The sequence below is a fragment of the Physella acuta genome, unplaced genomic scaffold (genome assembly GCF_028476545.2).
Source record: "Physella acuta isolate Inbredline_101_S28 unplaced genomic scaffold, ASM2847654v3 ptg000254l, whole genome shotgun sequence".
NCBI classification, from domain to species: Eukaryota; Metazoa; Mollusca; class Gastropoda; family Physidae; genus Physella; species Physella acuta.
In genome coordinates, this window is record NW_026731773.1 from 39,830 (window position 1) to 149,066 (window position 109,237).

Below are 109,237 nucleotides of genomic sequence, written 5' to 3' on the forward strand. Positions count from 1 at the left end.
CACAGAGGAGTAGAGGCTTCTCCCGGCGCCAGGGGACAAACTATCAATTTGGCGCTACCCTGCCCCACCCCATATAATGTTTATGTTTATAATTCAAATGAGCTTTTAATTTTTGTTCAAACCTATTCTGGCGCCCCTAGGGTCGGCGCACGAGGACATTTGTAACCCCCCCCCCCCCCCCCCCCATCGCTACACCTGTTGTTCAGCTGTAATCAGCAAACTATTTGTAAAAAAAAAATGCAACATAACATTCTAGCTACTTAGCCGTACAATAAACGCTAGTGTCCTGTATGTTCACGTTTCTGAAAGCTTTTCTTATTAGGCCTATTCTTGACATCTACTTGCACTGCGCTGCTAGTCTAGAACTTACTGTCGTGTTTCTGATGAAGTAACGCGAGATGCCACGAGAAACTGCGCGATGCTCCAAAAAAGTAACGTGGTACAAGATGACCAATGCCTTAAGCTATTAAGTGACTTTCAAGTGTGAGCCCGGTCCATCAGTAACCACGGAAACTTTGTGTAACAGTCAAATGTAGGGTGAATGTATATTTCGAGTGGAGGTGTAAAAAGGCGATATAAATATAAAATATATTGTGGGTGGGCGCATGCGCAAAAGAAAGTGGAAGTAGAGAGGAAGCGGGAAGAAAAAATGGCGTTGTTTGGTGATGAAGCTGTTGTATCTTTGAATCAATAAAATTGTGTAAATTACCAGGACAAGAGTTGTTTGATGTTATCCATCAGGCCTTAATATGCAATAACACAACAGTGATGCGGTTGGTATTTGTCTTGAGTTTGTGCCATGAAGTTGACAGTACAAAAAGGCCGTGACACTTTGGTTTACCTTAAAACAGATTTTTTTTATATTAGTCACACCATCATTACATGATTGTTCCTTTTTTTTAATAATCACACCGACATTAATGTGCTCGGGATCGCAAACTCCATAGATCTCCATACACAATAAACAGACAGGTAATAACAGGTAGACACACATACATTATCTCGTTAATTATATCTGCCAATTTATTTAGTTATCATTGTACATAGCCGCACACCCCGTGTGTGTGTCCGTGTGTAAACACGATAACTTGAGTACCGTTACAGCTGGGTTGATGAAATTTCATATATAAGTATTTTAACAAAATCGTAGATCCGTATCAACTTTTGAGCGATTTCCGATAACCGGAAGTGGTACTTTTTCTACTTTGAATTTTTCAAAAGCCTATAACTTGAGTACTATTTCAGATAGATAAATGAAATTTGATATGTAAGTAAAAGATCTAATTCTCTACCTTCTGTCAAATTTTGAGTAATTTCTGTTGACCGGAAGTACTTATTTACGGTACTTCTGATTTCTCAAAAAAAAACGCATGTAAATTTATAAAGTACTAATAATATTGCGCACTATTATGCACATCTTTATTTAGCGTTCACTTGGTGTGCATTTGTTTTTTCTACGAGACTATATTCTATTTTTAAAAATTTGAGTAATTAAAATGGATTAAAAATCATGTCTAGAGGTCTATATCCCGAGTTGCCATCCCCCGTAGTGTTATATTAGAATAATCGAGAAAGTTTAGGGGAGATCACTCCCGGTTTATTTATGAATTGTTTTTCATTATTACAGTGTCTTTTAGCGCAACGCATTTGAATACTCAATTGAATTGTAGTATTCAAGGGGGCTGTCATATTTGTTGTTACTGAGGTTACTTTTAACAGTGGCAACGCTGTTACTGGTCAGTTGTAGGCAGAGGCGTAGCGAGGGGGGGTCAACCACATTCACTGCCCACATTTATCACGCTCATTACATAACAACAAACGGATCAAAGTAGAAACCCGACACGGTACATAGGCTGTCATTGACGCAAAACGTCAACAACACACAATATATACGGACAATGGCCGACTGAGGAGAAGCCGACCAAGGAATTGCAAAAAAAGAAAAAAAAAAGAAAAGAAAAAAATTTGGTCATAATTAACATTTCTAGAGCTTATTTAACTAAATTCCTTACAAAAGTTGTGGTTGGTTTCTGTGTAAATTTGGTTACAGTATTTTTACTTATTAGTGTTATAAACCACAATGCTTTTATCTATAATATATATATATATATATATATATATATATATATATATATATATATATATATATATATATATATATATATATATAAAGCAATGTATGTCTGTGTATCTGTCTGTCTCTATGTCTTTATGTATTACTACACATCTCATGACATCGCCACGAAACTTTGGGAAGTTGTTGTGAATATTTCTGGGGAGGTTTCTGCGAAAAAAAAATTCAAATTCGTAGGGCGCAATATTATTGTTTTTACTCTATATGCTGTTTATAAAAATAAAAGTCGATTTCGGTTTGACACCATTCATCCGATCGCCATCAAACTTTGGAAGTTAATAAGAATAATTTAGGTGAGGTTTCTGTAATCGGGATGGTGCGATTTTTCTCTATATACGGTATATAAAAATATAAAAAGGACTGAGGTTCGACACAGTTTATCCGAGTGCCATAAAACTATAGGGAGTTGATGAATACTCACGAGAAGGTTTATTGGGTGGGGGATTTAATTTTGCATGGGCGGCCCACGGCAGGATGCGATTTGGCGCGTTGGTCTTTCGGGTGAGCGCTATGGATAGTGTGATAGACAATGGATAGGATGGGGCGTTACAAACGCTCACTAAATTGAATCAGGCGTGTCCGCCGGCGCCCTGGTAGGGTGTGATTTGGCTGCAAACAAAAATCTCAGTTTCGGCCCCCAAAGGTTCACATGGGCCGTTGAGGGCCATGTAATACGTTTTATTTTAATAATCAGAAAAACTAACCAAGGTTAGATTATTAACGGAATGTTTATTTTTGCCCGTAAAAAAAAATCCAAACGGTTTCTTCACTTTGCAAATGATGCAATGAGCATCAATTTTTAGACAATCCAATCAGAAATTGAGATCGAGCATCTAATAATAGTAACGCTAACATATTGCATCAGTCACAGTGATGTTTAAAACACGTCAAATAATTTTTTTTACGTGTTAAAGAAAAAATCCTGTTCATTTGTGTTACTTGCGAATGACGCAATCTGCAGCATTGTTAGGAGGAAGCTATTTGGCACTCTGGGTTATCCTATGAGCACGCGGGAACGGGTACACTTGTCGTTTATAAAAATGCTAAAAACAATAACCCACATCAATAAACACCCACAATTTTACAATTCTTAACAATTAAAATAAAAATATTTATTTCTCTGAATTTTTTTTTCGAATTTTCCTTTGTGACTTTTTTTTGCAATTTTTTTTTCCTAGCAAAAACTGTGACTTTTTTTCTGTTTTTTTTTTCCCGTGACTTTTTTCCGTTCACCGGGGAAGGAGATTGATGACCTTGGATTAAAATTTTACATAATGAATTACCTTTGACAGGAACAATTTGTTGTAACAGATTTGTAATGCAACAAACATAGTTTTAGTTTGTAACTGGTAGTTTGTGTGTGTGTGTGGGGGGGGGGGGAGTGGGGTGTGTGATATGTAGCGTTTTGGATATTCAGAACAGTTGCAATTGGCAGCGTCGTACCAATTCCGTTTTTTTTTTTTTTGTAGTGCTGTGTTTCAATTAAACGGCCATTTTCACCACATGTATAAAAACTAAAATAATTCAATTTAATTTCTAAAGTCAAGAGATCACATAAAATAAACAATACAGTTTATAAACTACGTTGAAAGAGATCGTATAATTAATTACAACTAGAGACCACACACAATTAAGAACACAACACATTAGTTACTTAAAAACAAATCATATATTGAAGTTAAATGCAGCAACCCTTCTTCCGATCAATGGGGCTTGTCGATGGGACGTACTGAAGCAGTGAAGCATTATTTTGTTGGATACCTGTTGTAATATTTGGAAGAGACCCACGCTTTTCTTTATTTAAAGTAATGAAAAAATGCATAAAAACGTTTTACTAGCGACCCGAATCACTAAAATGTGGAGATACATTATTTTTTGTAAACATATATAAATGAACTACTATTAATTTTAAAGAACTAAAATTGGAAGCGTGGGTCGCTTCTTGAATACTGTTAAGGTATTCAATACATAATACAGCAACTAGCGCTTTTCTTTTTAGTTATGTAATCAAATAGTAGTTCATCTATAATATAAGCGGGCTGGTAGTTTGTCAGCCCTTCCTTCATTCCTTCTGTCATCGCTATAGATGTTAGAACCATAAAAGTAAACATCGCACCTTGCAGTGTTTTTCAGTGCATCGCAGTGTCTTAATATTAGTAATAGAGTAGGGTTTATTTATATAACGGCATAAAGTTATTTTATAGTTGCCACTGTTTTTACTCTTTTGCATAACGTAAAGAAAATATTAAATACACGCACATTGCTAAAACATATTAAAAGGATCAATGCCAAATATCATTTTCGTTTATATTCCTAGAAAAAGTGGATACATTTTAATAACATAATAACAGTAGGGTAGAAAAATCTAATTAAACTGTTTAGTAATTTTGCCAAGGGAGGTATTTTAAAAATAAATTCAACTCACGCTAAAAATTGTGAATGCAAAATCTCCAAGACGGAATAATTGTTGGAATAATATAATAAGCAAAATGTGAATGCAAATTATGCAGACGTGTAAGAGTACATTATTGTTGGAATATTATAATTAGCATTGATTGATAAAAGGCTATCTTTTATTTATTTTATTCACTGAACTTACTGTTTACTAATTATAATTTTTAATCAACTATTTCCCATTATTATATAAAGTCATCACGTTCATTAGGTGAGCAATGGTTTTAGTCATGCAACTTTATTGTAAATTTTTAAAAGTACTGAAAAAAAATGCATGAATTTATAAAGTGCAATATGGTCGGTAAAACACGGATATTCTAAATACCGCCTTTTATTTATTTTATACACTGAACGTACTGTATACTAATTATTATTCTATCTTTCGGTTTGCGGACAAGCTAGGGTTTTATAGCAGAGGCGTAGCGAGGGGAGGGGGTTTTATGTCTCCGGGCGCCGACCTTAGGGGTTGGAAAAACAAATTGCAAATCGAAAGTTTGAGGGGGGGGGGATTGCTAATCAAAAGTTTGAGGGCGGGTGTGCAAATCGAAAGTCTGAGAGGGGGGTGCAAATCGAAAGTTTGAGAGGGGGGGGGGGGGTTCCAAATCGAAAGTTTGTTCCCGGGCGCCGGGAAGGGTCGCTACGCCTCTGTTTTATAGTCATTCACTGAGTCAGACGCGTCTGCCGGCGCTCGGAAAGGGCGCGATTTGGCGCTACGGGCTAGACTGTGAGCAATAAGCCTTTATGATTGCATTTAAATTGTGTTTATGTTATGAGTATTGTGTTTTTTATTCGTTTGTGTTTTTTTTTTGCGTTCGTTTGTGTTGTGTTTAGTTTTGTTCTGTTCCCAAGTTGGTACATTTAAAAAAGATTTACCGTGGCGGAGCACTGGTATGCAGCTAGTTATTATATATTTAAAGAATATTATTTTTTTTCTCCTTCTAACTACATTATTACATAAAAACTTGTTATAAAAAAAAGTTTTTGTGCATTTTTGTAAAGGTTATATTCAACGAACCAAAAACAAATTGACTAACACTGCTTGCACAAAACGTAATTATTAAACAATGCAGTTTTTGTATACATTTCAATTTTTTAAAATAAATATCTATTAGATCTATACACGATTTTTATTTAGAAAATAATTCAGTTTTAATTATCTTTTTTTTTATAAATATCTTTATCCCTATTTTTGTTTCAGAAAGATAAAGGCTAAAACTGTAAATGTGAACATTGTTTATATGCAGCTTCATGGATAATGTATTGCACCACTGCTGAACACGCTCCGCAAATGCAAAATATAATGATAGAAATCAGGTAGCTTATAAGGCCTATTTTATAAACAATTTAACATTTCACTGAACTTTGCCATAAAAAGCGCCTAGTTTTCTAACTCGTGGCAAAAATGAACCCAATTAATTAAGACGTTTGGATTTCTATACAAGACAAAACCAGCCATCCGCAAACATACTTTCATTTTTAACTAGAAGAAGATAGAAGCTAGACAACGCCGTCACAAGCAGCTGTTGATTTGACAATTGCAGGCACGAGGACGAGCTGAAATACCCCAAGCATCAGACTTTTGTAAAAAAAAAATCACAGACTGATGTTTAGACAGTTTAAATCTTTTTGAAAGATTGAAATTTAAAAAAAAAAAACAACTTAGAAATTGAACACGGGCAACCCTTGTTTCTCATGATTGGTTAGTTTGTTTTTATTCCCCAAAGTTTCAGCTGTATCAAAGTGCCTTTTGTGTCGCATTGTGTATTTTCTTGTAGATATTTCATAAAATCGTTCATCGCTTCAACAACACTTGAGAAACTTGATGTAATTTATTTATAAAAACATCATTGACATTTTATTAAATACGTAAATGACCTAAACTGAATCGTGTCACATAGTGCGTCTACTATTTAAAAGACGAAGCAATGTGACGTGGTATTTTGGCTGCACCTATTGAAACTTCCCCTCAGCTCCAATAAACCTGCCTAAACCCAAATGATTTCCTCGAGTGCCGATATTCACATACAAATATGACTGGCAGATGTACAGAAGTTTGTCACGTGACTTCATTACAAGGACATTAAACTGGGTTACACATCTTGAACAGTTCTCTGCGCTTGTTTTATTTTAATCACGTTTTCAATTCCCAAGCCAGTAATAGTGTGCATTACTCGTCAGTTAGCACATATTGAACATCAAATGGCCTGAGAAAATTACCAGTGCGAAACTTTGGAGAAAAACCTATGAACACCTTTTGCAAAAGCTAGTCATCCTTGAAGCAAAACGAGCCGGAAGACATTGGCCCAACTTAAGAAACCGCCCAAAAACAGTACAATGGAGGGGTGTGGTTGCGTCCATGTGCTTTACAAAAGGTCCACGGCAATAACTATGAAGATAACTCTACTGTCTATTTAGCGAAGACTAGGAAATACCTCATGACGGGGCATTAAAGCTTAAAATACAGAATGTGCTGCACATTAAGTCTGCTTGAGAAAATTACACAGGACAGAGAACTCTGGAGATCTTTGATGGCAGTCCCAAGCAGGAAGGCGCGTAATAATGATGATAATGGTGATGCATAACGAAAACAAATTAATAACACGTGTAATTTCTCTTAATTAAAACCGTCAACTTTAGATCGATAATCAAAGTCGAGTACTGATAAAACTGAACAGCACTTGTTTACTGTTAACGAAAACGTTGGTTAGACTATTGATACTATTTGTGGAGCGTCTGGCGTATATGACGTCACGAACAGTGCTGAAACGTCACGAAACACCACGTCTCCTGTGTTGTAACGTTCGTGACGATGGTGTACGTCACGACAAAAACCACGACCATTGTAAACTCACTGGAATAGTGCCGGGTTAATGGTAGTTTCTTGATGTCATGAAATTTTTGGTAAGTGAAGGGGAAACTTCAATTAAATATATGAAGAAAAACATGAAAGAGGGAACTTCAATTAAATACATGAAGAAAAACATGAAAGAGGGAACTTCAATTAAATACATGAAGAAAAACATGAAAGAGGGAACTTCAATTAAATACATGAAGGAAAACATGAAAGAGGGAGCTTCAATTAAATATATGAAGGAAAACATGAAAGAGGGAACTTCAATTAAATACATGAAGAAAAACATGAAAGAGGGAACTTCAATTAAATATATGAAGGAAAACATGAAAGAGGGCACTTCAATAAAGTATACATGAAGGAAAACAGGCTTGTATTACATAGCGTTTCCTAAGATGGTCTCAACGCAATGAAAAATTCTTATCAGACAAAACAGTTTCCTACGATGGGGATTGTCTTTACACAATGAAAAATTCTCATCAAACAAATTCGTTTCTTAAATTCGTGACGTCAGTATGAATAACTCTCAAGTGACAAAACATACTCTATTTCCAAATGTAGTTCATATACATAATTAATTGCATGACGTCAAGAGTTTGATGTGTATTGTCCACTAGATACCGTCTACCCTATACACTGATCACCTTTGCTGTGCGTACCTGGTTTCAATTTTTAAAGAAAAATATAAACCTTTCTTCTGGCAATATCACAAGGCTAATACGAGAAGCAATTTACTTTAATTAACCACACTCATTAATGTAGGGTGAAGTAAAATATTTTAAATCTATATCCTAAGAGATTCTGTGATTTTAATAAACGAAAATCTAAAATAAATTTAATTCACAATAGTTGGAATAATGACAAACAATTTGTTTAATTTGTATGATCCATTGCGGTTCATACTATTTCATGTTCTCCGAGTTTAATTGAGTGATATTAAAGTAGTTTCGGTAAAAACAATTAGAGAAGATTAATACGAGAACTAAATTAATCTTCCAAATTATCTTCGCTGAAGGACTGCGTGTTCCCGAATCACGTCAAACAGATATCCGTAAAAAGGTAGTCACGACGCAGGACAGATGAAGTAGATAATAACGATAATTAAAAAATTAGCTGTCATTTCGTGTTTTAACGACACCGGTTCCTCAAGGTCGACCATAAGTGTCATTTTAAAAATGGACGGTTACATCAGTGTCAGCGGCCAGTTATTTATGAGTCAACGTTTTCCAATTTGCTGGTCACATTATCCCCGAGCCTCACTCTCATCTCCTGATCTTCCCACGTGCACTAACGTGTGGGGCTATTAAATCCGCGGGCCGCTAGGCACAAGAGCTCATACAAAGGTGGGCGTCTGACCTGCATCCCACGTTAGAATGTTCTTCTTAAACATGTTCTTCTTAAACATGTGTGTGGCTGAAACATTGACTTCGCGTAATGTGTATGAGGGTTGCCGGGGTCGGGTCGGTATAGTTTATGGTTGCTAAACCGAATATCCCGAGTATATAATAATAAATAATGGTCTAGATCTAGAATCTAGATAGAATCTACAATCTACGGCTTTCTTAAGTCTAGTTTATCCGTAGCTCTAGGTACAGTTCTTGTACGAGCCGACCCGCGCCGTAAGCATACGCCGCTATTTAGTTGTTTTATTTTCTACTATTCGGTAATTAATGTTTTAATTCAGTACTGCCAATGCCCTCCCCCCTTCCCCGTCAGTACGACAGTTTACAGACGACAATGAAAAGATCATACAAAACTTGTTATTATCTCCCCTTAGTTTCAAAAAGTTTAAAAACTAATTTATCTGCCCCTAATATCATTCACTAATTCGACCCGGCTCGAATATTGTAAACAAACAATTGGCGTCAACCACAGCTCACTAGACTGGTAGGGGTGGTGGGGGTAGTGATATAGCCTGTTGTGCATGCCTGGAGAGCGAGGGAGGGGGAGATTCGACGTGCGTATGCGTATATAATTCTCGCGCATGGCCCCTCCATGAAGATAATTATATAATTATAGAGATTATTCTCGAATTATATTATCTGTGAAGCTAAAATAGTTTAATAAAGCAACTCATTTACAAAGGTGAAGCGACCCTTCCCGGCGCCTCATTTTGGCTCTCCTCGTATATAGTTTAATATATATATATATATATATATATATATATATATATATATATATATATATATATATATATATATAGGCCTCCATTATTTCCTTCCATTTCATCCGATCTACGGCTATTGATTTTGCCGTCTCCCAAGACATCTTTGTTCACTTCAGTTCTTCGCGAAGACTCCGCCTCCAGGTCTGTCTTGGGCGCCCTCTCTTTCGCTTTCCCTGGGGGTTCCACTCAAGCGCTTGTCGTGTAACATTTGGGTGAGCCTTTCGTAGCGTGTGACCCACCCAGCGGCACTTCCTCCTTCCTTTTTACACACTTACAGGCTCCTTCCTAGTTTTCCTCCATAATTCTATGTTCGGCATTTTGACCTGCCATTCAATTTCAAAATCTGCCTAAGGCATCATGAAGGTTCATGAAGGTCTGTATCTTCGGTGTACTTGCTTTGGAAACTCTCCATGTCCCGTCTTCATATAACAAAACTGCCTTGATTATGGAATTATTTTTTCCCAACACCAAAACAAAGTAATATAAAGTAAATTATTTTCCACTAATGCAATGTTTTATAAAGGGAAGTAATTGTGTTTTTCCTAATTTATCAAAGGGAAGTAAGTGCTAAAGGACTAAATATAAATAATTTTCAGACATAATTAGAATTTTAGTAAAAGATAATATTTTTTTAAAAATTGTGTTTAATGAACATGCCGACAATTATTACTTTCAGTTTGAAAAATGAAAATTATTTCCCAACACTTTCAGTATTAATTTTTAACTCATAAATTTAGACCATGAGCACTATAATAATCTAACACTTAAATCCATTGAACTATCCACGATAAAAAATTTACAAACGTGCTACATGCAGAAAGGAACTTTATATATTAGATTTATAGCTAGTTTTAGAATACACTTCATACAATTAGTTATAGCTAGTTTTAGAATTTACTAGTGTTGGTATTTTCTCATTTGATTTGTATATTTAGAAATTTAGAAATTTTCGATCATGGACAACACAACAGCCAGCCTAACGCTGCTTGACTTCAGCTGCCAATTCGCCTGGAACCTCTCCCTACACGACGCCAACCCGACCCACGACCCGACGTCCGACGAGATTGTGGACGCCGCCACCCGCCGGCTGTGGATGAAGATCCTGATGTTCGCCGTCACCCCCGGGATCGGCGTGCTGGGTGTGGTCGGCAACATGCTGAGTATCCTGATCCTGCTGAGGCACGGGCTCAAGAAATGCTCCAACATCCTGCTGGTCAGTCTGGCCGTGGCGGACATCATCTTCCTCATCGCCTACAACAGCATCCCCAAGATCTTGTACGAGACCTCGGACATCCGGGGATTTGAAGGCTTCTCTGAACTAAGTTCTCAAATTCTGGTTGTGTTCTACGCCATCTTCATGTGTTTGGACTTCGCCGCTAGCCTGGTGTCTCTGACCATGCCCATGTTGATCACATTAGAGAGGCTTATCGTCATTTTCTTCCCACTGAGCGCCTACCGTATCGTCACGCCAAAGCGCACGTGGTGTGCAGTCATCATTGTCGTGCTCTACTCGCTGAGCTTGTTCGTCTACCCCAGCTTTTGGTTTGAGCTGAAATACGAATGGGACCCAACTCGGAATATTTCAGTCGGGTTTAGGGAGTTCTCTATCCTACACACAAAGGACTCTATCGCCGCACGTGTAATTGAAGACATGTGTATTTATTCTATCGTAGTTGTCCCCCCATTATTCACCGTCTTAGGATGCATCATCATCTCCATCAAAGTCAAGGTCGTCTCGATGAACCGGAAGAAGATGACGACCAAGCAAGTGTCGAGTAACCGCACGACCATCATGCTGCTGGCTGTGTGTGCCGTCTACACGTTGACGTGTGTCACCATGACCGTCCCCATCAACGTGCCCATCATCTCGTACGGTCCGTACTCCGAGACGCACCCCTCAAACCTTGCCGTGATCATGTACCAGGTCATGAACATCTTCATGTGCATCAACAGCTCCTGTAACTTCATCATCTACGTCGGCCTCAACAAGAACTTCAGGAAAACCTACCTCGAGCTGTGTTCCTCCAAACAACGCTTGAACTCCCTGAAGTCGGCCCGGTATGAGCAGAAGTCAGACAGCCAGGCCAGGTCACGCCAGACGCAGGTCAGTGTTGTATCGTCTGCACAAGATGGCGCTGTGTCGTCTGCACAACAAGATGACGATGACTTTTAGACAATAAAAGGTCAACACGGTGGCTAGAGTTGTGGCCCCTGCACAGGATATCAGATGTCTAGACGGTCTTCACAGACGCATGGATATGTCGTCTAGATCATTAGACTTGTTTAAATAATCAGAAACTATTAGCTTTGTCTAAATCACCAGAAACTATTAGCTTTGTCTAAATCACATAAAAACTATTAGACGTCTAAATCACCAGAAACATGTAGACTTGTCGAAATCACCAGAAAGCGGTAGGCCTACTTTATCAGCTAAACAAACCTGTGACCCATTCATCTTGTTTAACTGTGATCACTAAACTATTCGTAAAAAATACAACATCAAGTGTTAGCTACTTAGCCGAACAATAAACGCTAGCGTTCTGTCTGTCCACGTTTCTGAGAAATTTTCTCATTTATTCTTGGCCTATATTGACACTGTGATGTTGAAGATGATGTTCGTGATGATGTTCATGATGATGTTGATAGCGATGTTGATGACGGCGTAAAACTTTTGTAAAGCTTACTGTCATGCGTACTGTGGTTCTAATGAGATGGCGCGAGATGTGCGTAATGGTCACGTGATATAAGACGACCAATGGCTTTAGCTACTGAGTGACTTACTTGTGAGAGCCCCGTCTACCTTATAAACAACCACGACAACTTTTGGTTACCTTATAAATTTTTGGTTCTCTTTAGTCACTCCTAGGTTCCCAGGCAGATGCGCAACGGAAAACAGCGCAACGGAAATTTCTGTGTGCGTTTTTTTTTTCTGTGTGCGCTTTTTTCTGTTTGCGCTTTGTTACGTTTGCGTTTTTTATGTTTGCGCTTTTTTCTGTGTGCGCTTTTTTCTATTTGCGCTTTGTTCCGTTTGCGTTATTTATGTTTGCGCTTTTTCTGTGTGCGCTTTTTACGGTTTGCGCTTTTTTCCGTTGCGCTTTTTGTTTTGCGCTTTTTTCCGTTGCGCATCTTTCTGGTCACCCTTTACTTCGTTACGTGATTGGTCGTTTTTTATAATCACCATGACTATAAAGTGCCGGGGATCGAACACTGCATAGATCGCCAAACAAATCACTAGACAGGTAATGAAGTAGAAACATACATTATCTTGTTCATTAATTCAGCTAATTGATGTATCATTGTACATAGTGCCTCCCCCAATGGTTATTTAACAATCCTAATAATGTAGTCATTACATATGCACTTCACAACAGTCTATGACCATCTATACATACACCCCCCACACCAGTCTATGACCATCTATACATACACCCCCCACACCAGTCCATGACCATCTATACATACACCCCCCACGCCAGTCTATGACCATCTATACATACACCCCCCACGCCAGTCTATGACCATCTATACATACACCCCCCACACCAGTCTATGACCATGTATACATACACCCCCCCACACCAGTCTATGACCATCTATACATACACCCCCCCACGCCAGTCTATGACCATCTATACATACACCCCCCACACCAGTCTATGACCATGTATACATACACCCCCCCACACCAGTCTATGACCATCTATACATACACCACCCCCCCCCCACACCAGTCTATGACCATCTATACATACACCCCCACGCCAGTCTATGACCATCTATACATACACCCCCCACACCAGTCTATGACCATCTATACATACACCACCCCCCCACAACAGTCTATGCCCATCTATACATACACCCCCACACCAGTCTATGACCATCTATACATACACCCCCACACCAGTCTATGACCATCTATACATACACCCCCACGCCAGTCTATGACCATCTATACATACACCCCCACGCCAGTCTATGACCATCTATACATACACCCCCCACACCAGTCTATGACCATCTATACATACACCCCCCCCCCCACACACCAGTCTATGACCATCTATACATACACACCACGTACCTGTCAAATTGCAAAGTTACCATGGAACTCAGGTTGCGTGTAAATTATATCCCTTGGTGCATCTGGAATCTTAATTCTTACTTGACGCATTCATCCAGTGCTAATTTATGCCAACCATGTACAATAGTGTAATAATGACGCTCTCTTTGATTCTATATGGGAGGAACAGGTAAGTAACTGGAGGCCAACAGAGAAGGTTGATATTATATTTATTAGACGACTTACACAGTATGTGCTAAACAAGAGAGAGAAAATAACAAGAAAACTGTGTACAGAATAACTTTGTACATCTAATATTTGTGTACATCAGATCTACAGAAAAAACATTTTGTACAGCTTTAGTCATTTATAAAAAATAAACTCTATTCACCGTATAGATGCAACAACATAAAAAGAAACATAAATTCAAGAGAACACAACTGCTGACTCCTTCCTATGTTAAAAAAAAAACATGCGTTGTTTCCCCTCAACTCAAGGTGGACTTTGCTAACTAGCAATGTGATGAATATCTAGCAAACAGGGGGAGGGGGCTGAATGGGGTAATCTTGCATAGGGCCCATTGCTGACTTTTTTTCTTGCATGCGGCCCACATAGGGGTTAGTACTTGGGTGGGGTCCAATAATGTTCTTGCATGGGACCCCTAGGGGAGGTTAGTAACCCCTGGGGAGGTTAGTAACTTGTCGATCAGACTGAAAGTTTATCGGGAGAGTTGCATACAGATCTTTAACTGAGGAACAAAAGAAATTTTGGTGGCGTTTTTAAACTTGTATATATATAACATTCAATTGTACCAATGTATAAGGTACTCATATGTCACGATGACGTACGAGGATACTCATACATAAACTGTTTATGGTCGAGTTAATGAGTGCAGTTATTGCTGGTTGGCAAGTTTTTTTTTTAATTTCTGACCAGTGTTTCTTCCAGATTTTTTTCTCCCGGGGGGGAGGGGGGGGGGCATTTGATATTTTCGGGGGGGGGGGGGTGGGACAACATTTTCCGAGGGGGGGAGGGGCGGACACTGGTAAAATTATATGGTTTCTGTATACATTCCATTTCGTTCGGGGGGTGGGGTGGGAACTCTTTCTGACTTAGTAACTTAGTAATGGGTTAAAAATATTTTGATTAATATTTGTAAAGATAAGGCTAGCACCAATGAAATCTGTAAACATTTATGTACTAGATCTAGACTACCCAGCTGTAGCGAGACTAGCTACACGTAGATGAACCCAACACTGGTAAATAAACGTCTGACGGCTTGGTACCAATCACCCCTTTATCAATGCTGGCGTGGATGAATACAGCAAGGAACTACTTTTGGTACGTGACGTCATCGGAAACAAAATGGCAGCAGTCAATGCCGCACAAACGTGCGTGCAGTGTGCGTAAATTGGTAACGGATCTTTGGTTTCAATTCAGAGTTTCAAATTCTACGAAACTAAATTTTAGAAAGTACTTTAAGTATATCAAAATGACAAAAACCATTTCATTAGAGCCAGTGTTCCCATTGGACACGTTTTTGATATCATCTTGTAAAAAAAAATTTCCAAAAAAAAAACACCTCATTTTACATGAAAATCGACTCTAGCTATTTGATTATTTTACAATTATCAACAAATTCACCTAATATTTTAATTATAGTTATAGGCCTACACAAGAGAACAGTCCCCGCGTCATATTGCATAATACTGCAAGGGGAATAATGCATCGAATTATATTACATCACATAATAATACATCCAATTTTAGTAACACAACAAATTATAATACATGAAACTGTAATATTACATCAAATTATAATACAAATGAAAGATCATAAATGTAGTAGAGACATTAGCTATCTAGCGTGACAAAGTGGGTTGACATACATATGTCCAACATAAGTAGACATACATATGTCCAACATAAGTAGACATACATATGTCCAACATAAGTAGACATACATATGTTCAGTAGACATATATATGTCCAACATAAGTAGACATACATATGTCCAACATAAAATGACATACAAATGCTCACCATAGACAAACGTACACGAGAAGACAATGCTACAAGCAGTCGCCAGATAAATTTCTATAACTTGCTGAAGTGTGTTAACCAAACGGCTCTATCGTTCGGTCCAAGCGATGTACAGTAACTATCACTAAACTATCACGAACTATTTATCCCCATGTGTAGAAGTGAATAGTAACTGGTAACTATCCCTTTAACCCCATGCGTCTTGGGCACGAACGAAAAACAGATAAACCATCACTTGAAGCAATCTCCCTATCTGTGGCTAAACCCACGGAGACTACATTACAAATCTTCCAAAAACTGTTACTGATCAAGTAATCAATTATCTCGTTAAATTAGAAGAAAGTTTTAACCAACAACAAGTGTGTCAGACTATTTGAAATTTTAACGAAAGTTTCGCCATACAATAGTAAAACGTAAAAAAAAATTTCATTTACAAATTGCGATAATCAGACAAGTTAAAATTCTGCTATTTAAAGTGATGAGTCTGTACACAAGCAAGGGCCGACAACTATTGCTTACGACATTCGTTCTAGGATAGTTAACTCCCATACCCCATATACCATATCCCATCCAAGCAAGGAGAAGAAGGCCTATAGATTGTGGTCGTTGCATAGAGATGTGGAGAAAGTTGTATGAATAGCGACAACATTAGTCGTATGATTAGTTACAACAAGCGTAAGAATAGTAACATCATCATTTGTAAGAATAGTAATAACATCAGTTGTATGAATAGTAATAACATCAGTTGTATGAATAGTAATAATAATAAGTTGTTTGAATAGTTACAACATTAGTTGTATTTACAGTGTGTTAAATGCCTACATCATCAGTTTAGCATTTACTAACAGCGGCACTCAGTTTAAAACCTACCTCTGTCACGACCCGTCCCTGTCTCGACCCACCCCTCAGACCTACACTCGCTTAGACTTACCCCCTAGACCTACCCATGTCTAGACCTACCCTTAGACCTACCCATGTCTAGACCTACCCTTAGACCTACCCATGTCTAGACCTACCCTTAGACCTACCCATGTCTAGACCTACCCTTAGACCTACTCATGTCTAGACCTACCCTTACACCTACCCCTTAGACCTACCCATGTCTAGACCTACCCCTTAGACTTACCCCTTAGACCTACCCATGTCTAGACCTACCCTTAGACCTACCCATGTCTAGACCTACCCTTAGACCTACCCATGTCTAGACCTACCCTTAGACCTACCCATGTCTAGACCTACCCCTTAGACCTACCCCTGTCTAGACCTACCCTTAGACCTACCCATGTCTAGACCTACCCTTAGACCTACCCATGTCTAGACCTACCCTTAGACCTACCCCTTAGACTTACCCCTTAGACCTACCCATGTCTAGACCTACCCTTAGACCTACCCCTTAGACTTACCCCTTACACCTACCCATGTCTAGACCTACCCTTAGACCTACCCCTTAGACTTACCCCTTAGACCTACCCCTGTCTAGACCTACCCTTAGACCTACCCATGTCTAGACCTACCCTTAGACCTACCCATGTCTAGACCTACCCTTAGACCTACCCTTAGACTTACCCCTTAGACCTACCCTTAGACCTAACCATGTCTAGACCTACACAAAACAAGCAAGTATGTGAGAACAAGCTCACTGTGGCGTTTTTGTACAAATGTGGTTGTCTTGTTTGGGTTATTTAGATAAGTGATATCGTTAGGATTTTGTCATGGGTGGTGTGTGTGTGTGTGTGTGTGTGGAGGGGGGTGCTTTAACCCCTAACACCCTCCTGCCAACGCCACTTATCTAGATATATCCCTATAAGATGCCTAGTTCCATCTAAGGCCTAAATACCCAGACAGTAGCTAAAACTATTGGGCCACAAGGTCTAATTTATGGGTAGGACCAACACATATGTAAACAAAATCAAATGCTTCTGGTTGGTTGGTCCGCTGGTTCTCGGCTGTTCTGTTGTTCTGATTGGTCAGTTGGTAGTGTGACGCATGCGCCTTGTGACGTCACAGATACGTCACTTGTGTTGTGACCTCAAACGTCTGGTAGAAAAAAAAATGGAAGCATTTGTGTGAGTATTCGCAGGTCAAGGTGACACAGCCTAGGATTAGGTTAGAGTTAGGTGTTGTTGGATCAAAGGTCAAGGTGACACAGCCTTAGGATTAGGTTAGAGTTAGGTGTTGTTGGATATAGGGTATCAAAGGTGAAGGTTAATGTTTAAGTTCAGATGTCGATTAACTTTAAAGCTTTTGTTTTCCAATAGCAATAAATCTAATATTGAAATATTCAGGAATAATAGGATTAACTTAATTTTTTTTGTATCTGTTGTAATTTTCGTAAACGACATTATGATTAATTGGGGTTTTCCGCTAATTGAAATAGCAATTAAAATAAAATATATAACGTATAATATGTTGACATAAACAAAGTGTGGGGACATCAAAGTGTGTGGACATCAAAGTGTGGGGGACATCATTGTGTGGGGACAACAAAGTGTGGGGGACATCAAAGTGTGGGGGACATCAAAGTGTGGGGGACATCAAAGTGTGGGGGACATCAAAGTGTGGGGACATCAAAGTGTGGGGGACATCAAAGTGTGGGGGACATCAAAGTGTGGGGGACATCAAAGTGTGGAGGATATCAAAGTGTGGGGACATCAAAGTGTGAGGACATCAAAGTGTGGGGGACATCAAAGTGTGGGGGACATCAAAGTGTGGGGACATCAAAGTGTGGGGGACATCAAAGTGTGGGGGACATCAAAGTGTGGGGGACATCATTGTGTAGGGACAACAATGTGTGGGGGACATCAAAGTGTGGGGGACATCATTGTGTAGGGACAACAATGTGTGGGGGACATCAAAGTGTGGGGGACATCAAAGTGTGGGAAAATCAAAGTGTGGGGACATCAATGTGCGGGGGACATGAAAGTGTGGGGACATCAATGTGTGGGGGACATCAAAGTGTGGGGACATCATTGTGTAGGGACAACAATGTGTGGGGGACATCATTGTGTAGGGACAACAATGTGTGGGGGACATCAAAGTGTGGGAAAATCAAAGTGTGGGGACATCAAAGTGTGGGGGACATCAAAGTGTGGGGGACATCAAAGTTTGGGGGACATCATTGTGTAGGGACAACAATGTGTGGGGGACATCAAAGTGTGGGGGACATCAAAGTGTGGGGACATTAAAGTGTGGGGACATCAAAGTGTGGGGGACATCAAAGTGTGGGGGACATCAATGTGTGAGGGACATCAAAGTGTGGGGACATCAAAGTGTGGGGACATCAAAGTGTGGGGGACATCAAAGTGTGGGGGACATCAATGTGTGAGGGACATCAAAGTGTGGGGACATCAAAGTGTGGGGGATATCAAAGTGTGGGGACATCAAAGTGTGAGGACATCAAAGTGTGGGGGACATCAAAGTGTGAGGACATCAAAGTGTGGGGGACATAAAAGTGTGGGGACATCAAAGTGTGGGGGACATCATTGTGTAGGGACAACAATGTGTGGGGGACATCAAAGTGTGGGGACATCAATGTGTGAGGGACATCAAAGTGTGGGGACATCAAACTGTGGGGGACATCAAAGTGTGGGGACATCAAAGTGTGGGGGACATGAAAGTGTGGGGGACATCATTGTGTAGGGACAACAATGTGTGGGGGACATCAAAGTGTGGGGGACATCAAAGTGTGGGGGACATCAAAGTGTGGGGGACATGAAAGTGTGGGGGACATCATTGTGTAGGGACAACAATGTGTGGGGGACATCAAAGTGTGGGGGACATCAAAGTGTGGGGGACATCATTGTGTAGGGACAACAATGTGTGGGTGACATCAAAGTGTGGGGGACATCAAAGTGTGGGGGACATCAAAGTGTGGGGGACATCAAAGTGTGGGGGACATCATTGTGTGGGGGACATCAAAGTGTGGGGGACATCAATGTGTGGGGACATCAAAGTGTGGGGACATCAAAGTGTGGGGACATCAAAGTGTGGGGACATCATTGTGTGGGGGACATCAAAGTGTGGGGGACATCAATGTGTGGGGACATCAAAGTGTGAGGATATTAAAGTGTGGGGGACATCAATGTGTGGGGACATCAATGTGTGGGGACATCAAAGTGTGGGGGACATCAATGTGTGGGGGACATCAATGTGTGGGGACATCAATGTGTGGGGACATCAAAGTGTGGGGGACATCAATGTGTGGGGGACATCAAAATGTGGGGGACATCAAAGTGTGGGGGACATCAAAGTGTGGGGGACATCAAAGTGTGGGGGACATCATTGTGTAGGGACATCAAAGTGTGGGAAAATCAAAGTGTGGGGACATCAAAGTGTGGGAAAATCAAAGTGTGGGGACATCAAAGTGTGGGGGACATCATTGTGTGGGGACATCAAAGTGTGGGAAAATCAAAGTGTGGGGGACATCAAAGTGTGGGGGACATCAATGTGTGAGGGACATCAAAGTGTGGGAAAATCAAAGTGTGGGGGACATCAAAGTGTGGGAAAATCAAAGTGTGGGGACATCAAAGTGTGGGAAAATCAAAGTGTGGGGACATCAAAGTGTGGGAAAATCAAAGTGTGGGGACATCAAAGTGTGGGAAAATCAAAGTGTGGGGGACATCAAAGTGTGGGGGACATCAAAGTGTGAGGGACATCAAAGTGTGGGGGACATCATTGTGTAGGGACATCAAAGTGTGGGAAAATCAAAGTGTGGGGGACATCAAAGTGTGGGGGACATCAAAGTGTGGGGGACATCAAAGTGTGGGGGACATCAAAGTGTGGGGGACATCATTGTGTAGGGACAACAATGTGTGGGGGACATCAAAGTGTTGGGGACATCATTGTGTAGGGACAAAAATGTGTGGGGGACATCAAAGTGTAGGGGACATCATTGTGTAGGGACATCAAAGTGTGGGGGACATCAAAGTGTGGGGGACATTAAAGTGTGGGGACATCAAAGTGTGGGGGACATCAAAGTGTTGGGGACATCAAAGTGTGGGGGACATCAAAGTGTGGGGGACATCAAAGTGTGGGGGACATCAAAGTGTGGGGGACATCAAAGTGTGGGGACATCAACGTGTGGAGACATATAAGTGTTGGGACAACAATGTGAGGGAACTATAAAGTGTGTGGGAACATCAATGTGAGGGGACATCAGTGAATAACATCAACAGATATAACGTCAGGACACTGACTAAGCTTCGTGTCACATACAAGTTAGTCTTTAATGTTTTAAATCAACTTGTGTAGCCCTACACCTGGATTAGGGAACAGCCAAGGGAGACAATAAAACATTTTAGTAGCTGGCACAGTGAGATTTGTCTACCTTAACGTGGATCAGGGGAGGTAAACTACGAATACAATCAGATGATAAATTTAATTATCTCAACCATATAAGTGAATGTGGCAAAACATGCTACACATCGTGCAATAAATCAGTAATTTACATGCAAATTATCCAGTAGGTAATTCATGCATAAAAAACGACATGGAAAATGTGCAAATCACATACAATATAGACGGGTTGGAGAAATGTAAAATTATATGCAACTACAAATAAGTCAAGCGTGAAAAATGCGTGCAATAAAAGATTGACCAGTGGCAAGTGCATACAAAAGAGCCATACTGATTAATAATAATGCAGGCAAGGTGTATGTAGGGTATAGGTAAGGTGTATGGAGGGTATAGGTAAGGTGTATAAAGGGTATAGGTAAGGTGTATGGAGGGTATAGGTAAGGTGTATAAAGGGTATAGGTAAGGTGTATGGAGGGTACAGGTAAGGTGTAAAGAGGGTATAGGTAAGGTGCAACCGTTAAACCATGATTGTGTTTGTCTTACTCGAGTCAAAGTGCACGGAACTCTTCCGTTTCTTTTGGTTTTTGATTGGGATCTCTATTGGCTCATCGAACTCGGGCATGTAGATCTGTAGATGGACACACTTCTATTAGACCACTGTGTCACCACTAGACTGGGCAGTATCACCACTAGACCACCGTGTCACCACTAGACTGGGCAGTATCACCACTAGGCTGTACCGTATCACCATTAGACTGTACCGTGTCACCACTAGACTGTACCGTGTCACCACTAGACTGGGCAGTATCACCACTAGACTGTACAGTATCACCACTAGACTGTACCGTGTCGCCACTAGACTGTACCGTGTCACCACTAGACTGGGCAGTATCACCACTAGACTGTACAGTATCACCACTAGACTGTACCGTATCACCACTAGACTGCACACTATCACTACTAGACTGCACACTATCATCACTAGACTGCACACTATCACCACTAGACTGCACACTATCACCACTAGACTGCACACTATCACCACTAGACTGCACACTATCACCACTAGACTGCACACTATCACCACTAGACTGCACACTATCACCACTAGACTGTACCGTATCACCACTAGACTGTACCGTATCGCCACTAGACTGTATCGTATCACCACTAGACTGTACCGTATCACCACTAGACTGTACCGTATCACCACTAGACTGTACCGTATCACCACTAGACTGCATAGTATCACCACTAGACTGTACCGTATCACCACTAGACTGCATAGTATCACCACTAGACTGTGTCACCTCTCAGCTCCAAATAAATGGGGAGAGGGCACCAGAAAACTGGGGGCGCCAGACAACTTTTCTAACACTACAACTTCCGGTCATTTCAAACATTTGAAACCAGTCCCCTCCCTCCATTTTTCCTCCCACCATCCCCCTCTCTTCCCCTTCCTCTCTATGTACATCATCTAACTAGTGGCGTTCACACACAAAGCAAAGGAAAATATTTGAAAGTCAAAGCTACAGCTTAAAGAAATCTAAATGCCGAGAAATAAAAACAAAGCTATTTAAAGGCTTACAAAAAGTAGACCACCAAACTTAAGGAGGAGAGTTCTATTTATAGCTAATTTTTTTTTCTATAAGAAAAGAGTAAAGGGAAAGAACTCAAAAACCTACCACCATACTGTTGGAGCGACTTCCCTTCCTTAACGGCAGGCTCCGTAACGAGGCGGTGCTCTGATATTTCTGTCGCCTAGGCAACGCTGACGCGCCGCCGTGGTTCGGGTGGTGCTGCTCGTCTTCCTCGGCCACAGTACTGCAGCCGGCAAGTGCCCCAGCGAGGGTAGAAAACTCGGTGCCGTTTCTAGGGGAGGTAGCTTGTGCTGGAATAAAACAAAAATACAATTTCATGAGTTGTTTACCTTTGACCATAAAATATAAAACACCGTGAAAGAAAACGGGTTGGCTACCCGCCTACCTGTTAAAAACCCGTCATTAATGTAATAAATGTTGCTGTTGTTTTCGTTAATATCAGGCTCGGGTATCTCCACGCTGGCCGTTCGCCTCGGGACGGTGTAGCTTCGCTTGACTCGAGTTTTCTTGCTCCTGGATAAGGTGAAACAACGGCTAGTTAGAGCTTTAGGCAACAAGTGAACTAACCAAAACAAAGATATATAGGCTGATAAAATTGTAGGGATGTTAAACGGGGGTAGAAGAGGGTTAGAAAGTGTAACTTTAGTGTAAACATAACCCTAATACAGAAAACTGACATGTTGCACGTGCCGACAGTGGTGTGGCCAGCTATGACGTGACCTACTGTGGTGTGACTTATTGGTGTGGACTAGTGGTGTGACTTTCTGTGGTGTGACCCGTTTTTGTGTGACCTACTTTGACCTACTGTTGTGTGACCTACTGTTGTGTGACCTATTGTGCCGTGACCTACTGTGACGTGACCTAACGTGGTGTGACCTATTGCTATGACCTAGTTATGTGACCTAGTTGTATGACCTAGTTGTGTGAACCGTTTTGTGTGACCTGCTTTGACCTTCTGTCGTTTGACCTGTTTTTATGTGACCTACTTTGACCTACTGTGGTGTTACATAGTGGTGTGACCTCGTTTTTTGACCTAGTTATTTGACCTACTTGTATTTCTTGGACTTCCGCCTGGCCTCGATCTGCTCATCGAGCTCTATGGCGGCATCAATGGCGGCCTCCTCTGCCTGCTGGATCTCTGAGTTGAGCTCAGTGCTGTCCCCTTCGTTCAAGGCTTCTTTAAACACCCTGTGGGAGGGACGGGAAGGTGGTGAATAGGGGAGGTAGGGGTATGGGGAATAGGGGAGGTAGAAAGATGGGGAAAGATGGCGAATCAGATGGAAAAAGTAGAAGAAGAAAGTAAATAAGAGAGGTTGAGAAAGATAAATTCAAGGGCTAAATAAACTATGTTCGAGAAAACTGAGAACGTCCTTGTCAATGTTTAGTGCTAGTTTTGTCGAAGTCAGTATTTGAGATGTTCAATACTGTCGCTGGTTCAAACACTACGTCACCAGTCTCTGCAACACAAAGGTCAAAGGTTGACCTACTTCCCGTAGATGTCGTCCTCCTGGATGGCGTCCTTGCCCAGGGTGGAGATGAGCATGAGGGACGTGCAGGTGGACATGGCACTCAGCGTCACGCTCCGTCGCCCCTTGCCGTCTGGGGAGAGAGGGTTCACGTGGGGGTAGAGAGGGTTCACGTGGGGAGAGAGGGTTCACGTGGGGTAGATTACTACCTAGATCATCACCACCATAATGGCTACCCGCTACCTGCACTTTTAACCTAAACACCTCAATGACTACTGGCCGCCTGTTACGTAAAAATTATAATGACTACTGCCTACATTTGAACTACACACTACAATGGCTACCCGCTACCCATGACCTCACCACTACAATGGCTACATGCACTCTGAGGCTACTCACACAAGCACGCTGTGATATCCTTCTCCTCCACGTCATGTGACCTGCACAAAGCAACCAATAGCTGGACATCTTTCTGTAACAACAAACACAGACTGACAACTTTGTTAAACTGAACATCATTGGCTACATTCGTAGTACAACATTTTGAATGATGTACTATAACTGTAAAGATAAAGAAAATTAAATTGTCCCTAACGACGGGGCCTTATAACTTGAATGTCTGTGATCATTCATTTCTAGCACAATATGTGACAGTAAACTGCAGGTGTGACAATTTACATGTGGCGCGGGTTTTTTTTATTACTCAAGACTTTTTGGACACATTAAAGTATTAAAGCTAAGCTAATCTAGTAAAGCTGTGTCAGACACCAAATGACCACAAAACTTGACCCAGACACCAAATGACCACAAAACAACTTGACACCTAATGACCACAAAACTTGACCCAGACACCAAATGACCACAAAACTTGACCCAGACACCAAATGACCACAAAACTTGACACCAAATGACCACAAAACGTGACACCAAATGACCACAAAACTTGACACCAAATGACCACAAAACTTGACCCAGACACCAAATGACCACAAAACTTGACACCAAATGACCACAAAACTTGACCCAGACACCAAATGACCACAAAACTTGACACCAAATGACCACAAAACTTGACCCAGACACCAAATGACCACAAAACAACTTGACACCTAATGACCACAAAACTTGACCCAGACACCAAATGACCACAAAACTTGACCCAGACACCAAATGACCACAAAACTTGACACCAAATGACCACAAAACGTGACACCAAATGACCACAAAACTTGACACCAAATGACCACAAAATTTGACCCAGACACCAAATGACCACAAAACAACTTGACACCAAACGACCACAAAACTTGACCCCGACACCAAACGACCACAAAACTTAATACCAAATGACCACAAAACTTGACACCAAATGACCACAAAACAACTTGACACCAAATGACCACAAAACTTGATCCAGACACCAAATGACCACAAAACTTGACCCAGACACCAAATGACCACAAAACTTGACCCAGATATTAAATAACGACAAAACTTGACACCAAATGACCACAAAACTTGACCCAGACACCAAATGACCACAAAACAACTTGACACCTAATGACCACAAAACTTGACACCAAATGAGCACAAAATTTGACCCAGACACCAAATGACCACAAAACAACTTGACACAAAATGACCACAAAACTTGACCCAGACACCAAATGACCACAAAACTTGACACCAAATGACCGCAAAATTTGACCCAGACACCAAATGACCACAAAACAACTTGACACCAAATGACCACAAAACAACTTGACACAAAATGACCACAAAACTTGACCCAGACACCAAATGACCACAAAACTTGACACCAAATGACCGCAAAATTTGACCCAGACACCAAATGACCACAAAACAACTTGACACCAAATGACCACAAAACTTGATCCAGACACCAAATGACCACAAAACTTGACCCAGACACCAAATGACCACAAAACTTGACCCAGATATTAAATAACGACAAAACTTGACATCAAATGACCACAAAACTTGACCCAGACACCAAATGACCACAAAACGTGACACCAAATGACCACAAAACTTGACACCAAATGACCACAAAACTTGACCCAGACACCAAATGACCACAAAACTTGACACCAAATGACCGCAAAATTTGACCCAGACACCAAATGACCACAAAACAACTTGACACCAAATGACCACAAAACTTGATCCAGACACCAAATGACCACAAAACTTGACCCAGACACCAAATGACCACAAAACTTGACCCAGATATTAAATAACGACAAAACTTGACACCAAATGACCACAAAACTTGACCCAGACACCAAATGACCACAAAACGTGACACCAAATGACCACAAAACTTGACACCAAATGACCACAAAACTTGACCCAGACACCAAATGACCACAAAACATGACACCAAATGACCACAAAACTTGACACCAAATGACCACAAAACTTGATCCAGACAACAAATGACCACAAAACTTGACACCAAATGACCACAAAACTTGACACCAAATGACCACAAAACTTGACACCAAATGACCACAAAACTTGACACCAAATGACCACAAAACTTGACCCAGACACCAAATGACCACAAAACTTGACCCAGACACCAAATGACCACAAAACTTGACACCAAATGACAACAAAACTTGACACCAAATGACCACAAAACTTGACCCAGACACCAAATGACCACAAAACTTGACACCAAATGACCACAAAACTTGACCCAGACACCAAATGACCACAAAACTTGACACCAAATGACCACAAAACTTGACCCAGACACCAAATGACCACAAAACTTGACACCAAATGACCACAAAACTTGACACCAAATGACCTGTCACGCCCGACTGACCCTGATCTCAGACAACAACGTCTGCAGCTTGGCTGCCTTAAGCTCCGCCTTCTTCCTGGCTCTCTTCATGTTCATCATCTGGATGTGGTGCTTGTGCTTCATCGTCATCAGGAAACCTGGGCACATGGGAGGTAAGTCTTAGATACAGGGGAGGTAAGTCTCAGACACAGGGGAGGTAAGTCTCAGACACAGGGGAGGTAAGTCTCAGACACAGGGGAGGTAAGTCTTACACAGGGGAGGTAAGTCTCAGACACAGGGGAGGTAAGTCTCAGACACAGGGGAGGTAAGTCTTATACACAGGGGAGGTAAGTCTCAGACACAGGGGAGGTAAGTCTCAGACACAGGGGAGGTAAGTCTCAGACACAGGGGAGGTAAGTCTTATACACAGGGGAGGTAAGTCTTATACACAGGGGATGTAAGTCTCAGACACAGGGGAGGTAAGTCTGAGACACAGGGGAGGTAAGTCTCAGACACAGGGGAGGTAAGTCTTATACACAGGGGAGGTAAGTCTCAGACACATGGGAGATAAGTCTTATACACAGGGGAGGTAAGTCTTATACACAGGGGAGGTAAGTCTCAGACACAGGGGAGGTAAGTCTTAGACACAGGGGCGGTAAGTCTCAGACACAGGGGAGATAAGTCTTATACACAGGGGAGGTAAGTCTCAGACACAGGGGAGGTAAGTCTCAGACACAGGGGAGATAAGTCTTAGACACAGGGGAGATAAGTCTTAGACACAGGGGAGATAAGTCTTAGACACAGGGGAGGTAAGTCTTAGATACAGGGGAGGTAAGTCTTAGACACAGGGGAGATAAGTCTTATACACAGGAGAGGTAAAAATACAGTCTAAAATACAGAGTAGACAAGTCTTAAATACAGGGGAGACAAATCTTAAACACAGAGGAGATAAGTCTTATACACGGAGGAGATACATAGGGGAGACAAGTCTAAATAAAACGAAGACACGTTTTATATTGTTTACGCACAAGTGAGACAAATTTTTACAAGCCTGGAAAATGGGCGAGAGAATCGATAACAAGGGTTTATTTGACTTGAGTGAAAATGTTCGAACAGTTTTTATTTTAGTCTGAGTTGAATTTAGGACGGAGTTATTTTACTCTGGGGCAAGACTGTTATTTTAAGTTAAGATGAAAACTTGGTGTGGATTTCATCAAGGGAGATAATGTTTTCCAATGACGTTACGATGGTTAAATCCCTTGCCTCATGTTTAAAATGAGTGAAAGTTTCAATTATTTACAAACAGGAGAAAACACGGGGGTTAAATCTTGTATGGACAAACACACAAGTCGATATTTTTTTTATTCTAAATGAGACTTTCAACCATTTCTGATGAGATTCTAGGTCGGTCGACAAACACATAAGTCGAAATGTTGTTATTCTAGATGAGACTTTCAACCCTGTCTGATTGGCTGGTGTAGACAGACACTAGATTAGACAACAAATACTTATAACTATCACAGCTACCATTAACAACTCCCGCAACCAACAATCCCAGATTCTTATAACAACCCACCCCACACTAACAACCCCAGCTTCCACTAACAACCCCAACTCCCACTAACAACCCCAACTCCCACACATAACCCCTGCTCCCACACACAACCCCAACTCTCACATACAACTCCAGCTCCCACTAACAACCCACTAACAACCCCAGCTCCCACACACAACCCCAGCTCCCACACACAACCCCAATTCCCACTAGCAACCCCAGCTTCCACTAACAACCCCACTAACAACCCCAGCTCCACTTATAACCCCAGCTCCTAATAAAATTCCTAGCTCCCGATACTAAACCACCCTACTATCCCCTCCCCCCCCCTTTAGTGCGAGTGATCACGTAACTTACTGTTGACGATACGGACGACCCTCCAGGGCAGGAGCAGTACCAGAATGGTCGTGGCGTCCTTGCCGGTCTCGTACCATCGGCTGTCCAGAAACACAAAGTCCAGGGCGAAGGAGGACACCACGATAAAGGCATCAAACACCTGGAAACACCACGATAAAGGCATCAAACACCTGGAAACACCACGATAAAGGCATCAAACACCTGGAAACACCACGATAAAGGCATCAAACACCTGGAAACACCACGATAAAGGCATCAAACACCTGGAAACACCACGATAAAGGCATCAAACACCTGGGAATGGAGGTTGTGTTGGTGTTTAGCTCATGGGTTGCTACACGTAGTATATTGGTTGCTACACGTAGTATTATTAGTTTACCTGTAGTAACCTGTAGCCTATTAGTTTACGTGTAGCTAACTGTAGCCTGCTAGCAGACATATAGCTATCTGTATTCTATTAGTTTACCTGTAGCTATCGCAGCCTTTCAGTTTACCTGAGCTACCTGTAGCATCGTAGATTACATGTAGCTACATGTAGCCACTTAGTTGACATGTAGCTACCTGTAGCCTTTGTGTGACATACGCAGATTATTGTTTCATTAATTAATGTTAAGGTGCTCAAGTTTTGCATTTTGTTGAAGATTGACGTCATCAGTTTTGTTTCTCACACATTTTGCGCCCATCACAAAATTTTAAATTTCAAAATAGATTTTTATGTTCGGTCAATGTGTTCATGGTTAGATGCAGTTATTTTATTTTAATGTAGAGGTTTGTATTCATTAAACATTTCAAAATGATAAGTTTTAATATTAGACGAATTTCTAAAATACGAAGGTAATCTCCAGTTTTACGTTTAATCCTAACCTAATACCGTGGAACTAACAAGCTTATCTACAATAGTTTGGGTGTTATTTTAAACAGGAAACACATTTGGTTTTACGGAAAAATGTTACTTGGTACAGGAAACTATTTTTTTTACCATGGGAAGCGTGTTTTATATAGGAAAACAATTTGTATACAGGATAACGGTTGTTGTTGTTTTGTTTTTTGTTTTTGTTTTTTTTACAGGAAAACATGTTTTGTACACACAAAAAAAAACAATTTTTGTACAGGAATTTTTTGTGTGTGCAGGAAACATGTTTTATACAAGAAAACATGTTTTATAAGAAATCAAATTTCATACAGAGAAAATGTTATTCACAGGGAATCTAGAGCTAGCACTGAACGAGTCAGAGACAGTTGAAGCATTTTGACAAGGGCAACAAGTTCCAGAACTGTGACAACTGTCAAAATTTTTGACAGCTGACAGCCAAGTGACATCTGGACAGTGCTCGTGCCTCACCGAATTGACCAGAAGAAAATGTTGAGAAACCTGACATCGGACACCCAGGACCCCAGCGGTGGCGAGATGACCTTTATGGTGGGTCCTGCTGTCCTGACCAAACGTAGAGCCGTCAGACTGCCGAGGAAGCCGGAGTGCCAGAATGAGGAAGTGACGTTTGTCATCAAACGGGGACCCAACGACAGACGCAACAAGGTCACCACTCGCCCTCCGCCCCCCACCAAGTCACGTGACTCCGCCTCACGTGCTAAATCTGGGGTCAAGGACGACAACAGCAACAACAGCAACAGCACCGACCGGCGTGACGTAAGCAACAGCACCGACCGGCGTGACGTAAGCAACAGCACCGACCGGCGTGACGTAGGTAACAGTTCCCAGAACAACAGGGACGTAGGCAACAGTTCTCACAACAACAGGGACGTAGGCAACAGTTCCCACAACAACAGGGACGTAGGCAACAGTTCCCACAACAACAGGGACGTAGGCAACAGTTCCCAGAACAACAGGGACGTAGGCAACAGTTCCCAGAACAACAGGGACGTAGGCAACAGTTCCCAGAACAACAGGGACGTAGGCAACAGTTCCCACAACAACAGGGACGTAGGCAACAGTTCCCACAACAACAGGGACGTAGGCAACAGTTCCCAGAACAACAGGGACGTAGGCAACAGTTCCCACAACAACAGGGACGTAGGCAACAGTTCCCACAACAACAGGGACGTAGGCAACAGTTCCCACAACAACAGGGACGTAGGCAACAGTTCCCACAACAACAGGGACGAGGCCGACACGCCAGAAGAGCAACGGGGTAGCTATCCCGACCGGCTGCCGGGCGCCCGGAAATACTCTGCCAACACAACTTACACCTCCGGGTACCGGAAATCAAGCGGCGTCACATCCAGAGATAGCGCCCTCTACCGGAATATGACCCCGGCTGATTTAGACAGGAAGACTAGTGCCACTTACACCGGAGAGAGTTTGTCCAAACGTTTTTCAACAAGCCAGGATTTAGACCGCAAGACCAGTGTTGGCTTTTCTGGAGAGGCAGTTTCCAAACGGATGTCGACATCGAACGATTTAGACCGGAAAAAAAGTTCCGGCCTTTTCGGAGATAATTTTTACAAGCGGATGTCAACCTCACACGATGACAGGAAAACCAGCGTCGGCTTCTCCGGGGAGGGGATGTATAACAGAATGTCCGGCACGGATTTGGACCGTAGAGCGAGTCTAGCCGCGTCACGCACGGGTAACCTCAAGCGGATATCGACCTTTGAGGAGCTGAGGTCCATCAAGGACTCTCCCAGTACCATCAGCACCAGCAGCGCGGAGGTCAATCAAAGCACAGCGTCCAGCAGCGCTCGGGCCAGCAAAGGTGGGTTGGTGAGGTACATTATGGGTGGGGTTGGTGTGGTACATTATGGGTGGGTTGGTGTGGTACATGGTGGGTTGGGTTGGTGTGGTACATTATGGTAAAGGTGGGTTGGTGAGGTACATTATGGGTGGGGTTGGTGTGGTACATTATGGTAAAGGTGGGTTGGTGTGGTACATTATGGTAAAGGTGGGTTGGTGTGGTACATTATGGGTGGGTTGGTGTGGTACATTATGGGTGGGTTGGTGTGGTACATTATGGTAAAGGTGGGTTGGTGTGGTACATTATGGTAAAGGTGGGTTGGTGTGGTACATTATGGGTGGGTTGGTGTGGTACATTATGGGTGGGTTGGTGTGGTACATTATGGTAAAGGTGGGTTGGTGTGGTACATTATGGTAAAGGTGGGTTGGTGTGGTACATTATGGGTGGGTTGGTGTGGTACATTATGGTTGGGGTTGGTGTCGTACATTATGGTAAAGGTGGGTTGGTGTGGTACATTATGGGTGGGTTGGTGTGGTACATGGTGGGTTGGGTTGGTGTGGTACATTATGGTAAAGGTGGGTTGGTGTGGTACATTATGGTAAAGGTGGGTTGGTGTGGTACATTATGGTAAAGGTGGGTTGGTGTGGTACATTATGGTAAAGGTGGGTTGGTGTGGTACATTATGGGTGGGTTGGTGTGGTACATTATGGTAAAGGTGGGTTGGTGTGGTACATTATGGTAAAGGTGGGTTGGTGTGGTACATTATGGTAAAGGTGGGTTGGTGTGGTACATTATGGGTGGGTTGGTGTGGTACATTATGGTAAAGGTGGGTTGGTGTGGTACATCGTGGTAAAGGTGGGTTGGTGTGGTACATTATGGGTGGGGTTGGTGTGGTACATTATGGTAAAGGTGGGTTGGTGTGGTACATTATGGGTGGGTTGGTGTGGTACATTATGGTAAAGGTGGGTTGGTGTGGTACATCGTGGTAAAGGTGGGTTGGTGTGGTACATTATGGGTGGGGTTGGTGTGGTACATTATGGTAAAGGTGGGTTGGTGTGGTACATTATGGTAAAGGTGGGTTGGTGTGGTACATTATGGTAAAGGTGGGTTGGTGTGGTACATTATGGGTGGGTTGGTGTGGTACATTATGGTAAAGGTGGGTTGGTGTGGTACATCGTGGTAAAGGTGGGTTGGTGTGGTACATTATGGGTGGGGTTGGTGTGGTACATTATGGTAAAGGTGGGTTGGTGTGGTACATTATGGGTGGGTTGGTGTGGTACATTATGGTAAAGGTGGGTTGGTGTGGTACATCGTGGTAAAGGTGGGTTGGTGTGGTACATTATGGGTGGGGTTGGTGTGGTACATTATGGTACAGGTGGGTTGGTGTGGTACATTATGGTAAAGGTGGGTTGGTGTGGTACATTATGGTAAAGGTGGGTTGGTGTGGTACATTATGGTAAAGGTGGGTTGGTGTGGTACATTATGGGTGGGTTGGTGTGGTACATTATGGTAAAGGTGGGTTGGTGTGGTACATTATGGTACAGGTGGGTTGGTGTGGTACATTATGGGTGGGGTTGGTGTGGTACATTATGGTACAGGTGGGGTTGGTGTGGTACATTATGGTACAGGTGGGTTGGTGTGGTACATTATGGTAAAGGTGGGTTGGTGTGGTACATTATGGGTATGGTTGGTGTGGTACATTATGGGTGGGGTTGGTGTGGTACATTATGGTAAAGGTGGGTTGGTGTGGTACATTATGGTACAGGTGGGTTGGTGTGGTACATTATGGTAAAGGTGGGTTGGTGTGGTACATTATGGGTGGGTTGGTGTGGTACATTATGGGTGGGTTGGTGTGGTACATTATGGGTGGGGTTGGTGTGGTACATTATGGTAAAGGTGGGTTGGTGTGGTACATTATGGTAAAGGTGGGTTGGTGTGGTACATTATGGTAAAGGTGGGTTGGTGTAGTACATTATGGGTGGGTTGGTGTGGTACATTATGGTACAGGTGGGTTGGTGTGGTACATTATGGGTGGGGTTGGTGTGGTACATTATGGGTGGGGTTGGTGTGGTACATTATGGTAAAGGTGGGTTGGTGTGGTACATTATGGTAAAGGTGGGTTGGTGTGGTACATTATGGTAAAGGTGGGTTGGTGTGGTACATTATGGGTGGGTTGGTGTGGTACATTATGGTACAGGTGGGTTGGTGTGGTACATTATGGGTGGGTTGGTGTGGTACATGATGGGTGGGTTGGTGTGGTACATTATGGGTGGGTTGGTGTGGTACATTATGGTACAGGTGGGTTGGTGTGGTACATTATGGGTGGGTTGGTGTGGTACATGATGGGTGGGGTTGGTGTGGTACATTATGGTAAAGGTGGGTTGGTGTGGTACATTATGGGTGGGGTTGGTGTGGTACATTATGGTAAAGGTGGGTTGGTGTGGTACATTATGGTAAAGGTGGGTTGGTGTGGTACATTATGGTAAAGGTGGGTTGGTGTGGTACATGATGGTAAAGGTGGGTTGGTGTGGTACATTATGGGTGGGGTTGGTGTGGTACATTATGGTAAAGGTGGGTTGGTGTGGTACATGATGGTAAAGGTGGGTTGGTGTGGTACATTATGGGTGGGGTTGGTGTGGTACATTATGGTAAAGGTGGGTTGGTGTGGTACATGATGGGTGGGGTTGGTGTGGTACATTATGGGTGGGGTTGGTGTGGTACATTTTGGTAAAGGTGGGTTGGTGTGGTACATTATGGTACAGGTGGGTTGGTGTGGTACATTATGGTAAAGGTGGGTTGGTGTGGTACATTATGGTACAGGTGGGTTGGTGTGGTACATTATGGTAAAGGTGGGTTGGTGTGGTACATGATGGGTGGGTTGGTGTGGTACATTATGGGTGGGTTGGTGTGGTACATTATGGTACAGGTGGGTTGGTGTGGTACATTATGGGTGGGTTGGTGTGGTACATGATGGGTGGGGTTGGTGTGGTACATTATGGTAAAGGTGGGTTGGTGTGGTACATTATGGGTGGGGTTGGTGTGGTACATTATGGTAAAGGTGGGTTGGTGTGGTACATTATGGTACAGGTGGGTTGGTGTGGTACATTATGGGTGGGGTTGGTGTGGTACATTATGGTTCAGGTGGGTTGGTGTGGTACATTATGGGTGGGGTTGGTGTGGTACATTATGGTAAAGGTGGGTTGGTGTGGTACATTATGGGTGGGGTTGGTGTGGTACATGATGGGTGGGGTTGGTGTGGTACATTATGGTACAGGTGGGTTGGTGTGGTACATTATGGTACAGGTGGGTTGGTGTGGTACATTATGGTACAGGTGGGTTGGTGTGGTACATTATGGGTGGGTTGGTGTGGTACATTATGGGTGGGTTGGTGTGGTACATTATGGTACAGGTGGGTTGGTGTGGTACATTATGGTACAGGTGGGTTGGTGTGGTACATTATGGGTGGGGTTGGTGTGGTACATTATGGTACAGGTGGGTTGGTGTGGTACATTATGGTACAGGTGGGTTGGTGTGGTACATTATGGGTGGGGTTGGTGTGGTACATTATGGTAAAGGTGGGTTGGTGTGGTACATTATGGTAAAGGTGGGTTGGTGTGGTACATTATGGGTGAGGTTGGTGTGGTACATTATGGTACAGGTGGGTTGGTGTGGTACATTATGGTACAGGTGGGTTGGTGTGGTACATTATGGTACAGGTGGGTTGGTGTGGTACATTATGGGTGGGTTGGTGTGGTACATTATGGGTGGGTTGGTGTGGTACATTATGGTACAGGTGGGTTGGTGTGGTACATTATGGTAAAGGTGGGTTGGTGTGGTACATTATGGGTGGGTTGGTGTGGTACATTATGGTACAGGTGGGTTGGTGTGGTACATTATGGTACAGGTGGGTTGGTGTGGTACATTATGGGTGGGGTTGGTGTGGTACATTATGGTAAAGGTGGGTTGGTGTGGTACATTATGGTAAAGGTGGGTTGGTGTGGTACATTATGGGTGGGGTTGGTGTGGTACATTATGGTAAAGGTGGGTTGGTGTGGTACATTATGGTAAAGGTGGGTTGGTGTGGTACATTATGGGTGGGGTTGGTGTGGTACATTATGGTACAGGTGGGTTGGTGTGGTACATTATGGTAAAGGTGGGTTGGTGTGGTACATTATGGGTGGGTTGGTGTGGTACATCGTGGTAAAGGTGGGTTGGTGTGGTACATTATGGTAAATGTGAGGTTTGTGGTACATTATGGTAAATGTGAGGTTTTGTGGTACATTATGGTAAATGTGAGGTTTGTTGTACATTATGGTAAATGTGAGGTTTGTTGTACATTATGGTAAAGGTAGGTTTTGTTGTGTTTACTCTTTAGATTTCAGTATGAAAGTGGCATACATGGTGTTGTACATGATGGTAAAGGTAGGTTTTGTTGTGTTTACTCTTTAGATTTCAGTCTGAAAGTGGCATACATGGTGTTGTACATGATGGTAACGGTAGGTTTTGTTGTGTTTACTCTTTAGATTTCAGTATGAAAGCGGCATACATGGTGTTGTACATTACGGTAAAGGTAGGTTTTGTTGTGTTTACTCTTTAGATTTCAGTATGAAAGTGGCAAAAGTCAAAGAGGAGGTGTTGAGGATGTTCCGGTTTTATCAGGAGGAGGAGGAGGAAAGAGTGGGCACCATCAGTTTCAGGTGGGCAACATCAGTTTCAGGTGGGCACCATCAGTTTCAGGTGGGCACCATCAGTTTCAGGTGGGCACCATCAGTTTCAGGTGGGCACCATCAGTTTCAGGTGGGCACCATCAGTTTCAGGTGGGCACCATCAGTTTCAGGTGGGCACCATCAGTTTCAGGTAAACCCACATTAACCAACCCATCAACCCACACTAATTACCCCTACTTCATACCATCCCCACTCCCCCATGAAATGACACCTCCCCCCCCTACACACACACCCCACGCCACACCAACAACCGGCATCTACGTAGTTGTATCAAATAACACCAACGCCGTGAACGTTAGCTTCGGGTTATAACAAAAAAAAATTGTTTTAACATTTTGTATAAAACATTTTGTCGTCACCGCTTCCATCCCTCCACCCCCCCCCCCCCCCCCCACCACCCTCCCAAAAAAAATACCCTGTAAAAGTCAATAAAAAACTGGTGTGAGGTTTTTGATTAGGCCGGACATTTCCTGATGTATTTCCTAATGGTCAAATAATAAATGTAGTGAGTTGTAAGAGTACATGAGCGTGTATGTTGTCATCTTTTGAGTGCCTAACCTTGACCTTTTTACAGGAATGTTGGCCTGGCGATGAGAGCTCTTGGGTTCTGTCCATCAGAGAGTGAACTAGAGGATGTCATAGTTAAGGTGAGGTCTGGTTCAGGTGAGGTCTGGTTCAGGTGAGGTCTGGTTCAGGTGAGGTCTGGTTTAGGTGGGGTCTGGTTCAGGTCTGGTTCAGGTGAGGTCTGGTTCAGGTGAGGTCTGGTTCAGGTCTGGTTCAGGTGAGGTCTGGTTCAGGTGAGGTCTGGTTCAGGTGAGGTCTGGTTCAGGTCTGGTTCAGGTGAGGTCTGGTTCAGTTCTGGTTCAGGTTCAGGTGAGGTCTGGTTCAGGTTTGGTTCAGGTGAGGTCTGGTTAAGGTGAGGTCTGGTTCAGGTGAGGTCTGGTTCAGGTGAGGTCTGGTTTAGGTGGGGTCTGGTTCAGGTCTGGTTCAGGTGAGGTCTGGTTCAGGTGAGGTCTGGTTCAGGTGAGGTCTGGTTCAGGTCTGGTTCAGGTGAGGTCTGGTTCAGTTCTGGTTCAGGTTCAGGTGAGGTCTGGTTCAGGTTTGATTCAGGTGAGGTCTGGTTCAGGTGAGGTCTGGTTCAGGTGAGGTCTGGTTCAGGTGAGGTCTGGTGGGATATGGTTCAGGTGAGGTCTAGTTCAGGTGAGGTCTGGTTCAGGTGAGGTCTGGTTCAGGTGAGGTCTGGTTCAGGTGAGGTCTGGTTCAGGTGAGGTCTGGTGGGATATGGTTCAGGTGAGGTCTGGTTCAGGTGAGGTCTGGTTCAGGTGAGGTCTGGTTCAGGTGAGGTCTGGTGGGATATGGTTCAGGTGAGGTCTGGTTCAGGTGGGGTCTGGTGGGATATGGTTCAGGTGAGGTCTGGTTCAGGTGAGGTCTGGTTCAGGTGGGGTCTGGTGGGATATGGTTCAGGTGAGGTCTGGTTCAGGTGGGGTCTGGTGAGGTCTGGTGCAGGTGGGGTCTGGTTCAGGTCTGGTCTGGTTTAGGTGGGGTCTGGTGCAGGTGGGGTCTGGTGAGGTCTGGTTCAGGTGAGGTCTGGTGGGATATGGTTCAGGTGAGGTCTGGTTCAGGTGAGGTCTGGTTCAGGTGGGGTCTGGTTCAGGTGAGGTCTGGTTCAGGTGAGGTCTGGTTCAGGTGAGGTCTGGTTCAGGTGAGGTCTGGTGGGATATGGTTCAGGTGGGGTCTGGTTCAGGTGAGGTCTGGTTCAGGTGAGGTCTGGTTCAGGTCTGGTTCAGGTGAGGTCTGGTTCAGGTGAGGTCTGGTTCAGGTCTGGTTCAGGTGAGGTCTGGTTCAGGTCTGGTTCAGGTGAGGTCTGGTTCAGGTGGGATCTGGTGGGATATGGTTCAGGTGGGGTCTGGTTTAGGTGGGGTCTGGTGAGGTCTGGTTCAGGTGAGGTCTGGTTCAGGTGAGGTCTGGTTCAGGTGGGGTCTGGTGAGGTCTGGTTCAGGTGAGGTATGGTTCAGGTGAGGTCTGGTGGGATATGGTTCAGGTGAGGTCTGGTTCAGGTGAGGTCTGGTTCAGGTGAGGTCTGGTTCAGGTGAGGTCTGGTTTAGGTGGGGTCTGGTGAGGTCTGGTTCAGGTGAGGTCTGGTGGGATATGGTTCAGGTGAGGTCTGGTTCAGGTGAGGTCTGGTTTAGGTGAGGTCTGGTTCAGGTGAGGTCTGGTTTAGGTGAGGTCTGGTTTAGGTGAGGTCTGGTGAGGTCTGGTTCAGGTGAGGTCTGGTTTAGGTGGGGTCTGGTGAGGTCTGGTTCAGGTGAGGTCTGGTTTAGGTGAGGTCTGGTGAGGTCTGGTTCAGGTGAGGTCTGGTTTAGGTGGGGTCTGGTGAGGTCTGGTTCAGGTGAGGTCTGGTTTAGGTGAGGTCTGGTGAGGTCTGGTTCAGGTGAGGTCTGGTTCAGGTGAGGTCTGGTTTAGGTGAGGTCTGGTGAGGTCTGGTTCAGGTGAGGTCTGGTTTAGGTGGGGTCTGGTGAGGTCTGGTTCAGGTGAGGTCTGGTTCAGGTGAGGTCTGGTTTAGGTGAGGTCTGGTGAGGTCTGGTTCAGGTGAGGTCTGGTTTAGGTGGGGTCTGGTGAGGTCTGGTTCAGGTGAGGTATGGTGAGGTCTGGTTCAGGGAGGTCTGGTGAGGTCTGGTTCAGGTGAGGTCTGGTGAGGTCTGGTTCAGGTGAGGTCTGGTGAGGTCTGGTTCAGGGAGGTCTGGTGGGATATGGTTCAGGTGAGGTCTGGTTCAGGTGAGGTCTGGTGAGGTCTGGTTCAGGTGAGGTCTGGTGAGGTCTGGTTCAGGTGAGGTCTGGTGAGGTCTGGTTCAGGGAGGTCTGGTGGGATATGGTTCAGGTGAGGTCTGGTTCAGGTGGGGTCTGGTTCAGGTGAGGTCTGGTTCAGGTGAGGTCTGGTGAGGTCTGGTTCAGGGAGGTCTGGTGGGATATGGTTCAGGTGAGGTATGGTTCAGGTGAGGTCTGGTTCAGGTGAGGTCTGGTTCAGGTGAGGTCTGGTGGGATATGGTTCAGGTGAGGTCTGGTTCAGGTGAGGTCTGGTTCAGGTGAGGTCTGGTGGGATATGGTTCAGGTGAGATCTGGTTCAGGTGAGGTCTGGTTCAGGTGAGGTCTGGTGGGATATGGTTCAGGTGAGGTCTGGTTCAGGTGAGGTCTGGTTCAGGTGAGGTCTGGTGGGATATGGTTCAGGTGAGGTCAGGTTCAGGTGAGGTCTGGTTCAGGTGGGGTCTGGTGGGATATGGTTCAGGTGAGGTCAGGTTCAGGTGAGGTCTGGTGAGGTCTGGTACAGGTGAGGTCTGGTGGGATATGGTTCAGGTGGGGTCTGGTGGGATATGGTTCAGGTGGGGTCTGGTTCAGGTGAGGTCTGGTTCAGGTGAGGTCTGGTTCAGGTGAGGTCTGGTGAGGTCTGGTTCAGGTGAGGTCTGGTTTAGGTGGGGTCTGGTTCAGGTGAGGTCTGGTGAGGTCTGGTTCAGGTGAGGTCTGGTGGGATATGGTTCAGGTGGGGTCTGGTTCAGGTGAGGTCTGGTGGGATATGGTTCAGGTGAGGTCTGGTTCAGGTGAGGTCTGGTGGGATATGGTTCAGGTGAGGTCTGGTTCAGGTGAGATCTGGTTCAGGTGAGGTCTGGTGGGATATGGTTCAGGTGAGGTCTGGTGGGATATGGTTCAGGTGAGGTCTGGTGGGATATGGTTCAGGTGAGGTCTGGTTCAGGTGAGATCTGGTTCAGGTGAGGTCTGGTGGGATATGGTTCAGGTTAACATTTGTTAAACCTAGAGCTTTATTCAGCTTTAAACCTAGAATTTTTAGCCAACAATTGTGAAGCATATTGAACCTCCAGGTTAAGCCATCTATTGTGAAGCATGTTGAACCTCCAGGTTTAGCCAACAATCATGAAGCATGTTGAACCTCCAGGTTCAGCCATCTATTGTAAAGCATGTTGAACCTCCAGGTTTAGCCAACTATTGTGAAACATGTTGAACCTCCAGGTTTTGTCGTCTCCTGCAGATGGTGTCCCTAGGCAACATTGACCTGTATGTGCCGGAGAATGTTTTCGTCACTGTCGTCACCAAGCTCAAGCTCAAGGGGAGGTAATTACTGCGCTGAGTAGGTGGGGGAGGGGTGGGAGTGGGGGGTCGCTGGGACTATAATGATAGGAGTCACTGGGATTGGGCGTCACTTGGTCTATAACGATGGGAGACATGGGGTTAGCGATGGGAATTGTTGGGGCTTTAAGGCTGGTAGAGTTAAGGGCTGGACGGGGAGGTGTACCTGCGGATACCTGTGTTGTCATGACAACCAGACCTGTCCTGCCTGCAGGTACCCGAGAGACGACTGCTCGCAGATTGTACAAGCCTTCCGTGTGCTGGACAGGAGAGGGTCAGGTATGATGAATGTGGACGAGCTGTCGACCATCATGACCAAGGAAGGTCAGTTGAAACGTCACAAAGTTTGGTAGAAAAGTGTATATATATATATATATATATATATATATATATATATATATATATATATATATATATATATATATATATATATATATATATATATATATATATATATATATATATATATATATATATATATATATATATATATATATCTTCTATTATACTACTAAAAGTCAAGTTTGTTTACATGTTTGAATATTTATTTGTTTGTTTGTTTGTTTGCCTGATCGACTATTGTGATATGTTCGACTCAATCTGGATAGCTGTAAAATAGTATGTAGGTAGAGAATAATTTTTTAATGCAGACAGACTGTTAATCACACATTTATTTAAAGACGTTAATTAATTTATTGATTTATTCCTACGCAGAATAACCCATTTTTTTTTAAAATGTTAAAACCTTGACTAAACTTTGTGGGAATAGTGACGTCACAGGTTTTTGTTTACTCTTTAGTACAATAAAATGGCGGCGTCTATTGAAGAAAATTGTGTTCCCATTCAAAAGTTTAACGCGTTCTAAATCTAATTTTCTGTCGGTCATAACTTTAACAATACGTCCGTTTGCTGTATTTATTACGTTCCAACACTTATATCAATTTTCAACTGTCTTTTTCATTTAGTTTTACGATAAATTTCTCTAGATCTAAAGATCAGCTGTCGAGAATCTAGCCTAGGGCCTAGATTCTAGATCTAGATCTAGGTCACTAGACTCAATGTAAATTCTAGATCTAGACTTAATGTAAATTCTACATCTAGAATCTATTTCGGGCCTTAATTATTTTATATAAATCTTTGTTTAGCTTCAATGATCATCTAATTCGAGAATACATGGGATTTTTTTGTTATCTAGGTTTTATATCTAGATATAGTAGGATTACTCACTAACTTGGAGGCGTGGTCGGCTGCTAACAACAATATGGCGTACGGACCGGACGAATGACTTCCTACCATTTTTAGGCCATGTTTACCACGAGCAAAATGGCGGGTGTTCACATTATTTAAACATGGTATAGGTGGCCAGGGCTAGATATGCCAGAAAAGCATTTTAAAATTTGCTTTGGAGAATGAAGGCTAAATTTTAAAGCCAGTGTCATAAACATTAATAGAACTTTTTTTTTTTTTACGTTTTCAATTATTTTTTCTTAAGCCCTATATGTGAATGATAAGGTTGACTTTCAGGACCTCGCGGGGCACAGGGCACGTGAAGTAGGGTTCATCTGTTTCTTTGTCCTAAGCAAATGAAGGGATAGTGTGGTCAGAGACATGCTTGGCTGGAATCGTTTTTGTTGTCTGAGACTTGGCGGGACATTGGGCAGGTGAAGTAGAGTTGAGTAGGTCACCTGTGACGTCAATATATGAAGGGATAGTCCGAAATCGTTGTTTTCGGTGTTTTTAAAAGATAAGAAACATATTTTTGAATGTGGGGTCTGTTTTTTGTGACGATAAGTGACACTGCAGTAGCGTAGCGAGGAGGGGGGGGGGGCGGGAGGGGAGGCGGGGGGGGGAGGGGAGGCGGGGGGGGGGAGGCGGGGGGAGGTGGAGGGGGGGGAGGCGGGGGGAGGTGGAGGGGGGGGGGCGGGGGGGCATATGTTGGGGCGCCAAAATGGTTTGGAAAAATAAATTGAAAGGTTGAGGGGGGGTTCAAATCGAAAGTTTGAGTGGGGGGGGTGCACCTCAAAAGTTTGAGGGGGGGGGGGTGAAAATCGAAATCTTGGGGGGGGGGTTAAAATCGAAAAGTTTGTCCCCGGGCGCCGGGAAGGGTCGCTATGCCTCTGAGTGACAGACGTGATGTTTTTTATGGATGACCCCCGAAACCCACAGTTATCCAACGGATGACGGGTATTCTAGTATACTACTAAAAGTCAAGTTTGTTTACATGTTTGAATATTTATTTGTTTTTTTGTTTGTTTGTTTGTTTGCCTGATCGACTATTGTGATATGTTCGACTCAATCTGGATAGCTGTAAAATAGTATGTAGGTAGAGAATAATTTTTTAATGCAGACAGACTGTTAATCACACATTTATTTAAAGACGTTAATTAATTTATTGATTTATTCATTGTTAAATTAACCGTATTTTTTTTAAAATGTTAATACTTTGAATAAACTTTGTGGGGATAGTGACGTCCCTTGATAGTGACGTCAGAGTTTTTTGTTGACTCTTTAGTACAATAAAATGGCGGCGTCTATCGAAGAAAATTGTGTTCCCATTCCAAAGTTTAACGCGTTCTAAATCTAATTTTCTGTCGGTCATAACTTTAACAATACGTCCGTTTGCTGTATTTATTACGTTCCAACACTTATATCAATTTTCAACTGTCTTTTTTCATTTAGTTTTACAATAAATTTCTCTAGATCTAAAGATCAGCTGTCGAAGGAAATTTATGAATCTAGCCTAGATCTAGATCTAGGTCACTAAACTCGATGTAAATTCTAAATCTAGACTTAATGTAAATTCTACATCTAGAATCTATTTCAGGCCTTAATACATCTAGAATCTATTTCAGGCCTTAATTATTTATATAAATCTTTGTTTGGCTAATTTAAGATAAAATTTAATTTGAAAGTTACTACTTCTAGACTAGACGCTCGAAATCAAGTTGCATCAAAGTATAGTATAAAAATTCATTTGTGACGTCACGAGTAAATAGCTAAGTTTGTAGCGTAGTCCGCTCTCATGCGAGTGGTACAGGTTCTAGACCAATATGTCAATGATATTTTTTTTCAATTTTTTTTTTTTAGATGTTAATGATAAAAAAAACCGGTAGTGATCTCCCCTAAACTTTCTCGAATATTTTTATATAAAATAACAGGGGATGGGAACTCGGGCTATAGACATGATTTTTAATCCATTTTAAATACTTAAAGTTTTAAAAATAGAATAAAATCTCGTAGACAAATTAATTGCACACCAAGTGAACGCGAAATAAAAAAGCGCATAATAGTGCGCAATATTATTAGTACTTTTAAAATTTACATTAGTTTTTTGAGAAATCGGAAGTAGCGTAAATTACTACTTCCTGTCAACGGAAATTACTCAAAATTTAACAGAAGGTAGAGAATTAGATCTTTTACTTACATGTGAAATTTCATTTATCTATCTGAAATAGTACTCAAGTTATAGGCTTTTAAAAAATTCAAAGTAGGAAAAGTACCACTTCCGGTTATCGGAAATCGCTCAAAAGTTGATACGGATCTACGATTTTGATAAAATACTTATATATGAAATTTCATCAACCTAGCTGTAACGGTACTCAAGTTATCGTGTTTACACACGGACAGACACACACACGGACAGACACACACACACACAGACATACGGACAAGATTGCAAAATTATGTTTTTCCGTATCAGTGAGGTGTAAAACGTCGAGATTTGTAAAAATCTCGATTTTTTTTTTTTGCACGATTACAATACTTTCTCTATACTACGTATATACGAGAAAGTAAAAATGATATTTTTTTTCAATTTTTTTTTTTTTAGATGTTAATGATAAAGTTGCCTATCTGAACTTGGCAGGATACAGGGCAGGTGAAGTAGAGTTCATCTGTTTCTTTGTCCTAACCATATGAAAGGATAGTGTGGTCAGAGACATGCTCGGCTGGAATCGTTTTTTAAACGATAAAAACATGTTGTCTGAGACTTGGCGGGACACTGGGCAGGTGAAGTAGAGTTGAGTAGGTCACATGTGACGTCAGTATATGAAGGGATAGTCCGAAATCGGTGTTTTCGGTGTTTTTAAAAGATAAGAAACATATTTTTGAATGTGGGCTCTGTTTTTGTGACGATAAGTGACACTGCAGTAGCGTAGCGAGGAGGGGGGGGGGGGGCGGGTGGGGAGGCGGGGGGGGGGGGGGGGGAAGGGGAGGCGGGGGGGGGGGGAAAGGGGAGGTGAAGGGGGGGGCGGGGGGACGTATGTTGGGGCGCCAAAATGGTTTGGAAAAATAAATTGAAAGGTTGAGGGGGGTTCAAATCGAAAGTTTGAGTGGGGGGGGGGAGGGGGTGCACATCAAAAGTTTGAGGGGGGGGGGTTGAAAATCGAAATCTTGGGGGGGGGGGGGTTAAAATCGAAAAGTTTGTCCCCGGGCGCCGGGAAGGCTCGCTATGCCTCTGAGTGACAGACGTGATGTTTTTTGATGGATGACCCCCGAAACCCACAGTTATCCAAGGGATGACGGGTTTTCTAGTATACTACTAAAAGTCAAGTTTGTTTACATGTTTGAATATTTATTTTTTTGTTTTTTTGTTTGTTTGTTTGTTTGCCTGATCGACTATTGTGATATGTTTGACTCTATCTGGAGAGCTGTAAAATAGTATGTAGGTAGAGAATAATTTTTTAATGCAGACAGACTGTTAATCACAAATTTATTTAAAGACGTTAATTAATTTATTGATTTATTCATAGTTAAATTAACCGTATTTTTTTAAAAATGTTAATACTTTGAATAAACTTTGTGGGGATAGTGACGTCCCTTGTTGTGTTTACTTTTTTGTACAATAAAAATGGCGGACTCCATCATAGACTTTGTGGCCCATTCAAAAGTTTAACGCGTTGCAAAGCTAATTTTCTGCCGGCTATAACTTAAACAATACGTCCGTTTGCTGTATTTCCAACACTTATATCAATTTTCAACTATCTTTTTCATTTAGTTTTACGATAAATTTCTCTAGATCTAAAGACCAGCTATCGAAGGAAAGTTATGAATCTAGCCTAGATCTAGAATCTAGATCTAGCCTAGATGTGGGTCACTAGACTCAATGTAAATTCTAGATCTAGACTTAATGTAAATTCTACATCTAGAATCTATTTCAGGCCTTAATTATTTTATATAAATCTTTGTTTGGCTAATTTAAGATAAAATTTAATTTGAAAGTTAGTACTACTAGACTTATTTTTAGATCTAGATCTAGAATCTATACGCGTAAATCAAGTTGCATAAGGAGACACAAAGTATAGTATAAAAATTCACTTGCGACGTCACGAGTAAATAGCTAAAATGGTAGCGTAGTCGGCTCTCATGCAGTTGGCACGGGTTCTAGACCAATATGTCAATGAAATTTTTTTTTCAATTTTTTTTTTAGATGTGAATGATAAAGTTGCCTATCTGAACTTGGCAAGATACAGGGCAGGTGAAGTAGAGTTCATCTGTTTCTTTGTCCTAAGCATATGAAAGGATAGTGTGATCAGAGACATGCTCGGCTGGAATAGTTTTTTAAACGATAAATACATGTTGTCTGAGACTTGGCGGGACACTGGGCAGGTGAAGTAGAGTTGAGTAGGTCACATGTGACGTCAGTATATGAAGGGATAGTCCGAAATCGGTGTTTTTAAAAGATAAAAAACATATTTTTGAATGTGGGGTCTGTTTTTTGTGACGATAAGTGACACTGCAGTAGCGTACCAAGGAGGGTGGGACGGTAGGGGAGGGGAGGCGGGGGGGGGGGGGGGAAGGGGAGGCGGGGGGGGGGGAAGGGGAGGCGGGGGGAGGTGGAGGGGGGAAGGGGGGGGGACATATGTTGGGGCGCCAAATGGTTTGGAAAAATAAATTGATAGGTTGAGGGGGGTTCAAATCGAAAGTTTGAGGGGAGGGGGGGTGCACATCAAAAATTTGAGGGGGGGGGGTTCAAATCGAAAACTTTGTCCCCGGGCGCCGGGAAGGGTCGCTATGACAGACGTGATGTTTTTTGATGGATGACCCCCGAAACCCACAGTTATCCAACGGATGACGGGTATTCTAGTATATATATATATATATATATATATATATATATATATATATATATATATATGTATATATATATATATATATATATATATATATATATATATATATATATATATATCGATGGTCTCGGTCGCAAACCGTCTAACTCCGAAAATGTAAATTTTACAGGAGAGACAAAAAACTGATTATTTCCTTCTCGATCGCTCTAATACAAATTTTTTTTAAAGATATCTCCGAAGAAACTCTCTACCGACTATACTGTAGCGTTTTAAAATGGGTTTTGTTGATATTTACAAAATTATAGCAGGTTTAAAAAGATAGACGGTTTGCTCGGTCTAAAATTCTCGGTGCAAACCGTCTATCTGTGCGCGCGCAGACTTAACTGTTTTGAGCCGAGAATTTCGGTCTCAGCCGCGTTCGTTCGTTTTGTCCTAAGAACGTGATATTTAGTTATGTTTATGTTTTTAAGTTATAATTAACATTTTATAATATTTAGATTATAGTTTTGGGCTCATATTTTAATTATTTAAGTTTATTCTACATTATGGAGTCAGTTTAATATTTAGTAGAGATGTTTTAGTATGGCTTTATCGCTTTCGACTGTATTCATTATGTCTGTATATAGCACTAGACTTGTTAGCAGTTGAAGGTTATGCTTTATTTATTACATCTATCTATTCTCACAGTTTATTTTACTAAATCTGGTGGGTGCTGGGTTTGTAGAATGATAATAGTAAAAACAGAAACCGTATTGTCAGATATATTATGAATGAGACATAACACACTAATCACATTAATACTGACTAAATGTTTACTTATTTTACAAAAATGTAACAAAAAAATGTGTTTATTTTTAAAATTTATTCTTTGAATAAACGTCACATAAAGAAAAATTAAAATGGCAACATATTTTTAAAATCAGGGAAATCATCATAAAAAGGTGTGTTTATCACTTGCTTTTAGGTGCTCAAATATGACAGTTTTTATCTTTTTTTCTGCTCTTGTACAACTTGACAGGGGCTACAGATGAGATTTATAACCTTACGACCATAGCTTAGCAATAGCCAGCTATCTGCTAATTCACTTAGAAGTAGACAGTAGCATCAGGCTTGTACTGCAGTGCACGAATATCTGTCGCTTTGAATTCTTGATAGGTCTAACTGGTCTTTTGAGAGTGGCTGGTCTCTTGTATGGTAAGGCTGGTCTTTTTGAGCGGTTGCTGTCTAATGTCTGTTATTTGAGGCTGGTCTATTGTATGTTACGACTGATCTGTTGAGAAAGGCTGGTGTCTTGTATGGTAAGACTGGTGTGTTGAGAGAGGCTTGTCTATTGTAGGATAAGACTAATCTTTTGAGAGAGGCTGGTCTCTTGTATGGTAAGAATGGTCTGTTGAGAGAGGCTGGTATCTTGGAGGGTAAGATTGGTCAGTTGAGAGAGATTGGTTTTTTATATATTACGACTGATCTGCTGAGAGAGACGGGTCTCTTGTGAGTTACTGGTGCCTTAATGTTACGACTGGTCTGTTGTGAAAGGCTGGTCTGTTGAGAGATGCTGGTGCCTTTACGATTTGTCAGTTGACAGATGCTGGTGTCTTGTATGGTACGACTGGTCTGTTGAGAGAGACTGATATGTTGAGAGGCTGGTCTGTTGAGAGAGGCTGATCTGTTGAGAGAGGCTGGTCTGTTGAGAGAGGCTGGTCTGTTGAGAGAATCTGGTCTGTCGAGAGAGGCTCATCTGTTAAGAGAGGCTGGTCTGTTGAGAGAGGCTGATATGTTGAGAGGCTGGTCTGTTGAGAGAGGCTGGTCTGTTGAGAGAATCTGGTCTGTCGAGAGAGGCTCATCTGTTAAGAGAGGCTGGTCTGTTGAGAGAGGCGGGTCTGTTAAGACAGGCTGGTATGTTGAGAGAGGCTGGTCTGTCGAGAGAGGCTGATCTGTTAAGAGAGGCTGGTCTGTTGAGAGAGGCTGGTCTGTTGAGAGAGGCTGATATGTTGAGAGGCTGGTCTGTTGAGAGAGGCTGGTCTGTTATGTGGTAAGACTGGTGTGTTGAGAGAGGCTGGTCTGTTGAGAGAGGCTGGTCTGTTGAGAGAGGCTGGTCTGTTGAGAGAATCTGGTCTGTCGAGAGAGGCTGATCTGTTAAGAGAGGCTGGTCTGTTGAGAGAGGCTGATATGTTGAGAGGCTGGTCTGTTGAGAGAGGCTGGTCTGTTATGTGGTAAGACTGGTGTGTTGAGAGAGGCTGGTGTGTTGAGAGAGGCTGGTCTGTTGATAGAGGCTGATCTGTTGAGAGAGGCTGGTCTGTTGATAGAGGCTGGTATGTTGAGAGAGGCTGGTCTGTTAATGAGAGGCTGATCTGTTAAGAGAAGCTGGTCTGTTGAGAGAGGCTGGTCTGTTATGTGGTAGGACTGGTCTGTTGTGAGAGGCTGGTATGCTGAGAGAGGCTGGTATGTTGAGAGAGGCTGGTACGTTGAGAGAAGCTGGTGTGTTGAGATAGGCTTGTCTGTTGAAAAATTAATCATAAAAGCATTTACTAAAGACAACTAACCATGTCGTTGAACATGTACGCCAAACCTTTTTTTAACCTACCATATAAACATTTCTTAACACGTATCTAAACCCTCAATCTAAATTATTAAATCCAAATTATTAAATTTATTGCACATTCTTGTGGAAATATAATTCGAATTATATTGTTTTGATTGATATTTAGATTCTAGAATGAAGATCTAGTTTCAAAGCATTGTGTTAGCCTAAAAAAATTGTTAACAAATCAGTTTGGTTATTGACAATCTGGAAATAGGCTATATTAAACAAATACTATTTGTTTATTATTCTTTAAAATGATAAAATTTAATAGAATAGCTGAACATAATTAATCAAATATCCTTACCTATAAGTACTGTGACTGCTGTGCTGTAAAACTGTGTGATTGCGGCGTGCGACTGAGTTCCCGATCAAAAGTGTACTGACAGATATAGCGATATTCGTTTTGCGCCGAGATTTTTAGCGCTAGAAATAATAGGCGGTTTGTTCAAATGATTATATCTCAATAATCATTCTACAGATTTCTCTAATATTTTCAGTCATTATGGGGAATCATATTGTCTTTTGATTTATGTAAAAAAAAGAAAATCGAATTTTTTTGAGTTAGACGGTTTGCGACCGAGACCATCGATATATATATATATATATATACATATATATATATATATATATATATATATATATATATATATATATATATATATACATATATATATATATATATATATATATATATATATATATATATATATATATATATATATATATATATATATATATATATATATATATATATATATATATATATATATATATATATATATATATATATATGGTACGGTGTCTCCAGGCGAAACGTTCAGTACACACGAGATGGACTTGATGACCCAAATGGTCGTCCAGGACAAGAGCACAGAGTTCGACTACACGGCATACGCCCATCTGCTGTGTCACCACACACTGCCGGTGTGACAGTGGAGTGTCGTGTGGGGTGTCGTGTGGGGTGTCGGGAGTGAGCCAGCCTACGCTGGGGTGTAAGGCCTGCTAATGTGTGTGGGGCAGGGGGAGGGGCTGCATTGGAAGCCATTGCCAGACAAATGAGAGCTCTGGTGACGTCATCGACATCTTCTGCGCCGCTGGTTGATAACGCATTCACCCGGAAGTGTTTGGTCGTGTCGCACCCACGGGCTGGGTTAATGGGGGGGGGGGGGGGAGTGTACTGTGTGGTACCCGACTGTGATTCACAGCTAACACTCTCAATGCAGTTTGGCTTTGATTTCCCTAATGCTGGTTTCTGTATTATCTTGTACATTTTTAGTTGTAAATTTTGGCTGTTCCCTACTGTGTTATAAAATTAATATTAAAAAAATAGAGTCTTATGATTTGCCTTTTATTTTGATACGTTAGTACGCTGTGATAGGTGCAACTGTGTCAGACAGCCATTAACAGAATGGAGGTGTAATTAACAGATTGTTCTTGCGGGTGAAAGAATAATATTAATGAAAGGGTTAATTGGATCAATTAGTAATCAATGCCGGCGACATAGCGACATGGGTATTGAGCTTCGTTATGTCACACTGACACGAATCGCGTGAGCGTGGTATAACCTACACGTACTCACCTCAAATCTCTTCTTCAAGAACGCGCAGCCTGTACAAAACAACTTGATGGCTGTCTGGGGAATATACATGTCATATATGTCACTCATGTTATATATGTCACGTATGTTATAAATGTCATACATGTGACACGTCAAAGATATCCCTGGAGTCTCATATGTCAAATAAGCCTTACATATATATGACATACACTTACATATATATGACATACACTTCGTCATACATCAAACATATACCGTATATTTCTCATAATATGTCAAATACATGCCACATACGTCAAACGTGTTGCTCGTGTCATATATGCCACATGTCATATATGCCACACATATGTCATATGGAGATCTCCCACGTGTACCCCACACGTGTTAGACTGACCAGTGGTGCTAGCCTAAGGCTACCCTAACACAGCTGTTTCGTTAAAAGTGTCACTGGGAAAAATGTGAGGAACTATCAAATGGGCATCACGTGACCTTTATGGCAACAGAAGGAATGTTAGGCTTAGGCCGCCTCGGGCTGTAGAAGTTTTTGGTTCGTCAGTGTGTCAGAGAATTTGATTGGATAACTTCTGTCAGATAATTGGATACTATTGGTCAAGCTATGTGCGACAGAATATGTCTAGATATATTGGATCAGCTTTGTGTTAAAGCATTTGGATAAACTAGTTCAGCTTTGTTTTGAACGATTGGTCTGTATATAATAATTCATTTTGAATTGGGTTAAAGAATTTGAATATATTTATTTAATGTGTCTGTCTAAATACTTAGTATCTTACACAAGTAGCTTACGTCTGCTTTAGTTTGTTCATGACACCGTGTCTACCAATGTACGATAATATCTTGCTTTTAGTCCAGTGCACCACGTGACAATTCTAAACTTAGCAACAAAGGGACGTTACCTCGAGCACCATGACAGAGAGGATGGAGAGACTGACGAAGTGCAGGGCCTTGCTAGACTTGTAGACCTTGGAGTACTCGTCCACGTACTGTAGGTACTTGGTGCCGTTACCGTCCGCGTGGCTGGGCACGAACTCCGCCACCAGGAAGAAGCTGTCGATGATGTTGTTGACCTGCAGGACAAAAATGTCCTCCAGGGTCACGGGCTTCCTCGGGCTCGCGCTGGTCGTCTTCGTGACGTCAGACACCCGCGAGTCAGTCGAGGGTGAAATCGTCTGGGGGCCGGGGGTTAATCCGGATAAGGTGTTTAATCCCAAATCCGCACGGGCTGCCTGAACAGGCGGGGAATTAGTTTGTACATCCGGTGACGTCAGTGTTAATGTCGGGTTAATGGGTTCCGTGAAATGATTGGTTGCGGTGGCTTCCACGATGGTTGGTTGGTTGGTGGCTGGTGAAAAGTGGGCGGGGTTTTGAAGCGTCGTGGTCGTCAGTGTGTTTTGGGCTGACCACGATGAAAATGGTGATGTAGGTGTGATGGGAAATGACGTAGCTAGTGTGTTTGTGCGGCTAATGCTTTGTGAGACAGCTGACGTCTGAGGGGCGGATCCAGTGGCCCCGCCCACCGCACGTTTCCGCCTCTGCTCCCGCCCCGTCACCTGAAAATACGATGGCTGTGACCTTGCCCTGTGACCTTCACCTCTCCTTGAAGTTGTTAGCTGGCCCGAGATTACGTCCGCCTTTGTACTCGATACCAGTGGATCGATACTTAATCCTGTATCTCCCGGTAATCGATTGTATGACACCTCTCGTATCTCCCTCCCGACCCCCTGCCCCCGGGCGCCAGATTTATGGGGCACTATTTCTGGAACATTCTCAGATCTGAACAAACTCAACGAATACGAAACATTTCCTATCTGTGGTTTTAATCTCGTATCCAAGACCGTACTAGTAGAATATCCCGCAAAGTCACGGGCCAATTCGTTGTCTTTTTCGTTTTTAAGGCTAAATAATCGTACAAATTGCGACACGGTATTTTTGGTGTTTGCTAGGAAAGAGTGGAGGTTTGACCACGTGACGGAGACTATTAGGGCGGCCACAGGTCTGGAACTAACTGGATTACCTGGGAGTGGCTCTTCACCCGCAACAAGTGCGGCTCTCTTCTCGCGCGCGCCGCCCGGGGGTGGGGCCCGACTGGTGTTCAATAACGCCAGGCTTGAGTCAAGTGACGAAACAATTGCATCCGCTGGCGTGGACAGGAATGGATTAGGCGTGGTGCGTGGAGTGGGGGAGGCGGGGGGATCAAACGGAGGGGTTGACTCTGTGGTTAATAACACAGAATGTGGGGGTGCCGTTGTGGGGGTCGGGAGGTGGCTATCTGGGGAGGTGTGAAGCCAAGATGAAGGCTGGAGCGATGAAGAAGGGGTTGATGATTTTAGCGATGACGAGACGGCATCAGCCGTGAAAGACAAGGGTTCTGTGTGCTGTGGTTCGAAACCCGGGAGTGCCGTTATGTTTCTTGTGTCTAGTGCGTCCAACGAGGGTGTGGCCGCCATGACGCCGGCCGCCATTTTTGCTGACGCCGCTGTTGTGTTGCTGGTGCAGACACAGGGGGCGCAGTCAGGAGAGGTCAGAAGGTCATTTTTGGTCCTGAATATAAAGGACTGCTCTAGGACATTGATCACATCGGACATTGACCTCATGTCCTCGTTGGCAAAGGCTTCTGGGAACTTCTCACGAAGGTGAAGGACGAATCTGTTGATCTCGTTCTCCTCATTCTCAAATCGAACTGCAACAAAAAAAAAAAAAGATGTGTAGCTAATCAAAACATGGGATTTCTATCTCTAAACTTCACAACAGCGTGGTAGCTAAAATAGAATCCGCAGATATTCAAAACCTTAGCACCCACACTAACACCAATAAATCTCCACTACCACATTAGCACCCACACTAGCAACAATAAATCTCCACTATCCACATTGTCTCTGAAGTCACGTGATGCCCGACTCACGTGCATCTGACAGCAGGTGTGTATGTGTGTGTTAAGACAACAGCCTATCAGCCCTGCCACCTAGAACACCCAAGGTTGGGGTTTGAGAATCCTTGCTACAAAAAGATGTTTACGACAGGGATGTAATAGAGATTGGGCTACACGGGGAGGGTGGGGGGGGGGGAGGGGTTAGATGTTTATAGAATTTACAATCGGGGCCAAATCAGCGAGCTCACATTTTAAAATTCGAAATTTTTTATTTGATTAGAAATCCAAACAAAATTTGGCTCTAAAAGTGTGTGTATGGGGGGGGGGGGGGGAGTGGGGGGGGGGGGAGAGAGAGAAACAGGACACACAAAAACAGAATGACATGTAAATAGAAAGAGAGAAAAAAGAATAATGTTGTCAACATGTTTTGGGAGGGGTTTTTATTAGATCAGGGGACACCAGGCTAGATTGATGGCTGGGGTGGGGGAGGTGGTGGGGCGGGGGAGGTGCTGTTGGGGTGGGGAAGGTGCTGATGGGGTGGAGAGTTGCAGGTAGGACAGGGTAAGATGTGTTATTTGTTGCTACATAATATTACATCTAAGACCCTGAGGCTAAAGGGACGTAACCTACAAGCTCTGGAAGGGGAGATCACTGCATTAGAGCTCTAAGGGAAGTCATCCATTAGAGACAAAAATTGTACAGCGGGTTATTAAGGGGAAAACGTTGATAACATTTAATCAGCTAACTCGAGTTGTAAGGGTCCTAATTCAATTAAAATCCTGCTATTTTTACGCTCCCCTAGACAGTTGATTTTAACGATATTGGAACTATGTCCAGCAGTTATACAATATATACAGACTAACAAGCAAGGACCCCCCCCCCACACACACACACGCACTCAAAAAAACAAGGACCACAAGTATTCGAGATCCCTAAGCGATTGATATAAGCTTTTAAATAATTGTAGCAAGTATTGGACAAAAGTTTAAAAGACAGATGAAGTAGAGTTTATATGATCTTTTTATCTTGGCATCGGAATGGATTCTATGGTTTGAAAATATGTGGCCAAGCTACAATCGAGCCCGAGACTCAAACTCTAGAATTGGAGTTAGGCTATAGAATGCTATACCACTCGACCACTCTGTCCCACAGCCCTCGGTCAGCCGCCTGGAACCTGCCCATCAGAGCTTGGTCCCTGAGAGACGAACTGGGAATTGAACCAGAAACCCCCGAATGAACCCCTGCACGCTCTTTCCCTCAACCACACCGCTCCAGTGATCGAATGAGAACTGAAAGTTTGTAATCAACAAATGAAAATTTTACGAGAACTGAAAGTTTGTAATCAACAAATGAAAATTTTACGAGAACTGAAAGTTTGTAATCAACAAATGAAAATTTTACTCACACTTGATGCCCTGCAGGTCCACCATTAGTTCAGCCAGCACGCATGCGCACTCGACGACGACTAGAACACAGATTGTGATGAGGAAAGGCCGGCTATTGATGCATTTCAGTGTTTTCTTACGGCACCTGGGAGAGGAAATGACGGGAATAGTGATGGGGGTAGTGGGGGAGCAGTTAGGGAATAGTGGTGGGAGTAGTGGGGGAGTAGTTGGGGAGTAGTGAGGGAGTAGTGGGGGTAGTAATGGGGGGAGTAGTGGGGGAGTAGTGGGGGAGTAGTGGGGGGAGTAGTGGGGGAGTAGTGGGGGAGTAGTGGGGGAGTAGTGGGGGGAGTAGTGGGGGAGTAGTGGGGGAGTAGTGGGGGGAGTAGTGGGGGAGTAGTGGGGGGGAGTAGTGGGGGGAGTAGTGGGGGGAGTAGTGGGGAGTAGTGGGGGTAGTAATGGGGGGAGTAGTGGGGGAGTAGTGGGGGAGTAGTGGGGGGAGTAGTGGGGGAGTAGTGGGGGAGTAGTGGGGGGGGGAGGAGTAGTGGGGGGGAATTGTGAGGGGGAGTAGTGGGGGGAGTAGTGGGGAGTAGTGGGGGTAGTAATGGGGGGAGTAGTGGGGGAGTAGTGGGGGAGTAATGGGGGAGTAGTGAGGGAGTAGTGGGGGAGTAGTGGGGGTAGTAATGGGGGGGAGTAGTGGGGGAGTAGTGGGGGTAGTAATGGGGGGAGTAGTGGGGGAGTAATGGGGGAGTAGTGGGGGAGTAGTGGGGGGAGTAGTGGGGGGAGTTGTGAGGGGGAGTAGTGGGGGAGTAGTGGGGAGTAGTGGGGGTAGTAATGGGGGGAGTAGTGGGGGAGTAGTGGGGGAGTAATGGGGGAGTAGTGGGGGAGTAGTGGGGGAGTAGTGGGGGTAGTAATGGGGGGAGTAGTGGGGGAGTAGTGGGGGTAGTAATGGGGGGAGTAGTGGGGGAGTAGTGGGGGAGTAATGGGGGAGTAGTGGGGGAGTAGTGGGGGTAGTAATGGGGGGAGTAGTGGGGGTGTAGTGGGGGTAGTAATGGGGGGAGTAGTGGGGGAGTAGTGGGGGAGTAATGGGGGAGTAGTGGGGGAGTAGTGGGGGAGTAGTGGGGGGAGTTGTGAGGGGGAGTAGTGGGGGAGTAGTGGGGGTAGTAATGGGGGGGAGTAGTGGGGGAGTAGTGGGGTAGTAATGGGGGGAGTAGTGGGGGAGTAGTGGGGGAGTAATGGGGGAGTAGTGGGGGAGTAGTGGGGGAGTAGTGGGGGTAGTAATGGGGGGAGTAGTGGGGGAGTAGTGGGGGTAGTAATGGGGGGAGTAGTGGGGGAGTAGTGGGGGAGTAATGGGGGAGTAGTGGGGGAGTAGTGGGGGGGAGTAGTGGGGGGAGTTGTGAGGGGGAGTAGTGGGGGGAGTAGTGGGGAGTAGTGGGGGTAGTAATGGGGGGAGTAGTGGGGGAGTAGTGGGGGAGTAATGGGGGAGAAGTGGGGGAGTAGTGGGGGTAGTAATGGGGGGAGTAGTGGGGGAGTAGTGGGGGTAGTAATGGGGGGAGTAGTGGGGGAGTAATGGGGGAGTAATGGGGGAGTAGTGGGGGAGTAGTGGGGGAGTAGTGGGGGGAGTTGTGAGGGGGAGTAGTGGGGGAGTAGTGGGGGTAGTAATGGGGGGAGTAGTGGGGGAGTAGTGGGGGTAGTAATGGGGGGAGTAGTGGGGGAGTAGTGGGGGAGTAATGGGGGAGTAGTGGGGGAGTAGTGGGGGGGAGTAGTGGGGGGAGTAGTGGGGGGAGTAGTGGGGAGTAGTGGGGGGAGTAGTGGGGGGAGTAGTGGGGAGTAATGGGGGGAGTTGTGGGGGGAAGTTGTGGGGGGAAGTTGTGGGGGGAAGTTGTGGGGGGAAGTTGTGGGGGAGTAGTGGGGGGAGTAGTGGGGAGTAATGGGGGAGTTGTGGGGGGAAGTTGTGGGGGGAAGTTGTGGGGGGAAGTTGTGGGGGAGTAGTGGGGGGAGTAGTGGGGAGTAATGGGGGGAGTTGTGGGGGGAAGTTGTGGGGGGAAGTTGTGGGGGGAAGTTGTGGGGGAGTAGTGGGGGGAGTAGTGGGGGGAGTAGTGGGGGGAGTAGTGGGAGGAAGTTGTGGGGGGAAGTTGTGGGGGGAAGTTGTGGGGGGAAGTTGTGGGGGGAAGTTGTGGGGGGAAGTTGTGGGGGAGTAGTGGGGGGAGTAGTGGGGGGAGTAGTGGGGGGAATAGTGGGGGGAAGTTGTGGGGGGAGTAGTGGGGGGGTAGTGGGGGGAATAGTGGGGGGAATAGTGGGGGGAGTAGTGGGGGGAGTAGTGGGGGGAATAGTGGGGGGAGTAGTGGGGGGAGTAGTGGGGGGAATAGTGGGGGAGTAGTGGGGGGAGTTGTGGGGGGAATAGTGGGGGGAATAGTGGGGGGAGTAGTGGGGGGAGTAGTGGGGGGGAATAGTGGGGGGAGTAGTGGGGGGAGTAGTGGGGGGAATAGTGGGGGAGTAGTGGGGGGAGTTGTGGGGGGAGTAGTGGGGGGAGTAGTGGGGGGAGTAGTGGGGGGAATAGTGGGGGGAGTAGTGGGGGGAGTAGTGGGGGGAGTAGTGGGGGGAGTAGTGGCGGGAGTAGTGAGGGGGAAGTTGTGGGGGGAAGTTGTGGGGGGAAGTTGTGGGGGAGTAGTGGGGGGAGGGGGGAGACAAAAAAAACGTCAAAAAAGCTCGCATCAAAAATACTAATAGTCACATTTTGTCACAATTTGTTACATTTTGTCACGTTCCACACTGACCGCTCACGCTTGCAAGTCTTTGTGTCGTCACGTCATAGAAAAGACGTCAGGCCAGGGTTTGTCCACAGTCAGATAAATCAGCTCAGTCAGATAATCAGTCAGATATATCTTAAGTCACATCTTAAGTAGTGTTGATGATTTAGCTCACTCCACTTTTATTTCACCTTAGTTTGAGCTAAGTTTGATACTTTTAATCTTGTGTGTGTTGTAGCTGGATTAAGCTGCAGCTAAAATTAGGCATTGTGTCCGATTTAATCCTAACTTGTGTAGCCTGGCTAGTTTACACTGAACCTACATTAGTTCCCTCTATAGTTTAGCCTACATTAGTTCCCTCTATAATTTAGCCTACATTAGTTCCCTCTATAGTTTAGCCTACATTAGTTCCCTCTATAGTTTAGCCTACATTAGTTCCCTCTATAGTTTAGCCTACATTAGTTCCCTCTACAGTTTAGCCTACATTAGTTCCCTCTATAGTTTAGCCTACATTAGTTCCCTCTATAGTTTAGCCTACATCAGTTCCCTCAATAGTTTAGCCTACATTAGTTCCCTCAATAGTTTAGCCTACATTAGTTCCCTCTATAGTTTAGCCTACATTAGTTCTCTCTATAAATTAGCCTACATTAGTTCCCTCTATAGTTTAGCCTACATAAGTTCCCTCTATAGTTTAGCCTACATTAGTTGAACTATTCTAGTTTAGCCTACATTAGTTGAACTATTCTAGTTTAGCCTACATTAGTTGAACTATTCTAGTTTAGCCTACATTAGTTGAACTATTCTAGTTTAGCCTACATTAGTTGAACTATTCTAGTTTAGCCTACATTAGTTGAACTATACTATTTTAGCCTACATTAGTTGAACTATTCTAGTTTAGCCTACATTAGTTGAACTATACTATTTTAGCCTACATTAGTTGAACTATACTATTTTAGCCTTGTTTAATTGAGCAGCTCTTGTTAAGCCAGGTTTAGTTCAAAGGATTGTGGCTATGATTGTGGTTATGATTGTGGCTATGATTGTGGCTATGATTGTAGCTATGATTGTAGCTAATCTTATCTCATTTCCACATAATTATTGAAAGTTTTTTTTTTTCGTAAAGCCACGTCAAGTATTTGTTAATAACAAAATTAACTGCGGCGACTTACATTTGGGGTCCCACAAGTTCTGACATCAGGGGTCCCGCAAGTTTAGACGTTCGGGGAGGGAGGGGGGGGGGGTCCCACAAGTTTTGATCACTACTGTGTTGACTGTGTTTACCGCCTGAAAGTGACAACCAATCACAGACAGTCCCTCAACCCCAACCCCCAATCATCAACCCATATCCCCCCCCCACCCCCACCAAACCACCCACCCACCTCTTTGTTTTTTCAAATCGAAACTAACCACTAGGTTCAGGAGGCGCCAAAATTCCAGACAATTCCACCGCATTCTGCTATCGCATAACCACGTGTTGCTGTTCAGTCGAACGTCCTTCACCTTGCGGGGACCCCTGGTATCTTCCATTGATTTCCTCCCCTTGGCTTATTAGCGCATAATTTGTTGCCGAGTTGTCGCCCCTTGTGGGGGATACCCGGGGCGAGCTGGTCTGCTGTCGGCAATCTGATAGGCAAGGCTGTCGGCAATCTGATAGGCAGGGCTGTCGGCAATCTGATAGGCAAGGCTGTCGGCAATCTGATAGGCAAGGCTGTCGGCAATCTGATAGGCAGGGCTGTCGGCAATATCATGAGAAGGGTTGTCGGCAATCTCATGGGAAGGGTTGGCAATATTATGGGCAAAGTCGTCGGAAATCTGATAGGAAGTTTTTGTCCAGCATAGCTAGTACATGTAGTGGTCGGTGGTCGTACATTTTAACTCGCAGTGTTATGGTCAGTGGTCATACTTTATAGCTAGCAGTGTTATGGTCAGTGGTCATACTTTATAGCTAGCAATGTTATGGTCAGTGGTCATACTTTATAGCTAGCAGTGTTATGGTCAGTGGTCATACTTTATAGCTAGCAGTGTTATGGTCAGTGGTCATACTTTATAGCTAGCAATGTTATGGTCAGTGGTCATACTTTATAGCTAGCAGTGTTATGATCAGTGGTCATACTTTATAGCTAGCAATGTTATGGTCAGTGGTCATACTTTATAGCTAGCAGTGTTATGGTCAGTGGTCATACTTTATAGCTAGCAATGTTATGGTCATTGGTCATACTTTATAGCTAGCAATGTTATGGTCAGTGGTCATACTTTATAGCTAGCAATGTTATAGTCAGTGGTCATACTTTATAGCTAGCAGTGTTATGGTCAGTGGTCATACTATATAGCTAGCAGTGTTATGATCAGTGGTCATACTTTATAGCTAGCAGTGTTATGGTCAGTGGTCATACTTTATAGCTAGCAATGTTATGGTCAGTGGTCATACTTTATAGCTAGCAGTGTTATGGTCAGTGGTCATACTTTATAGCTAGCAGTGTTATGATCAGTGGTCATACTTTATAGCTAGCAATGTTATGGTCAGTGGTCATACTTTATAGCTAGCAGTGTTATGGTCAGTGGTCATACTTTATAGCTAGCAATGTTATGGTCATTGGTCATACTTTATAGCTAGCAATGTTATGGTCAGTGGTCATACTTTATAGCTAGCAATGTTATAGTCAGTGGTCATACTTTATAGCTAGCAATGTTATGGTCAGTGGTCATACTTTATAGCTAGCAGTGTTATGGTCAGTGGTCATACTTTATAGCTAGCAATGTTATGGTCAGTGGTCATACTTTATAGCTAGCAATGTTATGGTCAGTGGTCATACTTTATAGCTAGCAATGTTATAGTCAGTGGTCATACTTTATAGCTAGCAGTGTTATGGTCAGTGGTCATACTTTATAGCTAGCAATGTTATAGTCAGTGGTCATACTTTATAGCTAGCAATGTTATGGTCAGTGGTCATACTTTATAGCTAGCAATGTTATGGTCAGTGGACCGACGGATAGCCCCGCTGTTGTTGTAGGGTGTAGTGAAGGTCAGGAGACGGTGATACTTACTTTCACGTGTCGTAGGTCAAGGTCGAAACTCAGGTCACAGTTGACGCTCTAATAGAGCACGCGAAAACACACCGGAAATGACAATGACACCCCACTCCCCCACCCCACCACCCCACCATCCCCCACCCCCACCTCTACACACACACACACACACTTACACACACACCCACACACATATTCACACACATGACCAAACCAATATCGAAATGAACAAATATGTAAAACAACGAAAACACAAACACTATGACACAAAACACATACATACACATACACAAACCAACAACAAAATTAACAAACATGTAAAATAACAGACACACAAATACACTTACACACTAACACGCAAAAAAATACCAACACAAACTCAAACCAACAACCGCACAAATATATAACCTCACAACAAAAAGTAATCAGCATTCAATTAAAGGCGAGAAAGATTAAAACAAAGGGAAGTAACACACAGTTTTTCCACCTTGTTAACACAAAATCCGAGACATTATTTTTATCGTGATTGGCAAGGGCTCACGATTCTAAGACTTGTTTGAATATGTAACAGATTACATAGATTTTCAGATATTTGGACCACGATGTAGATTTACCGACAAGTTTCTTGTCATATAAAATACACAAATCAAGTTAAAATAATAGCTATTGGCCTATATATCCACATCGGGCTTACATTTAACCATGATAGAAAGTAAAATTGTTGAATCTTCAGCTCCTGTTTAGGAAAAGTCGGCCATGCGTTAAGTAAATATTCGGCAATTTGCCAGGTTTTTTTAAATAGATATTTGAAGCCCCACGATGCCCCAATCCATAGGGTATTAAATGTGTGCTCTAATTAACCTGAATATTATGAGATAACTTGATCAACACTAATTAGTTTGTCATATCAGCATATCACAGCAAGAAATGTCAGCGTGACCCTATCACGCTGCGTGACCACACTAGAAGCGTGACGTTTTATGTGACGTGACATCTTTCTATGGCTTTGTCACTCATTTTTTAATAATGTTTTAGTAATGTTTTTTTCTTCAGCTAAGATCAGATACAATTTACAAACGAATGAGTAACTAAATTCATGTCTTGTTCTACCAAACATTCACGAATGACAAATTTATGAATGACATGTATAACTTGATGTGACAAGTTCAGCTCCCCAAATGACAAGTACGGCTCTACGAATGACAAGTTACGAATGAAAAGTGTAGCTCTTAAGATAAAGATAAAGACAGATACAGACAGTGACTTTAAAGTCATGGTAAAGTCATGTTAAGGTGACAGTAAAGTCTTGATTTGACCAGTGTAATAAAACAAGGAAAACTGACAAGCCGAAATAAAAACTGCGGCGGTAGTTTGACTCTCATACTGGCCTACATATTTCACTCACACAGGGGAGGGAACTCGACGAATCAATATTGTCGCTCCTGACAACAGTAGAAATGGCGTCTGATTAGTCTTATTTTTCTAGCCGTACAGCCTTTATCTGTAGTACACTTAGTTCTCAGGGCAGCTAAAAGTTGGTTGTTTTTAAAACTTGGTGTGACATTTTATGACTTGTTTTTAAACCTGCAATCATAATTTAATGAAAGAATGTCTTACTCTTCTTTGCACTGTAGACTTTGAATGCTATTTCCCCCCCCCCCCCCCCCCCCCCCCCTTTGAAATGCGTGTATTCCCCGTCTGATGTCAGTTAATCAAGTTGAAAGTGCAGGTACGCTATTAAAGTTAAGATTAAAATGGAGACACCCTTTACTTTTTGAAAAACATAACCTTCCTGAGGGAAAAAAAAAAACATTTTTTTCTCCTGTAAAAATGCACACTGTGTGGAGAGCCAGTGTTCACATAGTTTTATTTTAGTCTGACTCGAAGAAATGAACATTCAGCTCAATGTGTTTTGTTCAACTGAATATTTCAGTTGGTTGTGTATCATCTTTTACGGTCTCCATAGAAACAGGTTCTAATGTGTTTGCAGGGTCGGCGCTACCTATAAGGCGTGGTTGCCTAGGGCGCCATCCCTAGGGGGGGGGGGGGGCGCAAAATGTTTAATCGCTATTATCAAAAAGTACCTAATAATTAATAACTTTTATAAAGGAGTAGCGATCTATTTCGGCACCCAGGACGAACTATCAATTTTGCACCCCCACCCCCAAAATTAGGTCTATATAGGTCTATATTTATTCACGATGGTGAAAATGCACCACCACCTCCCTAATTTGGAAAAGTCGGGGCGCTTTTTACCAGTCACTTTGCCTTTTTAATTTGGTGTCACATAATTGATGTAGAAAACGATTAAATAAGTTCGTAATTTAAATTTCAAACATTTCAAAAGGTTATCTAATTTTAATAGGGCTTGTAAGTCTCGTTTTCTCTGACTTTGAATTAGAAATCTGTTCTGGTGTGTAGAGTTTTGTAATGACGGGGTGTTCAAAGTATTGTAGCCTACTCGTTTGGTAAGTTTGGATGAATCGTTTAGATTTGGGAGTAACGGCGGAAGGCTGTTGCTGATATGGTTTCATAGGTATAAAGTACTATAAAGTATAGAAGTGTTAAAGTGTCATTTTTTTTATTAGGCTATTTTGTAGTGGAATCTGATTGGTAATAAGAGAAATGATAATGTAGGTGATGAAGTATCGTAGGTCTGAAGTTCGGGAGTATTGATTCTTGTGGTATTAAGGTATCGAATTATATTGACTGTTAAAGTGTGGTAGTAGGTCCAGTGAAATCGTTGTTGATTGGGAGTACCGTTTGTAGAGGTTTGTGAAGTTAAACGAGTTGGTGTCGAAGTTCTGGAGCATCGAGTTAATTATGTTTAGGTATCGAAGTTTGATATGTGTTGTGAATGTAGTAGAGTATATCGAGTAGTCGAGTTAATCGTAAGTTAGATGATTTCAATTCAGTACGGAACACACTACAAAGAAAGGTAGGCGTTACTGTTTTAAAAAAAAATCTTTAGTTTTTTTTGGAATTTATATTACCACTCTTAAAGCATTAATATATAATAATAAATAGGATGGTATTTATAGCTAACCGTAAACTTTGTTTTTTTTCAAATTATATTTTTTTAAAAATATTTGATCATTAATTCTAGCAATGTCTCTATTTCAACAACAGTTAACCGTGTTTTTTGTGATCTAAAAAGACGTCCCTTTACTTAAGGGATCCAAAATTATAAATAATTTTTAAAATTATTAGATCTAGATCCAGGTAAGTGTGTAATGTATGCCATCAATATTGAATAGAAGTATGGTATTATAAAGCAACCGTTTTTAGACTTTCAAACAAAACCTACAGTTAAGTATTCAATAGGTGAAATATTTTTTCTTCATAAGGTTACATTGCAAATCTAGGTGCTTAAATACAATTATAACGTAATGAAAATCAGATAGTTTTATCGTGCTTTTCAAGCATGTCTTAGTTGCATTTAGTTAATTTAGCGATTCTTGTTAAAGTTATTTCCCTTGAATAAAATTTTGTAATTTATATTTTCAAATGGGAGATAATTCGTTCCTTAACTTTATATTCATTTCAAATTCCTGCACCTTAGGTTGACTGCTACATATAAATACAATTTAAAGTTATTGTAAAGATTGTATAGCACTTAAGTTCTAAACAAAACAGTTTGGTAGGTTTTTTAGAATATCCAAGTTGAAAACAAATACATGAGTAGCCGTTGTAGATTGCAATAATTTAATGTTAGTAGACATACAGTCTTAGTCGTAATAGACATTTTACAATTACAACAAAAGACAATCAAGCTTAAAACAGGTAAGTTCCGTTTTGGAACTCACCTTGGGAGGACTGCAGAGAGCCCAACACTATAATAACTTTTCTTTTCTAGTGTTTTTTTTTTCCAGACTTTTTTCTCCCGGAAGCACTTACCATTTTCTAAGGGGGGGGGGGGTCGTAAAGCACAAAGTAGACTCATGGACTTAGCAACAATTTAAAAAAAAACGAGATTACGCTTGCAAACTGGAATTGAAAGAATTAGCACAAACTTTTGACACGAAGGAGGCAAGTAAAATACGCTTTTGATATCTACTTATAACGTGTATGCAATTATTAATAAATTAATATGTCACTTTTAATTATTTTTTTTTTGTTATACATATGTTTTAGTAATTAATTTGTTTGAAATGGGGCGTTTTAATAAGTTTTGCCTAGGGCGCTAAATAACCTGGCGCCGGCTCTGTGTGTTTGTCATTGTACTTGTCATTATACTTGTCATTATACTTGTCATTATACTTGTCATTATACTTATCATTATACTTGTCATTATACTTGTTATATATACTTGTCATTATACTTGTCATTATACTTGTCATTATGCTTAATGTGACTGACTTTAAGAACTGAACAAATGTCTGTCTGGCTGAGGTCAAGTCTTGACCCTTTTCTTAAGCATCAAAGTCTTGCTAACCTCTAAGATAAGTGCATCTCCGATAACAAGGCATTTTTGTCCATTTTTCAATTTAACTAAACATTAAAATAGTCTTTAAATTAAATTTATGAAGTATTATGTAGTAAAGTGGAAAGGTTTATGCCATGGCGTGTATTGAAATGCAACATATGATGTAAATTTAAAGAAATGTTGTTTTTTTTTGTAATGGCGGGGGGGGGGGTATCAGCTTGTAGTGTGTCAATAATTATTTCATAGATCATCAAAATCTTTGTTTACTTTAAACAACAGCTCAGGGAAAATTGTACACTTAAAAGTTGTTTTTTTCCCCATAAACTATAACACAAACCTGTTATTCGAGCAATACTGTCTTAGATTTATATAACCATCAGAAAAGTACATTGAAATTGTCCAACAAAAATTACAAAACACAAGCAAAAAAAAATAAAAACCCACAAAAACAAAGCGATGGAGCAACAACAACATAACACAGCTAAAACATAACAGAGCTAAAACACAACAGAGCTAAAACTCAAAAAAGCAAAACATAAACAATCAGAGTAGAATACAATGAAAACAACAGAAACGAAACACAACACAAACACAAGAATAACACAAATACAAAAAATAACCCAATACAGCTAAAACACAATACAGCTAAAATACAACACATCAAAAGCACAATACAGCAAAAACACAACACAACTAACACACAACACAACACAACTAAAACATAACACAGCTAAAACAAAATACAATAAAATAACGCAACAATAAAAAACGAAACAAACGCAACATGATACGACACAATCAGATTGAATACATTTATTTTTTCCACAACATTGTTATTGAATTTTTTTATTTTTTTTATTTTGTTATCTCACTGAGTCCTCTAATGAACGAGAACGGGAAAAAAATGAAAAAAAAAAGCGAACCGAAAAAAAAAAAAACGAAACGAAACAAAAAATTCGTCTTGTATTAGTTCTGTACAACGTTAAAAAGTTTTAAAAACCTGTTTTTTTAATGGCCTAAAACTTAGCTATAGATCTTCATAATGTCAGATTAACTGGAATAGTTTAGGTACAGGCGTTTAGATCTCTATTTTGTAAACATCCATACAGATTCTGGGTTTTTATATACATTTGTTTGGTTTATGACTGTATCGTATGCACTATACAACATTTACACCGGCTGAAAATTGCTTACGATTTAATCGGTTTTATTTGATCATTTGGGCAAACGAACTCCGTCAATAATGTAGTCGCCTTTAAGGAAATATCGAGGCGCCGGTCTAAATCCCGCGAAACTTTTGTGTTGGGCTGTCGCAGGGGATAACTTTTTGTAGACCAATCACATCATGAGATATGCTTAAACCAGATAGAGGATAACTTCTTGTAGACCAATCACATCATGAGATATGCTTAAACCAGATAGAGGATAACTTCTTGTAGACCAATCACATCATGAGATATGCTTAAACCAGATAGAGGATAACTTCTTGTAGACCATTCACATCATGAGATATGCTTAAACCAGATAGAGGATAACTTCTTGTAGACCAATCACATCATGAGATATGCTTAAACCAGATAGAGGATAACTTCTTGTAGACCATTCACATCATGAGATATGCTTAAACGCTTAACAGGCGGGTACTTCCGGGCCTTCAGCCATCTTGAAAGAAATAAGAGGCGAATTAAATAAAATGGCGCGAAAATAGAGCTGACGTCACCAGTGTGGCTAAATTGGGAGCCTGGTGACCTACTTTCAAGGGCCGGCAAAATGCTCTCCGAGGTGTCAACATTTCAAAAGGTCAAGGCCAGTCGACGCCATTTTGTTGGAGAGTTTTGTGTACAGCAGACGAGAGACGTGTCAGGTGACTGGTGTCATGTTTGCAAACATCCAATCATATTCACACGGTCAAGGTCACGCGGTTCCTGCATACGGCGGAAAGTTCCAGAAGTAAACATTGGGTTGTGTCGTCTGACGGAAGAGTTGGCTGGATTCGATACTGGGAGTAGTCGATCGTAGGTAGTATCGTGTAAGACGATACTCGGGTGGAATTGTGGGATACGTTGTCGAGGTTTAGAACTAGAGAGGTTGGTGAGGTTTAGAGCTTAATAGGTTGGCAAGGTTTAGAGCTTAATAGGTTGGCAAGGTTTAGAACTTGATGGTCGGTGAGGTTTATAACTAAATAGGTTGGCAAGGTTTAGAACTAGAGCGGTTGGTGAGGTTTAGATCTTGATAGGTTGGCGAGGTTTGGAGGCATCTCTGCATGCCAGTGCTTGGTTTAGGTAATGTTAGTAGCCTAGGTGTAGCCCTTGAGGCTAGAGGTGGTAGCCTACACCTACCTGTAAAGGTGATTGGCATTACATGACAGAAAGTAAATACAATCCCCCACAGACGACGAAGGTGCTTGTAGCAATCACAAAGTTTTTTTTAGCTATTGTGTTCAAAACTTGACTTTTTAATTAGAACTTCTGATTGGGCTGGGGTTGTTTGATGACGTATGAATTGATGGTCATTGGCCAGACAAGCGAGTCAATATACACGGGCTGCTGGGGTTTATTTTGGTGCAAAATAAAAAGAGGGGGGTTAGTCGTCAGAACTTAATAGGGGCAGTGTTTGCGGTGGCGAGGGGGTGGGGGGAGGCAATAGGTGAAGTCTAGGAAGAGTTAGAGTTAGAAAATATTAAAGTGAGGTAGAGATCACACCTAAAGTGTGGTGAGGGTGGTGGAGATGTGGTTGACCACATGGAGGCCATGAAACATCCTGCTGTTGCTGTCGAGTTGAAACAAGTCGTGTCACGTGTTGCCGATGTGACAACTGGTGTCATGATGTAATCAATGCTGACATATCAGGTGTGCCACCAATACTATCGTGTATCACCACAGCGGGTGTCACCACTAAGCACCCCCCCCCCTTGTGCCCTCGGGCCTTGAGAAGGTCGACATAGACCTTCTATCATCGTGTGACGTCATGCTCCATTAATACCTCCCTACACCCTACCCCTACCCTCCACGGGATGTTTGGTTCGAGTTTCTGGGATGGGGTTGGGTTGGGTTCAGAGTTTCTAGGATGGGGTTGGGTTGGGTTCAGAGTGCATCCCAGGCATCTCTTCGTCTACCGCCCCCACCCCCCCCCCCCCCCCACCCCCCCGAACGAAATTGAATTTATATATAAAACATTTACTTTTACCAGTGTCCGTCCCCCTCCCTCCGAAAACATCCCCCCCCCCCCCTTCCGGAGAAAAAACTCTGCAAGAAACACTGGTCGGGTCGCAATTGGTTTAACTCGCTACAGCAATTCGCCCTTGACCTTAGCCACCGTTTTCATCTTGTTTCCCAAAACTTTACATAACTTTATTTCCTTTGTTGTTTTCCTTATTCAAATTTGTTTGCGCTATCCTTGTAACTGTTTAGTTACCTTTAGACTTGTGACTAGTAGTTAATTTCATCCCCTAAAATCGCGCCAATGTTCTAATTCCCCTCTGCCCCTGTATGTTCCCTGTATGTTCCCTGTATGTTCCCTGTATGTTCCCTGTATGTTCCCTGTATGTTCCCTGTATGTTCCCTGTAAAAACTAAGTCTGCCAACAAGACCTACAACATCATCACCACGTCTCTAACAGCGAGGTAGCTGTAACCACAGTCTCGGGTATGTCATGTTTCTTGACACTCGGCAAATAACACAACAGTTCCTTACACAAGATATTCATAAAGCCGAGGGCGAAATCTCTGTCTGTGTGTTCACGGCATACTAATAAACACAAATTGCTTCCCCTTTTCAAACAATCAGTTCAGAGATTTGTCCCCCTTTAAAACGTGATCGTTCACAACTTTCACAATACTGTAATCGGCTTGTATGATTGATATATTTAATATACATAAATAGTTTGAAACAACAGACATAAATCAATGCGCTAATATTTTAAAATGTGTACTACAAAACGACTTGAGCTATTCAAGCCTAACTGTTTATAGTCCGTGAAATAGATCGCGTTTGATGCGTGATTTACCAAAGCTATTCTTAGATTCCGCGAGTCTGTTGGGGCTATTTCTAGAAGAAATCGCGAGGCAAGTATGTCAGCCTGATCCATCGGGCTTGCTATCAAACCCTCGGCTCGATTATTGATCTGTTGATTTTAGATTGAAATCTGTCAGTTAGTCGTTCAATTACATGTGTGTGGGGGTGTGGGAGGGGAGTTAATCCAGAGTCAATGACACGTGGGCGGAGGGGGGGGGGGGGGGGGGTAGCCGTAAATTCAGTGTTTGTTGCTCTAGCAGCAGTCTGACGAGTCAGCTGTGGAGGTCCAATTTGGTAGGTCCAGTTTGGTAGGTCCAGTTTGGTAGGTCCAGTTTGGTAGGTCCAGTTTGGTAGGTCCAGTTTGGTAGGTCCAGTTTGGTAGGTCCAGTTTGGTAGGTCCAGTGTGGTAGGTCCAGTTTGGTAGGTCCAGTTTGGTAGGTCCAATTTGGTAGGTCCAGTTTGGTAAGTCCAGTTTGGTAGGTCCAGTTTGGTAGGTCCAGTTTGGTAGGTCCAATTTGGTAGGTCCAGTTTGGTAAGTCCAGTTTGGTAGGTCCAGTTTGGTAGGTCCAGTTTGGTAGGTCCAGCAAGAGAAGGCTAATAATAGATGGCAGAGATCCTACGTTCAATGTTGTCCGTTGTCTAAGCACTGCTTGAGGCTATGCAAGGATTGCCTACCAATTGATGTGTTAATGTTAGTGTTGCCTTCCAATGCTGGTGTTAGACTAGCCTACCAATAGATGTGTGATTGTTAGTGTTGCCTACTCTTTCTTGTAAGAGTAGCCAACCAATACTTGAGTCCGGGTGAAAAAACCACGTTTTTAGTTTTACAGGAAAAAGTCGAGTTATTTTGATCGCAGGAATCGTGGCTACGTCATGCGCATCATGATGTCATAATGATGTCATAATTATACCACGTGATCATTTGTTTTTATTTATAGAGTCGTCTGTTAGTTAGAAGTTAGTGGCGACATTAGGACGCCTGTTAGAGGTTAGTGGTGACATAAAGGACGTCAGTGAGAGTTTAGTGGTGACACAAGGACGTATATTAGAGGCTAGTGGTGAAATAAGGACGTCTATAAGATGCCCGTGGCACAGTGTTTCTTCCAGACTTTTTTCTCCGGGGATGGGGCGGCAGTTAATATTTTCGGGGGGGGGGGGGGCGGTCAACATTTTCCGGGAGGGCGGATACTAGTAAAAGTATATTTTTACTATATAAATTCCATCTCGTTCGGGGGGGGGGGGGGGGAGGCGGTAGACTTTCTTCGGGGGGTGATATATAGACGTCTGGAGACTGTAAACAATCGACGCCCACCTTCACACACACACACACACACTCACACTCACAAATACACACACACGATTCCCTCAGTCAATCCCCTCTAACTAATTCACATTAACTTTTTAAAAATTAAACGTTGATCTTCTCTAAAGGGTAAGGATCTTGAGTTTCCGGTTGCAATATTCAAGCGGTCATGCGCGAGAAAGTCACGTGGGAGTAGAGCACGTGGTGTTGAAAAAGAAAAAAAAACCAAATGAAAACACACGACGTCCATCAAAAACATAGACCGGAAATGACGTAAAAATGTTTCATTAACTTTATCACATACGGCGGGGAACATGCCGGAAATATGTGTTCGTGACGTCATAAATATGTGGAATTTTGAGTCAACAATATTTAATCGTAGTTTGGCACAGTCTCGGCCCATATGTTTGGTTTAGCTACACATATGCACGCACATACACAGCTGGTTAATACAGTGGTCAACATTGAAAACTTGGCACATACATACACAGCTGATTAATGCAGTGGCAGAGATGTAGCTACCCCTCCAGGCGCCAGGGGACATATTTTCAATTTGACGCCCCCCACCCCTATATTTTTATATTTATAATTCAAAATAATTAAAAATAGCAGCTAAATGAGCTTATTTTGGCGCCCCTAGAGTCGGCGCCCGGGGACATATGTATCCCCCCCCCTCCCGTCGCTACGCCTTTGTGCAGTGGTCAACATTGACAACCTACCAAACTTGACAATCGTGGTTTATGGCAATAAATACAGAAATACTAGGAATCAGCGTGGTCGAGGGTTGCTAAACCGAAAAAGTCTCGGGTTCGAAATCTCGGGCAGATGAGGCTCGTTAGCTGACATTCTTCTAAGAGAGACAACTCCAAAATCAAAGAACTGCTGCCTTGTAGTTTGTTCTTGGTTGGACAAAGGCTATTGAAGCAAATCCAAAAAGAAAAGCAGGCTGAAATCGGAGTCAACGGTCTCAATGGCGTATAACTAGCTGAAACGTATACTTAATTGTGTTCGAGGCGTGGTCGAGTCGACAAAGCTCATGGTTGTTAAATTCGAAAAAAAAAAGTCTCGAGTTCAAACCCTCTGGCAGATAAGGCTCGATCCCTTCCAACACTAAAAATTTAGAACGAAGAAGACTGAAATACGTTAAAATAAAGTACTGGACCCGAACTAAACCGTTCAATCCTTATTAAATCTATACTGTTGTTTGAAAGTTTTAAAACCCCAATTCTTGTGGTCGGTAACTAGACTAGAATCAGCTAGCTAAGTGCTAAAATAATTAATTGCTTGCAGAAATAATTGCAGAATTTTAATTTAAATTGACAAAGCGGATATGGACAAAGCGCCAATTTAAAAGACAACATCACGGTAAACTTAGGGTTAAAGTTCAACTGAGTGTTCGCCATATCAAGCCGTCTGAGTGTTTTAACTCGTTGAACATTATTTTTTTTCAATTGACCAATAGTTTCCTGGCTATAGAATTCAAATGCTGGAATAGTAAAGAAATGTTTTCAGCCTAAAATATCAGGACGTCATTTAACTCACGAAATTCAAAATATCAGGACGTCATTTAACTCACGAAATTCAAAATATCAGGACGTCATTTAACTCACGAAATTCAAAATATCAGGACGTCATTTAACTCACGAAATTCAAAATATCAGGACGTCATTTAACTCACGAAATTCAAAATATCAGGACGTCATTTAACTCAAGTAATTCCCTGTGATTGGATTTGGCGTTTGTTTCGTCAGATTTAATTCTGTTTTTTAGCTCACCGCCTGGGGGAATGAGACAACGGAATATGCAAATTCCCGGGTTCACGGCGAATTGATCCAACTGCTCTTCGTCTGAGAATATAGGTCACCCCATTCGTGACGTCAAACCTCGTCATCCCCCCAGCAGATGTACCGTCATCATCGTATAATAATCATGTTGGCAGTTTATAATTTTAACGGTACTTGTTAACTTTTTATTCGCCTGCTTTTTTATGTCGTTGTGATCAATAAAAATTACACTTTTAAAATTAGCGGCGAGATATTCTGGTGAGTGGGGGGATTTGAAATAGCCGGCTAAGATGGTTTAGTGACAAGTACTGTAAGACTTTAGTTATTCTGACACAACAAAAACATTTCTAACTAGCGCAGTTGAACCTCAGTTGTTCGAAGACATGTTTACATGCCACGAAGGAAGACATTTTAAAAAATAATGTTTATCAGACTGCCATGAGTTATTCCCCCCCCCCCCCCCCCCTCTCTCTCTATTTCTCCCACTCAGTTTCGCTCTCTCTCCATCTTTTTCCCTTTCTTGTTCAATCTTTCTCTCTCCCCATTCTATCCTTCCTTCCCTTCCTCCCTCCACCCACCCCTCTATCCCACCTTTCCTCCTCCCTCCCTCACAGTGAACCCCCTCACTTCACCCCTCTCCGCCACCCAACCCCCCACACTTGGTTTTAAAACGATCCCCCTGCCCCTCCACTCTAGCAGGCTGATAATGAAATGGAGAAATGTTTTACATTACACTTTTACAGACAGCACGACAGACGACATTTTTTGTGTTTCAAACTCGCTCGGTTTGTTTGTTTGTTTGTTTGGTTGTTTGTTTGTTTGTTTGGTTTTTTGTTTGTTTGTTTGTTTGTTTGTGTGTTTGTTTGTTTGTTCTCAAATATCGTGTAGCTCCATTAAGTGGATCTCAAATTTTATTGGTGTACCCCAGCGTCCTACTTTCTTCATGTCTGTCCTACTACATTCTCAGACCTGTTATTTCTTAAGCTTTATTGGACTTGAAATAGGTTTTAGTTCACAATTTTTGTTTAATGTATACACATTTTAATTCCTGTTAGTCGTGTGAGCACACATTGATTTATTCACATTAACCGCACTTTGCTCACATTAACCACATTAACCACTCATAAACCACACATTAACCACACATTAACCACATTAACCACACATTAACCACACATTAGCCACACATTAGCCACACATTAACCACACATTAACCACACATTAACCACACATTAACCACACATTAACCATACATTAACCATACATTAACCACACATTAACCACACATTAGCCACACATTAACCACACATTAACCACACATTAACCACACATTAACCACACATTAACCACACATTAACCACACATTAACCACACATTAACCACACATTAACCACACATTAACCACACATTAACCACACATTAACCACACATCAACCACACCTGAGTGAAGGATGTACCAGGGAAACCTGATGTCTTGTCTATATTGAATGAAAGCTGATCTTGTGACGCCATCTTTTAAAATGTATCATTGCCCTCGACCAGACGTCTCTAGAGGCTGGGAACTTGAGATGGTGGGGGGGGGGGGGGGGAATGGGGGGAGTGTGTGGAAGTGGGGGGGGGTAAATGTCAACGGGTGTAACACTAGAATTTTGTAACGGGCTGGGGCGAAGTTGGATGAGAAAGGCCTTGTGATTGTCGTGTTGTGAGTCGTGTGGTCTCTTTGTTAATATTTTAATCCCTATATACTAGCTGTGTCGCGCAAAGAAAGAAGTGGTCGAACGAATATGTACAAATATGATTCACGTGTATAACAACGTTAAAAGAGCAGCTTTCAACACTGCATGATTTGCAATGCTGAGTTAGGTAGTTCTAGTCTAGCACCGGTAAAACTTAGAGAACACTTAAGCTGCACGGAGATGGAAAATACAAGAACACAACACTCGCTGAATTCAAGGTGAAGGTCGCGCAATTCTGGCGTCTGACAGGCAGAAGTCACACTGAGTAGCTGTAAATATTCATTAATGGTTTTATTCTTTAAACACAGGGATGTGTTGATGCACGTTTCTTATTGACACCAGTAAAATGTATAGGGCCTACCTATGTTTTGAAATTGAAAAAAAAATCATACAATGTTTTTCTATTAAGAATGGTTCGGTGATTTCGCATAGAAGCCGACAAGGTTCGGTACCTCCAAAAGGTTGAGAACCACTGTATCTTATCGTTAACCTGTAGCCCACGAGATAGAAAGGGTTATAAAAATTTGTCCCATAGCTTTGGAGTTTGGTCCCACAAAGTTTATTGCAAACATTTTAAATTTTGTTTTCTCCCCCCGTTGTTGCCCAAATTCGACTTCCCGAAGGCCAACAGCTGTGAAAAAATTTCACCTTCCCCCAACATTTTCTAAAAGATCAAGCCTAACAAGACCTTGTGACGTCACGGGTCTCTGATCAAATGCGGCTCCAATAAATCATTTTTCTTGTTAGACTTCAATTCAATTTGGCGCCGTTGTCGTAACGTGGCTGCCAGTAAATGTACACATTACGAGGGGCGGGGCATCATGGAAAGCTTTGGAATCGAACACCTTTTGACCTTGATTAAGATATTCAGACCGCCGAGCAAAATCAATCGATGACAGGGGTCAGGGGTCAACTTTTCTTGATGTTTATTGGGATTTTGATGGATGGTTCGATCGACGCGATCTGACGACTGATGTTGGCTAGGTAGCCACGGGTGTGGATGTCGGCTAGGTAGCCACGGGGTGGGGATGTTGGCTAGGTAGCCACGGGGTGGGGATGTTGGCTAGGTAGCCACGGGGTGGGGATGTTGGCTAGGTAGCCACGGGGTGGGGATGTTGGCTAGGTAGCCACGGGGTGGGGATGTTGGCTAGGTAGCCACGGGGTGGGGATGTTGGCTAGGTAGCCACGGGGTGGGGATGTTGGCTAGGTAGCCACGGGGTGGAGATGTAGGCTAGGTAGTCACGGGGTGGGGATGTAGGCTAGGTAGCCACGGGGTGTGGATGTTGGCTAGGTAGCCACGGGGTGTGGATGTTGGCTAGGTAGCCACGGGCTGTGGATGTTCGCTAGGTAGCCACGGGGTGGGGATGTCGGCTAGGTAGCCACGGGGTGGGGATGTTGGCTAGGTAGCCACGGGGTGGGGATGTTGGCTAGGTAGCCACGGGGTGGGGATGTTGGCTAGGTAGCCACGGGCTGTGGATGTTGGCTAGGTAGCCACGGGGTGGGGATGTTCGCTAGGTAGCCACGGGGTGGGGATGTCGGCTAGGTAGCCACGGGGTGGGGATGTCGGCTAGGTAGCCACGGGGTGGGGATGTTGGCTAGGTAGCCACGGGGTGGGGATGTAGGCTAGGTAGCCACGGGGTGGGGATGTTGGCTAGGTAGCCACGGGGTGGGGATGTTGGCTAGGTAGCCACTGGGTGGTGATGTTGGCTAGGTAGCCACGGGCTGTGGATGTTGGCTAGGTAGCCACGGGGTGGGGATGTTGGCTAGGTAGCCACTGGGTGGTGATGTTGGCTAGGTAGCCACGGGCTGTGGATGTTGGCTAGGTAGCCACGGGGTGGGGATGTCGGCTTGGTAGCCACGGTAGCCACGGGGTGGGGATGTAGGCTAGGTAGCCACGGGGTGTGGATGTTGGCTAGGTAGCCACGGGGTGGGGATGTTGGCTAGGTAGCCACGGGGTGGGGATGTTGGCTAGGTAGCCACGGGGTGGGGATGTTGGCTAGGTAGCCACGGGGTGGGGATGTTGGCTAGGTAGCCACTGGGTGGTGATGTTGGCTAGGTCGGGGTGGGGATGTTGGCTAGGTAGCCACTGGGGTGGGGATGTTGGCTAGGTAGCCACGGGGTGGAGATGTTGGCTAGGTAGCCACGGGGTGGGGATGTTGGTTAGGTAGTCACGGGGTGGGGATGTAGGCTAGGTAGCCACGGGGTGTGGATGTTGGCTAGGTAGCCACGGGGTGGGGATGTAGGCTAGGTAGCCACGGTGTGTGGATGTTGGCTAGGTAGCCACGGGGTGGGGATGTTGGCTAGGTAGCCACGGGGTGGGGATGTCGGCTAGGTAGCCACAAGGACCTGAAGATACCAATCATCTGCTTTAAAGATTGTCTACCACCAACTACCCAACACCAATATAAAATCGATATTTAGCTACTTCTCTGTGTTTGAGCGTATAGCCTAACACTGTAAATGCTACAAGTTCTAATAAACATGTAGCTCCAATAAGCAACAATTGTCTGTATGCGATCGAACAAATTCCAGTTTCCTTAATTTAAAAAAAAATCAAAACTAACTAGCAAAGGAAATCGGCGAGTTGCCTTCCCCTGCGGCTATTTGAAATTTACAAAAAAAAATTATTTGTCAGAATTTGTATGTGAATATGTCTCTTAAGGTTTCGGTGATTTTGTCAGGTGTAATGTCGGTTTGTATGTCATAACGTATGTCTTTTCTTTGTCGAATCTCATATCATGTCATATGTAATATTGTTTTCTTGTTTCATGACAAATGTAATGTATAATGTCATGGCATATGCCTTGTTATGAAATAATATATCATATAATGGCATATTTTGTGCTATTGCATATATGTTGCACTCATGGCATTTGTTATACATCGTGTCATGACATATGTCAGATGTAGCCTCCTACACCTGGCTTTTTTTATTACTTGCAATTTAAAAAATAGATGATTTTTTTTTAAATTCTAAATTGGAGCAAGGATAATAAAAACTAAGGAAAGCTGGGAATAAGCTGGCTCAAAGGGAATTTACTTTATCAGATAAAGGGAAACTACTCTAACCTTATCTCGTCAGATAAAGGGAAACTACTTTAACCTTATCTCGTCAGATAAAGGGAAACTACTCTAACCTTATCTCGTCAGATAAAGGGAAACTACTCTAACCTTATCTCGTCAGATAAAGGGAAACTACTTTAACCTTATCTCGTCAGGTTATAGCTAAAAACGCTGTGAGTGCGAGTGGTGGGATTGCCTCCTCCCCCCCCCCCAGCTGACAACTCCACACTGCAACCACCTGCCACACAATTAGAGCGAATGGCCCAACCACACGTGGATTGTGGCTAAATTATTTATTGCTTATGCCGACGAGAAGTAATTATATGTGTTAGTGCACGCTGAATGGCAATAATTACTCACTCACTACTGGATGTATGAGCGTTAACTCATCCACTGACTACATGGGTGAGTTGTATTAGAACGGTACCGACTAATTATACCACGCACATCAATAGCATGTCTTAAACTAACTGAACGTTTATGTAACCCTTCACCTTTACAACGGCGCTCACCTGTATCACCACCCACCTGTAGCCACCCACCTGTAACAACACACCTGTAGCCAACCACCTGTAGCCACCCACCTGTAGCCACCCACCTGTAGCCACACACCTGTAGCCACCCACCTGTATACACCCACCTGTAGCCACCCACCTGTAGCAACACACCTGTAGCCACCCACCTGTAGCCAACCACCTGTAGCCACCCACCTGTAGCAACACACCTGTATACACCCACCTGTAGCAACACACCTGTATACACCCACCTGTAGCCACCCACCTGTATACACCCACCTGTATACACCCACCTGTATACACCCACCTGCAGCCACCCACCTGCAGCCACCCACCTGCAGCCACCCACCTGCAGCCACCCACCTGCAGCCACCCACCTGTAGCCACCCATCTGTTGCCACACCTGTAGCCACCCACCTGTAGCCACACACCTGTAGCCACCCACCTGTAGCCACACACCTGTAGCCACGCACCTGTAGCCACACACCTGTAGCCACACACCTGTAGCTACACACCTGTAGCTACACACCTGTAGCCACACACCTGTAGCCACACACCTGTAGCCACACACCTGTAGCCACACACCTGTAGCCACACACCTGTAGCCACACAGCTGTAGCTACACACCTGTAGCCACACACCTGTAGCCACACACCTGTAGCCACACACCTGTAGTCACACACATGTAGTCACACACCTGTGTCACAAGCCGCACCTGTAAATCTTCACCCAACAATAATACACTACCCACCTTTGTCACCCCCACCTGTAAGATGCCCACCCACATGTAAAACACACACACACACACACATCCCCCCACCTGCAAAAAAAAAAAAAACACCACCCTCATTCTGAGCCATCATTGCCATGAATTCAGTATTAAAAAACATCTTTACGATTTATCTTCTGTATGCGGTTGCTATGACAACGCCTAGCTAATAACCATCTGTTGCACGTGGAAGCTTCCAACACAGGAGCAACGATTCCTGCTCACATTCTGGACACGTGACAACCACTGGGAGTGGCAGGGCGACACACCTGGGGCGGGGAGACACACCTGGGGCGGGGAGACACACCTGGGGCGGACGACACACCTGGGGCGGGGCGACACACCTGGTGTAGGGCGACACATCTGGGGCACGGCGACACACCTCGGGCACGACGACACACCTGGGGTGGGGCGACACACCTGGGGTGGGGCGACACACCTGGGGCGGGACGACACACCTGGGGCGGGCGACACACCTGGGGCGGGGCGACACACCTGGGGCGGGGGGACACACCGGGGTGGGGCGACACATCTGGGGCGGTGCGACACACCTGGGGCAGGGCGACACACGTGTCGGACACCTGTCAAACCCTGTCACTGTCATGTCGGACACCTCTCAAACCGAGGGATTGTATAAAAGTGGAGTTTCTTATTAATGCTGAGACAGGCAACAAGATATTTAAAGCAATATCAATTCAGAGGCTAATCAGTCATGTTATCCTCGTGTAATACTCATGTAATCGTCGTGTAATCTTTATGTAATCCTTATGTAATACTCATGTATTGCTCATGTAATCTTCATGTAATCTTCATTTTATCCTCATTTAATCATCATGTAATGTTGATGTAATCCTTATTTAATCCTCATGTAATTTTGATGTAATACTCATGTTATACTTATTTAATCCACATGTAATACTCATATAATCCTCACGTATCTCCCCTTACATCTCTGTATTTCCTGTATCACCTGTTAGATCAAATACACGGAAGTCGAACAGTGGGCGTGGTCTATGTAATCAAGCGACACTTACTTCTGACGTCATACACCTGGGCGAGGTGTTAACTTCTCTGACGATTTGTCCTAATTGGTGCCATTACTAGCAGACGACGGCGGAGATTAAAGTCTTTAACAGTTCCGGTTCAGTTCCACAAACGGTTGTAACAGGCTTCATATAAAAACCTGGCATTATTCCCGTCCATCTTTCCCCACCTATCATAACACATCTATCATACCCCACCCATCATACCCCACCCATCATACCCCACCCATCATACCCCACCCATCATACCCCACCCATCATACCCCCCATCATAAACTACCCCACCCATCATACCCACCCATCATAAACTACCCCACCCATCATACCCACCCACCATAAACTACCCCACCCATCATACCCACCCACCATAAACTACCCCACCCATCATACCCACCCACCATAAACTACCCCACCCATCATACCCCCCATCATAAACTACCCCACCCATCATACCCACCCACCATAAACTACCCCACCCATCATACCCACCCACCATAAACTACCCCACCCATCATAACTCACCCATCATGCAGCCCCCCCCCCCCCCCCACCTTATGCGTTATGTCGTGATGGTTTGTCTCCAAAAAATAATGATATCGATCACAAATGTGTGATCTGATCGTCTTTTAAAATCTGACACGCTTCATTAGCGCTGATTATTGATGCCGCCCTGAGTCTCATATTTGTGAGCAGTGCAGTTTAGGTTTTATTGGTCGGGGGCAGGGGGGAGGTGGTGGGGCAGGGGAGGTGGTGTGGGGATGTGTGTGTGGGGGGGGGGGTGGACAACCGACTAATGCTGTTGTGGTGGAATGAAGTGGTGCAGTGATCTTGTATGAGTTCGAACAGGTCTGTCGGTTTATTGAGATTTTTTATTGTGATCATACACATTATTTTACACGTATACAGAGTCGAGGAAATATTGTAATCTTCCTGAGTCGGTAAAATTATAAAAACCCAGTTCTGCATCTGGTATCCGGGTGGACGCCAGCCCTACTACACGCACTCTCAATGCTTTTGTGAGTGTGTGTGTGTGTGTGTGGGGGTGAACACGTTTAACTTGAGTACCATTTCAGTTAGGTACATGGCATTTCAAATCTAAGTGTTAGCTTCCATACGTAAGTTTCTAACGATTTTTAAGCGATTTCCGGTAACCGGAACACATTGACCACATGCAAACACCGATCACGTTCAGACAAAGACCACGTGTACACGGACAACCATGTGCACAAACACACAAACTGACTACACACACACACACTGACCACGTGAACACATACACTGACCATGTACACACACACACACACTGACCACGTGAACACACACACTGACCACGTGCACACACACACACACACACTGACCACGTACACACACACACACTGACCAGACAATGACTCACTTGTCCAGACGACTCGCCTCACGACGTGACGGCAACAAAACATCCGCGAAGTAAACATCGGTCACGTGACCTTCTGTGTACTGCCACCTTGCCTCCATCTTGGCCAACAACCGCACTGAGGTGGGGGAGGGTAACTTCCGTCAAGGGGACGTAACCATCTTTATACCCCGAACTACGCCGTCACTCGTCCAAATGCTGACGTCACTTCCGCTGATCTCGTTATAATTTTCTCCTTTTATTCTCTGATCAAACTTTTAACGTCCTTGTTCATTTCACGTTTGTGGTGTTAAATAACATCAAAAATGTTTACCATCAAGCCCAATGTTCTAGAATTTTCTGCAGTTCCGCTAATTCCGCGGGGCAAGGGTAAGTTTGCAAAGTCCGGGTTGAAAACCAAGGAGATACCAGGTTAAAACACGGCCTTTTACTCCAAGCTTTATATGAAATCCACCTCTCGGTGCCAACGAATCAAAGATAGAATTAATATAATTTGATTGTCACATGTTTCATCGTCAGCTAAGTTTCTATCCAAGGACAAAAATGATTTTTATAAAAGTAGCTCATAATTACATAACATTTATTCACGGCGATAAAAGCAAAAATATGAAGAAAAAAAAATTAAAAATCGAAATTAACAGAATTCCAGAGAGACTTAAAACGATGAGGGTGTTAGCACGAGAATGATGGCGGACCACACTGGACTGTGTGTGTGTTCAAACCTTGTCGTCTGCAACATCTATTTGCCCACTGGAGTTCCCTCCCGCCAATAGAAATGTCAATAAGAAACAAGAACCGGCGAGGGGAGATAATTGATGTCAACCTCGAATTATTTTGTTCAAGTCAGAAAATAGCCGATCTATGACGTCATTGTTAAACTTCCGTTTAAAACATTTCGATCCATCGGCGCAGGTCAGCCTGCTGATGTTGTACGTTGTACAATATGTCGGTTGTTGAAACCACATGTCTGAGGTTGATGCAACAGTCAGGTGTTGATATATTAGGTCAGGTGTTGATACATTAGGTCAGGTGTTGATACAATAGGTCAGGTGTTGATACAACAGTCATGTGTTGATACAATAGGTCCGGTGTTGATACAACAGTCAGGAGTTGATACAACAGTCAGGTGTTGATACAATAGGTCAGATGTTGATACAACAGTCAGGTGTTGATACAACAGTCAGGTGTTGATACAACAGTCAGGTGTTGATACAACAGTTCACTAGTAGATGTTAGTTTAAAGAGATCGAAAAGAGTTTGTTTAACATGGTGTAATGAATCGTTTGATTTTCACTGACATATATATATATATATATATATATATATATATATATATATATATATATATATATATATATATATATATCCTAATATATAAAAGACTATGCGCACTTCTCTCTCTCTCTCTCTGTCCGCAAAATATTTTCGCCGGACATTACATCAGAATCTGCAGCAATATATGAAGAACTTTATACGGACTTTGGTTGAAAATAATGTTAGATGTTTTAAATGTATAACCACAATTTTATTTAAAGAAGAAAAATATAAAAATAAAGGCGTATTCGAATGTATATTTGGCAGGATCTTGCCTTGGGCGACAGAACACGGGGGCCGGTTGGCCGAAAAGTCTACGATGAGGGGATCAAAACTGACCTCGACTGACCGGCGCCTTATATGGGCGAATTAATTAAGCATTCAAATTCTCAATGTTTTGAAAGCCTAAGCGAAGCTGGGCAGCATGCCTAGTATATATATAAATTCATATAGTAAACATGCAGTTTTGTTTACTATCAGTGGAAAATCAAACTAGTATTGGCGCGAGTTCGACAAAAAATTATTTCAAACTTCGCTAACAACGCAAAAAAATAAAAAAATAAAGTAAATAAATAAACCAGAAACGAAGCTTGGAATTCTTTGGAAACCATCTTTACCATAGCAACGGCTAGTTTTCAACTCTCACGCGATATGCTAGAATCAAGGCGGAAGCCAGGGGAAGTTTAAAAACTAAAAGCTTTTCACTGCAGGAGTTGTCTTCCTTAGCTTCCCCCCCCCCCCCCAGCCTCCATCCCCACCCGACATGACCTAGGTGGTCCAGGTCGACCCGAGGGCCGGACGCGACTTATTTATAGCAGGGAATGTATCTTAACCCCTACATGATCTGGACATCGAACCAACAATATCGATCCTGTGATTGGTGATAAGCGAGTCTGGCTAGACAGAAAATCTGCCCTGGTCACTCTGATCCAAGTTCAGGGGTAAGTGCGTTGATGTAGATCAGTTTGTCTTTGCCCTTTCACAGATAGAACGTTAGTCTGTAGATCTAAGTAACGTAGACGGAACGTTCAGGGATCTGGACGTAGACTGGGTAGGTGAAGTAGAGTGTATATTTAAGTAACGCATACTGAGAGTAGGTGAAGTAGAGTGTTTATCTAAGTAACGCACACTGAGAATAGGTGAAGTAGAGTGTATATCTAAGTAACGCACACGGACCTTTCATGGTCAGAGTAGTAGACTAAGCAGGTGAAGTAGAGTGTATAAATAACGTACACGGAACTTTCAATAAGATGAAAGGTAAGTGACTGGGTAGGATGAAGTAGAGTTTCTTAGTTTCTAATGACAAATTATTTAAAGTGAGTATTGTGAAAACGGTTGCCTCCCCCTGACTTGCTGAGTGAGCCAGAAGTTTAAAGTGGGTGGAGTTTGTTTGTTTACTTCCGGTGCGGTTGTTAGGGATTATGGGTAGGAGCTTGACTGGGGTAATTGTATGGTCAGACGCATGTCCGTGGGACTGGTAATCTCGAAAACGTCATTTTGACGTCACAATAACCCTTTCTGTTTACATGTTGGATGTTGTATCGTCACACAGACGGCAGATTTAAACAGACAAATATTCAAAGACGCCGATCATTGCTAGCAGATCGATTTCCTGGATCGTTCGACCTCCGTCTCTCGTCCGCCATGTTTGATTTGCACGTGACGAACCAAATTTGGTTCTCACTTTGTGCTGGGTGTCACCTCGAACACCTTCTCCCGTCCGCCATGTTTGATTCCACTTGACGAACCAAATTTGGTTCTCACTTTGTGCTGGGTGTCACCTCGACCACCGTCTCCTGTCCGCCATGTTTGATTCCACTTGACGAACCAAATTTGGTTCTCACTTTGTGCTGGGTGTCACCTCGACCACCGTCTCCTGTCCGCCATGTTTGATTCCACTTGACGAACCAAATTTGGTTCTCACTTTGTGCTGGGTGGCACCGTCGGATTGGTTGGCATTAGCTGACCTAGATCTGCTAGACCTGGACTAATTAACCTAAATGATGCCTCATTAAGGTTTAAATAATCAAACCGTACTGAAATCGAAATATGGGTAGCTGGTAGCATCAAATGAATGAGAAGCTAGAAGAATCGAATGAATGAGACTGATATATTTCAGACTTCGTAAAGCAACTACAGAACGATTGAATGAACTATTAATATCTCTTTGTCTTCGAGAAAAAAGACGCGGAAGGTTTTAAGATTGGTCAACTATTTGATTGGTCAACTATTTGATTAGTCAACTATTTGATTGGTCAACTATTTGATTGGTCAACTATTTGATTAGTCAACTACTTGATTGGTCAACTATTTGATTGGTCAACTATTTGATTGGTCAACTATTTGATTGGTCAACTATTTGATTGGTCAACTATTTGATTGGTCAACTATTTTATTGGTCAACTATTTGATTGGTCAACTATTTGATTGGTCAAGTATTTGATTGGTCAAGTATTTGATTGGTCAACTATTTGATTGGTCAACTATTTGATTGGTCAACTATTTGATTGGTCAAGTATTTGATTGGTCAAGTATTTGATTGGTCAAGTATTTGATTGGTCAAGTATTTGATTGGTCAACTATTTGATTGGTCAACTATTTGATTGGTCAACTATTTGATTGGTCAACTATTTGATTGGTCAACTATTTGATTGGTCAACTATTTGATTGGTCAACTATTTGATTGGTCAAGTATTTGATTGGTCAAGTATTTGATTGGTCAACTATTTGATTGGTCAACTATTTGATTGGTCAACTATTTGATTGGTCAACTATTTGATTGGTCAACTATTTGATTGGTCAACTATTTGATTGGTCAACTATTTGATTGGTCAAGTATTTGATTGGTCAACTATTTGATTGGTCAACTATTTGATTGGTCAACTATTTGATTGGTCAACTATTTGATTGGTCAAGTATTTGATTGGTCAAGTATTTGATTGGTCAACTATTTGATTGGTCAACTATTTGATTGGTCAACTATTTGATTGGTCAACTATTTGATCGGTCAACTATTTGATTGGTCAACTATTTGATTGGTCAACTATTTGATTGGTCAACTATTTGATTGGTCAACTATTTGATTGGTCAACTATTTGATTGGTCAACTATTTGATTGGTCAAGTATTTGATTGGTCAAGTATTTGATTGTTCAACTATTTGATTGGTCAACTATTTGATTGGTCAACTATTTGATTGGTCAACTATTTGATTGGTCAAGTATTTGATTGGTCAAGTATTTGATTGGTCAAGTATTTGATTGGTCAACTATTTGATTGGTCAACTATTTGATTGGTCATCTATTTGATTGGTCAACTATTTGATTGGTCAACTATTTGATTGGTCAACTATTTGATTGGTCAACTATTTGATTGGTCAACTATTTGATTGGTCAACTATTTGATTGGTCCAGCCTAACAGAGACGAAGTGTCGAATAAAATAACAGCTCTCTGTGATTATGCCTCAGCAATGACTTGAAAGTTATTGATTTTTCCATCATCCAATGTTAGAGGTTTAGCTCACACAAGCTGGTTTATCAACACTCAACTGCAAGTCATTGTATCAACATACCCATGCAAGTCATTGTATCATTGCCTGCAAGCTGGTTTATCAACACTCATCTGCCAGTCATTGTATCAACATGCCCATTCAAGTCAGTGTATCAACATACCCCTGCAAGCTGGTTTATCAACACTCAAGTACAAGTCCTTGTATCAACATGCCCTGCAAGTCATTGTATCAACACTCAACTGCAAGTCATTGTAGCAACATTCACCTGGCGATGCGCATGTTTTATCATTAGTCTAACACAAGCTGTTTACCATCATACTAGAATGGCCGATACTACAGTTTTACTGAACTATTTTGTTTTTTTAAATGGCGACCCATCTCTCCCGACCGAAGTATTTATTTTTTCCTTCGCTTCCGGACGCCCCGGGTTAAAAACTAACCTAAATTGGGAGTCAATGCCTGTGCGAGTAGTTTGTTCTGGAACCTTCGATACGTCTGGTTAATGGGCTAGCAATGAGACACGTGAGTGATGTTGTAGAAAAAAATGGCCGCCTCAAACCAACATGGCGACGCTTCTAAATGATAGGCACATTTTTCAACGTCCGCACAAAGTGCTGAGAGGTGAAAATTGATGTGTGTTAGGGTCTGGTAAGGGGCATTTTCATGTGGGGGCATTGTGTGGTAAGGGCATTGGTGACTGATGAGGGCATTTGTGTATAGGGTGTTGGTGTATTAGTGTGTTTTTGGTGTTTATTGGTGTTTATTGGAGTGTTGTGTTTATTGGAGTGTATTGGTGTATATTAGTGTATATTAGTGTATATTGGTGTTTATTGGTGTTTATTGGTGTATAATGGTGTTTATTGGTGTTTATTGGTGTATAATGGTGTTTATTGGTGTTTATTGGTGTTTATTGGTGTATAATGGTGTTTATTGGTGTGTAATGGTGTATCGGACCCCTAGGCTGTACATATTCTGCTGCCTAAACTTCGCGTGAACAGAGTCACGTGACAATAATAAAACCTTCCTCAAGCTACGAGAAGAATTTGTTTTCTTTCCTTTACGATGGGAGCATTTTATTTATCGTAATAGCGTCATCGATTTTTGTGTACTCATTTACGTCACGTGTAAATAATCCGTAGTCTCGTCAGCTTTTATCTTGCCAACCCCAGTCACGTGATGGTCTGCGTCTATAAATAGATTTGAGAAGATTATACTCCAGATAGGAGTATTTAACAAGGCAATCGTTGAGTCTGATACTAGCCTATCTAACAAGATGGTACCTTAACAGGGGCGTATGTAGATAGATGATAGCTTTACAGTGGCGTATGTAGATAGATGGTAGCTTTACAGTGGCGTATGTAGATAGATCGTAGCTTTACAGTTGCGTATGTAGATAGATCGTAGCTTTACAGTGGCGTATGGAGATAGATCGTAGCTTTACAATGGCGTATCTAACAAGATGGTAGCTTTACATTGGCGTATGTAGGTAGATGGCAGCTTTACAGTGGCGTATGTAGATAGATCGTAGCTTTACAGTGGCGTATGGAGATAGATCGTAGCTTTACAGTGGCGTATCTAACAAGATGGTAGCTTTACATTGGCGTATGTAGGTAGATGGCAGCTTTACAGTGGCGTATCTAACAAGATGGTAGCTTTACAGTGGCGTATGGAGATTGATGGTAGCTTTACAGTGACGTATCTAGATAGATGGTAGCTTTACAGCGGCCTAACAAGATGGTAGCTTTACAGTGACGTATCTAGATAGATGGTAGCTTTACAAGAAGTGTTGAGTAAGAAAGTAGCAACAGAAAGGCGTCAACTTTAAACCTAACTTGCGTCTTATTGTTAGTTTGACAGGTTTAGTAGTTGTGTCAGTAGAGGTTATGGTTAGGTTGATGTCGTTGTTATGCTCGGAAGTTATTCAATACCAGCTGACCATTAAACCAGGTCAAGAAAATATGTGTGTCGTTTTCCCAAAAAGTTTTTCTTAACATGGCGTAATAAAACTTCATTAACAAAACTATTTTGTTTGCAAACACCACAAAAACATTCATTGACTTATGCCACAGAAAAATACCACCTACTAAACCTTCATTGAAATATGCCACAGAATATTACCACCAAAACATCATAAAACATCCGAGCCTGATTCACTAAGAATAAAATACCACCAAAGTTGCCAGAAATGGCGAAAAGCCACATTAAATACCACGATTATCCCAAATACAAACCACGAAATCCGCAGAAATGTCAACATTATCCCATACCACAGAAAAAATTAACACAACAAAATTTTTCCTCAACATTTCAGAAAAAAACCGCAACATTCAAATGTAAAACCACAACCTCGGATTAGACGGATTTCACACAAATTTGAAGTTTGAAATGAAAAATCGGAGTAATCGCCTGCCGCGGAATCGTTTCGGTCAATAATAATTGCGGTATCGATCCGCTCTCGACGGCCCACCTGTGATTGGCGGATAAATATAGCACAAGGCAAACATTGTTTTAAAAGAACTAAACTAGTTCAAGAGACTAATAATTGGTTGAAGATCTTGTTGTCAGGGGTCTAGGGCTCAAGGTCAGGTGTCAAGGCCATCAAAGTCTGGAACTGAGATCAATGCTGGCAAAAGGCGAGCAGGGTGTTTAGCGTGTCAAAGTCACGTTTGGGGGTGGGGTGGAGGGGGGCGGTCTTGGATGGGCGCATCTTACAGACTGACGTCGTTAGTGCATGACGCCGAGAATACATGTCGAAATGCTCAGACGGCACGTCATATTGACTTACGTCAATTTTTTAAAGGACACCGCTCATTTGGTTGGGGGGGGGGGGGGTTATCTTTTGGGTAAATTGTGTTATATGGAGTTGGAGTGGTTCATCACATCGTTAGATTGTGTTATATGGAGTGTGGTGGTGTAATCCAGCTGCGTTACATAACACAACATTTGATATATTTTTATTTTAGTAAAATAATTCCATTTAGAATGGTGGGATAAAAAAAAGGTGAGGGCTGGCTTACAGGTTAATTTTATGTTAACACAAGATACATATTTTACAACTTGTTAGAATAAAGATGTGATTTTGTCTAAAATAATGAGATTCCAATCGTTTTAAATTACTTTTTGTAGCACCAAACTGGATCGTGATGATTAATTTAAATTTTATACAACTTTTTACGAGCTAAGATGGTGGTTATAAAAAGTCATATTTTGTGTTACATAATCTTTGCGTGATCCCTATATAGACCTGATGAAACCTCACAAATTACTTAGTAATAATTTAATTACGTTCTTACTATCAGTACAGATTAGCTACCATCTATCTACATATGCGACTGTAGTTTTTAAAATATTTAAACTGATATAATACGAGCTACAATATAAAAACATCCCGATGTCTTAATTCTAATACATGGAATATCATAGTTACACTTATAACAACGATATTACCGCTGACGTCCACACGTGACAACCTGCCCAGGTGCAGCAGGTAAATGTCAAGGTGACCCAGTACCGGCTATAGAAACCTCATCGATCTCACTGATTGATTAGCGCATTCATAATCTTTTCAAAATCTAGCGCACCCGTTCGTAAACGGGGCAAAAAACGGCATGTCAGAAATAAATAAAAAGGAGTAATTAACTGCCCCGTTTAGGAATGGAACAGATTTTTATCGTGTCGTGGTTTACAGCCTAAGCGCTAGTTCACACACAATTCATTAATTAATGACTAAAAATAATTAAAATCTTAAAATAGACGACCGGACTGTTTGTTTACTGACGGTTTAGCTTGAGCTGCAAAGCTCCGTTACACGTCACGGTATGGTGACGTCTGTACGTCATGAACGTCGGTCATCACAGTAACGTCATGACGTCAAAAACTCCTGCAATTTCTCATTGTTGCATAAAATATCAAGTTGCCAGCTAAGGTTATAGTTGCCTAGTTACCCGCTGACACAGCTGAAGGGTCGCCCATAAACGCCGTCACAAACATGGGGGGGGGGGGGGGGGGGGGGGGGGATTTTGTGACGTGAGAGGGGGCGGTTCAAAAAGTGTGACGACACATTTTTCCGTTTAAAAAATGAATTTTAGCCGTTATTTTTAAAAATGTATAAATAAATTGTAGTAGAAAATCTTTAATGTACACAGTTAATTTAGCTGAGTATTTTGGGAAGGAATAAAAAAAAACTGCAATTTTGATTGGTTTGTGGGCTGAGCTATGACATTATCTCAAAGAAAGTGCGGGTCTGGCTTTTTGTGACATGTGACAGTGCTGAGGAGGGGGGGGGGGGTAAAAAAAACTACAATAGCAGCTTTTAGTAGTCGAAACATTTGTCCTTTAGGAAATGAGTTTTGATCTTTCACTCAAACTCCCCCCCCCCCCCCTCTTGATCAATTAGTAGTTCGTGTTTTGTAACAATCCCCTCCCTCAATTAGATCTTTTTTTGTAACAACCCCCCCCCTCTTGATCAATTAGATCGTATTTTGTAACAACCCTCCCCCCTCTTTGATATACTAGGTCGTGTTTTGTAACAATCCCCACTAGTCAAAACATCAGACATCCCTAACCACCCATCGCGAAACGCTAGCGTGCTGTAGCTCTACGTCCGTAAGAGTCGTCCAGCAAAATGTCGTGTGTCGGATGACGGATGACGGATGACGGACTAGAACATTTGATATCAGGGGATCGATGCTCGCTGTTGACTGACTAATTAGGTCAAGCTGTTTCGTGATGGCTAGTCTTGATTAATCTACAGCTGATGTGGGTAGAGTTAATTAAGGCTGAATTAAGTGAGCTAAAATTAATAAAAGTACGTTTGATTTAGGTGTGGGTTATTTATGTTACTTGATAAAAGAAGGGCTAAATAAAGTAGATTTAGGGTTGGGTTATTTATGTAACTTGATAAAAGAAGGGCTAAATAAAGTAGATTTAGGTGTGGGCTATTTATGTAAGTTGATAAAAGAAGGGCTAAATAAAGTATATTTAGGTGTGTGTTATTTATGTAACTTGATAAAAGAAGGGCTAAATAAAGTAGATTTAGGTGTGGGCTATTTATGTAACTTGATAAAAGAAGGGCTAAATAAAATAGATTTAGGGAGGTTATAAATAGATCTGATATGGATTAGATAAAGCTATTGAAAGTACAATAGCTTACGATACTGTGGATTTATGTAGAAGGAACTAGGAAAGAGATAATTTAAATAGGTTTCATTAATTTTATGTGGATACAATTAATGAAGATTTGAACAAATTAGATTTGTTTGAGATTTGATTCAATAAAGGACGGTTAGTTAAGTGGTGGTTGGTTTAAAGTGAACTCCTTAAGGTTGTGCTCTAGCTGGTATGGGTTCGATTCTCCAGCCTAAATCACGAATAGCATACACATACGAATGTTGACATATATGGCACATACACATACAAATATAAACACATCTGGCACATACACATACGAATGTAGACATGGCAGATCCCCATATTAATGTAACCCTACCAACGTCTAAGAAACAAACCAGATGGCCTGTAATGTTTATGTTTAAAGTGTCCAAGTCCAAATGTCACATCATGAGACCAGACCAGTGACCCAACAGTTTAAACAACGGGGCTGGTCTATGTCCACGTACAATTACAAGGGAATCACGTCACTAGAAAGTCAGGGATTTTGTTTGTGGGGGTGAATTTAGTCTGTGGGGTATATTTTTTTAGTCTGTTGGGGGGGGGGGAATAATTTTTCAGTCTGTTCCCTGTAAAATTGGTCAGTTGAGGTCATTTATTTTAGTCATTTGGGGTCATTTATTTGAGTCTATTGGGGTAATTTTTTTGAGTCTGTTGTGGTCATTTATTTTAGTCAGTTGGGGTCATTTATTTGAGTCAGTTGGGGTCATTTATTTGAGTCAGTTGGGGTCATTTATTTGAGTCAGTTGGGGTCATTTATTTGAGTCAGTTGGGGTCATTTATTTGAGTCAGTTGGGGTCATTTATTTGAGTCAGTTGGGGTCATTTATTTTAGTCAGTTGGGGTCATTTATTTTAGTCAGTTGGGGTCATTTATATGAGTCTGTTGGGGTCATTTATTTGAGTCAGTTGGGGTAATTTATTTTAGTCATTTCCTGACAAATTTAGCCTCCGTTTGGTCATTTATTTGAGTCCTTGGCATGCCGAAGGTTAAATGACAATTTGCTTACAGTCCCACAAGTTGTATGCACGCTGAATGCTAGTTAAACGAGGGTCGAGCGAGAGTTGGGCGAGAGTTGGGCGAGAGTTGGGGAAGTAGATTAGAGGATTAGTTAGGGCAGACGTGAGCTGGGATTATAAGGATCACAAGCAGGATAATTGGGATATAGTTGGGCGGAGAGTCGGATCTCTTAATGTAAATTAGTATTTTAATTATTCTAACAATAGATTCATCGTAGGTCATATGGGTGAGTTGTTTGGGGTTGGGTATGAAACTGTAGGGGGCGGGGTTAAAGCTGGAGGGGTTGGGTTAAAGCTGGAGGGGTTGGGTTAAATCTGTAGGGGTTGGGTTAAAGCTGGAGGGTTGGGTATGAAGCTGAAGGGGTGGGACTAAAGCTGTAGGAGGTGGGGTTAAAGCTGTAGGGGGTGGGTATGAAGCTGTCAGGTATGTATGTAGAGTATGGTATGGAGTGTGGGAGTGTGGTAGTATCCAGCACCTACATACAACAGCAGTGACGACATCAACACCCAATACCCGACCACCACAGAACGATCAATGTCGCCAGCAAGGAATAGATTCCCGCCGTTCTTTCAATGGCTCTTGTGTTAGAGGGGCAAGAGTGCATTCATCCCGGGGTGGGTCTGTCTTTGTTCCTGGGTCGATATCTTCACGTCATCGGTCCGGTTTATGATATCTATCAGGTCACAGGGTCACGTTGTATTTTTACAATCATTGTGTACATTGGCTAGATATAAACATTATGTGTCTGCGATCACCGGGTATGTACAATCATTGGTTTACTACAATCATTTAGTGAACGGCTACAATCACTGTGTAGATGTCCACAATCAGTATTTACTTTCAAACGTTAGTGAAGTTTGTAGATGTAGGATATATACAATCATGTCCACAATCATTATGTGAATTTCTACAATCATTGTTAGCACCAGCGAACTGAACAGACACCTCGATTGGTACACTCAGCCAATCAAACAGCCAAACAGCCCAACAATCTCAAACAGCATTAAACAGCATCAAACAGCATAAAAACAATTAAACAGCTTCAAACAATCTCAAACAGCCCATTAACAGGCTCAAATACCCCAAACAGCCCAACAGCCTCAAACAGCATAAAAAACCCAACAAAATTAAACAGCCTGAAATACCATCAACAGCTCAACAGACTCAAACAACCAAACACATCTACAGCTTCAAACAGCATCAAACAGCCTCAAACAGCCCAACAGCTTCGAACAGCCTGAAAAAGCCTGAAACAGCCCAACAGCCCGGCTGTAATGCTGTACTCACCCCTCAAACGGAACTCTTATCATCCTGGATAGGCGTGGCCTGTGTGTGCGTTCATTGGTCGACACTTTGACGGATGTGGCGATGGTCACAGCGGGGACGCCTACCTGCCGGGTGTCCGCACCCTTGAGGATCCCTGGGGACAGTTGATGCAAATGTGATGGTGGGGTCGATGGGGGGGGGGGGGCAAGTAGCTGTTGATTTAGATTAGCCGTTGAGCTGTAGAGTCCGTGGGTCCTTTGGCTGGTCACTGAGTTGGCTAAATAGTTGCTCAGTTGATTGGTCAAATCATCGTGGTCGGATTCGTTGGTCAGACAGTTAGCTCGCTAGTTAGCCAGTGAGTTGGCCAGTTGATTAGCCAGTCATTTGGTCAGTCAGTTAGCCAGACATTTAGCCAGACATTTAGCCAGTCAGTTAGCCAGACAGTTAGTCAGCTACACCTGACCTGTGACTCACCTGTGGTCATCAAACAATGTGGGTGAGCACTTGTGTGACGTCACGATGTGTATCACTGATGACGTAATTAAACAGAGTGACAGTGCCAACCTGACACGCCGGAACTGACAGCTTCAACTGGCACCTGACTGACCTGAAACAGAAGATTCCAGAATTCAAAGCTGATACACTAAGGGCATGTACACACTGACCTGGCACACTAAGGGCGTGTACACACGATACTGACCTGACACACTAAGGGTATGTATACACATCAGAGGTATGCGAGGGGGGGTGCGGACCGCACCGGGTAACACCGTTTTAGGGCGGTGACACCAAGCAAAAAAAAATGTCAACATATATACAGAAAAAAATGATCATTCCAGTTAAATAAAGGATTAATAAGAGTTAAAGTCTTTTAATTAAGAGCAAAATTGACAAATCTTGACAAGGCTTGGAAGATGGGGGGGGGGGGGTGACACCAAACACAACCTCCACCGAAGAGGATTGGCGGGAAACCACTTTGAATATTTACAAATTGAGGTAGCTTGATGACTAGGGGTGGGTTGAGTGACAACCACCTTCTAACAAGCCCGGGTTGTTTTGTAACAAAACATCGAATGTTATACAGTCGATTAAGACGCACAAAAAGTTTTATTGGTAAATCGATGGAAATATCGATTTTAAAAAAAATCAGCGTTAAGACGGTTCTATAGCTAGGGTATATGTTTTATAAACTGGACGTATTTTTTTAAATTTTAGTAATCTCGTAATTCGATCGCGAGAGAAATCGAAAGCCTGATGGATTTTTAAACAGGAGTTGATGGTCTGACCGATTGTTTAGTAAGGGCTACAAACATCTTTCTAAAGTTATTTAGGGAATCGATTTCAGTAAGGGCTACACACATCTTTCTAAAGTTATTTAGGGTATCGATTTCAGTAAGGGCTACAAACATCTTTCTAAAGTTATTTAGGGAATCGATTTCAGTAAGGGCTACACACATCTTTCTAAAGTTATTTAGGGTATCGATTTCAGTAAGGGCTACAAACATCTTTCTAAAGTTATTTAGGGTATCGATTTCAGTAAGGGCTACAAACATCTTTCTAAAGTTATTTAGGGTATCGATTTTAGTGGAAAATATGTGTACGACAAATTCCCGAAAGACACTTGCCCGAATGCCGTTTACCAGAAGGCCGTTTTCCCGAATGGACACTTGCCCGAATGGAAACTTGCATGAATGGGACAAATTCCCGAATGGACACTTACCCTTATGCGACAAACGCCCGAATGAACACTTGCACGAATGCAACTGACGCTATCAGTAGCTCGCAACATCTAAAAGATTATTATCTGCTCATTGAAAAGCAGCCGTCCGTGACCGTATTTTACTGTCAACAGCAAGTTCTTAATTTTTTACCTCCCTTTAGTCTCAAAATCATTTAAAAACTTTATTTTAATAATAGCCTTTGGTAGGCTTTAGTAGATCGACCGGCTCTACGGTTGTAAACATTCGCGTGAACACAGCTCACCAGACTTTTAAGGTGGTCACTTCTGCTCCCCTTCTGCAATTGAATATAGTAATCTATCTAGCTATTTAATTTTGTTATCTCACCTTAGTGCCAAAACCGTTTAATTAATTTTAATGACTAATTAAACATCTAATTAAATTACAAAATAGACAGACTTGTATTGTCATCGAAGTAGAACGTATCTGGAAGGTTTAACGAAATCGCTGCATTGGATGTTGGTAGAAATTGAGTTACAAGATTTGCAACAAACCCACAAACAAACAAACAGACGTTGCGAACTAAATAAAAGCTGGTAAAAAAGACATACATTCGTCAACTCACACACACACACACTCACAGAGATAATGAAATACACATACACATATGCATGTGTATACGCATATGCGTATGCGTACACGTACACGCACTCACGCACACACATATACCAATAAGTAAGTGACGTCATTTTATATACCACCCCCTTCTTCCAATATTAAATACACAAGGTTACGTGGATGCCGATAACTTAAAAACGAAATTTCAAACTTTCAAATGTGTGCAACTATTACTTCTGCTTCACATGTCATCAACTAGAAATCCAGAAATATCTCATCGCTATTTTTAGATTTAGACCGACAACTATTCACGTCTGCTACACCACGCCCCTTACCTTTCCATCCCCTTCCCCACATTCTCTTGAGCACTTTCCGTCCACACACATCCCTCTCTCCACACACACACACACCATCTTCACACCAACACAGCTAGCTAGAAAGTTCTATTAAAGCTTTACAGACTGGATTGGGGGAGATGGTGGGGTGGACTTAGAGTTAGACAGACTGAAGTTCTTTTATTTATAGTTATTTAAATAGTTGTGTATTATTATATATTTAAATAAAATAATTTATTTTCTAATCTAATTTTTAGTGCATTATTACATAAAAGCTTGATATTTAAACGTCTTTTTAAAATTTTTCTGTCATTTCTTTTAAGAGGTAATCTTTGAAATATGTGGTTTTGAAAGTGGTTTTAGATTTGTTTTAAATTTAGTTATCTAGATGTTTTTAGATGTTGCTTCTGATTTTGTTTTATATCTGGTTTTTAGGTGTTTTGAGATGTTTTAGATAGGAACACCGCTTAAGATAAATTCGCCCTAGATAAATGAGAGTGTTAACTGCCCTGTTTAGCTTGTGTGTGGCGTTAATTCCGTTTAGATTAGGTGCAGTACATGTTAACTGTGCTATCTTCCAGCTTTTACTAAGAGGAATCTTGCTGCAAAAGTCGTGTGTAAACTTGGAAGCCAAAAGTTATTAAACACAGAAAGCCATCGCCAACGAATATCGAGGGCAAAGGTTTGATCAGTTGTGCTATAAAAAGCTTGCTTTGCTGACGTCATTTCAAATCTGAGTCTCGTTCATCCATTCTGAATGGGCTAATTAAAATTCTAATTATGGATATAATGTTTTAACATCCAGGGACTAACATTTTCTGTTGACTAGTGTTTGCAAGTAAATCTAAACTAATGTTTACAGTAAATCTAGACAAATGTTTACAAGTAAATCGATGAATTTGTTTATAAGTAAATCGAAACAAATGTTTACGCCATTTCAGCGGCTAAATACATTTGTGTACATACTAGCGGTTCGTGTTGTGGGGTTGTAAGGGGGTTGTATGTGCTCTAGGGTTGTAGAGTGTTGCATGGTTGATAACTGTTTTCTCAAAGTAAAAATGGTTGATACAAGTTAATTTGTAATTTGGAATGTATCAAACCATGTTGCCAGAACCTATCCCTTGTGTACGCGCTCCACCCACTTTGGGTGTGTACAAGCTCCGCCCACACAACTTAGGGAGTGTACAAGCTCCACCCACACAACTTTGGGTGTGTACAAGCTCCACCCACACAACTTTGGGTGTGTACAAGCTCCACCCACACAACTTTGGGAGTGTACAAGCTCCACCCACACAACTTAGGGAGTGTACAAGCTCCGCCCACACAACTTTGGGTGTGTACAAGCTCCACCCATAGAGCCAGTGTTTCTTCCAGACTTTTTTCTCCGGGGGGGGGGGGGCACTTGAAATTTTCTGGGGGGGGGGGGGGGTAGACTTTCTTCGGGGGGAGGCGGACACTGTTAAAAATATTTTTTTTCTATATAATATCATTTCGTTTGGGGGTGGGGGGCGGTAGAAACTCTGCATACAGCTTTGGGAGTGTACAAGCTCCACCCACACAACATTGGGGGTGTACAAGCTCCGCCCACACAACTTAGGGAGTGTACAAGCTCCACCCACGCACCAACTTAACAAACAGAAAATGGAATAGGCCTGTGATCTGAAGCCCTACAGTTGTCGTATCCCGTCACCATCAGTACACGTCTCTGTAACACTTGATTGGTCTAGAACTGCTGGGTAGACTGTGGGGGCGGGGGAAAGGGGGGGGGGTGAAAGCTAAAAATAGAAATGTGGAAGACGATCTTAAAGACCGCGGTGAACTTGATTCACAAGTCACGTTATGTAAGTCATCACAACAAGTCACGTGATGTAAGTCATCACAACAATGCTCTTGATATAAGTCATCACAAGTCAGATATTGTAAGTAATCACAAGTCAGGTGTTTAAAGTGTAAAAAAGACACGTGCAAATGTAGTGTGATGAGACCGATACACTCTACTTCACCCAGGGTCAGACCAACCCCGCCCGCATGTGCCCTTGACCCAGAGACTGACCAACCCCACCCAGGTATGACTTTGACACAGAGACAGACCAAGCTCATCCAGATGTGACCTTGACCCAGATATAGATCAACCTCCACCCAGGTATGACCTTGACATAGAGACAGACCAACCTCATCCAGGTATGACCTTGACTCGGCCCGGTTGAACCACGTATCAAGGGCCACCACTCTAAAACAACAAAATGACCTCCAAAAGATGGAAATTGATTTGATGTTCCTACACTGAACTCGCGTTATCCGCGTCATAAACACCCTCCACTACACCCCACTGCACCCCACCCTAACCCCCCCCCCCCCCCCCCACACACACCTTATGGCAATATTTATGTTGACGTTATCAATGGATTTTCATGTGACATTTGAAAAGAATTCTGGGATGGCAAGTCTAATAGCCTGCTCATCAAACATGGTGGCACGGTGGGGATCTAGGTAAGACATTCCGGGGTGGGGGAAGGGGGGGTGGGGTTTTTAACGACATGATTAACGAACCGCTGAGATAATTAAGGTCAGAATGTGGGGTGGGGTGGGGTAGGTAGAAACACTAAGACCACAATCAACAAGTAGTTCGCATCATTCCCGCCCCGGGTGGTGGGGGGGTGGGGTGGGGGTGGGGTAGGTAGAAACACTAAGACCACAATCAACAAGTAGCTGTTCGCATCATCCCCGCCCCGGGTGGTGGGTGGGGGTGTGGGGGACGATGCTGTGAGACGAGGGATCGGTAGAAAAACTCACATTCAACTAGTGTCAGTTCCCCCCACCCCCATCCACACAGGGTGACTAACCACGTGTCAGTCATGTGACCTCACCCAGGCTTTTGATTGGCTGCTGATGTAGCCAGTTACCAGCGCAGTAAAATTGATCCTTGATGCCAACACCAGGTCTTGTCAGAGTTCCGTGCCTTTGTTGTTTTTCCAAGGTGTAGGTAAAACTCAATGTCTGAGAAAGTCTGGTGGCGTAGTTGCGCCCCTTTGTCCGAGTAGATGTAGCGTAGTTGCGCCCCCTTGTCATGGTTGATGTAGCGTAGTTGCGCCCCCTTGTCATGGTTGATGTAGCGTAGTTGCGCCCCCTTGTCAGGGTTGATGTAGCGTAGTTGCGCCCCCTTGTCATGGTTGATGTAGCGTAGTTGCGCCCCCTTGTCAGGGTTGATGTAGCGTAGTTGCGCCCCCTTGTCAGGGTTGATGTAGCGTAGTTGCGCCCCCTTGTCATGGTTGATGTAGCGTAGTTGCGCCCCCTTGTCAGGGTTGATGTAGCGTAGTTGCGCCCCCTTGTCAGGGTTGATGTAGCGTAGTTGCGCCCCCTTGTCAGGGTTGATGTAGCGTAGTTGCGCCCCCTTGTCACGGTAGATGTAGCGTAGTTGCGCCCCCTTGTCACGGTTGATGTAGCGTAGTTGCGCCCCCTTGTCACGGTTGATGTAGCGTAGTTGCGCCCCCCTTGTCAGGGTTGATGTAGCGTAGTTGCGCCCCCTTGTCAGTGTTGATGTAGCGTAGTTGCGCCCCATTGTCATGGTTGATGTAGCGTAGTTGCGCCCCCTTGTCAGGGTTGATGTAGCGTAGTTGCGCCCCCTTGTCAGGGTTGATGTAGCGTAGTTGCGCCCCCTTGTCAGGGTTGATGTAGCGTAGTTGCGCCCCCTTGTCATGGTTGATGTAGCGTAGTTGCGCCCCCTTGTCATGGTTGATGTAGCGTAGTTGCGCCCCCTTGTCAGGGTTGATGTAGCGTAGTTGCGCCCCCTTGTCAGGGTTGATGTAGCGTAGTTGCGCCCCATTGTCAGGGTTGATGTAGCGTAGTTGCGCCCCCTTGTCAGGGTTGATGTAGCGTAGTTGCGCCCCCTTGTCAGGGTTGATGTAGCGTAGTTGCGCCCCCTTGTCAGTGTTGATGTAGCGTAGTTGCGCCCCATTGTCATGGTTGATGTAGCGTAGTTGCGCCCCCTTGTCAGGGTTGATGTAGCGTAGTTGCGCCCCCTTGTCAGGGTTGATGTAGCGTAGTTGCGCCCCCTTGTCAGGGTTGATGTAGCGTAGTTGCGCCCCCTTGTCATGGTTGATGTAGCGTAGTTGCGCCCCCTTGTCATGGTTGATGTAGCGTAGTTGCGCCCCCTTGTCAGGGTTGATGTAGCGTAGTTGCGCCCCCTTGTCAGGGTTGATGTAGCGTAGTTGCGCCCCCTTGTCAGGGTTGATGTAGCGTAGTTGCGCCCCCTTGTCAGGGTTGATGTAGCGTAGTTGCGCCCCCTTGTCAGGGTTGATGTAGCGTAGTTGCGCCCCCTTGTCAGGGTTGATGTAGCGTAGTTGCGCCCCCTTGTCAGGGTTGATGTAGCGTAGTTGCGCCCCCTTGTCACTATGGATGTACCCCACTGACACCCCTGTTCATTCTCCTTCAAACAATACATTTTGCCATCATTCCTATCGCAAGGCAAATGTGAACACTTGTCAATGACGTGTCTTTCTTACAATCGCAAATGTTTTAGGCTTGAAGATAATGATCGCCCGAGTTTCGAAAGTGCTACGTTGTTTTTTTTTTAGAGTAATGGCCCTTAACACAGTTACATAACGTCTCCATTAGCAAAGTGTATGACACAAAAACATCCACATCGCGAAATTCTGCAGCAAGATCGATTAGGCTGAAACGTTTTATTTGTGTATGTGTAGAATATGTACGAACTTAGCGGCAACATGTGTACCTATGTAACTATGTAACTATGTATATTGAGAAACTTGGCGAGTCGGGGATAGGTTACCCCAGCTCTCGACCTGCAACATATCTGGCGTGGGCGGGGTATCAATGTTTTAGTGAGGAGCTAGGTGTGAGGGAGCATTTGGTGTGGGGCAGGTGGGGTCAGGCATGTGTGTCCGTTCATAGGTGCAACATGCGCATTAAAGAGCTGCAGGTAGCAGAAATAGAGTGAGTAAACGTTGCACACAGCTGAAGTATAGAGTGAGTAAAACATTGCACACAGATGAAGTATAGAGTGAGTAAAATATTGCACACAGATGAAGTATAGAGTGAGTAAAACATTGCACACACTGAAGTATAGAGTGAGTAAAACAATGTACACACTGAAGTATAGAGTGAGTAAAACATTGCACACACTGAAGTATAGAGTGAGTAAAATATTGCACACAGATGAAGTATAGAGTGAGTAAAACATTGCACACACTGAAGTATAGAGTGAGTAAAACAATGTACACACTGAAGTATAGAGTGAGTAAAACATTGCACACACTGAAGTATAGAGTGAGTAAAACATTGCACACACTGAAGTATAGAGTGAGTAAAACATTGCACACACTGAAGTATAGAGTGAGTAAAACATTGCACACACTGAAGTATAGAGTGAGTAAAACATTGCACACACTGAAGTATAGAGTGAGCAAAACATTGCACACAGATAAAGTATAGAGTGATACTGTTTTAAAGATTCCACATAAATAGTTTATTTATGAAATGTGTGGGCTACATCTGTGTGGGCTACATTTGTGAGGGCTACGTTTGTGTGGGCTACATTTTTGTGGGCAACAGTTGTGTGGGCTACACCAAGAGACACCATTGGTCAAGCGATACCCTCCACACCAGAAGACACCATGGTCAAGCGATACCACAAGACACCATAGGTCAAGCTATACCCTCCACACCACAAGACACCATGGTCAAGCTATACCCTCCACACAAGACACCATGGTCAAGCTATACCCTCCACACAAGACACCATAGGTCAAGCTATACCCTCCACACAAGACACCATAGGTCAAGCTATACCCTCCACACAAGACACCATGGTCAAGCTATACCCTCCACACCACAAGACACCGTTGGTCAAGCTATACCCTCCACACCACAAGACACCATGGTCAAGCTATACCCTCTACACAAGACACCATGGTCAAGCTATACCCTCCACACAAGACACCATGGTCAAGCGATACCCTCCACACCAAGAGACACCATTGGTCAAGCTATAACCTCCACACAAGACACCATGGTCAAGCGATACCCTCCCTACAAGACACCATCAATTCTTAAACCTGACCATCCAATACATTGGCACAGATAAGAGAAACCACGTGACCTTATGATGAGCGTCGAGTGAGTTAATTAGCTCTCACCACCTACGTGTTGACCTATTCGAAGGTCACAAGTATGACGTCAACATTGTCAGAGTGAGATAATTTATGACATTACTAACTTTGTTATTTTCATCTTATTAGATGTAACAAATTCTCTAATCTAACTTTATTTAAATGGTGTATTTTCTTAGAAATCAAACGTGTATATATATATATATATATATATATATATATATATATATATATATATATATATATATATATATATATATATATATATATATATATATATTAAGGAATCTGCTGAAAGTGGCATAATATGTGTTACTATAAAACGTAGGCTGGGTGGCATTTCTAAAATTACTTATTATTTATTTTAATTGAGTTCAATCTCTGTCAAGTTGCATGTATGCACCTGCTTGCATACTCAAGTATTTGCTTTTTTTTCTTCTTTTTCACATTAACTGTGGATTTTTTAAATCATAAATTAATAGTTAAATAGCAAGCCATCAACAGCAGTAAAACGAAACATAAGTTTAGATTCGTTTTTCGGTGGCTTTACATAAAAAAATTTTTTTTAATTGTTTACATTTCCGGTTTCCATTTCTATTCTTGCTTCATTAGCTTTCTCTAAGACGCCATTAGTGATGGCCGGGTGCCATATATCATTAGAATCATGCCCTCTCCTATGTTTGTCTACTCCCTGCCAACCCCTTTGCCTCTCCTCCATGTCCCAACCTCCCTGCCCACCTTCCTTGTACCACCTCCCCCCTACCCACCTCTCTGCCCATCTTACTTGTACCACCTCCACCCTACCCACCTCCCTACCCACCTTCCTTGTACCGCCTCTACCCTACCCACCTCCCTGACTTCTCCCTCTCTCCAGTTGAACCAAACCTAACACACCGTCATAGATCACGTAATCAACTGTAGCACTGATCTCTTTCAAGTTTTCTTTTGTTGCTAATGTGGCAGGATATAATTTCCTGGTTGGAAATTTTCCAGCATCGCCACAATATATCTAAATATATTGAACACCATTCCACAGACATCGTACTTTAATGGCCCATGCACCAAGTTGATGCACCTTAATCCCAATGCACTCAGATATTGCACCTTAATCCCAATGTATTCAGATATTGCACCTTAATCCCAATGTATTCAGATTTTGCACCTTAATCCCAATTCACTCGGATATTGCACCTTAATCCCAATGCACTCAGATATTGCACCTTAATCCCAATGCACTCAGATATTGCACCTTAATCCCAATGCACTCAGATATTGCACCTTAATCCCAATGCACTCAGATATTGCACCTTAATCCCAATGCACTCAGATATTGCACCTTAATCCCAATGCACTCAGATATTGCACCTAATCCCAATGCACTCAGATATTGCACCTTAATCCCAATGCACTCAGATATTGCACCTTAATCCCAATGCACTCAGATATTGCACCTTAATCCGAATGCACTCAGATATTGCACCTTAATCCCAATGCACTCAGATATTGCACCTTAATCCCAATGCACTCAGATGTTGCACCTTAATCCCAATGTACTCAGATATTGCACCTTAATCCCAATGCACTCAGATATTGCACCTTAATCCCAATGTATTCAGATATTGCACCTTAATCCCAATGCACTCGGATATTGCACCTTAATCCCAATGCACTCAGATATTTCACCTTAATCCCAATGCGTTCAGATATTGCACCTTAATCCCAATGCACTCAGATATTGCACCTAATCCTAATGCACTCAGATATTGCACCTTAATCCCAATGCACTCAGATATTGCACCTTAATCCCAATGGACTCAGATATTGCACCTTAATCCCAATGCACTCAGATATTGCACCTAATCCCAATGCACTCAGATATTGCACCTTAATCCCAATGCACTCAGATATTGCACCTTAATCCCAATGCACTCAGATATTGCACCTAATCCCAATGCACTCAGATATTGAACTTTAATCCCAATGCACTCAGATATTGCACCTAATCCCAATGCACTCAGATATTGCACCTTAATCCCAATGCACTCAGATATTGCACCTTAATCCCAATGCACTCAGATATTGAACCTTAATCCCAATGCACTCAGATATTGCACCTAATCCCAATGCACTCAGATATTTCACCTTAATCCCAATGCACTCAGATATTGCACCTTAATCCCAATGCACTCAGATATTGAACCTTAATCCCAATGCACTCAGATATTGCACCTTAATTCCTGTTTAATGTTTCATTCAGCCAACACTCACAGGAGCTGTATGTATCATTATTTTTAGCGCAATTTCCATACTAGACAATTGCGATTATTAACTCGTCATTTCTGGTGATGGATGGATGGATGTGTGTCCGCAGCTTTAAGTCGTATCTCCTCCTCAACGAAGCAATATCGAGGACTAGTTCCAAATATGTTAAGCAAGTTCAGAGGATGATTGTGGGCCAAAAAATTCCCGGAATTCCTTCCTGGATTTCCCGGAAAAGCCAAAAAAAAATCGAAAAAAAAAATGCAGTTTTTGGCCCATATCTCGGCAACCAGACCACTTAGCGACTTGAAACATTTACCAATCGATTCCTGCCATAATTTAGAACAATATTGCCGAAGAAAGTTTTCAAAAATATCCTTTCGTTCGGTCACAAAAAATTAATTAAGAACATTTAAACTGAGCATCGTGTAGGCCTAGGATGATCTTTTTTTTTTAAACTGATCATCGTGTAGGCCTACTCGTTAAAATAAAACTATTTCCGTTGATATAGGTTGATATAGTTGTCTTTTTTTAGCGCAAAAAAATATCCTCTCGTTCGGTCACAAAAAATTAAAAATTGTTATAACATAAGGATAACATAAGGAAATTACGCTTAGATTGTCACTAGACTTTTTATTAACTTGTTTTATATTATTTTATGAGCAGAAACCCTGGTGGCAAAGGTTATCGAATAAAAAACATTGCAAAGTATGATGTTTGTGTTCTGTATATGTGGTAAAAGTTTGTGTTATAAGCGGTGTTGTCATTTAGTGTTATACAATATGTGCACGATCCTTTTCAGTGGCACACATTGTATATTTGTTATTTATAGCCAATTGTCTTTATATGTATCACATGCACACTGCTTTATGCATTAGGAGTGATATTAGATTTAGTGGGGTTTTTTTCAGAGGTCTTTTAGTTGACCAAACTAATGGCACAGACCCAGCTTAACGAAAGACTTTAAACCATGTTTTTGTGCACTTTATTTTTACTTTGCTGTAAACAGAATTTACGACTAAAGATAACATATTTTAAGCAATGTAATATTTTAGTGACCAATGTCAAGCAATGTTATTAAATTGGTAAATGCACAGAACGTGAAAATACTTTTTGATTAAGGCATTTCTATCGCCATATAAAGACATTGACCCTGATGTTACCCTGATATTTCACATTCGTGAAATTAAATTTGATTGGCTATTATTTAAACAGGCCCACCACTATTTTCTTACATCAGCCCCTCTCACTTCCGGTAAATATTTATAAGTGCTACAGTCACATAACCATTATGGTCTTCTTCTAACTTAATAAAAACAAGAGGGATTAATACGGCCAGTGTAGGAGATTCCTAACATGCACGCATCAAGTTGATATAAACGCATGTTCCAACATCACTGCACAATTTTTGTAAATATTTGATCTTTCACGTGAGAAATATCAGGGTGGATGCTATAAGAAATGTTTACATCAAACATAAAATTACACGCAATATTTCTTTTAAAATGTAAATATTGAAAGAATGATCTAGAACTTTTAGAATTATTTTGATCGTGTGACCAAGGTGTAGATAATGTTGGCACGGAATTCATGATGGCTGACATAGTCATAGTTCTACTCATCTAGAAATGTGATATTTATATCTGCACATCTAGAAATGTGATATTTATATCTGCACATCTAGAAATGTGATATTTATATCTGCACATCTAGAAATGTGATATTTATATCGGCACATCTAGAGATGTGATATTTATATCTACTCATCTAGAAAGTGATATTTATATCTACACATCTAGTAATGTGATATTTATATCTACTCATCTAGAAATGTGATATTTATATCTGCACATCTAGAAAGTGATATTTATATCTACACATCTAGTAATGTGATATTTATATCTACTCATCTAGAAATGTGATATTTATATCTGCACATCTAGAAAGTGATATTTATATCTACTCATCTAGAAATGTGATATTTATATCTGCACATCTAGAAATGTGATATTTATATCTGCACATCTAGAAATGTGATATTTATATCTGCACATCTAGAAATGTGATATTTATATCTGCACATCTAGAAAAGTGATATTTATATCTGCACATCTAGAAATGTGATATTTATATCTGCACATCTAGAAAAGTGATATTTATATCTACTCATCTAGAAATGTGATATTTATATCTGCACATCTAGAAATGTGATATTTATATCTACTCATCTAGAAATGTGATATTTATATCTGCACATCTAGAAATGTGATATTTATGTTTGGGCTTCTAGAAATGTGATATTTATATCTGCACATCTAGAAATGTGATATTTATATCTACGTTTTGATAACCGTGATATTAATTCCTACAAGATCATATACACAACAAATATTCATTTCAATTGTTTCTAACAATCGATCCTTACAACTCAACGAATCCTGCTGTCCTATAAAGTTTTTTTTAATGGTGTTTGTCCATCACTGTCACTTGTGTCAATCAAATCTATCGAGGCTGTTGCAGTTGTAAAAAATGGACAGTCAGTCAAGTCTATCGAGGTTGTTGGAGTTTTAAAAAATGTACATCCAGCTAAAAAGTTAAAAATTTCCAAGTCTAAGAGAAGAAAGCTTGGGGGCTAAAAGCTAGACAACTTCTTACACTGTACACTACGTACCTGTTTTTACTTCAGTAGACAATAATTTTGATTCTTTCAACTTTATGTCTTAGTACTTATTTTTTTCAAAGACATCAGTAAATATTCAAACATGCTTTACAAATCACACACGTGTTAATTAGCCAAGTTTTATAAACATTCGTCTTTGATTAAACTACTCATAAGTTAAGCAAACCATATTGGTCTAAAAAAACTTCATTCAAGTGCACCGGCCTTCCGCAATTTCCACAATTAAGACAATTAATTAATAGCAAATTATTATGAATCGGAAATTTACATTATGTTTTTTAGTCAAATTGGTTACAAATGTTTATTCGGTTTTATTTTTCCGTTGCTCTTTGACATTAATCAAGCGTAATCAAATACCGAAGACATTAATTAAGTGTAATCAAATACCGAAGCCTCATTAAAAAAAATAAACGACGTACAAACCTTTGAATTTTAAAACGTGACTTCTGCTTTTCGCCGCGATACAGACGAGAAACACGACAATTTGTGCCAAGTTTTCCAGAAGATTGGGTTGTCTGCCAAGATAAACTTGGTACTGACGCCCAAATTTCTGACATGACCTGTCTTTTAATCCTAAATTTGATTGACAAGCCTAATTAGCAGCTTAATGAATGCCTACCTGACCAGCATCTTCATGCCACGTCCAGCGGGAGGTCTCAGGTTCCTGACGGCAGTTTGACAAACTAAGTTGACTTCAAGTCACGGACGGCAGTTTGACAAACTAAGTTGACTTCAAGTCACGGACGCAGTGACTTAAACACATTTCTCAAGAATCGATGACTGCTAAGTCAGGCCTGCGTGTGGGGAGTGAAATGTGTGTAATCCTGCAAGAATCAAGCCAAACACAGCCGAGATCACTGGGAAATGAGCACGAGTAATCGGCCTTGGTTGTGAGTTATCTCCCGTTGGCTGCAGAGGTGAGGGGAGGGAATTCAGCTCGCCAGTTCTGTAGCCATTGACCGCACGTTCGGTACAACAGGTTGGCAAGGGCAGACAAATACTGTCACGTGGCGGAAGCGGAAGAAAGGGTTCTCGCATCAACATCTCTCGCGCATGCGTACAGAAGAAGCCTTTCTTTTCAACTCCAATTTTCGTTTTGGCTATTAGCATATAATTACACCAGAAAAATTAAAAGCGGCCTTTTAATTTTAAAAAATCAAAGTCAATATTCAAACTTTCAAACCTTCTCAAAGAAATTGAGATTTAATGTGTTGTTCAATCGGAATTGGACAAAACTTAACACGGATATTTTTAGGTTTGATGCATCAAGTTTTTCTCTTGTAAGGGTAGGCTACTGTAGAAAAGACATTGGGTCGATAGATTGTACATCTGTAGGCGAGCAGATAACACCCTTTGTCTTGGTTGGTTGTGTTTCCTCGCGTCTCAGGTGATATTATGTACCCGTCACTGTTTACATCTGATATGATGTGTACAGTTACTATGTTGTATGTACGTTCAGTTGTTTGTGTATGTTGTAAATAGTCAAACAGCGTTTTATATGTTGTAGGTAGGCTCAGCTGTGTGTGGTGTATGTAGGCTCAGTTATGTATATGTTGTATACACCCTCACAGCGTTTTGTATGTAGTATGAAGGCTCAGCTATACACAACATAACGAATATAAAGGTCAGCAACAGGATCTGTTTCTATCATCCCACCCCACACATGTCCGTAGATTAACGTAGATTCCCGTCGTATCGTGGAGTTGACAGCTATTGACAGCTATAGAAGCGGGTTATCTAGGTGTACGTGTGTGGGAATCTGAAGATATCACAGATTATGTATGTGTACGCATGTTGGAGAGGATTACATACATTATGTACGCGTACATGTGTATTTTGAACCACATTTAACTAAGTGTCCGCCACAGAGTCTACCCCTCTATGCCCCGCCACAGACACAGTCTAACCCTCGATGCCCCCCCCCCCACAGTCTACCCCTCGATGCCCCGCCAGAGTCTACCCCTCGATGCCCCCCCCCCCTCACAGTCTATCCCTCGATGCCCCGAGACCCTCAGTCTTTATATTCTTGCTATTTTACAAACACAAATTTGTTGGCAGTCTAATAGTCTAACCCCATAGACAGGAGGGCGTGACCTCTCTAGACAGAAGGTCAAGACATGAAGGTTATCAAATAAACCCTCAGACATGAAGGAGAATGTGGCTACCCTCAGACATTGTGGCTACCCTCAGGACACGAAGGAGAGTGTGGCTACCCTCAGACATTGTGGCTACCCTCAGACACGAAGGAGAGTGTGGCTACCCTCATACATTGTGGCTACCCTAAGACATGAAGGAAAATGTGGCTACCCTCAGACATTGTGGCTACCCTCAGACATTGTGGCTACCCTCAGACATTGTGGCTACCCTCAGACATTGTGGCTACCCTCAGACATTGTGGCTACCCTCAGACATTGTGGCTACCCTCAGGACATGAAGGAGAGTGTGGCTACCCTCAGACATTGTGGCTACCCTCAGGAAATGAAGGAGAGTGTGGCTACCCTCAGACATTGTGGCTACCCTCAGACATTGTGGCTACCCTCATACATTGTGGCTACCCTCAGGACATGAAGGAGAATGTGGCTACCCTCATTGTGGCTACCC

General features: G+C 42.5%; 2 protein-coding genes and 1 long non-coding RNA gene across 3 annotated transcripts; 2 read left to right on the forward strand and 1 right to left on the reverse strand.

The window, feature by feature from the left end:
- The first annotated feature begins 10,561 nt into the window (after positions 1 to 10,561).
- LOC131938627 (FMRFamide receptor-like) lies at positions 10,562 to 11,779 on the forward strand. The gene has a single exon (XM_059296732.1). The coding sequence runs from the start codon at positions 10,562 to 10,564 to the stop codon at positions 11,777 to 11,779; it is 1,218 nt and encodes a 405-aa protein (XP_059152715.1).
- Positions 11,780 to 17,458: 5,679 nt separating this feature from the next.
- On the reverse strand, positions 17,459 to 107,340 carry LOC131938628 (uncharacterized). Its single transcript, XM_059296734.1, has 15 exons — positions 107,256 to 107,340; positions 93,412 to 93,544; positions 92,959 to 93,091; positions 54,860 to 54,984; positions 51,482 to 53,265; positions 50,589 to 50,642; positions 28,801 to 28,939; positions 26,931 to 27,046; positions 24,473 to 24,545; positions 24,095 to 24,206; positions 23,658 to 23,795; positions 22,993 to 23,120; positions 22,692 to 22,897; positions 21,550 to 21,634; positions 17,459 to 17,748 (listed from the first exon to the last, which is right to left on the reverse strand). The coding sequence occupies exons 2-15, from the start codon at positions 93,419 to 93,421 to the stop codon at positions 17,741 to 17,743; spliced, it is 3,111 nt and encodes a 1,036-aa protein (XP_059152717.1). The 5' UTR covers positions 93,422 to 93,544; positions 107,256 to 107,340; the 3' UTR covers positions 17,459 to 17,740.
- On the forward strand, positions 40,257 to 49,946 carry LOC131938645 (uncharacterized). Its single transcript, XR_009386319.1, has 3 exons — positions 40,257 to 40,342; positions 40,572 to 40,681; positions 49,818 to 49,946. It is a non-coding gene; the product is annotated as an uncharacterized LOC131938645 (long non-coding RNA).
- Positions 107,341 to 109,237: the final 1,897 nt, after the last annotated feature.

What these genes read in the sequence shown, in the direction of transcription:
- LOC131938627 (XM_059296732.1), top strand. Translation starts at nt 10,562, where the DNA reads ATGGACAACACAACAGCCAGCCTAACGCTGCTTGACTTCAGCTGCCAA.
- LOC131938628 (XM_059296734.1), bottom strand. An exon ending in ATAAGAGTTCCGTTTGAGGG is followed by an intron (nt 54,985 to 92,958) that starts GTGAGTACAGCA and finishes TTCCTCTCCCAG; the next exon opens with GTGCCGTAAGAAAACACTGA. An exon ending in TAATGACGGGTTTTTAACAG is followed by an intron (nt 22,898 to 22,992) that starts GTAGGCGGGTAG and finishes GTTTTATTCCAG; the next exon opens with CACAAGCTACCTCCCCTAGA.